General features: G+C 46.4%; 2 protein-coding genes and 1 non-coding gene across 5 annotated transcripts; 2 read left to right on the top strand and 1 right to left on the bottom strand.

Annotated features, from left to right (window-relative positions):
• Window positions 1-24325: 24325 nt before the first annotated feature.
• LOC141173869 (uncharacterized) lies at window positions 24326-83904 on the bottom strand. Of its 2 annotated transcripts, XM_073658389.1 has the most exons (15): window positions 83749-83904; window positions 64259-64342; window positions 49813-49886; window positions 48370-48455; window positions 47866-47905; window positions 44968-45048; window positions 44480-44587; window positions 42760-42869; window positions 42342-42390; window positions 39871-39991; window positions 35110-35204; window positions 30954-31019; window positions 30239-30338; window positions 29862-30014; window positions 24326-28784 (listed from the first exon to the last, which is right to left on the bottom strand). In XM_073658389.1, exons 3-15 carry the CDS (start codon window positions 49876-49878, stop codon window positions 27358-27360), a joined length of 2502 nt encoding a protein of 833 aa, XP_073514490.1. In that variant the 5' UTR covers window positions 49879-49886; window positions 64259-64342; window positions 83749-83904; the 3' UTR covers window positions 24326-27357. The 2 variants fall into 2 exon arrangements, with proteins under 2 accessions (XP_073514490.1, XP_073514491.1); XM_073658390.1 differs by lacking the exon at window positions 64259-64342.
• Window positions 83905-83996: 92 nt separating this feature from the next.
• Window positions 83997-84069, top strand: TRNAA-AGC (transfer RNA alanine (anticodon AGC)). The gene has a single exon. It is a non-coding gene; the product is annotated as a tRNA-Ala (tRNA).
• An 8903-nt stretch (window positions 84070-92972) lies between these two features.
• On the top strand, window positions 92973-121599 carry LOC141174548 (uncharacterized). 2 transcript variants are annotated; one of them, XM_073659485.1, is made up of 3 exons: window positions 92973-93079; window positions 112134-112243; window positions 118975-121599. In XM_073659485.1, the coding sequence occupies exons 2-3, from the start codon at window positions 112183-112185 to the stop codon at window positions 119541-119543; spliced, it is 630 nt and encodes a 209-aa protein (XP_073515586.1). In that variant the 5' UTR covers window positions 92973-93079; window positions 112134-112182; the 3' UTR covers window positions 119544-121599. The 2 variants fall into 2 exon arrangements, with proteins under 2 accessions (XP_073515586.1, XP_073515585.1); XM_073659484.1 differs by lacking the exon at window positions 92973-93079 and adding an exon at window positions 103812-103937.
• The last annotated feature ends 22580 nt before the right edge of the window (window positions 121600-144179 follow it).

Genomic DNA, 144179 nt, shown 5'->3' with positions numbered 1-144179 from the left:
ATCCTTGAGGGTCTATTTTCCAAAATGGGGTCACTTGTGGAGGGTTTCCACTGTTTAGGTGCATCAGGGGCTCTCCAAACACGACATGATGTCCGCTCTCAGTTCCAGTCAATTTTCAGTTCAAAAAGTCACTCAGTGCTCCTTCCCTTCTGAACCCTGCCTTGCACCCAAACAGTGTTTTTCGCACACATATGGGGTATTGGCGTACTCAGGAGAAATTGCACAACAGTTTTTGGAGTCCATTTACTCCTCTTACCCTTGTGAAAATAAAAAAATTGGGGCTAAAAGATCATTTTTGTGTCGTTATAAACTTTTGTGAAGCACCTGGGAGTTCAGGGTGCTTACTACACATCTAGATAAGTTCCTTTAGGTGTCTAGTTTTCAAAATGGGGTCAGCTGTAGGCGGTTTCCACTGTTTAGGCACATCAGGGGCTCCCCAAACGTGACATGGCGTCCACTAATTATTCAAGCAAATTGTACATTCAAAAAGGCAAATGGTGCTCCTTCCCTTCCGAACCCTGCTGTGCGGCCAAACAGTGTTTTTTCCCCACATATGGGGTATCAGTTTACTCAGGAGAAACTGCACAACAAATGGTATGGTGCAATTTCTCCTGTTAGGTCATGGCCCCACTATCAGTATTTGGTCAGTATTTTTTCTCAGTTGGGGGAGACAAAACCAGGTAAGGAACAATCAGAGAAAAGGTATAATAAAAAGAAGTGCACCAATTCTGCATTTATCACCCACTCCTGGGAAAAAAATACTGACTGAATACTGATCAAATACTGATAGTGGGGCCAAGGCCTTACCCTTCTGAAAATGCAAAATTGAGGGCTGAAAATCATTTTTGTGGGAAAAATTTGAAAATTTTATTTTTACGGCTCAATGTTATAAACTTCTGTGAAGCACTTGGGGATTCAAGGTGCTCACCACACATCTTGATAAGTTCCTTGAGGGGTCTAATTTCCAAAATGGGTCACTTGTGGGAGGTTGCCACTGTTTAGGCACATCAGGGGCTCCCCAAGCGTGACATGGTGTCCGCTAATTATTCAAGCAAATTTTACATTTGAAAAGTCAAATGGCGCTCCTTCCCTTCCGAGCCCTGCCGTGTGCTCAAACAGTGGTATTTCCCCACATATGGGGTATCGTCGTGCTTAGGAGAAATTGCTCAACACATTTTTTGTCCATTTTTTCCTGTTATCCTTGCAAAAATAAAAAAAAATTGGTCTAAAGTTACATTTTTGTGAAAAAATGTTAAATGTTCATTTTTTTCTTCCACATTCCAAAAATTCCTGTGAAGCACCTGAAGGGTTAATAAAGTTCTTGAATGTGGTTTTGAGCACCTTGAGGGGTGCAGTTTTTAGAATGGTGTCACTTTTGAGTATTTTCTGTCATAAAGGCCCCTCAAAGTCACTTCAAATGTGATGCGGTCCCTAAAAAAAAATGGTTTTGTAAATTTTGTTGGAAAAATGAGAAATCGCTGGTCAACTTTTAACCCTTATAGCTCCCTAACAAAAAAAAATGTTGGTTCCAAAATTGTGCTGGTGTGAAGTAGATATGTGGGAAATGTTATTTATTAGCTATTTTGCGTGACATACAGTACAGACCAAAAGTTTGGACACACCTTCTCATTTAAAGATTTTTCTATATTTTCATTACAATGAAAATTGTACATTCACACTGAAGGCATCAAAACTATGAATTAACACATGTGGAATTATATACTTAACAAAAAAGTGTGAAACAACTGAAAATCTGTCTTATATTCTATGTTCTTCAATGTAGCCACCTTTTGCTTTGATGACTGCTTTGCACACTCTTGGCATTCTCTTGATGAGCTTCAAGAGGTAGTCACCGGAAATGGTTTTCACTTCACAGGTGTGCCCTGTCAGGTTTAATAAGTGGGATTTCTTGCCTTATAAATGGGATTGGGACCATCAGTTGTGTTGTGCAGAAGTCTGGTGGATACACAGCTGATAGTCCTACTGAATAGACTGTTAGAATTTGTATTATGGCAATAAAAAAGCAGGTAAGTAACGAGTGGTCATCATTACTTTAAGAAATGAAGGTCAGTCAGTGCGAAAAATTGGGCAAACTTTGAAAGTGTCCCCAAGTGCAGTTGCAAAAACCATCAAGCACTACAAAGAAACTGGCTCACATGAGGACCGCCCCAGGAAAGGAAGACCAAGAGTCACCTCTGCTTCTGAGGATAAGTTTATCCGAGTCACCAGCCTCAGAAATCGCAGGTTAACAGCAGCTCAGATAAGAGACCAGGTCAATGCCACACAGAGTTCTAGCAGCAGACACATCTCTTCAACAACTGTTAAAAGGAGACTTTGTGCAGCAGGCCTTCATGGTAAAATAGCTGCTAGGAAACCACTGCTAAGGACAGGCAACAAGCAGAAGAGACTTGTTTGGGCTAAAGAACACAAGGAATGGACATTAGACCAGTGGAAATCTGTGCTTTGGTCTGATGAGTTAAAATTTGAGATCTTTGGTTCCAACCACCGTGTCTTTGTGCGACGCAGAAAAGGTGAACGGATGGACTCTACATGCCTGGTTCCCACCGTGAAGCATGGAGGAGGAGGTGTGATGGTGTGGGGGTGCTTTTCTGGTGACACTGCTGGGGATTTATTCAAAATTGAAGGCATACTGAACTAGCCTGGCTACTACAGCATCTTGCAGAGGCATGCTATTCCATCCGGTTTGCGTTTAGTTGCGCCATCATTTATTTTTCAACAATGACCCCAAACACACCTCCAGGCTGTGTAAGGGCTATATGACCAAGAAGGAGAGTGATGGGGTGCTACTCCAGATTACCTGGCCTCCACAGTCACCAGACCTGAACCCAATCGAGATGGTTTGGGGTGAGCTGGACCGCAGAGTGAAGGCAAAAGGGCCAACAAGTGCTAAGCATCTCTGGGAACTCCTTCAAGATTGTTGGAAGACCATTTCCGGTGACTACCTCTTGAAGCTCATCAAGACAATGCCAAGAGTGTGCAAAACAGTCATCAAAGCAAAAGGTGGCTACTTTGAAGAACCTAGAATATAAGATATATTTTCAGTTGTTTCACACTTTTTTGTTAAGTATATAATTCCACATGTGTTAATTCATAGTTTTGATGCCTTCAGTGTGAATGTACAATTTTCATAGTCATGAAAATACAGAAAAATCTTTAAATGAGAAGGTGTGTCCAAACTTTTGGTCTGTACTGTATCTCTCTCATTTAAGGCCATGAAAATTCAAAGTTTGAAACATTTTCAAAATTTTTGCCAAATTTCATTTTTTTCACAAAGTAACGCAAGTCATATCGAAGAAATTTTACCACTATCATGAAGCACAATATGTCACAAAAAACAGTCTCCGAATCAGGGGCATCCGTTGAAGCGTTCCAGAGTAATTACCTCATAAAGTGACAGTGGTCAGAATTGTAAAAATTGGCCTGGTCAATAACGTGCAAACCACCTTCGGGGGCAAAGGGGTGAAAGGTGCTGTCCGCTACTATGATAATGATGACCTATACTTAGGTTGTCAATAATCATAGCAGAGGACAGCATGGCGATTTTCCGTTTTCATTTATTCCTTCCTTTCTTCAAAGAGCCATAACTTTTATTTTTTCCATCTCCGTAGCCGTACAAAGGCTTGTTTTTTGGAAGATAAGTCGTAGTTTTGAATGACACTATTTCTTTTTCCATTTAATGGACTGTAAAGTGGGGAAAAAATGTGATAAAACTGCACAAAAAAACGCACAATTTTGCAATCACAGCATTTACTGTTTGATAAAAATAACCAGGCAGAATGATCCTCCAGGTCTGTACGATTATGGTGATACCAATTTTTTTTTTAATTAATCCGTAAATCTTAAAAAAAAATGAAAACATTTGCTGGCGTTGCAATATTCTACTTTCTGTTATAAGCTACTGGGACAATGAGACAATTACCTTTCTACGGGATTTTACTGAATCTCCACCTAGTTCACTAATCATCTGGAGCAGCGATGGATATCCTATAAAACAGTAACTAAGATTAATACTCTCCTTTCCCCGTGAGCTTTGTTACGTGTTATTGATGATCTATCATCTTTATCATCTTGGATTCTTCATCTGTCTCCGTATTTTGTGCTGTGTAAAGTAACCTGATAGGAATCTAATTGCAGCCGATGGCCCCTCAGTCCTAAAATTGAGGAAATACTTTCCCCTCACCAATAATGACAGCAGATGATGAAGATATCGATCGCGTTCACATACCGTATTTTTGAAACTATAAGATGCACTTTTTTTCCCCAACATTTGGGAGGAAAATGGGGGTGCACCTTATAGTCTGAATGTAGCTTACCTGGCTCGCTGTGGTGGGGAGACAGCGGTGAAGTGGGGTTACTGGAGGCAGGAACAGGGCTGCCCCTCTGGCGGTCTCCAGCAAAATGGCGCCTATTGTGGCGCATGCGCAGATTGAGATCTCAGTTTGTCATTAGCTGAGATGCCAGTTTGCGCATGCGCTGCCACCGTGCCATTTTGCTGGAGACCTCTGGAGGTTAATCAGAGCATATACAGCCCCCCGTGCCATTTTGCTGGAAAACACCGGGTCATGAATGTGGGCAAGCGCCGCCAACATTAAAAAAGGTGCCTCATACAAATGCTGAGGGGCTACGGCAGAGCTGATGACCCAGCCCACCCACAGTCCAGGTCCTTCAGCTGTTGCAAAACTACAACTTCCATCATGCTTGGACAGGTTGGGATTGTGGGAGCTGTAGTTTGGCAACAGCTGCAGAGCCACACATGTTGTGCAAAAATGCTGTCCCGATACAAGAGTGTTGCAAAACCTGTGACCCTCAGCAGCAAACTACCCCCATAACAGTGTCAGCAGACATGTTATTAAATATTTTACCACATTTTTTTGCTTACTATTTTTTTTTTTACTATTTTCCTCCTCTAAAAGCTGTATCTTACATCCATGTTATACATGCACAGCGGCGTTGTCACAAATAGCGCTGTCTAAAGCAATTTCAATTTTTTTTTAATGTTTTCTTTGCATTTCTCAGATTTTTATTGGATAGAAACCTTTTTTTTTTATTAACATAAAACCTTTTTGATCTTGTTCTCACTTTCTTTTCTCTTGATTGGGGTCTTGAGTATTAGATCCTCTGCTTGAAATAGATCACTCTGTTTGTAATGACTCTATATATGACTTTCACTTTTTGTGTTGAAAAACTGAAATAAATTAACTTTTTGATGATATTCTAATTTAGTGAGAAGAACTTGTAGATAAATGGATAGATATAAAGCGAAAAGTAGGAACAGCACCGTATGAAATAACTGTGGGTGCAAGGCTCCCCAAACAAAATCCATTTGCAGTATAAGTAAAAGTAAAACAGGCAGGCAGCACTCAAAAAAATTGTGAAGAAAAATGGACTTTATTAGCCCATATGGTGTGACAACGCTTCGGTTGTGACTAAAGATGAGCGGTGTTCGACTCGAACTGTTCGCCAATCTCAAATTCCAGATGTTTTGGGCGGTGTTCGAGCCGTTCGGCGAACTCGAACGATTTGCAAAAAATTCAGCTGTTCGAGGTTATGTTCGATATCTGTTCGTGCACCAAAAGCGTAACTGGATTTTTTCACAGTAATACTGTTAATTAGTGATGAGCGAGCATGCTCGCCACTGCTCGGTACTTGCCCGAGCATCTCAGTACTCGAGATGCTCGGAGCTCGCCGAGTACTTTCGAGATGCTCGGGTGGGAGCTCGGGTCCCCGTCCTGCATGTCGGGCGCTATTTAGATCACCAATCATGCAGGGATTGCCTGCCACTCACTGTAATGCCACAGCCATGGTGGTTGTGGCAATACAGTGGTTGCCCAAATCGATGGGAACAGTGCTCACAGTGAAACATGAAAAGCCGGCAATTCATCAGCGGCATACACCGGTACCCGACAATTTAGAACAGAAAGAATAGAGCATCACACATAGATTAGATAGATTGAAACTTGTCAGTCACATATATAATAAGTACAGTGATAGTGTTGGTTACTGTACTTGTCATTTAGTGTTAAAATAAAGGATTTATTGAAAAAAAATTTGCGTGGGGTTCCCCATAATTTTAGTCTCTAGCGGAGGTTAAGCAGACGGCTGGGGAAGATGTTTGAAGCCTGGGAAGGGGGTAATACCCACGGAGCATCCCAGGCTACTAATATCAGCCCCCAGCCGAATACCTAGCCTTTACTAGCTAAAAAAATGATGTGGGGTCCCCCCTATTTTAATAGCTAGCAAAGGCTAGGCAGACAGCTGGGGGTTGATACTAATAGCCCAGGAAGGGTGCCATGAATATTGGCCCCCTCCCAGGCTAGAAACACCAGCCGTCAGCCGCCCCAGAAATGGCGCATCCATAGGATGTGCCAATTCTGGCACTTAGCCTCTCTCTTCCTACTGCCCTGTAGCGGTGGCAGTGGGGTAATAGGGCTGGGGTTGATGTCAGCTTATAATGCCAGCTGACATCAAGCCCAGGTTAGTAATGGAGAGGCGTCTATAAGACGCCCCCATTACTAACCCCATAGTCAAAGTTAAAAAAAAACACAAACACCCAGAATAATGTCCTTTAATTGAAATAAAGACACATTCCTTTAATGTTCTAAATTAAACCATACGTACCATCACGCCCATTCCAGCTGAAGCCAACGATCTCCTGCAATAAAAATAAAATAATAAACCAACCTCATCCTTACCTTTCCATGGTTCCCAGGACGGCTTCAGCTCTGCTACATTGACAAGACAGGCTGGAGCGAAGCAGAACGCTGCCATCCAGCTTGCCATGCCGCAGACACTGAGAAGCTCCTCAGTGAAGCTGCTCAGTGTCTGGCTGTGATGGCATCCAGATGAGCCGAGTTCATGTCCAATGAACTCAGCTCACCTCATGCACGTCTTGCCATAATAAAAATTCTAACAGTCTATTCAGTAGGACTATCAGCTGTGTATCCACCTGACTTCTGCACAACACAACTGATGGTCTCAACCCCATTTATAAGGCAAGAAATCCCACTTATTAAACCTGACAGGGCACACCTGTGAAGTGAAAACCATTTCCGGTAACTACCTCTTGAAGCTCATCAAGAGAATGCCAAGAGTGTGCAAAGCAGTCATCAAAGCAAAAGGTGGCTACTTTGAATAACCTAGAATATAAGACATATTTTCAGTTGTTTCACACTTTTTTGTTAAGTATATAATTCCACATGTGTTAATTCATAGTTTTGATGCATTCAGTGTGAATGTACAATTTTCATAGTCAAGAAAATACAGAAAAATCTTTAAATGAGAAGGTGTGTCCAAACTTTTGGTCTATACTGTATGTACCATAAAACTGGAATATCATTCTCTTTAGTAATAATTGCCTGGAATGCACGTGTTACCGTAACAAAGGCTTCCCCCCCAGCTACTGTCACCAGACAAAGGAACATCAGGGTTGTGGGTCTGAGACCACCTTCTTGCAATGGGATGTGTGGACCCATGATGTTCGTCCTTCGACCTTCACAGTCGTAGGTGATGTAAGCATCACTTGGTAGGGCCCTTCAAATCTGGCATCCAGTGTGCCTCGCACGTGATTCTTTATCCAGACAAAATCTCCAGGCTCGATGCTGTGACTACCTGGTTCAAGATCTGAGTCTGGAATAGAAGAGCACACTATCATGTGTTAGTGTTAACTCTTTAGCAAGTCCGGCAACAAAATTCACAAGCTTATCATTCCTTGAACTAAACTGCTGTGGGTAATATCGACCCATTCTAGGTGCCCCCCCAAACAAGATCTCATAGGGTGTGAGCCCTGTGGGTTGTCTCGGGGTATTTTGGACTGAGTATAGCGCAATAGGCAGCACCTCCGGCCATGGAAGTGACAATTCTTTACTGGCTTTAAGAATTTTATTTTTCAAAGTGCCATTCATCCTTTCAACTTTACTGCTACTTTGAGGATGATAAGGAGTATGCAGGCCTAAATCCGCCCCAATCATCTCCCAGATTGATTTGGTAACTTCTGCAGTGAAGGTGGGTCCTTGATCACTTTCAATCACTTCTGGAATCCCGAATCTGCAGATAAGTTCTGTCAGAAGCCTTTTCACTGTAGTTCTAGCGGTCATGTTGGTTACTGAGTATGTTTCTGTCCAGCCGGAAAACATATCCACCACCACCAGAACATATTCATATCTTCCACTCTTGGGTAATTGCATGTGATTAATTTGGATTCACTGGAAAGGATACTGTGACTTAGCTAGTTTCTGGTTTGGCACATGTTCTGTTCTTCCGGGATTACAAGTGTTACAAATACGGCGCCGGACTACTGGCAGCCCATTGCAGCAGCAGAAGCTTCTACTTTATTTCAGTTACAGTTTTGTTACAGTTATTTTATTTTATTATCTTCTCTGGATTGCAACGTTCCTGTATACTCGTCTATTGGGTATGGAAGATACAACACTTCCCACACTATCAACTGCTGCTGGGCACACAGCACGAGATCTGCACCTGGATCTTCTTCCACCACTTACAAGTCTCCTGCAGGTACAGACACTCTGGGGCACGCAATACGGACCATCTCAGCTAATGCTACTGAAGGATGCATGCTGCTACCCACAGCCTGTGACAGGGATACAGCCATATGTGAGCGGTGGAGTTCACTGCATACGATTTGCCATGGAGAGGACTGGTGTGACGGGTGGAAACAATGACGGGATGGTGGACCCTAGGTCTGTTGCTAAACGAGCAGTGTATTCTAGGGATCGTCTTCTGGAACTGCGCAGGATAAAGTCTTCTCCAGCAGTGGCAATACTGAATGTTCCACGGGAAATAAGGAGACCTTTCAGAGGCTGCAGAGCAGGCAAGAAGATCAAGTCCTGGAGGAGAAGGTTTAAACCAGTGGTCCCATCCATTATCATGGGTAACGTACGATCGCTGGGAAATAAGTCGGATGAACTGCTGGCTCTGAGTAAGACCCAGAAGGAGTTTAGGGAATGCAGTCTCATGTGCTTTACAGAAACCTGGCTGCAGGAGGAGGTCCCAGATTCATGTGTCTCGGTACCAGGGTTTCAAATGGTTCGGGCTGATAGAGAGAGAGTTAGATGCGGCAAGAAAAAAGGTGGAGGAGTGATACTCTACATTAACAACAGATGGTGCAATCAGGGGCATGTAACTGTTAAGGAGAAACATTGCTGTCCAAATATTGAACTGTTAGCAGTGGGCCTCAGGCCTTACTATCTGCCTAGAGAATTCACTCTTGTTATTGTAGTTGTGATGTATATACCACCATGTGCGAACCCAGAGGCTGCTGGGGATGTGTTGTCAGGGGTGATGGCCAGGCTTCAGACTAAACACCCAAACTCTCTAACTGTAATTTCTGGGGATTTCAATCGAGTAAAGATCTCATCTGCAATACCAAAGTTCTATCAATATGTCAAATGTCCTACACGGGACAACAACACACTGGATCTCCTCTTTGCTAATGTTAAGAATGCTTATTCATCTGCTGCATTACCCCCCCTGGGGAAATCTGACCACAACCTCATACTATTGTCTCCTGCTTACCAACCAGACGTCCGCAAACAACCAGTGACAATTAAAAAGATAAGGAAGTGGTGTCCAGCAGCAGAGGAGGCGTTACAAGACTGCTTTGATTGTACAGACTGGGAGGTGTTGTGTACCATGAAAGAGAATTGTGATGTTAATGAGATTACTGGCAGAGTTACTGATTACATCAACTTCTGTATGGACATTGTAGTACCTGTTCAAGAGATTCGGTGTTATGCAAACAATAAGCCATGGATTACAAAAGAGTTGAAACATTTACTAAACATGAAAAAACTGGCTTTTAAAAGGAAGGAAAAGGACGCATTGAAAATTATACAGCGAGACCTAAAGGGGAAAATTAAGATTGCCCGTGAGGCATTCAGAGTTAAATTAGAAAATCAATTTGCACAAAAAAGCTCCAGAGAGGTGTGGGCTGGAATGAAGCTAGTGACTGGGTTTAAGGCAAGGTCGGAGCAGGGGGGTGGTGGACTTAGAATGGCTAATGAAATGAATGAGTTCTTCAATAGATTCAGCAATAAAGGTGCGGTAGCAGCAGGGAAGGGGGAGGAGGCCGGGGAACAACTAGCTAAATTAACAGGGGGTGAAATAGATCATTTCTCGGTCTCCAAAAATGACGTGAGGGACCAGTTTAGTAAGCTGGCTATTGGCAAAGCAGCAGGGCCTGACGGTCTCAGTCCACGTGTCCTCAGAGTGTGTGCAAATGAGTTGTGTACTGTCTTCCAGCATCTCTTTAACCAGAGCTTACAATCAAAGAGAGTACCAGTGCTATGGAAGACTTCCTGCCTGGTGCCGGTTCCCAATACTACCTTCCCGGCTTCCCCGGGGGACTATAGACCGGTGGCCTTAACATCGCATGCGATGAAGTCCTTGGAGAGAATAGTACTTGCTCACTTGTGTCCGAGGGTGATGGCGCATACTGATGCTCTTCAGTTTGCGTACCGGCAGGGACTGGGGGTGGACGATGCTGTAGCGTCTCTGCTACAAACAGTACATTCCTTTTTGGACAATGATGGAACCACAGTGCGTGCTTTGTTCTTTGATTTCTCTAGTGCGTTCAACACATTACAGCCACTCTTACTGCGTGGAAAGTTGATTAAAATGGCGGTGGATGAGGGACTTGTGAATTGGGTAATTGACTACCTGTCGGATAGGCCACAGTTTGTTAGGTGGGGGACGGCTACATCAGATAGTGTACTGAGCAGTGTCGGAGCCCCGCAGGGAACAGTGCTGTCGCCATTCCTCTTTACATTGTACACAGCTGACTTTCAGTATAAATCAGACCGTTGTCACCTCCAGAAGTACTCGGATGACTCTGTGATAGTTGGCGGTATTGGGAAGGACCAGGATGAAGAGGAATATAGAAGGGTGGTTGCGGACTTTGTAGTATGGTGCCAGGCTAACCATCTAGAACTAAATGTTAAGAAAACCAGGGAGTTGGTGATGAGCTATGGAAGGTGCAAGAAGGTATGCCTACCTGTTACCATTGACGGTCAGGATGTGGAGATGGTGGACAGTTTCAAATATTTGGGGGTTTACCTGGATAGCAAGCTAGACTGGAAGTGCCACATGGAGAAGGTCTACAAGAAGGGGATGAGTAGATTGTACTTCCTAAGGAAGTTAAGGTCTTTTAATGTGTGTGGCAAAATGCTTGAGGTGTTCTACCAATCCATTGTGGCTAGTGCCACCTTTGCGGCAATAATTTGCTGGGGTAACAGTGTGCGTGTTGCTGACGCCAACAAGCTCAACAAACTTATAAAGAAGGCTAGCGCGACGGTGGGCCTACAGCTTGGGACTTTTGAAGAGGTGGTAGAGGATAGGATTAAGAAGAAGTGCAGAGCTATAATGGGCAACAACACACACCCGCTTTATGAACTGTTTGCGAAACAGAAGAGCACATTCAACAATCGCCTAATACAACTAAGGTGTAAAAAGGAAAACTACAGGAGATCGTTTGTTCCAACAGCTATGGGGGTGTTTAACAAATGTCTGAAAAGCAATGTCTAAAGCATTCCAAATGTTATGTTATCATATGTGTCATGTTCGAGATCTGTGTTCTGCTGCTGTGATACCGCAATTTCCTCCGGGATAAATAAAGTATATCTTATCTTATCTTATCTTAAATCTCACAGCTCCTAGTATAGTTTGTAGCAAGAGCTGAGATCTCGGGTGCAATATAGAGTTTATTGATAGCTGAAATCATCTGATTCTTCCCTCTATGTACCTTTCCATGAGCCCACTGAACCACTGCAGGATACAGTGCTCTTGGCAGACATAGTATTCTTCCCACTCTCCAGATTCCATCATTTCAAAACTTTCCTCCCCGTCCGATCCATCCTTGTTTTTCTTCTTCTGTTACTGCATTCTGCCGGTCCACTAAAGTCCTGTGTGTCGGATTCTCTTCCAGTCTTAGCTCCTCTTCATCTTCCTCCTCTTCTTCTTCCAACCCCAAATTTCTCATTCCCATTTCTTCCTCATCCCCTCGTTGTTTCTGACTTCTGGTGAGCACAAACACCTCCATACCCCCCAACACCTCTGCTTCCTCTGGATATATTGGTTCCATAGCTGCTGCTTTTGCTGTAATGTCAGCCAGATGATTCCCCTTGGCTTCCTTCAAATTCAGTTTCCCATGAGCCTTAATTTTGATCACAGCCACTTGCCTAGGTAACTTCAAAGCTTCTAGCAGACTTCTCACTGCCGCTGCATTCGGATTGGAGCTCCACTGGCTGTCTTGTAGCCCCTCAGGGCCCATATCAGGCCAAAGTCGTGGGCAATCCTGAATCCATACCTCGAGTCCGTGTAGATATTGGCCACTCGACTCTCTGCACACTTGCAGGCTTCAGTCAGAGCATACAGTTCGGCCTCTTGAGCTGACATATAAGATGGCAGTGAACCAGCAGAAACAATCATTGGTGGGGACACCACTGCATATCCGGTATGGTAAGTTCCATATTCACCTGCGTATCTGGACCCGTCAGTATACAGTATCAGATCCGCTTCAGGCAGTGGCTGCTCAGAGACAGTAGGTAGGTGGGAGGTTTCTGCTTTCATGACCTCAAGGCAATCATGGTCACTCGAATCAGGGTATTCATGGTCTTCTGAGGACCCCCTTAAGTCTTCAGGGCAGTCCCTGCTTGACAGAGGAAGCAGAGTGGAGGGGTTCAAGACAGTACATCGCTGAATAGCTATATTTTCTGGTAAAAGGAGCTCACATTGGATTCTGATACGACGTTGCATAGATAGATGGCTGTGCTGGGTTTGTGAGAGGATAGCTTTTAAATCATGAGGGGCCAGTATAGTTGTAGGATGGCCAAGTACAACATCTGCTGTTCTGTGGAGGAGTTCTGTAGCTGCTAGCACTGCTTTGAGGCATGTTGGAGCTGTTTGCGCCACTGGATCCAATTTGCTGGAATAATATCCGATGGGTCTCATGTGGCCTCCATGTTTTTGTGCCAGGACTCCTAAGGCATGGCCACACGCTTCAGAGACAAATAGAATGGAAATTCATAGTTGAGAATCCCCAGTGCAGGGGCTCATATGAGGAGTTCTTTCAACTGGTCCATTGCATCCTCAGCTTCTTGGTCAAAATGCAGGTCAAGCTCAGAAGAGTGGACCCGATCATATAGAGGTTGCATGAGAACTGACGCGTTACGGATCCACTGCCTGCAGTATGAGACTATTCCCAGGAAAGCTTGGAGTGTTTGACAGTTCTCGGTTACGGGATGTCACAGATGGCAGTTTTCCGCTCTTCAGTGAGATACTTGGTACCTTGGGATATGCAATGATCCAAAAACACAATTTTGGTACAAAACCATTGTAGCTTTCGCAGAATAACTTTGCATCCAATCGTGGCCAGAAATTGGAGCAAAGAATAGCTGAACCTGTGGCAAGTTTGATCATCAGGACAACAGAGGAGTAGATCATCGACATATTGTATCAATGTGACTTCAGGGTTCTCACTCTTCCAGGGTTGGAGACAGGTAGTTTAGGCCAGTGTGAAGTGATGAGGGGAGTTCTGAGCTCCTTGAGGCATAACGGTCCAGGTGTACTGTACTCCTCTGTGTGTAAAAGCAAAAAGATACTGACAGTCTGGATGCAGAGGCACACTGAAGAAGGCGTTTGCCAAGTTGATTACTGTAAAATGCGTTGCCTCAGGGGGAATTTCACTGAGTAATGTATGTGGATTTGGCACTACTGGGGTCTCCAGGATTGTAACTACATTGACAGCTCTCAGATCTTGCACCATCCTAAATGTATCCGATTCCGCTCTTGCAGTTTTCTTCTTCACTAGAAACAATGGAATATTAGCAGGAGAAACACAGGGAATTAATGCTCCTGTCTTGAGTAATTCTTGGATCTGGGCATCTAATGACGCTTCTTGGGCAGCTTTCAGTGGGTGCTGTGGGAGTCTGGGAATCCGTGCACCTTCTTTCAGGAAAACTTGGACTGGCGGGACAGGCAGCCGGGCTATATCATCAGGACCTTGAGACCAGAGTTCAGGTGGTATGCAGTCAAGATAATGCTGTGGTATACCGGTTATTGCAAATTGGATGACACACAATGGGAGAGCATGTACCTTTGTTTGTTCCTCTAATGATAACGGAGTAGAGACATCTAGATGCATTCCATTTTCATCATATGATATCTGAGCATTTGACTTCTGGAGTAGATCTGTAAGCGGGCAGGTGTCAGAAACAAGCAATCTGGCCAGCAGCTTCTGTTCTTTCCCAATAGGCAATGGAAATGTTAGTCGGGATGAGTGTGGTTTTCCATCCACTCCCACACATGAAAGGAAATCATCAGATATAAGCAATTCATAGGGTAAATCTCTTGACCGTTTTACTGATCTGGCTGCACCCGTGTCTACTAGAAAAGGTAAAGTTCTGTCCTCTACATCAATTTTGATAGTAGAAATCATTCCACATTTAGTGGGGACGTTTTCAACTGAGGTGAAGGTGAGCACGGGTTTGCCACTGTCCTATGCGGGGTAATTCTGGTCTTCCCCCGCAAACCGGCGTGGTGGGTCCCTGTTGTTGTTCCGAGGATATGGGCTGTCATGACATTGTGGATCCCTGTTATTTTGGTACATCTGTTGCGGTGGCTGGTCTCTGTAATTCTGCACAGGTTCTCTTGGCATTGTCTCATACTCTCTCTGTGGTGGCTGCCGTGATGGCTGTCTATACTCTTGGCGGGAGTACCGTGGATTCCCTTGGTAGTGTGGAGACTCTCTTCTTTCAAATTGAGGGTTGTAGGAGAGTGGCATCAAGCCATAGAAAGGATCACCTCAATTCTCTGGACATTCTCTTCTGAAATGAGCTGGTTAGTTACAACGGTAACAGATTGGTTTCCTTAGTCTTAAACTCGGTCCTCTGTACATTTGTTTCTCTATAGCTTTAGCAATGAGGAGTGCCTTTCGCAGGGACATGTCCACATATTCTGGTCTGGAGTCCTTAAGCTTCGCTGAGATTTCCTCTCCGAGTCCCCTAACAAATGAAGTGACTAGCAGATTTTGTTGGATCCTCTGACCTTCATCGAACCCTTGAACAGAGCATAGATCTGGTGTAAAGTTTTTCGAGATTCTCCCGATTCTTGAGTACAGTCCAATACACTGGTAGATGAGTCTGTGAACCGCTCCTTGGCCCATTGCTGAAGTTGTTGACAAAAAGCTCCTCCTGATTGGTAAGTCTCCTTGTCTGTCACTTGGATGTCATTCAGAGCTACTTGAATTATTGGCCAAAAGGAATCTCCTGCTTTAATGCTAGTGATTTCATGAAGATCTTTCTAAGTGGCTGAATAAATTTGTTGAATTTGTCTGATTCTTCTGTAGAACGCCATAGGGTGTCTGTCTGGGTCAGGTAGTTGACTAATCACTTGATTAACTTGCGAGGGTCTGAATGCTACATATCTATTATTGTGATCTGGCACTGAAGTTTCTGACTGAGAAGATGTTGAGGGAGATACTGGCAACATAGCAACAGGAGGTGGGCTTGTTTGTCTAAGAAATAGTTCATTCGGGTTATCTTCTGAGGTCATCTGGCGGCTGAGTGGGTCTGATCTAGCTGTGGCACTTTCTACAGCTCGGGTGAGAATTTGAGATTTATGATAGTCATTGCTGATTAGCCTTATCTCCTCCAACGTAGTTAGTCCTCTATACTCCCGTATAGCTTGGACTATTGCTTGGGCACAGGCTTGCATAGGAAATCCATACATTCCAGAACTTATAGCAGGAAGAGCAATAGAAGTAAGGTTCCTTGTTCCAGCATAGTTCAGAATATTGTTGATTGTAGCTCTAAGTTGTGACACACACTGATCATGATGATCTTCATCATACACTGGACCTACTGCATGAATGATAAGCCTGTATGGTAATCTCCCTGGTCTGGTGGCTACCAAGTCTGTTGCCTCGACCGGTTCTGAAGAATGTACAATGCTGTTACTGTCTTCCTGAATAGCATTACCTCCGGCTTGCACAATAGTCTAGGCTACTCCTTCCCTATGTTGTAATCGGGAATTGGATGTTTCGCCCCCAGCAGTTGCCCCCCGGGTACATTTCGCCCCCGGATACATTTCGCCCCCGCACATTTCGTCCCCAGCATCGAAATGATAACGGTGAAATGTGCGGGGGCGAAATGTACCTGGTGGCGAACTGATGGGGGCGAAATGTACCTGGTGGCGAACTGATGGGGGCGAAACTTCCTATAACTGTTGTAATCTAGGGTTTGCTGCATTAACTATTGCATCCACCCGCTGTGTTACCACATCCCCCATACCTGCTGTTAGTACCATTGATGACTTCCAAATCATTCTTTCTGTCCATGGTTTCCACACCTGTGGGTATTCTTCATCTGAAAGGGTGGCATGGGAATCCTCCCGATCCGGACTGAATTCTGATACTGGTGTACTAAATGTCACACGAGCCGGTTTACCTTCTGGATCGCTTATTGGTGTGACCGCGGCTGGTGGTGGTGGTGCTGCCGCCTCTTCATCCCATGGCTCCTCCGGTTCAATAGTATTTCTCCTTCGGTTAAGGACCTGCCGGAACTCCGGACTATTAAATAGAGTTTCGGCACTAGGCAAATGAGCATAGAGAGGGACATAGTCTTTTAGGACATAGTACGCACCATCCGGAGTGACAACCGGCCACACTGGTATAGGAGTAAATGTTGCGGTTGATGTTCCGGGTGTAGTGTGTATTGCAGCCTGTATTCCGGGTGTGCCAAGATGGCCGCCACCGGAAGGAAGCACACTACAGGAAGGGTGCGTGACACTGGGAAGGAGCACACCCACTGACATCTGGTCAGAGGCCGGAGGTGATGCAATGGGTGTAGTAACGTGGCCGCTGCAGGATGAGGATGGGGCACTAGGAGTGGCTTGGGTAGTAGCAAGGGGTGGGCCTCCTGGACGGGGCACGTGACATGCAACACAATAATCTGCTGACAATGGATTCTGCTGGCCACAATTAGAACACACCCAACAATTCATTGCGCTGCCGTTATAGGGCGGTGGCATCTCTCTAACAGAAATAACCAAGTTATGTTTCCTTTGTTATCCCTATCCTCAATCTCCACAAACCCTTCTTTCGATAAACTCAGCGCAACCTTTTTCCACATGTATGCACTTTGCAACAACCCATTATCTTCCAGTTTTCCCAAATTGCTGCATTCAACATCTTGTACTGTAATCTACCCCCCGGGTATAGCCCACACAATGACATTACTTTTTTTGGTTTTCTCTACATATTTCCTTCCTTCTCTTCTAGCAACTATATCTTTGGGGTCCTGTCGCTCCTGACCGAGTGACCCCTGCAACACAAACAATGTCTTTAGTTTCCCCATGATTTTGGCTCCAGGCGTTCCGTCCCCTTAGACTTATGATCAGACCAGGCAGCTGATACACAAGTAAAATTGTAACAGGTCCCTACACACCCTACTAAGCACTGAATCGATTCTTTTACGAATTAATGAAGCACTGAACACCCCGCGCACCCGCGTCCTAGTGACGTCTTAATATACGGCTTAAAGATGCAGTTGGCTCCCCTCGTATCCCAAGTCTTAATAGAGGATTGGTTAACCCCACGTGCCCGCCCCCTAATGGTGTCTTAATACACGACTTATCAGTAACTTCCCTCCCCGCGTGTCCCACGACTTAATACACGACTTAATAGAGGCCCCGCATGCCCACGCCCTAATGGTGTCTTAATTCACGACTTATCAGCCACATCGCTCCCCGTGTTATAAACAAAGACATTTTCCTAAATTCTCAAGTGTATATTTGTACACCCCTGCATACAAAGATCGTTCAAATGGGATGGAACACCTCAAAGCAGCAGTTAGCCAGGAGCAACTACACACACAGTGGGGACCCACCCAGTCGCACGGGGCTGTCCCTAAGGGCCAATCTAGACACCACAAACTCACCAGAGACAGCTCAAAATACGAATAAGCACTACGGATTCATTAAATCTGCAGACTTACCGTATTCAGTGATGAGAGTTGATCAGGCTCTCACTTTGAGCAGTCCTGGCTCGTCCGTAGGTGGTCCGGTGATGGGCACCCCAAGACCTAGAGTCCCCTCTAGTGTGATCCGAGTCACGGCACCATTTGTGGAGGTTTCACCAATTTAAGATACACCAGGTAACTGCTCTCCTCCAAATTCAAGATGTCCGAGTGCATGCAGAGAAGCTAATTAACCAAATCTGCTAATCTGGTTGAAAAACTTCACTCAGAGACTGCACCACGCAAAATGGCATACTTTAATACGTAGACATTGGGTTATATAGTATTCTCCTTCTAGGTGGGATTAGTAAAATTCATTGCTTTTTCTGATAACTTGGCACACTGCAATTTGCTCATCCATGTATCTCTTGGCCTCAGTAACGCCTTAGGAATTTTGATGGGAGCGGTGAGTTCGTCTCACAGCTCCATCTTTGCCAACTCGACATGAATCTCTCTGTTATCAGCCATGCGCACATGCATACGTCATTCCCAGGAAATCATTTCTACAATAAGAATAGGAACTGTTAGTTATATATTCATTAACTATTAACATAATCCATGTGCATATACACATTTGCATACATACATACACATAAATTATTCCATCATTTCTATATTAATTCACACTGATTAGGTATTCTATTAAAAGAAACTAATTGATTTTCTATAATATATATATATATTTTACCTTGACACTGGTACTGCATCAGCAGCTTACTTGTCTCCTGTTATACCAGCTGTTGCTGCTGCATCTGCTCCCTCCATTTGGTCTGACCGCTGGTCCATCCTTACAGCTGTCTTCACCCAGGACATGCAGTCTGTCCTCAGCCATCACACTAGCTTCCTGGGGATCTTGTCCGCACTTCTAGCACCAACTGTGGTAGATTAGCACAATTGGTTGCACATAGAGGTAAACACAGGAACACTGTCTCTTTAAATCTTTTGTGGTTCATTAAGAGCCCTGCATGAACCATGACAATGTTAGCAAAAACAAACACGGCCTTCCCAGCCTAACAGGAAAAACAAAACATAACGTATGGCAGTTCTTTTTTGCTACGGCTAAAGACCCGCTTCAGGAACAAACAACCCAATGTTTAGCTTGTCTTCACATGACAAAACAGCTCCAGAGCTTGCATCTCCAGACCTATCCCACAACAAATGCACTAAAAGGCTGGGAATTTATCCTCTGACCTCCTACCTCTCCACAGGTGTTTAATCAACCTAGCACTAAACATGGTTGATTAACCCCTCATTCCTTCATGTGATGGAACTTTTTTCATATGTTTATATTACTGGAGCTAATCAATCTCAGTGCTACATATCTCCCCTCCAGTACTTTGCCAGTGACTTTGTCAAAATACGTATAGTCTAGTGCATTAATAATGTATAAGTGATCACATGTGTATTGTTTGAGAGGTATGACTCACCCACCTGTAGACATAATATTAATCACATACATAAAGTGCAGAAATTGGCGTCTGGATACATGCAACTGCGCGTGCCCATGTGCGTCATAATAAATCAGCCAACCAGGGAACCCGGAGCTTCGTGAAGACTTCGCGCAGGTGCGGTACACGTACCAAGTGTAGGGTTGCCATCTTTATTCAGGGAAAACGTTCCCAATCACGGTCTGGCAATGTCCTGAGCACATTTAAAGGTACACAGAGATTTTAAGAGGCATTTTCACCAGGGGAATGATCTCCATGATCTGATGGGTGTAAAAGTATGTCACTGGGGTATGAGAAGATGTAATGTACCTGCCTACACAATTACCACACCAAGAGCCCTGCAAAACATCACTCCCTGCGGGGGACGATTACAGAAGCCAAAGGTGCTAAACAGGAGTCAGGTCCCAGTTAGGACAAGCACTCCATCAGCACCACAAGGAGGGAGAGCGCGAGTGACGGGAATTATGTTTTATGTATATTAGCACCCCATAACATAAGCACCTTGGCTCTATTGTCCACTCATCAGGGGAGCACATGATATGGGAATTAGCTAAGAAATTATGGCAAAGATAACTTTAATAAAAAATAAATATTTAATAAACAAATAATTGACTAAAAAAAATAATGGATGAGTCTACCTCTTTTCATGTATTCTTGCTGTATAATTGTTATCAAAAAGGAAAATTGTAATTTCATAAAAAACTTTTGGAAAATCCTAAAGGTGGAATAAACAAATCCTAAATATACCGCTGTAAGGTGAAGCAACAATCTGGGCAAGCGACTATAAGTGCATGTGCCTACGATCCGGAGCCGCTGCGGGTTTGAAGCTGTGTGTGTACGCAGCGGCCAGATGTTACAGCATAGCGGATGGATTTCTAGAAATCCCATGTCCACTATGTGTCTCCATGCTCCTGTGGATCGCCTGCGGAAATTGACATGCTGAGCGTCTTTCAGACCCGCAACATGTCAGTTTCTCTTGAGGGTCCGCATGTGGACTTTCCCCATAGACCTAACCTCTATGAGGAAAGTCTGAAGGTGAAAAAGAAAAATCGAGCCGCACATTTGCATAATGAGGGCGGAAGCTGCGCGGCTATTCAGTAGCATCGGGACCGCAGGCGACTCCTGACAGTGGGAACATCCCCTAAGATCGAGGTGATTTTAAATTCTACATTAAGACCATTTGGTTTAAGGGTGTTAAGTCTATGTATCCACTCAAAGTCTCTTGCTTAAGGCCACGGTCCCACTATCAGTATTCAGTCAGTATTTTTTCTCAGGAGTGGGAGCCAAAACCAGGAGTGGGTGATAAATCCAGAATTGGTGCAGTTGTTTCTATTATACCTTTTCTCTGATTGTTCCTCACCTGGTTTTAGCTCCCACTCCTGAGAAAAAATACTGACCGAATACTGACCAAATACTGATAGTGGGGCCGTGGCCTAAGGAGACAAATTCTCTCTCCTCTCCTTTTAGTGGGGGACAGTAGCTATGATTATAAACCTCTCTCTGTACGTCCCATTTCCAGAAAGTGTTTGGGCACTGTAGGATGAGAGCTGCGCTGTGATTGCTTGCGCTGTAGGATTTATGCCTGATTTTTGGATATAATAGATAGAAAGTAGATTTAATCCCATCCTGTGTGATACCATCTGCTGAGCCATGTATCTAATCCCATCCTGTGTGATACCGTCTGCTGAGCAGTGTATCTAATCCCATCCTCTGTGATGCCGTCGGCTGAGCTGTGTATCTAATCCCATCCTGTGTGATACAGTCTGCTGAGCCGTGTATCTAATCCCATCCTGTGTGACAGCGTCTGCTGAGCCGTGTATCTAATCCCATCCTCTGTGATACAGTCTGCTGAGCCGTGTATCTAATCCCATCCTGTGTGACAGCGTCTGCTGAGCCGTGTATCTAATCCCATCCTGTGTGAGATACAGTCTTCTGAGCTGCGTTAGGCTATGTGCGCACGTTCAGGATTTGAAGCAGAAATTTCTGCAGCGTTTCTGCATCTCTTGTTATGAAAAACGCTGCAGAAAAAAACGCACATTTTGCCGTGATTTTGACACTTTTTTTATGCATTTTTGAAGCCTTTTTGTACATCAATGAATGCATTTTGGAGCTAAATTTGGAGATAAAGTTATTTGAAAAAAGAAACGAGGGATATTGCTTCAGCTCTTGGATTACAGTCAGACCAGGGGTGAGTATATTGGTTAATTTAAATGATTAAAGAATGTGCCTGTTGTATTTCAAATAAAGTGTTTACTCTGTGTTTATTTAACTCTTTACTTTAGTTTAATTAAGTGTAGTAATGAAAGGGTCTGATTGACACCTTTTCATCACCATGCAAAAGGGCTAGGTGTCAGCTAATCCCAGAAATCCAATCTTCATTAGCATTTCTATTCATGTAATTTCTGGGGCAGCTGAGAGCTGCTATTTTTAGCCTAGGAAGGTGCCATTGGGCAAACATGGTCCCTGGCTATTATTAACAGCTCATAGCTGTTTCGTTAGCCGCTACGTCCTCTCGATCAGCACTCAGCAGCGCTTTGGATGCAGCATATTTTTGCTATGTCCAAAATGCTGTTCTCTAATGCCACACTTTTGTTGTCGGTACATTTGAATCCACCGCATATAAGGACACTTCAAATCGGTCAAAATCTACAGCGGAGACTGGCGTCTCCGCTACAGAAATTGACATGCTGCGAGTGAGTTTGGGAACGTGGCCACGGTCAGGAGCCATTGCAGGTTTGAAGCTGTGTATTTATTCAGCATCAAACCCGCAGCATCTAGATGTTACAGTGGATGGGATCTCTAGAAATCCCATGTCCACTATGCGTGCATCTGAGGCGGTGGATCACCTACGGACACTGACATGGGGCGCGTCTTTCAGGATTGCAGCCTGTCAAATTCTCTTGCGGAGTCACTAGTCTCCGCAACATAAATTTGTCCACTAGAAATTATTGAATGCGATAAATCCGCAATGTTCAGTGAACACATGTGGGTTTACCTGCATTCAATAGAACGCGTTTCGGACGCAGCAAAAATATGCAGTGTTCAAAGCACTGCTACATCCGGATTGTGGGCACATAGCCTAGAGAAAAATTATATTATATATATATATATATATATATATATATATATATAAAAAACGTGGGCTCCTGTTATATATAATATATATAACGTGGGCTCCCGTGTCATTTTTATAACCAACAGAAGGAAAGCCAACCGCTGGGGGCTGATATTAGTAGCCGGGGAAGGGGCCATCAGCCAAAAATGTTCCCTGGCTATTAACAGCCGCAACTGTTTGCTTAGCCTTTACTGGCTAAATTACAGTGGGACCCCAGAAAAAAATTGACGTAGGGTCCTCCTATAAAATCTAACCAGAAAAGGCTAAACAGACAGCTGCAGGCTGATAGCCAGGAAAGGGGCCATGGATATTACCCCCTTCCGCAGCCAATATCACCCTTCAGCAATCCCAGAAATGACATCCATAAGATGCTCCAAATCTGGAGCTTAGCCTCTGCTCTTCCCACAGCCCTGTAGCGGTGGCAAGTGGGGTAATGGGGTTGGGGTTCACATCAGCCTTGTATTGGTGGCTGACATGAAGCCTAGGTTAGTAATGCAGGGCGTCTATAAGACGCCCCCATTACTAACCGCGTAGTAAAATTTCCAACGCGTTATCAATAAAAACGGCCAGAAGAAAGTATTTTATTGAAATTAAAAAAATCATTTAAACAGTGTGTAATTTTATTACACGCCCAGTCCCCAAATCCCTTGATCGTCTGTAAAAAACAAAACAAAAAAATAAGAAACAACCATATCTCTCACCTGTGCGCCGTCAAGACTTAATCCAGATTGTCCCTCGGCGATTGGGGGCACTTCTACAGCAGTCACATCAATCACTGATGGGACTGCTGTAGAAGACAGCAATGTACACTGACAGGAGTGCAAAATCACTCCTGTCAGTGTACATTGATGCTGCAGGAGTGAGTTCAACTGAGTTCATCAGCTGATCAGCCCTGGTGACCTCATACTGTATCAGTGATATGAGGGAACATTCTCAGGAATGTTCCCACGCAACTCCGGTGCCGTAAACTGAGGTCACGGAGCTCATTAGCTGATCTTTAGCTGATGACCTCACGTAAACTCAGCAGTGATGTACACTGCCGGGAGCGAGCGCGCTCCCACCAGTGTACCGCCGGCCGCTGAGGGATCAGGACGCGGGGTGGAATATCGTGAGGACACCAGGGGACGCCGGACAGGTGTTTTTTATTATTTTACTTTTTTTCTTGTTTACACTCGCCGCGCACACGCCGGCTCGGCTGAGGAGACTACTGCTCCCCTCAGCACCGCCACTCTCGCTGTTACTAGCCGGAGCGGCGGTCGGATGATGGGAGAAGTAGTCTTCCCCAGCACCAACCTATGTGTGTTTTTTGCAGCGTATTTGACCCATTGACGTCAAATATGCAGCAAACAACCGCAGCAAATCCGCAAATATATTTCTAACTGCGGAGTTACTGCGGTTCAATTAAAGTCAATGGGCGGGAATCGCTGCAGAAACGCTACATAGAATGGACATGCTGCGTATTTAAATGCAATGACAATCCTCAGCGGAAAACTACGCATCCTGTGCACAGCACATCAGGATTGTCATTGCATTGGCTAGCAGACGGATTACATAGCGTTTTTGATGCATTTCCGTGCGGAAAAAACGCTGCGAAAAAGCATCAAAAACGCACAGTGTGCACTTAACCTTAAACAAACAAAAAAAACAAGACCTCAATCTGACCTTAACCTTGCAGTCATCTATGATCTATTTTCTCGCTTTCCTCATCTCACACTCCAATCAGACCCTCAAAATCAGTTTTCTATCATTCTATCAGAAAAGCCGTCTCAATAAATCTCCTACGTAGAATTGACGGAAGAACTTTTGCACCGTGCATGCTTGCCAGAAAGGGATTTATTAAGGGAGTTGAGCAAAAGTTCCTTTCCTGATTTTACATCCCATAACAAATGCAAATCAACTTTATTTAAAGAGGAAGTATCATGAATCAAAATATTGTCACCCGGAGAAAAAACAAAACAAAACAAATTGGTGTTTTTTCAAGAAAGGCGCGCAATTCTTCGAAACCAGTGTTTATGAAGGATGGAACTTTTTATACAACAGTTCAACTAATGAAACGCAAACAAATACACAAACCCTGTTACATAGTAGCAAACAACTTAAAGGGAACCTGTCAAACTTCTTTGCCATTAAACTGTTTAAATGACTGTGTAGCCCTTTAAAAAAGATAAGCAAGTTGATCCCTTTATGATCCCAAAGCCAGAATGTCTGTATCTGTGTGTCTGTATAAGCATTGTGGTGCGATGATGCACGTCTAGCTCCTCAGCCTCACGCTGTATTCCCTGCAGTGTATGGGAGCAAACGACTTGTCAATCAACCAGAGGAGAGGGAATAAAGCGTGAGGCTGCGGAGCTGGAAGTGCATCGTCACGACACAGATCACTTCCGTATATAGAGAACTTCAAAACGGGATTTCTCACTGCAGGAGCAGGTCTTTGGAGTCGTAAAGGGATCAACTTGATTATCTTTTAAAGGGCTACATAGACATATAAATGGTTTTAGGTGTAGAAGTTCCTGACAGGTTTCCTTTAACCAGAAGAAATCCAATTCACTTGTCATCAGCGCCTCTCACCTACCCAATTTAGAAATGAGAGAACTGGGATAACCCTTTGGGAAAGTACCAGGAGGCCAAAAGGAAACCATTACAATCACGGGGCACATTTAACAGATTGTGGATTTCTCAGAGTGGGACCAGCACCCATTATATGTATTTAGATCCCGTGGATTAAACCACAGAGCGATTTACTAAAGAGTGGAAGAAAAAACGAGTATTGAGTTACTGCTCAATTTTGTGAGGTCACTGCTATTATCAGGGTCAGAGCAATTTTTTTCATGAAATGACAATGGTCCAAAAAATACTTTTAAGATATGTGATGAATCAGAGACACAAGGGTGTTTTTAAAGGGACTCTGTCAGCACAGAATGACTGTCCAAACCAAGCACAGCCGCTCGGTACACCCTTGGTGTGGCCAAACAGTTCAGTGCACCTTTCTACCTACTTGTTTTCCCTCTTTCTCCATCCTTCTATGGTTCTATAAAGCCAGAGATGTCAATCAAAAGAAGAGGGGAGGGGTGGAGAAAGACAAAACAGCCAAGTGCACTTAAATGTTTGGTACAACTGTGCTTGGTTTGAAAAGTCATTCTATGCTCCCTTTAAAGAAGTAGTCAGTACAATCACAACCCTGCCGCTGGCTTAGAGTGAAGGGGTTTTCAGTTTTCAGGAAAGTTGTGTTCCAGGCACAGTTTGTTGTTTAAAAAAAAAACAAAAAAAAACTGCTTTACTAACTCTCCCTGAGTCTTGCGTTAAGTCTCCACCACTCCTAGTGTCTATATTGTTGACAGCGCTGCAGCCAATCAGTGAGCTCAGTGGCTCAGCCTGTGTAGATGGCACAATCTGCTGAACTCAATGATTGGCTGCAGCACTGACGACGAGACTCAACACTGCAAACAACAGACATTAAGAGCTGAAGAACTCACTAATTGGCTGCACAGCTGACAAGTTAACTCTGCACTGCCAAAAACAGAGTGGCTGAACTCACTGATGGGCTGCAGTGCTGTCAACGTGACTTGGGGCTGGAGACAATAGACAGCATGAAAACCTAAACTCACTGATCTGACAGTGCTGCAGCCACAACAGACAGCATGGGCCACTGAACTGACCGATTGGTTGCAGTGCTGTTGACGTGACAAAAGAGAAGATGAGCCGCTGAGCTCAGTTATTGGCCGCAGCGCTGTCGATGTGGCGTCAGTGCTGTCGACAGTAACAGAAACTGGGACAAGCGGAAGATACTCACCCTGGACTAAGAAATGCCATAATAAATGTTGCAAATGGAGGACTTTTTATGGGATGTAAAAACAAATGAAAATTATTCCAATATTACATTAAAAAAAAAAAAAAAAAAAAACCTTTAAAAAAATCCTTTAACTCTTTTCCGCTTGCTTAAAACAAGCTTCGAAAGACAACAGAGCAAGTTGATCAGCGCTCGATTTCCTTGTAATCGTTGGCACAGAATGCTATTTATTGTGATACTTTGCTCATGTAAAGTTTCATTATTGCCAGTTGCAAATCCCTTCTAACTTAAGCGGCTCGTGCTGTCGACAGACAATGATTCTGATGGCGAGCGGTGGACATGTACACACATCAATAATGCTCGTCTACACAATCGTCAGATTTTGTATCCAAGCAAAAATTGTCAAAAAGTGCAATAAATGACTGATAAGTGTGCCAAATTATACTAAAATCCCGCAAGAAAGTAATTAATGGAACCCAACAAATCAAATGTATATGCTCCCCAATATGGCAGACGGTTTTACTGTAATACCAACCACCAGGATAGGTTACGATAGGACAACAACAATCTGCTGACATTTTTTCTTCTGCCGATTTGTCCAGGTCAGGTCGCAACGAATTTATGAATGATCTCGGAGCAGATTCAGTGGCACCACTTTATACAGGTCATACAGACAACATTATTAATACATGACTGTGTGCAAGCCTTTGTTTTGTTTTTTTTTTAAGGATAAAAATGAAATAATAAATAAGAATAATAAGCACTTTGTGATAATAAAAAAAAAATAATATATATATATATAAAAAAAAAACGTTGAAAAATTGAGCCAATGAAACCAGTGCAGCTGGTCGTAGTCTTCTCAAGGCTGTGCCTACTTTTTATGTCCTGCATAAAAATGGCTAATACACCGCAAAGCACGATGAAGCAAATACAAAGGAGGGGAGCATGCACCTCGTCCGGTTAGAATGTGATGGATTTGGACATCTGCGTCACAGTTTTGTCGGACGAGTAGAAATTGTTATCGGAAAGGGTTTTAAGAATAAGTGGTTTCTCTGATTGCTTTAGTTTAGATGTTTGGAGTGAAGTTGGGAGATTTGTGCTTGGACTTACAGGGCCGTTTATATATTGATTTAGTGGTATAGAACTTTGTTCTTCCCATGTCTGGATACCACATGTAAGCGCATGTTTGAGGCTATGGGACAAGGGATGCGCTACGCGTTTCACATCCTGGAAGCCTTGCTTACTAGCATGGGACACCTGGATGGCAGTAACCGTCTTAACCACTTGGTAGGCGCTAGAGGTGTGAGTTAATGATGGCGATGACTTGGTAAGAGAACTCCTATTTTCTTGCTGGTCAGGTTGGGTAGCAAGTAATGTAGGAACACTGCCCGAGGGTCCTTGTTGGCAAGACATAGAAGGTGAGAATTGCGAGAACTTGGCCATATCAGCTGGCTCCTCTGTCGACAAGTCAAGAGCATTACATATGCTTGACGACTGCCATGTGTCCGTTTCCAGTTCACCCAAGGATGAGTCTGTAGGGCATGGTGGCCATTCTTGATCGAAATCTGACATATTATCATACTGGGAAGAACATCTTCTAATGTCCAATTCTGGCGGCAGAAGAGAGGTCAGTTGTCCGGTCGGAGCAGTGCTCTCTTCTTCGGGAGTAGAAAAGTCACATTCGCTTCCTTGCATGACGGACAAAGTATTACAACATGGAGGGTCATCACTTGGTGACGGTGTTACCTCAACCGAACATGGTCGGAAAGGACTTGTTTCTGAATCTGAAAGCAGAGGAACGTCTCCTTTTCCTTCATTCAGCAAATGTTGCTGCCATTGGCCCTCGCTTGTTACGTTCCTAATTGTTGTCTTTTCCTTACAATCATTATTACAATCCACATTGTGGGAATCGGCATTCGGTACACTAAAGCTTTCAGATTTCATAGTAGACGACAGGGAATCTTGCACTGCCTGGTCATCTATAATACTTGGTTCCTTATTCTCAAGCACACAGTCCGGTTGACCTTCATGACCCTCGCTGTCTTCATGTTTGGCATCATTTTCGTTTTCTGCTACATCCGACTCGAGTTTTTGCTGCTCCACCAACTTGTGGCAATCTGCTATCACTGGTTGTGACTCAACAGGTTTAGGGGCCTCAGTCACAGGTCGAGAGCCACCATTGTGTTGAGGAGCAGATACCATATTCTTGATTTTATCACCAGTGTTTGAGTTGTTCTCATTGACATCTGCAGAAGGCTTCGAGCTTTGTGATGTGCTGCCATCATCCGTTCTGTCTACAATATTACACTCTACTGTTGTTTTAACAGGAAGCAGATGAACAGGAATATCTTGACCCAGGGTCTTTTTGGGGAATTCTTCAGCCTTTCCTAAGAATAGATGACAAATGTAAAGAAGGTTACAATTATTACATTTTTTTTTGTTGAAAAAGGGAATATTACAAATTGAGTGTAAAGGCCCCATACAGGTTATCACTATCGTTCAGTCGACCGCCATCTTCCCTATATGCGTGAACGCTCGGTAGAGTGCTCCTGTACGTGAAAGCTGCTGCCAGACTCCCATGGTGGCGGTTTACCCCCCAGAGAATGAAAGAATCAGCCACTGGAAATCCAACATGCTGGATTCTCCTCTTGCCTGATATCATCTATCAGGGAAGAGTTGGCAAGGCCCCTCATACACATTAGACTGTCAGATGATCCCACCGATACCCACAAGTTCGGCCAATTTTAGTTTAAGGTGTATGATATTGTGCTGACATGTATATGGCAATTGATAGACAACTATAAATTCTACTTTTGGTTTTGACAAATAAAGTAAAAATATCGTGGACAGAAAAATTATTCTTGTTAAACTTTCATGAACTAAAGTTGTAAAAAAAAAAAAAAAACCCTACCTGTAAGTACCCTGCAGGGGCCACAACAGGGCTTTGTTCCACACAGTACATTGCTTATATCCAGCAAATGTCAGAGCAGGTTTTACCTAATCATTTTGGGGTGTGGGGTGTCGGACTGATGTCATCCCGGGGACAGGGTATTAATTGTTTAATACCAGACAACCACTTTAAAACTGTGTAGCAGGAGCTGTATAGTCATCATCAGTAACTGTTATAGAAAGACTTGGCGAATGTCAGTAGTACAGGCTATGCATTTTCAATATACTGGAAGTTCTGTTAACAGATAGTTATTCACTGCTAATTTTAATGGTAAGTTTCTAGTGGGCAGGGAGGGGGAGGGGGACGGAGAGTGAGAGAGAGAGGGGGGCAGAGAGGGGGGCAGAGAGGGGGGCAGAGAGGGGGGCAGAGAGGGGGGCAGAGAGGGGGACAGAGAGGGGGACAGAGAGGGGGACAGAGAGGTCATAATCATTCTATTACAGTCAGCAGCATGAAAAAGTACACCAGGTAATTTAAAAAATAAAAACAAAAAAGTGATATTATAAGAACACCATACCTGGCGGCGGTAGCTCTAGTTTCATCTTCCTCAGTTCGGCCATAGATGTCTGCAGCTGCTCTACCACAATGTCATCATCATAACTCAGAGACCGTGCGATCTTTTCTTGCAGAAACTCCCGTAGATCTTCCATGGACATCTTCAGCAGACGCTCTGCCCACGAAGACAAGAAACGAGGACCATTATTGGCACCGTAGCGTCATGCCAGGAGTTCAGCATTACAGTGTTAAGTATGATAATGATGTATGGACCCGTAAACTGTGAGCATTTTTTTTCCTATAAAAACTTTTTTAAACTTTACCAGAATATTAACAACTTGTGCGACACCAAACCCTCCACCATCATCTGGCCTATAGATAAAAAGAAACAGGTCTTACTTTTGTGCAGTTTCAGTATAGTGTACGCCATGGCAGGAAGCACTCGCTCCCCCTCCAGGATATAGATGTCCCATAGTCTCAAAGTGAGCGTAAAAGGTGTCTGAAAAAAGAAAAATGGCGAACTGAGAAAAACACAACATTGAAGGTGACATAGAGAATCTGGACCAGGACGATACAGTTCTGCTGCTCGGTCGGAAGCTCCTTCATTCTCTATACGAGAGCCGCTGTCAGACTCCCTGGTGGCGACTTATCTCCAGAAAAAAAAAAAAGGATCGGCTACTGATATTCAGGAAATTTGAAGCAAAGATAAAGGTGACACAAACCTGATGTTTGGTTTTTTTTTATCTTTAAATTCCTAATTTTTTTATTTTTTACTACTTATATATAAAAAAAAAAAAAAATCTGCACAAGTTTGGCATCACAGTAATCGTACGGACCTGGACAATCCCATTGCCCGGTCACTGGCTGCAAGTATGGAATTGCAGTTTTTTCAGCATTTGGAACTTTTTTTCCCATTGATTTTTAGCAGTACAATATATGGTAAAGTGATTCACATCATTCAAAACTACAACTCGTCCTGGAAATATTCATACAACCACGTCAGAAAAAAAAAAGGAGGAAAAAATTGAGAGTGGAAAGATGTACAAATCGCCCGATCTTTAAGAGGTTAATACTGATAATACTACGGAGTCTAGAGAAGGTTTATAGTCTTTACCCGATCCAAGAAGCATTGCAGAAACCACTTTGTTGTATAAATCCCAGTGGACATGTCTTCTTTATCCTATAAAAACACAACCACGAGGTTAGGTGGACTGGAAAACCAGATATTTTGTATTTATGGAGACATTTTATATATAAAAAGTTGGAAATTTACAGCACAATTATAGATGTACATGTAAAATTTCTGTTCTCGCTCTTAAGGTTTAACTAAAACACTATAGGTGGCTAAAACTGGGCCGGAGAATGAACTTGCGATGGCCCCATACACGTGTCAGATTAGATAAGGCAATGGCGCCGTTCGATGCAGCCATACATGTCCAATGTCAATGTCAATTGTTGAAGAATTGTTCATTGGTCGTCCAAGGGACTCATGTACAACCCAGCTCACCAGATCATCGGATGAAGAAAATCCAACAAGTGTGCCTGGGATTTTGATCAATTACAGGCATTGGTGGATCATTCGTCAATCGAAACAACCTATAATTAATTTACTCAATCTCGTCAACCGCTGTTTGTTACAACTGATATCAGACATTTTCCATCAACCTCAATCTAATGTGTATGGGAAGCTTTAGTAAGAATCTGCAGCTGCATCTCCCTCCTCTCCCATCACCTGCTTTTAAAGACTCAATACATATATTAGATAAAAATCACCTGAGCCCACCGATAACGGCAGGATCCACCTTCAGTCTGTGGTCTCTCGACTGAGATATGATGTCGATGGAGAGAAGAATCCGGACTGTTGGTTTTCAGGAGCCGATCACTGGAGATACAGTGGGTACGGAAAGTATTCAGACCCCTTTAACCCTTTCGCAACCTTGGGTTTTGTCGTTTTTGCTTTTTCGTTTTTTGCTCCCCTTGTTCCCAGAGCCATAGCGTTTTTATTGTTTGGGCAATATGGCCATGTGAGGCCTTATTTTTTGCGGGACGAGTTGTACTTTTCAACGCCATTACTAGTTTTACCATATCATGTACGGGAAAAAAATTCCAAGTGTGGTGAAATTGCAAAAAAAGTGCAATACCACAGTTGTTTTTTATTTATTTTTTTACCACGTTCACTGAATGCTAAAACTGACCTGCCATTCTTATTCTACAGGTCATTACGAGTTCATAGACACCAAACATGTATAGGTTCTTTTATATTTAAGTGGTGAAAAAAAAATCCAAAATTTGGTATAAAAAAAAAATAAAAAAATAACGCCATTTTCCGAGACCTGTAGCGTCTCCATTTTTCGTGATCTGGGGCTGGGTGAGGGCTTATTTTTTGCGCGCCGGGCTGACGTTTTTATTGATAACATTTTGGGGTAGATCCGATGTTTTGATCGCCCGTTATTGCATTTTATTGCAATTTTGCGGCGACCAAAAAACGTAATTCTGGCGTTTAGAATTTTTTTCTCATTACGGCGTTTACCGATCGGATTAATTCTTTTTTTATATTGATAGATCGGGTGATTCTGAACGCGGCGATACCAAATATGTGTATGTGGGGTTTATTTTTTATTATTTTATTTTGAATGGGGCAAAAGGGGGGTGTGATTTAAACTTATATATTTTTTTTTTTTAAAAACTTTTTTTTTTCACTTACTGCATGCTTCAATAGTCTCCATAGGAGACTAGAAGCAGCAGTTGTCTGATCGGCTCTGCTACATACAGGGGACCAGCAGGTCCCCTGTATGCAGCAGAAATGGTCCTGTGCTATGAGCGCCGACCACTAGGTGGCGCTCATAGCGACAAGATCATGACAACCACAGGCGTCTGCTGCAGACCCTGGGTTGTCATGCACGCCCATCGGCGACCTGCGATCACGTGACAGGGTCGCTGATGGGCGGGGCTTATGACGCGCTACCCAGAAGCGCGCGTTAAATGTCGCTGTCGGAGATTGACAGCGGCATTTAACAGGTTAACAGCCGCGGGAGGATCGCGATTCCACCCGTGGCTGTTGCGGGCACATGTCAGCTGTAAGAATCAGCTGACATGTGCTCCGTTCAGTGAGGGCTCAGCGCAGCAGCCTTCACTGAACGGGCAGTATGCAAATGTGCGTACTATGACGTCATGGGCTCTAAAGGGGTTAAATTTTTCACTCTGTTTCATTGCAGCCATTTGGTAAATTCTAAAAAGTTAATTTTTTTCCTCATTAAAGTACACTCTGCACCCCATCTCGACTGAAAAAAAAAAAAAATTGTAGAAATTTTTGCAAATTTTATAAAAAAGAAAAACTAAAATATCACATGGTAAGAAGTATTCAGACCCTTTGCTCAGTATTGAGTAGAAGCACCCTTTTGAGCTAGTACAGTCATGAGTCTCTTGGGAATGATGCAACAAGTTTTTCACACCTGGATTTGGGGATCCTCTGCCATTCTTCCTTGCAGATCCTCTCCAGTTGCGTCAGGTTGGATGGTAAACGTTGGTGGACAGCCATTTTCAGGTCTCTCTAGAGTTGCTCAATTGGGTTTAGGTCAGGGCTCTGGCTGCGCCAGTCAAGAATGGTCACAGAGTTGTTCTGAAGCCACTCCTTTGTTATTTTAGCTGTGTGCTTAGGGTCATTGTCTTGTTGGAAGCTGAATCTTCGGCCAAGGCTGAGGTCCAGAGCACTCTGGAAGAGGATTTCATCCAGGATATCTCTGTACTTGGCCGCATTCATGTTTCCTTCAACTGCAACCAGTCATCCTGTCCCTGCAGCTGAAAAACACCCCCATAGCATAATACGGCCACCACCATGTTCCACTGTTGGGATTATATTGGGCAGGTGATGAGAAGTGCCTGGTTTTCTCCACACATGCCGCTTAGAATTATGACCAAAAAGTTCTATTTTGATCTCATAAAACCAGAGAATCTTATTTCTCATAATCTGGGAGTCCTTCATGTGTTTTTGCGCAAACTCTATGCGGGCTTTCATATGTCTTGCACTGAGGAGAGGCTTCCGTTGGGCCACTCTGCCATAAAGGCCCGACTGGTGGAGGGCTGCAGTGATAGTTGACTTTGGGGAACTTTCTCCCATCTTCCTACTGCATCTCTGGAGCTCAGCCACAGTGATCTTGGGCTTCTTCTTTACCTCTCTCACCAGGGCTCTTCTCCCACAATTGCTCAGTTTGGCTGGATGGCCAGGTCTAGGAAGACTTCTGGTGGTCCCAAACTTCTTCCATTTAAGGATTATGGAGGCCACTGTGCTCTTAGGAACCTTGAGTAATGCAGAAATTCTTTTGTAACCTTGACCAGATCTGTGCCTTGCCACAATTCTGTCTCTGAGCTCCTTGGGCAGTTCCTTTGAGCTCATGATTCTCATTTGGTCTGACATGCACTGTGAGCTGTGAGGTCTTATATAGACAGGTGTGTGCCTTTCCAAATCAAGTCCTATCAGTTTAATTAAACACAGCTGGACCCCAATGAAGGAGTAGAACCAGCTCAAGGAGGATCACAAGGAAATGGACAGCATGTGACTTAAATATGAGTGTCTGAGCAAAGGGTCTGAATACTTATGACCATGTGATATTTCAGTTTTTCTTTTTTAATAAATTTGCAAAAATTTCTACATTTCTGTTTTTTTTCAGTCAGATGGGGTGCAGAGTGTACTTTAATGAGAAAAAAAATGAACTTTTTAGAATTTACCAAATGGCTGCAATGAAACAGAGTGAAAAAATTAAAGGGGTCTGAATACTTTCCGTACCCACTGTAAGTGGCAGTGGCTCTCTCATAGAGAATACGGGAACACTCGGCTGAGCGAACGCTCCTGTGAGGGGGAGAGGAGAGAGGATAGTGCAGCTATCTAATGTGTATGGGCAGCATTATACTGTAATGGGGTATTGAGGCAGCAACTTCTAGATCAGTGGGGGTCTGATTGTGTCCAGAGCAGGACAATGTGATCCCCACTAGAATGGCAGTCCGCTGCTCCACTCATTCTCTATGGGACTGCTGAATGTGGTATTCAGCTTTCTCCAGCAGTTCCATAGTGGATAAATGACGCAGCGGTTGAGCATATGTGCCTGAGGTCTAATCTAAAGGGAATCAAACTGCCCCATTCTGGTGATTGGTGCAGGTCCCATCAATCTAGAAGTTGTCGGTGATAGAGGGGTATTCCTGCAAGAAGTCAAGATTAAAAATAAATAAAAAATCAAAGATACCATGCATATCCCAACCAGAAATCAGAAGGTTACCATGTGCTTTTTTAACTTGGGGAACAACTTGCTGAGAATTTGCTCATGATGACTTTGAAACCTTTGAAGTTTGGGGAAGCCGGGGATGAAAAACCCTTTTAAAGAAATGAAGAGACCTCTGTTAGTCACACGACACGATGGTTCATTCGCTTTTCTCTGGAGAACGTGATCAGATTTTCAGATGCCGACGTTCTCCAGATTACAAAGCAACAGACAGACGGGCACATCCGACGCTCACCCAGAAACTGAGGATCATGTCTAGTGATCTCAGAAAACCGGATAAGAATTTCTTCCCAACGTATTGCACAAGTTAAGATTGTAGACCGATCCATACAAATTCTTCAAGATCTGTGATGGAGGCAACTCAAGGGAGGGCTCGGCTAACAGCTACCACCGGGATGAGATTTATAGAAATCATGCCCAAAGTAGCCATTTTGGGGACATTAGTGGGATGAGTGGTGCATCAAGGGAGGGATGGGACTTAAAGTGGTTGTCCACTTTTAATTAAATGCATGTATTTGGGGCTAGAAATAATTTTTGTAATTGGGTTCCAGTAATAATTTTGCACCGTTTGCGTTCTAGAGCCTCTGTTGTGCACTGTCTATTTCTTTCTGCAGAATAAGTCAACTGAGAATCTGTCAGTGAGCCCATTCAGATCGAATGACAGGCGAGTTTGTAACTCTTATCTGTCTTTTTTGGAGCTCCTCTCAGCTGATTTATGATCAGATTTTTAATAAAACCCAAATGCAAAATATGTTTTAGCCCCAAACATATGCATTTAAATAGAAAAAAAAATGTGTCCCTAAAAGTGGAAAACTACTTTAAATGGACTCCTGGACCTGTGCCACACCTACACATTCTGTACTGTGACCAACACCATTAACATCTGGCGTGAGAGTTGGGTGCTGATGTGACCACAATTGACAATCAGCAGGCGCTGATCAACTGCAGCCTTCAAAGAGTTTTTTCCTGTTTGGATGGAGAGTGAAGGCTGCAGCCGGTCAGTGTAACATCATTTGATAAACTCTCCCCTCGCTGCATGTCGATGCCTGGAGAATCAGTGGGGGACATAGTACAGAGTTGGCAGGAGCAGCATCAGTCTTAGAGGTGAGTATAGGTTGTTGTTTTTAACTTTTGCCGCACTGGGCCCATAAAGATGGATCTTTTATAGTAGTGTACAGCCCCTTTAATTGTGCTGATACTTAAAGAGGACCTGTCATCATATCTAAAGTGGCTACTTTCCGCTCTTATTGTATTCAGGCTGCTTCCAAGATTTCGGTTTTCTTTTTCAAATCCGTCATACGGTCCCATGGATCTGAGCCTTTTAATTTAGTGATACTGTATATGGTCATTACTAGGGGGGGCATGGCTCGCGGGATCCTCAGGGGCGTGGCTCGCGGGATCCTCAGGGGCGTGGCTCGCGGGATCTCAGGGGCGTGGCTCGCGGGATCCTCAGGGGCGTGGCTCGCGGGATCCTCAGGGGCGTGTCTTTAGGCTGCTCTGCATTATTACCCTGTGAGCAAACGCCCACTTGACCATAAAATTAGCACTAAATAAAAATGCCCATATCTGTGGAACCATATGTTGCATTTAAAAAAACAAACAAAAAATAGATTACTCAGGGGAGTGGCAGGAATAAAGCGAGAGCAAAAGGTGACAGGTCCTCTTTAACTAGCGCTCACCCTGTAAAACAGTATTTTGGCCTACTAGAAATTACGACTCCATTTTATTAAAGGGGCATTCAAGCCAAGAAGGAAATGTTGGAAGAGTTCAGCTCTGAAGCCTGTAGACTTATATATGCAACCCTACACTATAATGTATAATTATAATGGTATACTTAGCTTAAAATCCAAATTTGAGTATTTTTATCAGAATTTTGAAATTAAGTAATAAAGTACGTTGGCTGATACATTTAATAACAGACAAGAAAACAAGTAGGATTTCCATTTATACTGTCGTGCTGATTGAGATTCGAGAGAACTTTCCTAGCAGAGAAGGACCTTGACCTATCATGTCATGTTCTAGGTATTCACGTCTCAGTAACTTGTGAAAAAGTAATTTAGATATTCTAAAACTGGCAACGCAATTATTTTTGGGATGACTAAGTCATAAATAGCTAAAGATAGCGGAGACCAATGAATCCTCGCGGTCCTAAATGTAATTATATTCCCTGTGTGATAATATAAATAAATAAAAACAAATCTTGCAATTTTCACACTGGCCACTTGGACTTTTAGGCTCTAACTTCCTGTTTCAGGAAACAACACATGCACATAGCCACAATGGTCAGACTCCTCCCCTATCTTGTCATGAAGCATCTAATGAGGGAGTGCAAAAGTCATTGTGAAGGAAGGGGGAGCAGGTCAGCTGTGACATCGCCTATTGTTAATGGTGGATTCTTTGCTATCAGCTGTGTATAGAGGTGTTACCTGTCATTGTAATCCTGCCTCTCATGATAGTGAGACTGCTGAAAAGTCTTATGCACAGAACAAGAAGTTTAAGTGTGCAAATTTCATACTGTTCGCTGGGTCTAACAATTTTTTTATGGTCATATTTATATCTAATTTGAGTTATTTTTTTTATTAATTATATATGTAGGAAAACAAATTTTATTTATTTAAAAAATATATATTATTTATTTTTTGGGGGAGGGTGCACTTTTGCTTCCTATGTGGGTGTAGTACAGAGCACTTCCACTGCCTTGGCTCCTTCCTCCATTCTCAGCTTAACTACACCCTTCACTAGGTGATTAACATGCTGCAGCAGCGCTGTCAATCACCTAGTGGGGGGGAGGAGTTAGGCTGAGTCAGTGGAAGTGCTCTGTCCCACCCAAAGCACTTCCAGGCTCATTTGCATACCACTTTTATAGACGATTTCTCTGCAGAATAACAGCGGTTTTGTTTAATTAACTTGTGTTCCTCTAATTTACGCACGTGAGAACGGTTTGGGGTGTAGAAGGAATCAAGAGTTTCCTGTTCATCATTATAAGACGACATAAACTTATATCAAAAGTCCTGGATTTTACAAAATTGTGCTTTGTGCCGGAATCCGTATGGGCTGCTGTGATCCTGTAAATGATGGATGTGTGCGCATTGATGCAGGGATTGAATAGATTAGTAATTTATTTTTTCATTAATTTGGTTCCATTTTCCTGCCTTTATTATTGAGAAATGGCCATTACTACTGACATAAGATTTACATTTCTTAAAGGGTAACCGTCCTTTCATTTTTTTAAATTTATTTCAGAAATCAATAGTACATGTGAAAATAAGAAACATTGGAATATATCTTATAGAAATATTCTTCCTTCTCCTCCTGGACTGAAAGATCATTCTCAAAATTTTCAATTTACAGGGAAAATCTGTCTTCAGTGAATACAGACTTTTTTTCATTACTAAGATAGGGGATAGCAGTTGGTGCTCATAAAGTTCTATGGATAACCGTTTCCATCATTTTAGGAGTACTTGCTGCAGAAAGTGTGTCTCTAACTCCTCCTCCCTCCATGGAATGTTATGGGCACCAACTGTCATCTATTTCACTAATGCAGGGTTCCCCAACTCCAGTCCTCACGGCCCACCAACAGGTCACGTTTTTAAGATTTCCTTAGTATTGACCAGGTGATAATTACATCACCTGCGCAGGCAATAATTCCATCACCTGGGCAATACTAAGGAAATCCTGAAAACATGACCTGTTGGTGGGCCTTGAGGACTGGAGTTGGGGAACACTACACTAATGGGAACATCTGTCTTCACTGAATACAGACTTTTTCCATTACTAAGATAGGGAATGGCAGTTGGTGCTCATAAAGTTATATGGAGAACTGTAACTGTCGTTTCAGGAGAACTTGTTTCTACCTCTAGCTCCTCCCTTCTCCATAGAATCTTATAGGCACCAACTGTCATCTATTTCTGTAAAGGAAAAATCTGTCTTCACTGAATACAGACTTTTTTTTTCCCATTACTAAGATAGGGGATGACAGTTGATACTGTTCTATGGAGAACTTTAACTGTCGTTTCAGGAGAACTTTCAGAGGAATGTTTCTGCCTCTAGCTCCTCCCCTTCTCCATAAAATCTTATAGGCACCAACTGTCATCTATTTCTGTAATGGAAAAATCTGTCTTCACTGAATACAGACTTTTTTTCCTTTACTAATATAGGGGCTAGCAAGTGATGCTCAAAGTTATATGGAGAACTGTAACTGTCATTTCAGGAGAACTTTCAGAGGAATTTTTCTGCCTCTAGCTCCTCCCTTCTCCATAGAATCTTTTAGGCACCAAGTGTCATCTATTTCAGTAATGGTAATATCTGTCTTCACTGAATACAGACTTTTTTTTCCCCATTTGTAAAATAGGGGATGGCAGTTGATGCTCAAAGTTCTGTGGAGAACTGTAACTGTTGTTTCAGGAGAACTTGCAGCAGGAATGTTTCTGCCTCTAGCTCCTCCCTTCACCATAGAATCTTATAGGCACCAAGTGTCATCTATTTCAGTAAAGGGAAAATCTGTCTTCACTGAATACAGATTTTCCATGAGTGGAGAAGGAATAATCAATCCAGGAGGAGAAAAAAGCAGATTTCTCTGATAAGATATATTACAAAGTTGCTCATTGCCATGTGCACTATTGATTTATGAAAGACCGAAGACTAATATTTTAATTCTGTCTACAGTGATGACTTCTGTCTTGTATGGACTTATCAGTATGAAAAGCGGATGATCAGTAAATGTTGGCTGGTGTAGAGGGGGACGTGCCGTGGACTCACCGTGCATCGCATGCCTTTGGTTGGTTAACAGCTGAGCCAGAGCCCAGAAGGCATCCTCCTCGTTCAGATACATGAGCAGCACAGCTGCAATTTGACTCATCCCTTGACAATAACTAACTTCCTGTGGAGATCACATACAGTATCATTAGTCGTAGTACGCAGCAGAATACATGAAGGCGTCGCTGCGTTCTGCGGGGAAGCAAATGATTTCTATTTATATATACGGCACAATATATTCTGCAGAGCCGCACACATTACACCCCCAGTAGATATCACACACTATGTGATAGGAAGGATCAGACTGCTTAATCACCTATAGATAAACCCATAAAACCCCATCTAGAACAGAAAACTCCATGCAGGCATTCGATTTGAACCCAGGACCCATTAACCCATTTCCCACCGAGGCCATTTTTTTTATTTTTGCATTATTATTTTTTTTTTCTTCCCCATAACCATTTAATTTTTTTTTCAAGATGTGTTGTCGTTTTCAATGACACCATATGAGATACTGGAAAATGGAGGAAAATTGTGGTGGACAAATTTTTCTTTCTTTTTTTTTTTTTTATGGGGGGAAGGGGCATTTATTATGTGGTCACAATAAAAAAAATAAAATAAAAAAAAAACACCGCAACACGATTCTCCAGGTTGATTTGACTAAGGGGATACTATAATACAATAAAAAATCAAAAAATTAAAATGCCATTTTCGGAGACCAGTGGCTTTTATATTTTTCCATGGATGAGGGCTTATTTTTTTTACAAGGCGAGCTTGCGCTATTACTGGTAGCGTTTTAGGGCAGAAAAAAATGTTTCATCGCTTTTTATTAAAGAAGCACTCCTCCTCCCATCAAAGTTTTTATCCCTTTAATATATTGCAGTCATCATATCATATAACATTGTGTACTTACAATTGATCATTTTTGCCTTTTTTACCCAGATAATTCTTCTCTTTCCCATTAGGTCTATGACATCACGTGATTAAAAACAGTCTAGCTGAATCCTTCTAAGCTCTATGTAGAAACAGGAGGTTAATTTTCTCTGCATGAGTCATAAGCCACTGCAAAAGTACCTGGCAGGGGCGAGGAGGGAGCAGCTGGGTCAGGAGGTGAAGAGGGGGATGACTCATGCAGGGAAAAGAGACTTCCTGTTTCTATATAGGGCAGAGAAAAGAGAAGAATTAACTGGGTAGAAAAGAAAAATGAGCAATTGTATGTAGAGCAGAGAAAAGAAAAGAACTGTAGGGATTCATGCTCTCAGATAGACATTCGGCCTTAGGTAGCGTTCACACAGGCAATGCAATTTAGGTCCAAACACGTGCAGTTTTATTGCTTTTCACAGGATTCACAACACCAAAATAACAAAATGATAAACATAAATCCCTAGCCTTGTCCAAGCACTAACTAAACAGAACAGACCCTAACTACTTAACACACCGCTGAGCTAGTCCCAGTTCGGTAAAAACAAAATGCTATCGTCCACAGCAACCCGTGATACTTGCAGTTTGGTGCACACGGCCTGTGCAGACTCATCTCAAAGAGATTCTGGCTTGTTTCTTTCTTCAACTTCAAGACACATCCAGTCTGGTCAACCTCCCAGCAAACTTCCTTAGATGAACAGCTAGCCTGAGTATATGCAAAGCAAGCCAGGTTAAAGCCTGCAGAGGTAGGGTTTAACCGTAGCCTACCTGGCATTGCTACACTGGGTAGAAGTGTACACAGTGCTATATGATATGATGATTGCAATATATTAGGAGGATAAAAACTTTGATAGGAGGAGGAGGGCTTCTTTAAAGAGGACTATGAGGCAAAATTTGAATTCGCCTGTTTGTACAGATTTACCCGGGAAATTAGATTAGCAGAGAAATTATTCTACGCAAATTTAATGCCCCTTATGCTTTGAAGTCTCTCCAAACCCCAGAACATAATAAGCGTAATATGTAAAAAGTGGAAAAAAAAACATTTATAAAACATCTCACCGCTCACCTCTCCAGCCCCTCCGCTACTCATCCGGTCCCGGTCGCATCTTCTGGTACCCCACTGCTCGTGTTGGGATCTTCGGGTCTCTCACACTGTGCTGGATTTTTGGCTGTCATGCTGCCTGGGAGGGTTCTGTGTCAACGGCACAGAGAAGCCCAAAAGATCCCAAAGAGAGTGACGAGGGATCAGAAGAAGCGGCAAGGACCGGATGGGTGGCGGTGAATAACGGAGGGGACCGTAGAGGTGAGGGGTGAGGGAGGGGAGAATGTGGGGTGGGGACAGATAGGTGCCAAAATAGCATGACCCTGGGATTTAACTCCATAAGTTCCACTGTCCAGAGATTGAAACCGGAATTTAACAGCAGAGATCGGAGCTGATCCCCCCCCCACCCCAATTCCCACAGGTCCTCCTACAGGCATGAGCCTATTGTGCCTCGTAGGAAAACAAGACCATGACAATTGGATACATTGTGTAAGATCCGTTACAAACTTACCGTATTGTAGACAGAATAGGCCGATAATACATCGAACAAGGCCCTCTGCCTGGGGGGGGGAAATACATTTATAGAGTCACTCCGAACAAAATAGGACAAACTGTAACAAATTCAGAATGCAAAAGCTCGACCCCAAGGCCAATTATTCAGGGACTTTGCGGCACATAACGGAGCACGAGGTTACGGCACCGAGGACGAGTCTTTAATTAGCAGCCGCTGTATTTTAGAAGCAGCAACAATGATGAGCAGCCACATTCTGGCACATGGGGATTCTTGTTAAAATGTGTGACAAAAACTCAGAATTCAGCACTGTATGCCCTGCCGGTTATCACGTGAGCGCTGCAGTCAATCAGTGACCGCTGATCAGCTGCAGCGCTTCCGTTTCGCCAGATCATCGTTACGGGCGGTTGCTACTCACTTGACTCCGTATCGCTCCCTGAACATAATGTGATTGCGGAACGTCCGGTTCACGTCCAAGTCGATCTGCTTGATTTCCGCTGAATACATCTTGGCCAGATCTTTCATTTTCTAAGGATCGGAAAAAGGAAGAGCAAACTTTGGAAACAAGTAACAAAATGAAGATCTGGAGTCAGTGGTGTAAAGTGAATCTCATCTGTCTTGTCATATGGGACAAAGGGAGCTTTTTACCCCACCTCCTTGACGCCAGGTGCGACTGCAGCCCCAGCTTCCACTATAGAGAAGATGGACCAATGGTGGACCAACAATGCCCCTAGAGTGGTCTACAACATTGATATTTTTAATGGATTGCCTAAACATGTTGGCCGGGGTGGACAACCTCTTTCCACATGATACCAATGATGTGGGGTACATACTGGTGCCTACCGACCGCAGCTAAAATTAATGGGTGGTATTGTTCATGTTGATCCAGTGCAGACGCTCCGGCACTTCTCCTGTACTTCACTGGCACATGACCACTGCAGCTAGTCACTGGGAGGACCGCAGAAGCAAGATCTATTTATTGGCAGAATCTTTGTTGTACAAAGATTATTTTTTTATTATAAATATACTGGATTTTCTTGCTGCATATTTGCTTGCAGAAAATCCGCTCCGTTGTAAGGTGCCACCAGAGTGCATGACATTTGAAGAACTCTACGCAGCAGAAGAGTTGCGGGTCAGAGATACCCAGCACATCTATTTATCCTGCGGATGTCCGTGCGGATTTTACCCTAAGGTTTAGTTAAAAATATTGCACCGTTCCAGTCTCTTTGTTTTCCGGCACATTCAACTTTGATGTGGTCTGTGATCATAAATCAGCTTAGAGGAGCTCAGAAACAGACAGATAAAGGAGCTAGAAACTCTCCCCTTGAACTGTCAGAATGAGCTCACTGACAGATTCTCAGTTCACTCATTTGATGACCAGCAATAGGGCAAAACAGAGACTGAAGAAGGCAAGCGGTGCAAAATTTATAATGAGACCCAATTACAATAATGATTTGTAGCCAAAAATAGATGCATTTTATTAAAAAAAAATAATCGTCCTCCAAAAGGTGGACAATCCTTTTAAAAGTATGAACTTTGTATTCCACAGAAATTCTTTGAGGGGATTTTCATGATCAGAGCTATACAGGGTGATTTCATTACTGAAACATTAGCAAACTATGACTGGGGATTCAATATTAGGTTTATTTAGGAAGTGGTTGGATTAAAGACGTTTTCCAGAACTTTGATACTTATGGCCTATAATTAGGATCAGCCGTGAAGCATAGTCTTCCAGGAACAGCGCCATACATTTAGTAGTGGTTGCGCCTGGTACCGCAGCTCAGCGCTAATTATGTGAATGAGATGGAGCTGCAGTACCAGGAACGATCACTACAAAACGTCACGTAGATAGCGCTGCAATCAATCACTGGGCTTAGCGGTTCTGTGCCGTCAGCCACTATGCTAACTGATTGATGCAGCGCTGTCGACATGACGTCAGCGCTGCAGACAGTCACAGGCAGACAGTCACAGACACCAGAAGCAGTGGCAGAGACTCAGCGATAGATCTGGGGAGCGCGAGTAGAGGACAGTTTGTTTTTTAAAAACAAATTGCAGCCAGGACGTCGGGTTCACTGACCCCATCAGTCACAGGGTCAAACTACCCCCCAAAATGAAAAGGGAACACCATTTTGACATACCTCGTATTTACCACCGTTCTCGGACTTCATCGCCTCAACATCTAAAAGCAGCGACCACACCTGACCCCTGACTTGCAAAGGGATTCCTTTATAAACCCTGCGAAACATCTAAAAAAAAAACACAATAGAAAACAAAAAATACGTCAGCTCTCCACACCGGCTACTAGAGCATATACAATAGGGCGACAGAGAACGCAGCTCAGCCTAAAAACTAAGGGGTCCGGCCACCCCATTAGGCCACGGCCCCACTATCAGTATTCAGTCAGTATTTTTTCTCAGGAGTGGGAGCCATAACCAGGAGTGGGTGATAAATGCAGAATTGGTGACTTGTTTCTATTATACCTTTTCTCGGATGGTTCCTCACCTGGTTTTGGCTCCCACTGCTGAGAAAAAATACTGACCGAATACTGATCAAATACTGATAGTGGGGCCGTGACCTTAGTCTGACCATTTTATACTGGTCCTAGTTCTCTTTCCCTTGCCCGCACCTTCTCGCTGTTCCTGTATTTTGTCCACTTTTTTAACATCTTCAGCCACTTGTCCACACGCTCGATTTCCTGCAGTTTTTGCTGATGGTTAAAAATTAAGTGAGATAATTAAGTCAATAATCATAAGAATGAGATTAGCGAAAAAGCAAGAACAAAAAAGCCACAAATCATCACCTATACAATGTAACAGAGAAACAAGAAAAGAAAGCACAATTTATAGAAAAAAAGATAAAACTGCATGAACAGGGCCGCGGTTGTTCCATATTCCATCTGTAAACTTCTACTTAAAGGGAACCTGTCACGTCCTAGTTTCTATGTACACTGCCCCCATTGGTTTGTTAGTTATGCAAGGTCCATCACTAACAAGCTGTTTTCATGAAAATCGGTGGTAGTATAATGATGTTATTCTCAGATTCAGTCATGGGCGGGCGCCACATTCTGGTAATCACACAGCCTCAGTGCGCATGCGCCCCTCAAACCTAGCGCTTGCCAGGAGCAGTATTCATATGTAATGGGCGGCGCCAGCACTGACTGAATGTGGCGCCCACCCATGACTGAATCTGAGAATCACACCCCTATGACTGAATACAGCAGGTGGGACAAAGTGTATAAAACGATATAACATCATTATACTACAACCGATTTTCATGAAAACAGCTGGTTAGTGATGGACATTGCATAACTAACAAACCAATGGGCAACTAGGACGTGACAGGTTCCCTTTAAAGGGAATGTGTTATTAGAAAATGACTTATTGCTGAAATCAAGTTTTCATGCTAAATGTTTTTTTTTTAAATGTTGATAATGTTTATCTCAATTTTCCATGTCATTATCTATGCTTTAAACAACAACCCTGAGATCTTGCAGTTATACGGACCACTCATCTAAGGCTGCGTTCACACATTGCGTATTTCCCTGCGTTTTTTTATGCTGCGTATTTTCCTGCTTTTTTTACCTGCGTTTTTTTAAGCAGGTAAAAAAAGCACCTCCATGCACACACTGCGTAAAAAAGCGCAGCAAAAAACGCAGTGTGAAAATGAAGGGTGACATGTGTACTGTCTGTGTCTGTGTGTCCTGTGTGTCTATGTGTCTATGTGTCCTGTGTGTCTATGTGTCGTGTGTGTGTCCCTAGCAGTGTATGTACAGACTATGGATACTCACCTACCCGATGGATGAGAGACGCGTCTGCTCCGTCCCGCGCTTGCAGCATCTGCCGTGAAGCGATCAGCAGACTGTCAGCTGACCGGCTTGTAATCAGCTGACCGGCCGGTTACAAGCCGGTTAGCTAACAGCTGATCGGCTCACCAGCAGATGCTGGAAGCGCGGGATTGGAGCGGATCGGACCGGACGCCTCTCCCCTGACATCGGGTAGGTGAGTATCCATCCTGCGCCTCCGTAAAAAAGCGATGGAATTACGCAGTGTGTGAACACCGCTGCGTAATTCCATCGCTTATAATAGGCACAATAGAGAGAAAGCGCAGGACGCAGCTGCGTAAAGAATTGACATGCCAATTCTTTACGCAGCTGCGCTTTACCGCTGCGTAAAATTACACAGTGTCTGAACGGCACTTTCACTTTGCTGGCAGACACAAAGCACATTGCGTATTTTCAAAAAGTGCGCGCAAAAAAGCACGCGAAAATACGCAATGTGTGAATGCAGCCTAATATTGAACTCCTATTTCCAGCTTTACACAGATAACTTTTCATCAGTCTCATTATCACAGACAAGAATGACTGATAACACCTCTATATACAGTAGATAACACATGATCCACCATTCACAGTAGGTGTGATGTCACAGCTCACCTCCTCCTCCTGTACAATGACTGATAACACCTCTGTATACAGTAGATAACACAGTATCCACCATTCACAATAAGTGATGTCACAGCTCACCTCCTCCTCCTCCTGTACAATGACTAATAACACCTCTATATACAGTAGATAACACATGATCCACCATTCACAATAGGTGTGATGTCAGAGCTCACCTCCTCCTCCTGTACAATGACTGATAACACCTCTGTATACAGTAGATAACACAGCATCCACCATTCACAATAAGTGATGTCACAGCTCACCTCCTCCTCCTCCTGTACAATGACTAATAACACCTCTATATACAGTAGATAACACAGGATCCACCATCCACAATAGGTGATGTCACAGCTCACCTCCTCCTCCTGTACAATGACTGATAACACCTCTATGTACAGTAGATAACACAGAATCCACCCATTCACAATACATGTCACAGCTCACCTCCTCCTCCTGTACAATGACTGATAACACCTCTATGTACAGTAGATAACACAGAATCCACCCATTCACAATACATGTCACAGCTCACCTCCTCCTCCTGTACAATGACTGATAACATCTCTATATACAGTAGATAACACAGGATCCACCCATTCACAATAGATGTCACAGCTCACCCCCTCCCTTAACAATGACCTTTTACTAAGATTAGAGCATGCTCAGATAAGGCTTCTATGCAAACAAATAGTGTCAGAGTCCGTCCATTGCTGCTAATGTCCATGTGACCACAGGATGTAGGAGTCAAATATTAGGCCTTGTGGTCAGTGTGAAAATTGCAAGAGATATTATATATATTCATAATAAATGAAACACATACATCTTATTTAAACTTTCCCTTTAATACTAAGATAAATGGGGTCGGAGAAAAGCGATGTTTTTGTGTTTTTCGTACATGTAGTTTGGTTATGTATGTCTAATGGATTGAGTTTAGTGCATTGATGGTGACTGGGAGAATGACAGGAGTGCCTGTCGCTGCTTCACTTATGGACTTAGCTGCAGATTTATCTATTGGATTTCTTCAGGATAATTAATAGATAAACAATAATAAAAAATTAAAAAATCCAAAAATGCCGATACCTTCTCCTCAGCAGCGGTTCGTGAAGGCAATTCATGTTCACTAAATAAAATCAGAAAAATATATATATATATCAGTTGATGGGTAATGTCGCTGTGAGATGATGAGAATATGGAGAACAAGATTTGATCACTTGACACAAGCCCCAGGCCGTGTTCTTAGGGTCCATTTACAAGAGCAGTCTGAGGGCTGGCCAACTGGCGCTCGCTCAAGGTAGAATGGCGCTCACTTAAGGGTCGGCCGGGGTCATTGGTAATATGGTAGACCAGTTCCCATACAATTTACATATTTTCAGCAGATCATCCGTTTTGCATGCAAGGACCTGTTAATGCGCTGTTTGGCGATAATCGGCTGTCGTCCTCGCTGCTTTCCATTAACCCCTGCAACCCGATATTTTAACTTTTCAAATAAAGTGAAGAAGTTTTAAAGGGACGGTGAGTGCGATTTTTCCTTCTACTCCTGTTACACTATATGGAGATACCATTAGACAACTGGGTCGCACTTACTGTAAGAATCCAAATCTGTCAGTAACTTTGTACAGGTCAAAATCTGCATCTTCCCACGGGTCAATTTCAGCTCCCGGCTGCCTTCCCTGAAAAAACAATGGAGAAATCAATGTATACAGATCCTATGCTGAGCTATGTCTTTCGGAGTCTACAAACAGACCTTGTGTATAGTTAGATCCTGCAGTTATGTGCCCCCTATCCTGCTGTTTGCGGGGGGCAGTGGGCAAAGGATGACAAATCATTACAGGATCCGACTTCACAAAGTTGTGGGAACCCATAGAGATACGTAACTGTGGTGCAACATTTCTTAAAGCTATTAGTCTATTATCCCCCTCTCAGGACCTCCCAACATGAGCAAGTCAGGAGGACTGCTCAGCACCAACAGCTTCTGCTGAGCCGTTAATACAATGACCCTTCATAGGTTGCCGCCGCAGGGAAATGCCTACCCAGCTTGCGGCTTTTCCTGGCAAAATCAGCTGCTTGGTTCTGATTGAACGGCCCCTTTAAATTTATTTTAAAAGGGGCTAGCTCCTTTATGTTAAATTTTAAAAATATGTTGAAAACAGCACAAAGACTCACTCACTGCGAAGCTAACCTGACTTGTATGGTGCCACCCCCTTGTTGTCGGCAATTCTCATCACTTCGTGTTTGTCTCTCCGGTCCCAACATGGCATCTGATGAAGAGGCGTATGACCAAGCCCGTCCATCAGCCGCCTCCATTTAATAACATTGAACACAGTACATGGACCAAGTTGGGAACATTGCGCCATACAGTTTGTGATGAAGATTGTCGTTAAAATGGATAAGATATTGAACTTATGATGCATGATAAAAACCAGATCGGTGGATATCCTACCCCCATATTGGTTAATGGATCCTGTGGCTGCCGGAAGTACACAGTGTACAGTACTGAAATCCCACAGCTATATACACTACATAGTGGCCATTCTCAGTACTGCAGCTCAATTCCTAAGATCTATGGGCCGGACATAGATCTCCCTGAGAATCAGCCTCCAGAGATTATACCAGTGTGAGACATGTAATGACTGACAGTCTGCTCTCCTGATGTACATGTCTCACACTGGTTACCCCCCCCCCCCCCCTTCATTTAAATTAAGCTCTGGGGGCAGATCCTCAGAAAGATCTATGTCCGGCCCATAGATCTTAACAGCTCATTTACATATTAAGAAAAACTTGTTTTATTCCAGAGAAATACATCGGATCGCAGATATCAAGGTATCACTTTATTCAGCTTCCTATGACCTACAGGGCCATATAGACGGCTTAGGAGGGCTGATCCTACTGACAGATTTCCTTTAAAAGATAAAATGCCTGTATATATGTTACTTTACATAAGAAATAGTAGCAAGTCCGTAGCGTGCGGTGACTGGTAGCAATGGACTTGGGACTGCGTTCTGGTTTGTGCATCTATTGGACACATACCCGCTCATATTTGCTGATTATGTCGGCTCTTTCCTGTGCTATTAAAGCCTCAATGTCTTTCTTCATGTCAGAGCCTTGAAAAAAAAAACAAAAGAAGAATTATCACGTTATCCCATTATGAAAGTATAAGTATAGATAATATTATGCCAATTCTCATTCGCTATAGTAACCTATGAGCTATTGAACCCAGAAAGTATAATCACGGGTATAATAAATAATAATAATAATAATAATAATAATAATAGGGAAATAATAATAAATAATAATCAATAAGGAAATTAGGGGGACAACATTTTCTGACACTTTTCTATTTCCTAATTAGGAGATATTTCTTGGGTCTTAGTATTGCTCTGGAGGAGATGATCACTGTCTCACCTAATGACATTTGACCATTAATGTCATGTCCCAGCCTGTACAGATAAGTCATGGAACTGATGCTCCATGACTTATCTGTACAGGCTGGGACATGACATTAATAAATAAAAAATAAAGAGCTGTACAACATAGAGGAAAGATGTGGCGATAAAGAACGTTGCTTTATGAGTATTTTTCATATAACGGGGGCTCTGGAAGACAGGAATTTGCATGGACAGATGAAAGCCAGGTACTGATATGATTGACAATGAGTATGAGGCCACTGTAATTGGGTGGTAACTTTAAAATTAGAATTTTCATCCCTGTCCTGAGTGTCAAAGCACCTTACGCCACCTATTTATTATAAAGAAGGATCCTAGAGATATCCTGGTTGATTGTTAGGTCATACTTTGTTATTTTACTGTTTATGTCAGTACATCACATCATAAAAAATAATGATCCATAAATTAAAAGAAATATAACTTAAAGTAGTGCTCAATTGTTTAAACGTATCCTGTCACTAGTTCCCAAAATATATAAATTAGTTTATTACTTTATTTAGTTTACATTTAGTTAATTAGATACTTCTCATTTTGGTCATTTGATCACATTGTGATCCCCTGAGAAATACATGCCTTTAAGTTCACTGTAGGGGGGGTTACCATCTCAGGAACCAGAGCTGCCGGTATGGTGAAATTGCATGGACTGTACTCCACAGGGAAGAAACACTTATCACTGTTACTGATGATGGTTGCACAGCTCCTGTCACACAGTTATAGTGATGGAAATGACAGTTTAGCCTCCTGAACTGTGATCTTATAACAGTCATTTATTTAGTAGAATACAGAGGGAATGATAATCATAGTGTCATCCCAGAAGGCACTGGCTTTAGCAGATAATTTGATGCTCTGCAAGGAAAAGAGGAATAAAACGCAGGATGAGAGCTAGGGATCAAGATTGAGTCTGAAAGAATAAAAATGAGGTTGTAAGTAAACTATAAATAAAAACAAAAGAAATAAAGGACCTCACTTCAATTACGTCAGATGAAATAAGTTACATTCTTAGTCTAACTTATGTATAAAAATAACTTTTACTGGGTTACAAAAAGAGGAGTTTGGGAAAAAAGGCCCCAAATTATAGCCTTTACAGAAGGAGTTCGAATCAAACAGGAAAATACAACACAAGCAGTCACCACAAATTATATATTAGAAGAACTGCAATAGAGCGGCCTGTTGAGTTGAGCCATATAGTCTTGTTATATAAAATAGGACATGTATTACCCTGGTGTTGCTAGTTATTAAACCCACAGAGTTTGCATTGATATTTTTAGTTATTTATCTATGAACTTATCATATTCTTTTTCTTGTAAGTTTCAGTTTGCAATCTTCATTCCTCCATTCATTTTCAGACCGCCTGATAGGCAGTTTCCAGCTTGATCGGAGTTTCTGCTTTTTCCTCTCGTGGTTGTCATGTATTATCTGCTTTCCCCCCTATCTGCAGCCTGTTTTGACAGCCCTCCTTTAGAACAAAGATGCTTTCCCCACTCTCCACACTCTCATCTGCTGTATAAAATCTCCTCTCCATTGCCATCTCTAAACACTAAGAGAAGGGAGGGGGAGAGCAGAGAGACCCAAGTCCCAGAAATGCTGATGGAATTGTCTGTTCTGCTGAGTAGAAACCAAACTACAACTACTTTTGCTGAGCAGCCAGCTAGGTGAAGGAGTTACACAGACTCTACAGCAGCAAAATGGTAGGAAATTATTAATGAAGACTTTTTAGGAAGTTGCTTTACTCTGCCTGCATAAAACTCTAATGAATTTAGGGTATGTTCACATGTAGCGTTTTTGCTGTGGATTTTGGCAGGAAAAGGGCTGCATAGAGTATGATGTTTTTGACGGGTTTTTGCAGTCTTTTTACAATTAATTTGAATAGGTGTAAAAACATTGCAAAGATGTTTCCATGAATTGAACTGTACAGGTCTCTGGCCCTGAAAGTAAATGGTCAAGGTTCTTATTCATGACTGCAAGCAGAATCCTTGCACAAAGTATATCAGGAAGTTTCAGAACTTTTCATTAGACCGTGGCTACGCTTCACTTGTAGACAGAGGAAACGCTTCGCTACAAGCTCCGAGGGCCGTCACCGATGAACAGCATGGACTTCTTAAATGAAGTGATGATCTGTTAAACCATTCCTGCAAATAATGACATCATGGCCGGTCTATGCTTTGTATCGATGCCAACGCTGAGCTGCTACGTGTGTATGAATGTCTAATATACACAGTGGTTTGGACTTTTCCCAAGTTCGCTTTTTCTCCCAATCTGTAATTCATCACAATGAAGAATCCAGAAACCTCAGAGACGGCAAACAACATTTTACTTAATATCCTTGGCTCTTGATGTTTAACCCTTGTAATGACCGCTATCCTTCTTCTATTCTTTCATGTCTAAAAGGGACAAAGTGACCACTTCATCCTCGTCTTCGTTGTTCACAATGGATCCACTTCTCCCACTGGAAAAGGTCTCTTCTTAAATTACTGCTTTTGGAACAAAGTGGAAACAGCTCAGCAGATGTGGTAACTTGTAACCATGCTGTGTCTTCAAGGAGGCAGCAGCCTCTAAATACTGCAAACATTTTGTTGCTCGACTCCCTCTTCTGATGGAAGATCTTCTCCGGATGAATTTTTAATATACAGACACTTCGATATGACACAGACGCCCAGAACAGATGACTCACGTAGCAAAACTTTTATGTTGGGAGCAGAAAGTGACTTCTAATTCAGTATTTCTGGTTGGAATCGAGTCTTGCCATCAGCAAGTCTATATAGATTTCTGGACATAACCCCTGTGTCCACAATTGGTCTCCTAATTCCAGTACACTAACTAATCTCTCTGCTTTCCCCCTCCCAGTACACAACATATCAAAATGTGGAGCATGGGGAAAGCATCCAAGTTCTTAAGGAGGGCTGACAAACAAGCTGCATATAGGGAGGAAAGCACACTCAAGGAAATCACTTTAGCAATTCATTAAGGTTCAGCTCTCCTTCCCATCTGGATTGTAGAGATCATTGCTGGGCAGGGACACAGAGAATTCTACAACTAATATTTTTCTTGCTTACTGTCTGCAAATCAATTTTATGGTAATTAAAGAGTATGTGTCAATTTTTGCTCTTATTTTATTTCTGCTGCTCCCCGGAGTAACCCGTTGTTTATCTCTGTAACCGTGGCAGATTTAAAGGACTTTTTTTTTTCAATACTAATTTTCATGGTCTTTTCCAAAGGGGCAGTGCTAAGGGGGTAATTATGCAGAGCAGCCTAAAGACATGCCCCAGAGGATCTTGTGAGCCCCGCCCCCTTGTAACGACTATGAGAATTGGCACTCGGGAACCGTACGATGGCTTTAAAAAAAACAAAAAAAAACATGGGAGCAGCAGGAATAAAGTAAGACCAAAATATGGCCACTTTTGACCTGGTGACAGGTCGTCTTTTCCTGGAATGAGTTTTCTTACTTCATAGGCTTCCACTGCGTAAAAATACATGGTGCTTTGCTTACCGTCCCCTGCTCCAGTACCAGCTCTTCACCGGTCTCTCCGATGCTGCGGTGATGTCAACAGTGCTGAAACCATTTTTTGGGCTTGGTGGCTCTGCTGATGCAGACAGCAATAGCTCCTGACCCCAGAGCTGACATCACCTCTACAGCCTGTCTAGAGCAGAGGCAGCAGCAAAGAGCCAGCGGTGGTGCACGGGAGGGTCATCATGTCTCTCTATGCCCAAAGTCAGACAGACATTCTTGTTATGTTCTGCTACCAGAGCTAAGGAAAGAGAGGAGATCTGTCCCTACGATAGAACTCAGCTTAATCCCTACGATGTAACAGGGAACCTGATCCTGCGATCAGACCTGCTAAAGTCCTAAGCTAGTCTGTACGGAGACCTATAGATGTGGGGAAGGAATCCCTACAAGTACTAAGGACTGGGAGGAAAATGGGACACCTCCTAACAGAAATAGTAGCAGACAGACGAACAAACAAAATATATAGAACATAGAGGTCCGTAGACCAAGCAAACTAACAGAGTTAGATACAGAGCACAGGCTAGCTAGAAAGTAGTTATACAATGAAGTCCAGCAAAGCCAGAAGGGCGGAGCAGGATTAAATAGGCCAACAAGGTCATGTGACCAGCAAAGGAAAAAACCTAAGAGCAAGGTTCTAACAGTACCCCCCCTTCTAAGAGGATCCTCCGGATCCCCTAGGACCAGGCTTATCAGGAAATCTCCTGTGAAACGCTCTGATAAGTCTGGACGCGGAAACATCATCCGACCTCACCCAAGAGTTATCCTCGGGTCCGAAACCTTTCCAGGCCACAAGATACTGCAAACTACCTCTATACCGTCTAGAGTTAAGGATGCGAGAAATTTCATATTCCCCGTCCTCCACCACCGGGGGAACAGAGGCAGAGGCGTCACAATCCAATACAACAGCTTTTTTCAACAGAGAGACATGAAATACCGGATTAATTCTCCAGGAGGTAGGAACCTCCAACCTAACAGCAGATTGGTTGACAACCTGAAGCACCTTAAAGGGCCCTACAAACTTGGGACCCAATTTCTTAGAAGGAATCCTCAACCGCAGATTCCTAGAGGACAACCAAACCATGTCACCAACAGCGAACAAAACCTCCTGTCGTTTCCTATCAAAGTAGTCTTTAGATTTTCTGTTGGCCTCCTGAAGATTACCACGCACATCCGTCCAAACTCTCTCCAAATCACCGGAAAAATTCTCCTCCTCAGGCACGGCAGATCCCAACTTGGAGAACGACCCGAACGACGGATGTCTCTCAGAACAACAAAAAAAAGGCGAACAACCAGCAGAAGAAGATGTATGATTGTTCAGAGCAAATTCAGCAAGTGGCAGAAACTCAGACCACCCCTCTTGATTGTCTGCCACAAAACAACGTAAGAACTGCTCAACATCCTGGTTTTTCCTTTCTGTCTGGCCATTAGATTCAGGATGATATCCGGACGAGAACGACAAATGAACTCCCAACCTGTCACAAAAGGCACGCCAAAAACGAGCCACGAACTGAGGTCCCCTATCAGAAACAATGTCAGTAGGAACGCCATGAAGTCTGACAATTTCCTTGACAAAGGCCTTAGCGAGAGTTTTAGCGCAGGGCAGTTTGACGAAGGGAACCAAGTGACACATCTTGCTAAAACGGTCCACGACCACCCAGATGACAGTAAAACCCTCAGAGGGGGGAAGGTCAGTTATAAAGTCCATAGCCAAATGTGTCCAAGGAGCACTGGGAACCTCCAAAGGACAAAGCAACCCCGCAGCAGGAGTATGTGAGGACTTAGATCTAGCACATATAGTACATTGACGCACCCACTTAATGACTTCCTTCTGCCATCCAGGCCACCAAAAACTGCGACCCACCAGTCTCTTGGTCTCAGAGATTCCGGGATGACCTGCCAACTGAGATTCGTGACACTCAACAAACAAATCTCTCCTAAAGGTCCCAGGCACAAACAAACTCCCATGAGGAGTGTTAGATGGGGCATTCTCCTGTGCTTTAAGAATCTCATCTTCCAAAACGGAGTCCAAAGCAGCTATCACAACACCTTCTTGTAAAATGTTCTCCTCTTTCTCAGCACCGACTATGGGAGAAAAACTGCGAGACAAGGCATCCGCCTTAACATTCTTAGTACCAGGGATGTAAGTAACGGAGAAATTAAACCGCGAGAAAAACAGTGCCCACCTAGCCTGACGGGCATTCAGGCGCTTGGCAGCATCAAGATATATCAGATTTTTATGATCCGTAAGAACCTGAACGGGAAACTCCGCCCCTTCCAAGAAGTGGCGCCAGTGTTCAAATGCGAGTTTAATAGCCAATAATTCCCGATTACCAATATCGTAATTCAGTTCAGTCTCCGAAAAAATTTTTTAAAAAAAGGCACAGGGATGTAATCCATCCCCGTTATCCTGAGACAATACTGCGCCAACCCCCACAGAGGAAGCATCAACCTCAACCAAAAACGGCTTAGTCACATCAGGCTGCATAAGGATGGGAGCAGAGGTGAACCTCTCCTTGAGATACACAAAAGCTTCAATGGCCTCAGAAGTCCACTGAACCGCATCAGCACCTTTCCTGGTGAGATCGGTCAGAGGTTTGACAATACTAGAAAAAATTTTTATGAATTTTCTGTAATAATTGGCGAAACCTAAAAACCTCTGTATCGATTTCAAACCAATAGGCCTAGGCCATTCCTGTACAGCTTGAACTTTAACCGGGTCCATCTCAAAGCCCTCGCTGGAGATAATGTAACCCAAAAAACTAATTCTCTGTACAGCGAACTCACATTTCTCCAGCTTAGCAAAAAGCGAATTGTCCATTAATAACTGTAATACCTCACGTACGCTCCGCCAATGAGACTCCAGATCAGGCGAATAAATCAAAATGTCATCCAAATACACAACCACATTTTTGCCGATTAAAGGTCTAAGGATGTCATTAATAAGATTCTGAAAAAATGCAGGAGCATTAGTAAGACCAAAGGGCATAACCAGATTCTCAAAATGACCCACAGGAGTGTTAAAAGCAGTCTTCCATTCGTCACCCTCCTTCATGCGCAACAGATTGTATGCCCCCTTAAGGTCGATTTTAGAGAACCACTTGGCCCCCATTAACTGGTTAAACAGATCAGGAATCAATGGCAGTGGGTAAGGATTGCGTACAGTAATTTTGTTAATCTCACGAAAATCCAGACAAGGACGTAAACCGCCGTCCTTTTTTTTTACAAAAAAAAATCCAACCGCCACAGGAGACTTAGAGGGCCTAATGTGATCGGCGGCCAAACTTGTCTGTATGTATTCCTCCAAAGCCTTCCTCTCAGGAATAGTAAGGTTAAATAAACGACTTTTAGGAAGAGTCGCTCCAGGGACAAATTCAATAGAACAATCATAGTCTCTATGGGGAGGCAAAACTTGCGATTCCTTCTCAGAAAAAACTCTCCAAAAATCCTGAATAGGAACAGGCAATTCTCCCCTATCCAAAGCTGCAATACGCCCGTTACAACACTTGTCATAACATTTATGGCTCCAGGATTTAATTTCACTGGTAGACCAATCCAGTACAGGATTGTGAAATTTTAACCAGGGCAATCCCAATATTACTGGAGAAGGCAAGTTATTCAACACTACCAAATCCAATTTCTCATGGTGAACACCATTAATAGTGAGAGGAAATTCACAGACCTTGAGAGTAATATTCTTCAAAGGGGAACCATCCACAGAAACCACAGCAATGGGGGATGATAAAGGTTCGGGTTTTAAATTGAGTCATTCCAAGAATCCCCCATCAATTACATTCAGAGTAGACCCACAATCGACAAACACCCGAAATTCCATAAATTTTTCCTGAGCAATCGTGGAAGCAGCTAAAAATACACCCTTGGAATTTAAACAGGCAATACGGGCATGACTGACCATTTTTTTTTCTTTCTTCATACGAAGCTCACAGCCTTTAATCAAATGACCAGATTTCCCGCAATAGAAACACAAGCCTTCAGAAAATCGATGGTCTTTTACTTGAGAGCGAGGTGCCACCGATCCAATCTCCATCGGTTCACCACTGTTAGTACACACATTCTCATAACCAGAAACTGACATAGCAGAGGATTTGCTCTCATTAACCCTTGCACGCAGTCTCCTATCCACCCGTATAGCTAATTGCATAGCCTGTTGCAAATCTTCAGGTGTAGGATAAGCAATTAGCAGGTCTTTAACCCTTTCATTGAGCCCAGCAAGAAATAGACTTTTCAGAGCAGAATCGTTCCACCCTGTTTGAGTAGACCAACGACGGAAATGAGTACAATATTTTTCCACATTACCTGATCCCTGTTTCAAACGTCTCAACTCAGTCTCAGCTGATGAGACACGGTCAGGATCATCATATAATAGTCCCAAAGCAGAAAAAAAACTATCCACTGATCTGAAGCATGTATCACTAGGTTGCAAAGAAAAGGCCCACTCCTGAGGCTCTTTGCGCAAAAGTGACATTATGAACCCTATGCGCTGGGATTCATCCCTAGAGGACTTGGGTCTCAAACGAAAATACAATAAGCAAGCATTTTTAAATGAAAAAAATTCTCGGTGTTCACCAAAAAATAAATCCGGCAAACATACCTTAGGCTCCAAGAAATGTGCTCCAGGACAGTTACTCACGTGCTGACGGAGCTCGGCCACCTCCAGAGAGAGTCCCTGCAGGCGATGAGCCAAATCCTGAACCGACACCATGATGGAACAGAAAAATCTTTCCTTAGAGAATTTGCAGGCTGGACTTACTGTTATGTTCTGCTACCAGAGCTAAGGAAAGAGAGGAGATCTGTCCCTACGATAGAACTCAGCTTAATCCCTACGATGTAACAGGGAACCTGATCCTGCGATCAGACCTGCTAAAGTCCTAAGCTAGTCTGTACGGAGACCTATAGATGTGGGGAAGGAATCCCTACAAGTACTAAGGACTGGGAGGAAAATGGGACACCTCCTAACAGAAATAGTAGCAGACAGACGAACAAACAAAATATATAGAACACTGAGGTCCGTAGACCAAGCAAACTAACAGAGTTAGATACAGAGCACAGGCTAGCTAGAAAGTAGTTATACAATGAAGTCCAGCAAAGCCAGAAGGGCGGAGCAGGATTAAATAGGCCAACAAGGTCATGTGACAAGCAAAGGAAAAAACCTAAGAGCAAGGTTCTAACAATTCTCTCCTGCCCAAAGTTATTTCATCAGAGTATCAAAAAAAATTGCCACCTGTAATGAGTCATTCAAATTTCAAGACCTGTGCTGTAGTCTTACTTAAAGGGGTATTCCCATCTCCAAGATCCTATCCCAATATGTAGTAGGTGTAATAATAATATTAGCAAATACCTACAATTAGAAATGTAGTATAGTTCTTCTGATTCGCTATGTCTCTTACCCCATGTGCAGGGCATTGCAGTAGCTTAGGTACAACCACTAAGAACTGTCACTATATAAGTGGTCGTAACCATGGATACCTAAGCTACTGCGATGCCCCGCTCATGGGGTAAGAGACATAGTGAATCAGAACAACTATACTACAATACTAATTGGATGTATTTGCTAATATTATTATTATTACACCTACTACATATTGAGATAGGATCTTGGAGATGGAAATACCCTTTTAAGAAAACCTGCAGAATCATATCCATCATCAAAGCCTGCAAAAGAGGAGTTTAGAGGGGTTCCCCTTTAAGAACATTAAAAATAGGGGTGATCGGTACTTGTAGACTAGAGGAGAGAGCTTGTAAAAAAAAAAAAGTAGGCTCTCGCTAAACCAAACACCAAAAAGAAGAAATCAAGGTGTCCATGCGTCAAAGGTCTAAGAGGAGATGGACATCTACTTCTCTACTGACAGAAATAGGAGTCCACATGTTTGGGCAGAAGGTGAGAAGATAAGACAGAGGTCACATGACAACAATGTCATCCGCCGGAAACAGCACCTCTGACATTGCTGGAACGGCGTCGCTGAGGAAGGAGAGTATACACCGTATTTAATTGTATATATATATATATATATATATATATATATATATATATATATATATATATATATATATATATATATATATATATATATATATATATACACACATTTTTTTTTACATTTTTGGCAACATTCTTTATTAAAAATGAAAATGAGAAATCTTCTATTTTTTTTTTTTTTACACTGGCCACTTGGGCTTTTTTCGATTCTAACTTCCTATTGCTGCAGGAAACAACACATGTACATAGCCACAAATAACAGACTCTGACCTTATCTTTAGTATTGAGGCATCTAACCAGTGTGTGCAAAAGTCATTGTGAAGGCAGAAGTCGATTATTGTATTGTGGATCCTGTGTTAACAGCTGTGTGTACAGGTGTTACCTGTCACTGTAATCCTGCCTCTGAAGATAATGAGACTGCGGAAAACTCTTTCGGAAAGGAAAAAGTATGTAAAAAAAAAACAAAAAGTGTAAAATTACTAAATACATGTAACACAAAAATCCATATTTAAACAACATGTCCTTTTTTAATGATAAATACTTTTAATTGGATTGTTATGCCGGAGTAGTAAGGTCGTCTGCAAACAGAACTCCTAGCTGCTCATAATGTAAATGTAACATTTCAGGGCATCTCGAGCATCTTTCCACATCAATGGTTAAGCAGGACCAGACTTGGAGAGGGGGGTAAGGGACGGGATGAATCACTGGACAGAAATGTGAGTGGGATGATTCCCGATGTGACAGGCCATTATGGACATCAGAGTCGGCCGGGATATAAACAAACCGACTTTCATCTCATTTGTGCTTATTGTGCAGAATACAATTCTCATGATGAAACCATCGACATCAGACAAGTTACAAGAAATGGTAAAACCACAAGAGTCTGACGGACACGTCCTGCAGCAACGTGAAAAATACCGGGAAAAAGTGTAATACTAGGATGTTGTATCTATTCTCCTTCTGTGAGGTCTCGGTGTTATCCGTGTATTATGCCATTTTATCACCCCTCTACTAAGACATCACTGTGTTTATTATCTCTGCATTGTGACATCACTGTGTTTATTATCCCTGTACTGTGACATCACTGTGTATTATCCCTGTATTGTGACATCACTGTGTATTCTCCCTGTATTGTGACATCACTGTGTATTCTCCCTGTACTGTGACATCACTGTGTATTCTCCCTGTACTGTGACATCACTGTGTATTATCCCTGTATTGTGACATCACTGTGTATTATCCCTGTATTGTGACATCACTGTGTATTATCCCTGTATTGTGACATCACTGTGTATTCTCCCTGTACTGTGACATCACTGTGTATTCTCCCTGTATTGTGACATCACTGTGTATTCTCCCATTACTGTGACATCACTGTGTATTATCCCTGTACTGACATCACTGTGTATTCTCCCTGTACTGTGACATCACTGTGTATTCTCCCTGTACTGTGACATCACTGTGTATTATCCCTGTATTGTCACATCACTGTGTATTATCCCTGTATTGTGACATCACTGTGTATTCTCCCTGTACTGTGACATCACTGTGTATTATCCCTGTATTGTGACATCACTGTGTATTCTCCCTGTACTGTGACATCACTGTGTATTATCCCTCCTCAGTAGCATCATGGCATTTATTATCCATGTACTGGTTTGTACTTTGTGCCGTATCTCTCTCCCGTTGGGGGAGTGTTCTAGATTTTCCATACAATTTGTGTTATACTTCCTTGAATTCTTAATATCTTTACTCGCAGTCTCTACAAATCATTCATTTTAATAAGAGGATGAAAACGTGTTCCTCTTATGTCCATGGAGGGTATTGCCATATTTTGTGCCAGATCTCATTGTGGATTGGTTCACACCATCAATCACATGAATTCTAGAAGGCAGAGCTCCAGCAAAGACTGGAAAATGGGGGGTGCGTCTTATGGTCCGAATGTTATGGATACTTGCGGTGGCGGTGGAGGGGGTGAGGCAGAGCGGCTTGGGCCGGTCTCAGGCTGTCAGCTGCGTTGGGTGGTGAAGCAGAGTGGTATGTGCGGCTTTCCGGTGTGCCGGTTTCTTACTGAGGCCGCGATCTACAGTAAAATGGCCGCCTGAGCCGGCGCATGCGCAGACCGGTAGCTCCGGCGGCCATTTTACTGTAGATCACAGCTTTAGGAAGATGGCCGTGGCCACCGGAAAGCCGCGCAGGCCGCTCTGCTTCACCGCCCAGCACAAGCCCCAGCCCGGCATAGGTCCCTTAGCCCTGCACGGGCCCGGCAAAGACCCCCCTCCCTTAGCCCTGCACGGGCCCGGCAAAGACCCCCCCCCCCCCAGCCCTCCACGGGCCCGGCACAGGCCCCCCCAGCCCTGCACGGGCCCGGCACGGGCCCCCCCAGCCCTGCACGGGCCCGGCACGGGCCCCCCCAGCCCTGCACGGGCCCGGCACGGGCCCCCCCAGCCCTGCACGGGCCCGGCACGGGCCCCCCCAGCCCTGCACGGGCCCGGCACGGGCCCCCCCAGCCCTGCACGGGCCCGGCACGGGCCCCCCCAGCCCTGCACGGGCCTGGCACAGGCCCCCCACCCTTGCACGGGCCCCCCACCCCTGCACGGGCCCGGCACGGGCCCCCCCACCCCTGCACGGGCCCGGCACGGGCCCCCCCACCCCTGCACGGGCCCGGCACGGGCCCCCCCACCCCTGCACGGGCCCGGCACGGGCCCCCCCACCCCTGCACGGGCCCGGCACGGGCCCCCCAACCCCTGCACGGGCCCGGCACGGGCCCCCCAACCCCTGCACGGGCCCGGCACGGGCCCCCCCACCCCTGCACGGGCCCGGCCCGGGCCCCCCCACCCCTGCACGGGCCCGGCACGGGCCCCCCCACCCCTGCACGGGCCCGGCACGGGCCCCCCCACCCCTGCACGGGCCCGGCACGGGCCCCCCAACCCCTGCACGGGCCCGGCACGGGCCCCCCACCCCTGCACGGGCCCGGCACAGGCCCCCCACCCCTGCACGGGCCCGGCACAGGACTCCCACCCCTGCACAGGACTCCCACCCCTGCACAGGACTCCCACCCCTGCACAGGACTCCCACCCCTGCACAGGACTCCCACCCCTGGACAGGACTCCCACCCCTGGACAGGACTCCCACCCCTGGACAGACCCGGCACAGGACTCCCACCCCTGGACAGGCCCGGCACAGGACTCCCACCCCTGCACAGGCCCGGCACAGGACTCCCACCCCTGCACAGGCCCGGCACAGGACTCCCACCCCTGCACAGGCCCGGCACAGGACTCCCACCCCTGCACAGGCCCGGCACAGGACTCCCACCCCTGCACAGGCCCGGCACAGGACTCCCACCCCTGCACAGGCCCGGCACAGGACTCCCACCCCTGCACAGGCCCGGCACAGGACTCCCACCCCTGCACAGGCCCGGCACACGACTCCCACCCCTGCACAGGCCCGGCACAGGACTCCCACCCCTGCACAGGCCCGGCACAGGACTCCCACCCCTGCACAGGCCCGGCACAGGACTCCCACCCCTGCACAGGCCCGGCACAGGACTCCCACCCCTGCACAGGCCCGGCACAGGTCTCCCACCCCTGCACAGGCCCGGCACAGGTCTCCCACCCCTGCACAGGCCCCCCACCCTTGCACAGGCCCGGCACAGGCCCCCAAGCCCTGAACAGGCCCGGCACAGGTCCCCCAGCCCTGAACAGGTCCGGCAAAGGCCCCCCAGCCCTGAACAGGTCCGGCAAAGGCCCCCCAGCCCTGAACAGGTCCGGCAAAGGCCCCCCAGCCCTGAACAGGCCCGGCAGCCCTGCACAGGCCCGGCATAGGCCCCCCAGCCCTGCACAAGCTCCTCACAGGCTCCCCAGCCCTGTACAAGCTCGTCACAGGTTCCCCATCCCTGCACAGGGCGTCACAGGTTCCCCATCCCTGCACAGGGCGGCACAAGTCCCCCAGCCCTGCCCAGGCCTGGCACAGGCCCCTTGGACCTTCACAGGCCCGGCACTAGCCCCCCAGCCCTGCACAGGCCCAGAACAGGTCCCCCAGCCCTGCACAGGCCACACGGCCAGGCTAAAGGCAACGGACCTGCACAGGAACCCGGCCAGACCCCAGCCCAACACAGGAACTAGCCAGGCTAAGGGCCCCGGCACAGGCCCCAGCCAGGCACAGGCCGCACAGCATCTCACGTTTTCTGCTGCAGCTGCTGGGTTCCTGAGGGAGAGAACGGAGGGCCTTGCAATCCTGCTCCACTGCAACTCCCCGCTGAAGGACCCTGCCTCCTGTGACTCTCGCTCCACCGCCCCCCAGGTAAGATAACGTACTTATATGGACCCCCATCTTATAAAAAATTTTTTTTTCCTATTTTCCACCCCAAAATTTGGGGTGCGTCTTATGGTCCGGTGCGTCTTATAGTCCGAAAAATACGGTAACTTTTACCAACTGGTCAACCTAGAAGACGTTCTTGAACCACAGTGTCATTTGTAGACCTCCTTATTGAAGATTTATACTATACAAATGGTAAAATAAATCTCATACCTGTATTTTTTGCCGTCCATAAGAGAAACGGGCTAATGTGAGTATGTAGACAGTCTTGTGACTCCGAAGAAACTCAGAAGAGCTCTAAATTAAAAATGAAATAAAAACTTTGAGAACCTAAAGAGCCAAAAAGCTTCTACAAGGAGGATTCAATCAGAATCATTTAGGCAATTCTTTCAGGCAAACACATTTTTAATGGGTTTTTTTTCCACTCTTCCTTTCTCATTTACATTTACTGACAAGAAAAGTCTCAACTTCTTAAATGGGGAATATTGCTTGTAAAAACAAAAAAACTTTGCAAATTACCTGTCATTAAATATGATCTCCATTATCAGGAACGAAGGGATTTTTTTAAAATTATATAGTTTACTCCTCTCTGCCTACATTACCAGCCACTTCTGTAGGCTTATCAGCAGTGGTCTGTCTCAAAGGCAAGAAGTGCAGTGTTTACAAGCTCTTTGCGCTGCTCTGAAGCTGGCCAGTTCTCCAAGTGTTCCTCTGATGCTGGAAAGGCAAAGCTTCATCTTTTTGGAGTATTACAGGATGCACAGTTCGGGGCCAATAGTGAAGCCATGCCGCTGATCCAATCTGTCAATCTTCAGGAGTGCACCGCCACTAGCAGGCAAGACGGAATTAGGTGGAGCAGTGCACTCCCGAACAAAGAAGAGTGCACTGCTCCACCTCCTCCCGTTTTGTACATCAGTCAGTGTGGTAAGGATGAGCCAAATTAATTAACTTGCTAATCGATTGGGGTCTGACTGCTATGACCCCCAGCAATCCTCAGATCAGGGCTCTACAGTCCCGTCTTGTATGGAGAGGAGCTGTGCATACTCCACTTATTGTCAATGGGACTACTGTAAATAGTCGTGGGCAGTGCTTAGCTTTATCCAGCAGTCCCAGAGCAGAGATCAACCATGCCCAGCTCCTCTACATTCATGATGGGGAGTCATGCTCTCGGGTCCCAGTGATCACCAAGTACCCCTATCCTATAGACAGGGTTCAGCTTGCTTATTTTTTTTTGTGGGGGAGGGGAGGAATAACCCCTTAAGGATTTTGGCACATCTTTCAGATGCTGGGCACCACCACAAGAAACGTACTCCAGTCCAATACTGTGGTATATTTCTGTTGCAGTTTATGCCACTTTTATGGTGTAAATGATGATGAATTTGTCAGGCTGAACTCGGCCGTGCCTAAGCTCTGACCACTTTTCTCAAAGTTGACGGCACTGGCCATTACTGGCATAAAAATGCCAAAAGCAACTAGAAATGGTCTAAACAATTTGCAACATTTGAAACTATTATACTCCAGAATTCTAAAAGAAAACTCGTTTGAGGAGTCGGAGCCTAAAACCTTTTTAAAATACATCCATATTAAAAACCACTGTGAAATTCTCTCCATAAAAATAGACTGGGGTTTCAATGGAAAATTCTCAATTTAGTAATTCTAGAAACCTCTTTCTCTAAGGAAGACAAACTATGACCTTAAATATTCTATTTTCTAAAAAATTATGCTTAAAAATAAATACAAGCCTAAAAAAAAAGCAAATACATTTAGATACAGACATGAAGAACATGGGAGAAACGCCAGAAGTTCCTTATTTGAGGCTGGTTAAACATTAAGTAATGGAAAACAGAAAGTTGGAGGCTTTTTTTTTTGTAACAGGGCTTGTTCCCATGAGAATGATTATATTGTTTGTCGGAGCTATAGATAGTAAATTCAGCGGTTAATATGGATTTGTAAAACAACCGATTCCCAAATGCAACATTTTTTACTATATAAGTACAGATCCTTAAAGGGAATCTGCCACTAGGTTTTTGTTACCCCATCTGAGATCAGCATAATGTAGGGGCAGAGATGCTGATTCCAGCAATGTGTCACTTATTGAGCTGCTTAATGTAGTTTTGATAAAATCCCTGTTTTATCTGCTGTTGATCTACCAGTTCTCTAAATGCGGAGCTCTGTGTAGCCCCGCCCACACCACTGATTGGCAGCTTTCTGCCAATCAGTGGTGTGGGTGGGGATACACAGAGCTCAGCATTCAGAAAACTGGTAGATCTAGAGCAGAAAAAAACAATGATTTCATCAAAACTGCACCAAGCAGCCAAGTAAGTTATACATCGCTGGAAACAGGGTCTCTGCCCCTACATCATTTGATCTCAGATTAGATAGAAAAAAACTGCTGACAGATTCCCTTTAAGGGATACGTTTCAGAGCAATTTGCTTAGCAAAAGATGCTATTGTGCCAATGCAACAATTATTTGAAAAAGTAAAATTCGATTTACGGAAAACTTACATCCATACAAAGTTAGTTTCTACTTTTGATGCGTTTCTTTACATGAGTACAGCAGTAGCATATAACCCCCTTAACCAGGTCAAGTTCCATTCTTGAGCTTTTGTTTTTTCCTCCTCCTCTTCTACGAGCCATTCCTTTTTTTATTTTTGCATCAATTTCCAAATTTTTGCACCTGTGTGATGGAATAATTTTTTTTGTACGATTCTGGGATGCATACAACATCTTGATTGCTTTTTATTTCAATTTTGGAAGGTAGAAGGAGCCAAAAATGGCAATTTCAGCATTTGGATTTTTCTTTTCTTCTTCACATTCTTAATTGTACATAGTTACGTAGTCTGTGTAACACAGCCAGCACCTGTCATATATGGAGCGCGCTCAGCTCCTGAGCCTGCTCCGTCCATGCACACTACGTCACCCGTACGTGAACAGCAAAGTTCGTGAAGGGGTTAAAATGATCCTCTCATAAACCCCTAAGTGACACTGTATTATATTAGCAGGTCAACTGTGACTTTTTTCAAAAGTCAAAAATTTTGGTGCAAATGTACTCTAGTCCACCCTTGGAGTGATTTTATGTAAAAGTCTGAAAATTTTGAGCAAATTTTGCAACATTTTAGTGGAAAGTTGGAGAATTTTTTGCCCTAAAGTTATAATAAAGGTTAAAAAAAAAAAAAAAAAAAATGTGCAAAATTCCTGAGCCATTTTGAAGAATTTTTGCAAAAAAAGTGACAAAAAAAGAAAGCAAAAAAATGCAAATGATGAATGGGGACCTAAGTCTTAGAACAAGCAGGATAACAAATGGTTGAAAAAGAAAAAAAAATGTATATATCACCGACTTCCCTATGTTTAAAATTAAGGAAAGAACAGACTTTGTGGTTACTCGTCATTGCCAAGTACATTCTGAACACAGGAATGAATAATAATGTCTGATCGTCGACATTCTGAACTCTGCCTGTCCCTTTGTTTGTAAAATTCTTACTTCTTTTGAGTTGACATGAAAGTTTTTTCTTCTTACAATCGAGTCCATGGATTGGAGATTGCGGCACCGAGTCTGTGGCATCAGAACATCATGCGCATGCCGACAATCGTGCTGTGTGACGGGATCTCCAAACCATCGCACTAGTCACACACACACACACTAGTGGCGTTTAAAGGGATTTTCCATAATTTTACAAAACTCTGCCCTATTCTAGGTAATGTATGTAAAAATAAGCATTTCTTACTCCTTGGATACCCCGCCACTCCGGCGGTCCCTACTAGGTCTAAAAGTGACTATGTCCACTTCATGAGTCACCTGATTGATAGAGCCAATGACTTGCCTCACAAGTCACATGTGCATGTTTGCCAAGTGACCATTGAGCACAGTGATCGGCTGCAGCAGTCAGGTGACTGGTTGATGGAGCATCATCACTTATGGTACTAGGGGGACTAAAGAAGCTGTGGTGCTTAGAGGTAATATGTATCTGATATTGGCGGGCGCATTTGGTAAAAATCACACAAACCCCTTTAATTCAGGGTTACCTCTGCACGCCAGTGATTAAAAGGGTTGTCTAGTGAAAACAAGATATCTTACTGATCGTGGGGGGTCTGACTGCTGGGATCTGCACTGATCGGCAGAACGGTAAATTTTAATGCCCTACAAGGGAAATTTTATCCTCGTTAAAAAACTAAGCAGCAGGTTCGATGCCCAAACGCCGCCCCATTCATTCCATATGGAGCTGCCAAAAAAGTTGGGTGCAGCGCTCACCAGCCCTGTAGGGAATGAATCGTGTGGTGTTCGAGCATGTGCATGGAGGCTCCATTCTATGGGGGTGCAAAGTGCCCCGTTCTCCTGATCAATTCATGTCCCAGTGGTCAGACCCCCACCAATCAACAAGTTATCACCTATTTTGTGGATAAGTACTAACTTTTTTTTTTCACCGGACAACCCCTATCTCTAGATTACTGAGCATTTAAAGAAAACTGTAAATTAGCACTTGGGGGTACTGAATACAGAGGACCATACTGTGCGAACGCCGCTCAACCACCTCCATCAGACCCACAGACCCTGAATGGATCAGCAGTTGCAATATCAATGCTGAATCAGTGGACGGCCCAGCGACCAGACAGCTCTCCTGTCTCCAGGACAAGTGGTCATCACTGAAGGATCACATTACATTCTGCAATTCCCGACTTCCACACTTGAGATGGGAATCCGCGCTCCAATCTTGATCCAAGCAATTTAGCAAACCCATCCCCTTGAGCCCTCCTGTTATATAATCTTTTTTTTAATGCTGGAACTTCTCACATTTCTAAAATATCATTTGCAGAATATTACCTCCCCCCAAAAAAAACTGCTAGGGAAGAAAGTCAAGTGGTTGAAAATGAGAAAACGAATACTGAAAATGAGCTAAAAATGTACATACAAGTAATAGAAAAGTCTTTACGGAGAGAATAAATATTCTATCGTCGAAAAGTACAAAAAAGATGAGCAAATAATGAGCGTTCATAGGAACGGATTGTTCGACTAAACAGGCTGACAATCAACCAATGAGTGAGAAGAACGCTCTTCATCAGGTGTGAGGATTCTTATGCCGGCAGGTCTGACTACGGAGAGCAGCGGTTTGTAGTCTGTTACCAGGGAGACACAAGTCTGGTGACTTGGAGACACAAGTAGATGGTAAATTTGCAAGGTCGCTCCCTTTTTATTATTTTACATGCACTGAAGCAATTAAAGCATCGACTGCAAAGGGTAAATATTTATACTTGGAAATTAAAAAATAAATAGTAATACAAAGTATGAAAAAAAAACAGAAAAGCTAAAACCTTTACATTGCTAAGGGTTAATTCTGGAACCAGAGCTCGGCACACACCTTAGAAGCATCAATTTAGCTGCCGTTTCCTCCTTAACAGGATGTTGCTAAAAACCAAAGAAATTTATCTATGCTTATAGTTTTACAAAGTAAAGACTGTGGTTTTTACACTGAGAATTACCATCCGCTCACAGCACTTCTGGAGTTTACAGAGGAGAATGTCAAATACGAAGGCGCAAGGAGAAGCCTATAAGGACTATGATGGACATACAGCCCGATGATCACTTTAGCACGCATGGCTTATAAGTCTCATCACTCTGACATGCCAGGCTTGGCACTCTTTAATTGGAGAAAAATTAAACCCCCTTAGACTCCACCCTTCAGTTTAGAAATCCCATTTATAATGTGGATTTGTCAACAGACATACATTTATAAATAGACCCAATGAGGCAGGTGTACTTAAAAAAAAAAAAAACAACAACATGTGACCAAAGCCTTAGTTGTCTAAGAATTACTCAGCCGTTTGAAGACAGTTTTACTATTTTTTTTTTCCAAAGTCAATGTTACACTGTGCACATATATAAATGTGATGAGACTCTACGGTCACCTGAGCGCTGCAGACAATCACAGGTCTCAGCTGTAGGCAACAGAAAAACAAAACAACACAACATCGCTTCTGGTCCAGGCGACAATTACCGGAATGACCTGTGCTGGACAGTATAGGGGTGACAACAGGTGAATTTGGAGAATTTTATTATTTTTAAGCCATCCATGCCGTCTATAGAACTTTTTGTTGAGTTTGAGCAACTCCTTTAAGTATCTGTTTTTGCAAATAACTTATCTACATTGAAACTTGGTTTCCAATATCCAAATCACCACAAACACAACTTTAGACACTTCGACCTGGTGAGGCTGGTGTACTTTCTTTGAAAATTCATGTCAGAATTGCAGTAAAAATCTCTTTTAATTTTAATATAAGACCAGGATAGTTTAACAGTCTATGAATCTGTCGAGTTCGGGTCAGAAGACCTTCGGTCAGTCTGTAAATCTCAATTTGTACTGAATTTGACCTATTTTAAGGAGGATCTTTGACGAGTCTGATTTAGAAAATAAATGCTTTTCTCATAATATTACAATTCAGGAGCATCATGTGACTCCGAGTTGCGCTATTTCTCTGTTATTCCTCCTAGAAATTGATGAATAAATTGACAACTGGGTGTATTCCGTTGGGGGTGTGTCCCCGGATACTCTTACACTGCCCAAACCGTGTGAGACTGTGTATGGACATCTATAATATAGCGGGAGATGCATCCCTCTGTCTGAAGCCTCTATAGACGGCGCATGAGAGACGCGCAATCTGGCTCCAGACAGAAGACCGCATCCAGCCGTTACAGGTAAGAGGAGTGTATGGCGCCAGAGATCGCGGTATGCGTAGACACTGAACGCATACCGCGATCTCCGGCGCCATACTTACCTGACCGGGAGGAGCGTTGACGCGGCGTCTCTATTCGCAGGAGACCAGGGCAGGAGTGAGGCGTCGGAATCGGCGCATGCGCATAGCGCTATCCGGCGCCATTTTACTGAAGACACATTTGCAGTGTGTCTTCAGCAAAATGGCGTCGGACAGCGCGGTATGGGCACGCACATACTCCGGCACCGCACTCCTCCCCTGGCCTCCGGCAGAACAAGACACAACGCTGGAGCACAGGGAAGAAAGGTGAGTATAAGTGTTGCAGCGTGAAAGGGATGAAGGGGCCATACCAGGATTGGGGGATGAGGGGGCTACACATACCAGGATTGGAGGGTGAGGGAGCCATACATACCAGGATTGGGGGTGAGGGGTGCCAGGCATACCAGGATTGGGGGTGAGGGGTGCCAGGCATACCAGGATTGGGGGTGAGGGGTGCCAGGCATACCAGGATTGGGGGTGAGGGGTGCCAGGCATACCAGGATTGGGGGTGAGGGGTGCCAGGCATACCAGGATTGGGGGTGAGGGGTGCCAGGCATACCAGGATTGGGGGTGAGGGGTGCCAGGCATACCAGGATTGGGGGTGAGGGGTGCCAGGCATACCAGGATTGGGGGTGAGGGGTGCCAGGCATACCAGGATTGGGGGTGAGGGGTGCCAGGCATACCAGGATTGGGGGTGAGGGGTGCCATGCATACCAGGATTGGTGGTGAGGGGTGCCATGCATACCAGGATTGGGGGTGAGGGGTGCCAGGCATACCAGGATTGGGGGTGAGGGGTGCCAGGCATACCAGGAAATGGGGGTGAGGGGTGCCATGCATACCAGGAAATGGGGGTGAGGGGTGCCATGCATACCAGGATTGGGGGTGAGGGGTGCCATGCATACCAGGATTGGGGGTGAGGGGTGCCATGCATACCAGGATTGGGATCTGAGCGGGGGATCTGTAAAAGTATATCAGTAATCAGATCAGATTTCATTTTCAGTCCCACGGACTGACTAAGTGCTCCTCTTAAAAAAAAACTGGAGAATCTTATGCTAAGGTGTTTTTATGATCACAACTAATAGTGTAGGAAAAGCCAGTCATGCTAAATTCTTCCCAAAGAGTAAGGATCTAAGGGTTAAGGATTCTCCTTGTGGAGAGTGACCAGCCATGCCTGACATGTCAAGAGTGAGGAGACATATAGGCCAAGCATGCTCCTCTGGGAAATTAAATATGCAAATTGCCTCCAGAGAGAAAGAGGACTAGAACTCTAGCGCTATCTATAGGAAGCAGCGATCCTAAAAGTCAATATCGACCCTTTAACAAGCCTTGCCACATGACTTACAATAAAATCCAAATCAGAATCTCAATTTGCAGACACGGTGTTGCCCCTCATCAGTGCAAAATATGAGATCTGATTTGGCTAGGTGAGAAGCTTAAAGATTGGGAGATAAGGGGGAAGGTTTCTCCTTGTGGAGAATGACAAGCCAAGCCTGGCATGTTAGAGTGAGGAGACTTATGGGCCATGCATGCTCTTCCGAGAAATTAAATATGCAAATTGCTTCCTGAGAAAGGAAGAGGACTAGAGCTCTAGCGCCAACTATTGAAGTATTGCTACTTCCAATAGGTGGCACTAGAGTTCAAGTCCTCTTCCTCTCTCAAGAGGCAATTAGCATCCCCAAAGAGTAATACAAGTTCTCTCTCACTAGTAGAGGCTGTCTACATATACACTTCTCCAAGAGCAGATCATGGGAATCCCATTACCTAAAGGCTTTTCGGTACGCAGGACCCACAATCATGCAGACAGAGAAGCCGCCTACACCCAGGGAGACCTTTAAAACTTTTCTGCCTCAATATTGTTTTTGCTAATAATGGTTCAGCCGGGAAAAGTTTTAAAAGGAATTCTCTAACTGTGTGTTAAATGTCAAGATAACATGTAGATGTAATGCTGACGGGGGCACAGCGGACACTGTCAGCACGTCCATTAGATTAAGACCGCTGCTAAGGCTTCTGTTCGATAACAGAGGGTAATCTGACATTCCCAGCAGTCTGCGAGGTTATTAATGTGTCGCTCACACTTGTAAAGTGATCTGTAACTATAAAATCCAGGAGGTTATTGATATTCGTGCAATCTGGTAATAAGTGATTATAGGTTCACAGACCCTTTTAATCTTATTAATTAAAAGGAAAAAAAAAAAACGGCTCTTTATTCCCCCTCTCCAGCGCTAAGTCTCTCCCACTGTCTGCAGCGCTGATGTCACATAGACAGCGCTGAAGCCAATCAGTAAGCTCAGCGTCTCGTGTTGGCAAATCCTGGGAGAGCCGCCAAGCTTATTGATTGGTTGCAGCGCTGTCGACATGGCATCAGCGCTGCAGACAATACTAGAAGCTGGGAACAGTGGAGGAAAAAAGTTAAAAATGCGTATACATTAAATGGATGTCACCATAAGACTGCACTATAAGAAAGAGAATAAGTTTAACTTGCACCCTTGTTTTACAGTGGAGTCCTACGGTGACGGATGCCTCTATGTTGCATGGGTCTGAAGCATTCGTTTAACATATACATCGGAGAGTATACATTAAACATGTACCAAAAAGTCATGTGAAGTTGTTCACACTATGTTTAGCCCCTATACTGATGACTCCCCTCACAGGTTCCATCCGAATACCAGAAAAAGGGGATTTAGACAGAACTCCTGATGGAGCCGTTAAGTGCAATGAAACAAGATGAGGTTAAAATTGGCCCTCCTTTCCTGGAGGGTAGACTGTTTTTGTGCCTGCCTGGTAAATGAACACCCTTGAAATGAATTGCAGACAGGGACCAAAATGTAATTTATTTATTTTTACTTTATTTGCCTTGTTCAATCACATTTTTCAGGTATTCAGACTAAAAGCCTGAGATGAAGACATGAAAGCACAGCGAAACGCAGTGTGAAAAGCTGTAAAAGGATCTTCATGCCTGTCCTACATGTTTCTGATGGGGGTCCTGCAGCCATGTATGTAGGTCAGTGAAGCCATTATCTAGAGCTAAACCTTTATAAAAAAATGACACACTAGGCCGTTGTGTAACTTTAAGCTTGTGGCCCCCAATACCAAATCTGCAACGTGGCCCTCAATTACAGATTTTTAACAGTAATAGTTTTCTCATACATTCCAAAGAGACCTTTAAGCCTCTCCTATGCTACAGAGCCCGGGGGGCAGCTGCAACCCCTGCACCTATTATAGTTTCGCCTCAGGTACTGAGGCGCAATTGACTAATTTCATCACGCAATGACACCATTGTGTATTTGCAGTGACCCGACCGCCAGGACCCCAACAATCAGCAAAATGAAGGGGCGCATTGTGGCCACTTCAGCTCTAGGCACATCGGCTCACCTGGAAGCGACACTGTGCCCACTATTACAGCCAAAATATTTTCAGGTACGCCTAAATGGCTTGTCATGTCGAAGTCGTAAAAAAGGGATCACAGTGCAGATTTTTGAAAGGTGCTTTTTTTTTAAAGAAAATATATTAAAACCTTCAAAATGTCATTCTACAAAAACGAAAAAAACAAACCCCTTTCATATCTAAGTAACTTACAGCCAATTAACCCACTGTTTCGCAGACTTTTCCAGCAGTAAATAAATAATGCCTTTTTAAAGTCTATTCCGAAAATTACCCGTTCCACCTAATTCCATTATGAACACGTCTTGGCAATTCCCGAGTAGCTCTAATGGGCAGATGCAGCTGTACTTGAACTGCTTAACCTCATTCTCTCGTAATCATCATCGAATGTGATAAATTACCAATGAAAATATTTTTTTTTTTTCGTAGAAAAAGGGAGATGAACAAATAAAGGCTTTCTCGCCGTATTCAGAGACTCATAACTCATTAACTTGGGGAGCTGTAGTTTTTATTGGGGTACATACGACTTGAAGGGTTGGTGGTCTCATACTAGATAACCCTCAAAATGAAAGCTGCACGTCTGGCAGCCTAAATCCACTGCAGCACCTACTACAGGAAAAATGTAGTATTGCATGCAGCCATTGTAAATGTACATAATAATGGATGTAAAACCACAGTCTACAGACCTTAACGTGGACCTGTCATCAATGCGGACCTGTCCCTTTTAATATATGTGTTTGCCAGAAAATAACTATTCCGGAGCATCTTTTCATAGAACTCTGCGTTTTACTGTTCCTCTGTTACTCTACCAAGAAATTTATGAATACATTGACCAGTTGTTACCATTACCTTATCAAAGCGGTCAAGTCCCTGCACTGTTTAATACCGTTAGCACTGATTAGACTCCTATGGACTCAGGAGGAGAGGGACCATCCAGCTTGTTATCCACGCAGAATTCCAGCATCTCTGATTGTATGGAGGCTGCATTAGTGCCTATGTTATAGGCAGCGCGCACATGAAAGGCGCCATCAATGCTGAGCATTATATAGAGGTGCTAGAATAACATATGCTCCACCCAGACAGGGAGGACCTTCTATATTTCAGTACGACAATGCTAAACCACATACTGCATCACCACAACAGCACGGCTCTGCAGAAGAAGAGTTTGGGGGATGACCCGGCCCGCTTGTAGTCCAGACCTTTCACCAATAGAAAACATTTGGCGCATTATGAAACGAAAATTCCAGCAAAGGCCCCGCAGTGTGAAGCAGCGAGAAGTATGGAAGAAATTATACAGCAGTACTGAGCAGTGTAGATGTGAACCCAGCACTGGGGTTAGGTGGAAGACTCGTTTTTTCAATCTGCTCCTCCTCATTCCATCTTCATAGAGTATAAAGGAAAGTGTAACCTGATCCCTCACTGTGTCGACAGACCATCTCGTCTGAGAAAGACGGAAATGAGCTGTATTTTCAAAGTAGGTGACAAGGGGAAAGTAGAAGGGTCAGATAAGTTAAGGGAGAACCAGAATTCTCTGAAAAGTGACGTGGCCTCGCTCAATACAAGTGTATGGAACGAGGCCGCGCCCAATAGACGGGTTCTGCCCGGGAGTATGTGTAACGCACGCGTACTCGACGGTCCCGGGGGTATTCATAAGTCTGCAGTCACACCACAGAGTGACTGCAGACTAATCAATTTAGACCGGACAACCCCTTTAATGCAAAGTTTGTTGAATGAGCAGTTCCGTTTTCATCGATTCATCAAAAAAACAAGGATTGGGGGTAAGCACCATGTCTGTCGTGAAGAAATAAGAAGTGGAGGGGACCTCGCAGCAGATCTCATTATTAAAGTACATTAGTAAATTTAAAGGGGTTGTCCATCACTGGGAGAATTTGGGGCAAGCAGGATCTTGATGGAAGACTGTACACAACTATGTAAATCGCGTACCTTGATCACGTGACAAGTGGAGCCAAATCCTGTTGGTGTACACATTAAACACCGTTAGGATTTGGGAAGCTGCAAGGTTTTCCAAATATTTCTTCCGGGATGCACAACTCTTAATTAATATGAATTTGCAAAACACCCAAATAATTTATGCAGTTTAACTACTTTAATATATTTACTTAAAAAAATAAATAAATCCTTATACAAAAAAACTGCCAACATCGTTGGAGGCCCTAGTACACATTAGATAGAGGTTGGCCAATAATACCAATTTCACTGGGCTCAGTTGACCATCCAATGTGTGGCCTCTTGACTCTCCCTTGATTGATGAGGTTGGAAGAGAGAAGGATCCGACCTGTTGGATTTCTTGGTTTTAGTTGGGAAGATAAGCCGCTTCCAGAGGAGTCCAGCAGCAGCTCTCTTATAGAGAACGTAGCCGCTGCAAACATTCCCGAGTCCAGAGAGAGAGTTGATGTTTCGCCAACAGCCATCTATTGTGCATGGGGCCCCCGGACTGCTTTGATTGATGATGTTGGGGGAGAGAAGGATCTGACCTGTTGAATTTCTTGGTGTTAGTTGGGAAGGTAATCCGCTTCCAGAGGAATCCAGCAGCAGCTCTCTTATAGAGAACATAGCCGCTGAACATTCCCGAGTCCAGAGAGAGAGCTGACGTTTTGCCAACAGGCATCTATTGTGCATGGGGCCTCCAGACGCCTTCGATTGATAATGTCGGGGGAGAGAAGGATCCAACCTGTTGTATTTCCTTCTTTTCAGCGGATCAACATTCCCGAGTCCAGAGAGAGAGTTGACGTTTCGCCGACAGCCATCTAATTTGTATGGCCGGTATTACCCCTAAAAAATAAAAAAGTCTCCACTACTGCAAAAAGCCTACTCCCATTTCTTTCTTCGAGAAATATATCATAGCTAAACTACAATTCTTCCATGAGGCTATAATCTGGCCACAGCCTACTCTACCTTACATCGCCATCTGTATTCCGGATGTAAAGACCAGATATTCCTGCATTCACATGGAGCATTTAAGCTCCTTACAAAACCTGGATTTCTTCTTTATTCAAGCGAAAAGTTTTATTAAGAAGTACAGACAATGCGGAGAACGCTGCTGCAGCTTTCTGTAAACTTCCCTTAACAACCCCCAGGTTTACAATTGCAGATGTAAATGTTTAAATCCCCACGACATAATGATATCCAGAGGGAAACCAGGAGACATGATGTAAGGTAAGGTCGAATTCAGAAAACGTTTATTGAATTCCGGTCTGCAATAAGCCTTATTTTTGTTAACCCCTTCCAGCCACAGCTATTTTTTGCTTTACCCCACGACTCTCCCTCATCCAACTTACGAGAGCCATAACTTTATTTTTTATGTCAAAACTTTAAAAAAATGGTTGTCGCCGTATTCAGAGACTCATAACTCATTAACTTGGGGAGCTGTAGTTTTTATTGGGGTACATACGACTTGAAGGGTTGGTGGTCTCATACTAGATAACCCTCAAAATGAAAGCTGCACGTCTGGCAGCCTAAATCCACTGCAGCACCTACTACAGGAAAAATGTAGTATTGCATGCAGCCATTGTAAATGCACATAATAATGGATGGTCCGAGTCCACCAGGACAGAAGCACCTAATTCACTGTGTGAACAAGTGTCATAATTTGTAACTTAGGCAAATGTAGCATTTAAAGGGATCCTGTCACCCCTAGAAACACAATTTACCTGCAGATACAGGTAAACTGCAGGTAAATGGCATTTCAAGTGGTTGTCCACTGTCCCGGACAATCCCTCCTCAATTACTATATTCCCCCCATGTAAAATAAAATAAAAGCAGCTTTTACTTACCGTCTACGCCAGGTCTCCTAGAGCGCCGCCTTAGCTGGAAGGGCGCCGACTTAGCTGGAAGGGCGCCGACTTAGCTGGAAGGGCGCCGACTTAGCTGGAAGGGCGCCAGAGATGTGTAAAGGATGGTTTTATTTTACATGGAGGAGTATAGTAATTGAGGGGTTGTTTGTTTAGTGGATAACCCCTTTAATATTAACACATATGAATAAGGTAGGTTGCGGTAGTTGGGCATTTACCGGTTGTGTGAACTCTCCGGGACGCATTTCTTACTCAATTCATAGCCCTAGTTAGGTGCCAGTTTGATGCCCCCAAAATTGTCCTTACCCTATAAAGTTAAAGTTATATACAATTGTTTTAGGGGCTTTAGAGAAATATAATGAGACATTGAGATCCGCATGGCAAAATATAAGGATTTGTTACAGGAGTATTCTGACTTCAGCCACTTACTCTGGGGGAAGTGAGGGCTCAAACCTCGAATGTTCTCAAGACGAGGGTCCCAGCTACTTGCAAAACATCAGCTCAACCTTTGGACAAGCTGCTCTTTATTTAGTAGCTAGTAAGTACTATTAATATGACCGCCTTTCAGTCTTCTCTATTTTAGTACGTCCTATCTTAGGTGGGATACTACACGAGACGACACTTCGTAAACGAAGGTCGTTCTATAAAACCACTTGTGACGTTACGTTGATTTATACGACACTATTGGGCATGAGAAGAACAGCCGGGGTTCTGATCATCCTTCTCCTCTTGATAGTCCGCTCACTGAATTTCCTTTCTATTGATCTGTGTAAACCTGCCTTGATCAGCCGACTTACTGATCTGAAAAAAAAATCATGGGTGTACATGGAGAATAACACCATTTCTGGCCACTATATGACTTGCATACTACATTTTTTTTTACAGTTTTCCCCTCTGCAGACTATCTCCAAATTTCAGTTGTCGCTGAGCTATTGGGTCAATAGTAACTGCTATGATGTCTCCAGTCCACTGCCCACACAGAAAAGAGGGAATCTGGTTCTCCTTTTGAATGTAGCATGGGAGACATCATTAATGAGCAGTGTAGCTGTGAATCCAGCATTGAGCGAGAGAAAATTACTAAAAAGGTGTGTGTCAATGCCTCTCACTCTCTGCTTTTTTCCCCTTTAGCGCTCTAAGAAAAAAAAGAGAAAGAAGGAGCGCTCCCTGTGCAATAACCACAGAGTGATTGACAGGATGGCAGGATGTATGTCGCTCACCTGGATTAGTTGTGAGTGGCACAACTCTGATGTAGATATATAGCCAAAATATGGAAGGCCGATGCACTCACATCCAGGGGGTGGAAGAGAGAATCAAGGCGCGGGAGGAAAATTGCGGTGGTGGTGTCCAGGTGCCGCCAAGTAAGAACGGTGGACCAAGTGTAAAGGATCGGATTTATTTTAAAAAGCTTTAAAACAATGCGTTTCGGAGTTGGATCCACTCCTTCTTCAGGTAATACAAGTCCACCGTTCCTCCTTGATAGTGTCTGGACACCACCATCGTGATTTTCCTTTTGCTCTCTGTAGACTTCAATAGTCAGCTGTAACCTGATCCCTCAGTGATCTGGCAGTTCACCTTGTTTTGACCAAAATAGATTATTTTGCTGTTTATATGGGTGTTTTTTTCCCCCAGAGTGAATGATGAGTTCAGGAGGTAAAGAAAGTGGAGAAGTATCAGATAAGTGGTAAAAGGAGAAAGATTTCTCAGCTCTGATATATTAAAAGGTTTCTTGTTGACTACTTAAAGGGATTTTCCAGCTGAAAAAATATATTCTTAAAAGGGCTTCAAGTGGTTAAAAAAAAAAAAAAAGGCAAAATGAAGGAAATTATAACTTACCCTCCCCAAGTCCCTGGGTGATTGGCTGAGCAGACATTTCCAGCGGGTCGGGACCTGGAAGCACAGACTAGCGGGACCGTGTAGGTGTCAGAACTGGGGATGACTGAGAGTATCATTTATGTGATTATTTTTAACCAATTGGGGTCCTTTTAAAGGGTATGTTCAAACAGTGTCTTTTTTTCTGATGTATTTAAGTGGGTCGACTCAGAAAAATGGCGGAAAAAGCACCAAAAGAATGGCCCTATTAATTTGTATGGGAAAACGACTCGCCGGTCATATGTTCAGGCTTTTCAATGTCTTTTAAAAGATGCCAAGTGTTTAAAAGAAGTGGCCCATCCACTCTTCTGGTAATTCCTGCCGGGAAGACAGGCAATACCTTACGGTAGGAGTCGATGGCAAGGTTAGCGAGATGTCAAGATGACGCCGGGGCTTCTTTTTATTTTTATTTTTTTTTCAAAAAAGTGCCGAAAATGCCAGAAAAAAAAAAAAGATATCTTCCATAAAAAAAAAAAAAAAAAAAGTCAAAAGAAGCAACTGAAATAAAACGTTTTTGATGTTGCAGATTTTCGGTTTTAGGTTACTTGCGCTTTTTCATCACGCTTTTTACTTGTTACTTGCACTTTTTTGTCTCTTTTTGGTGTCATGTTTTAAATAAAGTGGCTTTGTTTTAGGCTGTGTGCCCACGATGCGTTTTTTAAGCGTTTCCGCAGCGGCAATTTCGTTGCAGAAACACTTAAAAAACGCTTGGTAGAAGGTCTGCAATGTTCTCCAATGATAATCCGCATGTGCTGTGTACATGGTGCGGAAATTTCCGCTGCGGATTATCATTGCGGAAAAATCCACAGCACTACCAATTATTTTGCGTTTTTGCCATTGACTTGCATTGAAACGCTTAATATCTGCATGACTACATGTGCACATGCGGATATTATGCGATTCAATGTGCGGATGGTACCCGGGTCTGGAGAAGAGGAGACTCATCTAGACCCGGGTACCATAGTACCTGTAAAAAAAAAAAAGTATTAAAATAAAAAATATACATTATACTCACCTTCTGATGGCCCCCGGTCTCCATAGTGATGCGTCCTGGCTCCCTGGCAGCTCGTGATGGTCTAAAATGACCTGCCATGACATCATTTAGTCATGTGACGGGTCATGCGACTGCTGACGTCGGTGGTTGCGTGACCTGTCACATGACTAAATGACGTCATGGAAGGTCCTTTTACACAACCGCGAGACACCGGGAAGACCGGACGCACCGGAGAAGGAGACCGGGGGCCATCGGAAGGTGAGTATATGGTTTTTTTTTTTAATTTTTTACCATTTTCATTCTTTTTTTTAACTAACTTGGTCACACAATATAAATCCATGCCTTTTGCATGGATTTATATAGTGTGACCAAGTTGTCAAGCACTTTCCAAGTGATGCTAAAATCACAACCCGCATGCGGAAATGCATGTGAAGAACGCTTCATTTCCGCATGTCCCTGGCAGGAAAAACGCATGTACAATCCGCATGTACAATCCGCATGTACAATCCGCATGTACAATCCACATGCGTTTTTTCTGCCAGGAAGATGCAGAAACACTCAGGAAAAAATCCAGAGCATTATCTGCACCGTGGGCACATAGCCTTTGGCACTTTCTGAAATTTGGCTTTGGCAAAACTTTATTAACACAGTCGTGTGCGGATTACAAGCGTTTTTTACCTGCGGATTTTCTGCATCTAATGCAGTTCTATGGGGACATTTCACACATAAGTCAATTTCTCTAGAGATGTTGCGGATTTCAAACACGCACCACAGGTCAGATTACAAAGAGCAAAAACAACAAAAAAACCTTTGCAAATATGAAGAGTATAAGCGAATAAATAATTGGCTGGAAATCCCTTTTAATAACTCCGGTACATGTGGCATGCAAAGGCTCCAAATAAATATGGGAAGAAATCTGCTGCTACAAATTTGTTTCCAATTTGTTCTCTCTGATGAAACATGTGCAAATTTGGCCTTAAACATGTTACAAATGTAAAAAAAAAAAAGAAAACACATAAAAAAAAAATCCCAGCTTCAGCTTCTCAGACGGGAGAGCGCGCCAGAGCAAACCAAAAGCAAACTTCAGCCTGCGTTCACATGGAGGGTCCGTGATGGCCTGTGTTTCGCTGCATTTTTTAGCGGCATAATCATATAGCGTTTCGCCTGCAAAACTTTGGGGCCGTTACGATTTCTTGCAGATTTACTCTGTCTTGCAGGTAAAATGTCATTTTTTCCCCTGTAGAAATAACTGACTGAGCGGAGGAGCGCTGAAAAGATGGCAGCGACACCAGTGCTGCTGCGCTTGGTGACCTGAGAGTTGTAAATCAAAAGAAATCATAAGAGAAAGTTTGCATGTTGCTTTTTTTTTTTTTACCACAGTATTTTGAAATCGAGGCAAAATAAATTAGGAGACCCGGGGCCTGTGAGGGCATTGACGTCCATACTTATACCGGACGGAGGATGAGACGCAGCTGCACTGGCTAGAGCCGCACGGTGGGAGGGGGCGCAGCCACAACGCCTAGCGCCGTGCGGAGCAGGCGCAGCCACAACGCCTAGCGCCGTGCGGAGCAGGCGCAGCCACAACGCCTAGCGCCGTGCGGAGCAGGCGCAGCCACAACGCCTAGCGCCGTGCGGAGCAGGCGCAGCCACAACGCCTAGCGCCCTGCGGAGCAGGCGCAGCCACAACGCCTAGCGCCGTGCGGAGCAGGCGCAGCCACAACGCCTAGCGCCGTGCGGAGCAGGCGCAGCCACAACGCCTAGCGCCGTGCGGAGCAGGCGCAGCCACAACGCCTAGCGCCGTGCGGAGGAGGCGCAGCCACAACGCCTAGCGCCGTGCGGAGGAGGCGCAGCCACAACGCCTAGCGCCGTGCGGAGGAGGCGCAGCCACAACGCCTAGCGCCGTGCGGAGCAGGCGCAGCCACAACGCCTAGCGCCGTGCGGAGGAGGCGCAGCCACAACGCCTAGCGCCGTGCGGAGGAGGCGCAGCCACAACGCCTAGCGCCGTGCGGAGGAGGCGCAGCCACAACGCCTAGCGCCGTGCGGAGGAGGCGCAGCCACAACGCCTAGCGCCGTGCGGAGGAGGCGCAGCCACAACGCCTAGCGCCGTGCGGAGGAGGCGCAGCAACAATGTCTAGTGCCGTGCAGCAACGTTACGCTACCAAGTAAAGCGTTAATTGATTGGTTCACAAAGCAAAGTGCAAAATCGAAAACAGGCGCCCCTCAGCGAACGAGGCAGGACGGGGCCAAAAACCATTCAGCCGCACAATGGGTATCTGAGCAGAGCGCACTGCGGCTGTGGTACCTGATCGGGTACATTTCAGGCGTTCCTGCCATGGATGACTGGTGATATAAACCACAAAATAAAATAAAAAATGACTGAAAACCGCGTTGTGCGCTGGTCACATTTCTGCCCACCTGCAGGAACCTGATACCACATCCTCATTCACATCCTGAATACGATAAAACCCATCTGCGCTGCGTCCAAGGACCACGTATCGGGCGACACCGTAGAGGGTCGTCACAGCTGAGGGTCGTCCTGCCATCCCCGCTACCTCCATCACTAGCCCTCGCCTCCAGGTAACAGGACAATGTCTTTTGAGTTGCACCAAAGTGTTGCAAGATGTTATAAAGTTTGTCTGCCGCTTTTAGACGCATGTTCAGACGGCGCGGCGGAATGCGGCACAATATGGCGCATGTAATAGTGAATGTGACGCGGGGTCAGCACCTTGTACCTGCCGGTAGATGTGACAGCACCGGGCCCTGAGGCTCCCATACAATATATACAGCAGGGGATGGACACAATCCCAGGACTGAGCCATTGTTAGCCCCTCATTTGTCACACACAGCGCTATATATAGGAGCGCAGCGATAGCACAGGATGGATCACCGGCCCCGCTCCTACCTCCTTACTCCCGGTCACAGAGATGGACACCGGGCTCCGCCGCTCGCATCCTCCACCTCCTCCGGGCGCCGCTACAGCTGAGAGGGAGCAGCGCCCGACAGCGCTCAGCACCGACACGAAGCCACGCCCCCGCAGCTGCCAGTCACATTCGAGCATGCGCACAGCACATCCCTGCACGGGGACAGATGGTTTCCGATTGGTTGCTAGGATCACCCTCCTGTTACTAAGCGCACCTCGCCTAAACAGCAGGGGAATTAGCTCAAATGGTAGAGCGCTCGCTTAGCATGCGAGAGGTAGCGGGATCGATGCCCGCATTCTCCAAGAAGTTTTGCGTTTGTTTTTTTTCCCACATTTCAAATTTTACCATTTTAATGCAAGAAAATCACAATGTGTCCTGATATAAAGACAAAAGACTCGTGACCAGGCTCTTTTATAACAACAATATTGAAGATTTCCCAGTGATCAGTTACCCAGTTAATAATTAAAAGGGTCTCTTTAACCCTTTTCTCTCCAGGGCCATTTTTTTTACAATTCGTTTTTTTATGTTCATCTTTAATGTACAAGTTTTTTTTTTATTTTTTGTAGTTTTGAATAAAAAAATAGGGTGAAATTCTAAAAAAAAAAAAAAAAAAAAAAAAATTGTAATTTTTATAGCAGCCGTCATCATGTAGGAAAAAATAATCCGGCAATGATTCCTCAGGTCAGTAAGATGGCAGCAATACCGAACTTGTACAGGTTTTTTTAAAAATTAAATTGATTTAATTAAAAATGATTTGTGTCACCATCCGACCAGACTTTGATGCAGATGTGACGAAACCAGATCCGTTCGTTTTTATTTTGCTTTTTTTTTTTTTTTTTTTTTTTAATTGCGGGAGGCGTCGGAGCAGATGATCCATTTATAGGTCGCATTCGGGGATTGACATTTAAAGGGTTGTTCAGGTGGTCATGTGACTACAAATATGCGATTTGCATACTTCCGGCCACATTCCGACTAGACGTGTCCAGCTTTGCTCAATACACTTGTATTGAGTGAGGCTGCGCACGACTAGTTGGCATGTGACCGCATGTATGCAATTCGCATATTTGCAGCCACGAACCCACTGGTCCCAGAGCCAGAGAATCCTGACAGCGAGCACTACACAGGATACAAGTCTGCAGGCAACTAGAGTGATGGCAGAATTGTGCCCCAAGCCTGGACGACCCCTTTAAACGGGCAAACAGTCACGCAGCTCAGCAGGCAGTATCACACATGATAGATTAGATACACGGCTCAGCAGACAGTATCACACATGATGGGATTAGATACACGGCTCAGCAGACAGTATCACAGGATAGGATTAGATACACGGTTCAGCAGACCAGGGGCGGAGCTACCGCCCGTGCAGCCGGTTCATTGAACGGGGGCCCCGAGGGAGAGGGGGCCCCTCCAGCAGGGCCGCCATCAGGTTATAACTGTCCTGACTCCAGTATGGGGCCCGGCCAGTAGGGGCCCCCTCGGGGGCCCCCCTCTTGTGCGTCTCTCTCCTCATGGGGCCCCCGGCCCCATGCTATGCGCCGGGTCCGGGACATTTCAGCGCTGAGCTGCACTGTTGCAGCAGCGCCTTCATGATTCCCCTGACTTCCGGTCATGTGACGGTGCCGTCACATGGCCGGAAGTCAGGAGAACCTGCTGTCAGCGATTTGGACGAGCGCCAGGATTCTGCAGGGATCGCATGGGGGTAAGTATAACAAGTTTTTTTTTTTTTAAAATACAATTAACTAGGAGTGGAGAGATGGGAGATGCACATGTGTGTGTGTGGGGGGGAGATGGGAGATGCACATGTGTGTGTGTGTGTGTGTGGGGGGGGGGAGATGGGAGATGCACATGTGTGTGTGTGTGTGTGTGTGTGAGGGGGGGAGATGGGAGATGCACATGTGTGTGTGTGGGGGGGGGGAGATGGGAGATGCACATGTGTGTGTGTGGGGGGGGGAGATGGGAGATGCACATGTGTGTGTGTGTGGGGGGGGAGATGGGAGATGCACATGTGTGTGTGTGTGTGTGTGGGGGGGAGATGGGAGATGCACATGTGTGGGGGGGGGGAGATGGGAGATGCACATGTGTGTGTGTGTGGGGGGGGGAGATGGGAGATGCACATGTGTGTGTGTGTGTGTGGGGGGGAGATGGGAGATGCACATGTGTGTGTGTGTGGGGGGAGATGGGAGATGCACATGTGTGTGTGGGGGGGGGAGATGGGAGATGCACATGTGTGTGTGGGGGGGGGGAGATGGGAGATGCACATGTGTGTGTGTGGGGGGGGAGATGGGAGATGCACATGTGTGTGTGTGGGGGGGGATGGGAGATGCACATGTGTGTGTGGGGGGAGATGGGAGATGCACATGTGTGGGGGGGGAGATGGGAGATGCACATGTGTGTGGGGGGGGAGATGGGAGATGCACATGTGTGTGTGGGGGGGGGAGATGGGAGATGCACATGTGTGTGTGGGGGGGGGAGATGGGAGATGCACGTGTGTGTGTGGGGGGGAGATGGGAGATGCACGTGTGTGTGTGGGGGGGAGATGGGAGATGCACATGTGTGTGTGGGGGGGGATGGGAGATGCACATGTGTGTGGGGGGGGATGGGAGATGCACATGTGTGTGTGGGAGGAGATGGGAGATGCACATGTGTGTGTGGGAGGAGATGGGAGATGCACATGTGTGTGTGGGGGGGAGATGGGAGATGCACATGTGTGTGTGGGGGGAGATGGGAGATGCACATGTGTGTGTGGGGGGAGATGGGAGATGCACATGTGTGTGTGGGGGGAGATGGGAGATGCACATGTGTGTGTGGGGGGAGATGGGAGATGCACATGTGTGTGTGTGTGGGGGGGAGATGGGAGATGCACATGTGTGTGTGGGGGGGGAGATGTGTAGCACCCTGAGGATTCGGCTGCTGCAGGGGTATTGCACCTCAACCCAGAGGTGTGATATTCCACTCCCGGGTAAGGATGGAGTGTGGAACTGAGCTCGGTAGGCTGCATGCACTACATACATCCCATTTCCGAGGAACAGGCCGACGGTACTCCCACTTAGAAATGTGCAGGTACGACCGAGTCTGTTCCTGGCTGGAGTGGGAGGGGGGTGGTACATCCCATGTAGTGTAGGGGCAGATAGGGGGAGCAGCCTGGGTAAAGATAGGAGCTCATTGGGTGCTGGTCACCTGAGCTCACACATAGAGGGTGTATATAAGGTGGGCACCAACTAGAATCAGGGTCAGACGCAGAGAGTCAGTCAGATGCAGAGAACAAGACAGCTGCAGAGGAGCAGACAGCAAGCAGAGAGGAAGTCAGCCTGCAGCAAGAGAGAGGCCCAGAGTGAGAGAGGAGAAGAGAAGGAGTACCCAGAGGGGAAAACAGAGAGGACCCAAGAACCCAAATTAAAGCACTGGGTGAGGAGTCGGCACAGGGTACCGGATCCCAAGCTGGTGGGGGCAGAAAACACACCCCAGCCAGAGACCGGAGACCGTGGGCAGCGTTTGCCACGGTCACCCATCACATTCACCCCGAAGGCACACCACATGAAGGGTCAGGGAACCCAGGGCCAAGGGTGTCCCAACAGAAGGCCCGAGGGAGCTGGACCTAGGTGAATCACTGGTGGGGACGGCTGAAGAAAGGACAGAGGGAGAGCTCAGGGCCACGCTCCGGACTTGTTTGGGGGTTGGCTGGATCCAGGACCTGGTGGACGCAGCACGGCTCGGGTGGTCACTAGCAGCTGGAGTGACCAGTACAACATCTGCAGTAAGTAAACACCCTTAACTGCACAACCCGAGTCTGTCTTCATTGTCGGCTGCACCGCACCACCACAACCCCCATCCTCTGCGCCTGTCCCCTCTGAGGCTATACCCCTCCCGTTGGGGGTGATCCCACCAAGCTGCGCATCCACCATCAGCCTCAGCGGACCCTGCTGCAGCGGCGGCCACAGTGACCGCATCACAACGGGTGGCGTAGTCGACACAAAAGAACTTTAGTAACATCTGTAAAGCTGCCACATAACACTGAGCTTGACGCCCTGGGCACGGGGCCGGGTCACAGCCGCTCGGAGACTACAACCCCCCATCTGATCCGGTGCCGGGTATTCCCCTCAAAAAGGAATATGTCCCAGGGGGTGCGTCAACTTTGGCGTAGTCGGCAGGATTACGTGCCCACAACAACCGGGTACTGCGTGCCTGAAGAAAAGTGCAAGTTTACCTCAGAAAGAAGTCTCCCGCCGGTTCCGGAGGGTCCACGCCATCGGACTCCATCACCAGTCGTTTCCCGCCGATTGTCCGCCATTTCCAGCTTGTTCCCGCCATCTGCAGAGTTTCCCGCCACTGGGCGACGCTTCCCGCCAAAACCGCAGATTTCCCGCCTTGGAAGAGCAGCGGACGCCATTATGGGCGTGCCAAAGGAGGACAAGAGGCCACCTCCCATCGTGGGCCGGGACAGAAAATGGCGCCAAAAGTGGAAACCGCCCCCACCAACAGAGACTGTGATGCTGGAGGTGTCTGTCAGCGTGAAAGAACTACCCCTGGAGCTGACAGTCACCGAGTTGCCCCGGGACCGCCCTCTAAGTGGGAGGAGACGAAAGAGAAGAGAAAAGATGGGTGTCGCTTGGAGCAGTCTGGAGCGAGCGCACCCGGAGGCAGGAAGCCTGGAGAGGAGCAGCAGAAAAGCTCACCCGGAGATGGAGAGAAAGCAGAACAGCACCGGCCCGCTGGCCAGGAGTCTGCTAGAGACCGAGGAAGGAGGGCAGAGCAGCACCGGCCCGCTGGCCAGGAGCCTGCCGAGAGCAGAGCAGAGCAGCACCGACCCGATGGTCAGGAGCCTGCTAGAGTCCACAACCCCGCTAGGTCTAGCGGAGATCTTAGCGCAGCTCCCCCGAGACCGGGAGTGTGCACAGACTGCCCTGGAGGGCCTCGCACGGAGGATGGCCCGGGTACAGCGCGAGATACTGGCGGAGTGGAGCCGGGAGATGGCCCAGCAAGCAGAGACCAGTCAACGGAGCACGCTACCCTGGAAGAGGAAGCAGACCGCCTCTGAGGATGGCGCGGGAGGACCCAAGGCCGGAGACGGCGCCGAGGAGGGAGCCGAACGCATGGAGGCAGGTAAAGGGGACGCCTATACCCCAAGCCGTGACACCGCTCACCTGCCCCAGCTCCCCGTCGCAGAGCCCGAAAGTCCCCCTGCTGTGCCCGTAGCCGCCACGTCACCGCTATGGACTAGGCCCCGACCGGAAGCCGCCGCAGCGACCCCTGTGACGTCACGCGCCTCGACCCGGAGCGTGACAAAGCAGGAAATACCACCAGCCTGGTCGCAAGGCCTAGTACCCCCGGGCGCCGCATCACCAACAGCGCCCCCTACCTCCGCGGAGCCTCCGGCCTGGCCGCAAGGCCAGGTAGCCCAGGGCGCCGCCGTCCTAACGGTGCCCTTCACCTTCCAGGTGCCCCAGGCCTGGCCGCAAGGCCTGGGCAACCCGGGCGCCACCACCACCGCGCCCGCGCCCGCAATACCAAGGGTGCCACACCTGGGGAAGGACTTGTTCAGCCAGCTCACATGGCCGGACGGGCGGCCCTTCATCTGGCCCGAAGGATACCATGAGCTGGAACGGCAGCAGAGACTAAGACCCCTGGATGAACCCCTGATTCCGGCTCCAAAGCCCGTGGCACGGATCTCGCCCCCGCTAGCGGAAGCGCAGTTTGAGTGGGACCCCACTGGAGAAGATCTAATGGGGTTCACTCAGGAAACTAGGGCAGCTGCAGCAGACCGCGCCGAGTGTTGCCGACAGCAGCTCGAGGAGTTCGCGAGGGAGCGGAGAGAGAGGCGGGTCCGGGAACAACAGGCCCAAATAAGGAGCGCCGAGCAAAAGAGCCGGACCAGGAGGGACCCCCGTGCAGCGCACAGTCCCCGTACCACCGGGACTGTCATCAAGTTTAACCAGCAGCACGGGTGGGGCTTCATTCGAGACAACAACACCCACGGCGACGTCTTTGTCACGCGCAGAGACGTGGAGTCCCATCTGCCGGAGGGGCACAGAGGTCGTGACCTCTACATCGGAGATGAGGTCACCTTTACCCGGCACAAGTGTGCCAAAGGACCTTACGCCCTCCACGTACACCGCCTGACGGAGGAGGAGTTGCGGTGCGAGGAGGAGGAGCAAGAGGACCCGGACGGGTCTGAAGTTCAAAGAGCAGGAGGAAGACGCCGTTGAGTGCGGCAGAGCAGGTGCTGTAAATAAGTTACCCCATGGGGGTATAAAGAAACTGAAACTGTTGCTGCTAAAATAGTCCCCGTTGGGACCAGTGAACTGTTACCCGTTAACCCCTTCATCCTACAGGCTGAGGACTGTGAGCAGCCATTCCCTTCCCTCTACCTGGCCGAGGACTGAGAGCGGCCAACTTTCCCTGTATATAGTTGCGCGTCCTAAAGCGCCCCCTACCGGTTTTATAGAAAACCAGATTTTCTAAGAGACTGTCGCACTTTTCCCGGACACACGGTGCACAGTGTCCGGAGGAGGAACCAGAGACAAGAGAAGTCTACGAGAATGTTTATATAAAAAAGTTTTATATATATAATGTTTTATATGTTTTATATGTTTATATGAAAAATTTTGTATGTTTTGGTGTTATTTATGTCTTTACAGCCCGAGGACGTGCTGTGATTTACCAGGGGGGAATGTAGCACCCTGAGGATTCGGCTGCTGCAGGGGTATTGCACCTCAACCCAGAGGTGTGATATTCCACTCCCGGGTAAGGATGGAGTGTGGAACTGAGCTCGGTAGGCTGCATGCACTACATACATCCCATTTCCGAGGAACAGGCCGACGGTACTCCCACTTAGAAATGTGCAGGTACGACCGAGTCTGTTCCTGGCTGGAGTGGGAGGGGGGTGGTACATCCCATGTAGTGTAGGGGCAGATAGGGGGAGCAGCCTGGGTAAAGATAGGAGCTCATTGGGTGCTGGTCACCTGAGCTCACACATAGAGGGTGTATATAAGGTGGGCACCAACTAGAATCAGGGTCAGACGCAGAGAGTCAGTCAGATGCAGAGAACAAGACAGCTGCAGAGGAGCAGACAGCAAGCAGAGAGGAAGTCAGCCTGCAGCAAGAGAGAGGCCCAGAGTGAGAGAGGAGAAGAGAAGGAGTACCCAGAGGGGAAAACAGAGAGGACCCAAGAACCCAAATTAAAGCACTGGGTGAGGAGTCGGCACAGGGTACCGGATCCCAAGCTGGTGGGGGCAGAAAACACACCCCAGCCAGAGACCGGAGACCGTGGGCAGCGTTTGCCACGGTCACCCATCACATTCACCCCGAAGGCACACCACATGAAGGGTCAGGGAACCCAGGGCCAAGGGTGTCCCAACAGAAGGCCCGAGGGAGCTGGACCTAGGTGAATCACTGGTGGGGACGGCTGAAGAAAGGACAGAGGGAGAGCTCAGGGCCACGCTCCGGACTTGTTTGGGGGTTGGCTGGATCCAGGACCTGGTGGACGCAGCACGGCTCGGGTGGTCACTAGCAGCTGGAGTGACCAGTACAACATCTGCAGTAAGTAAACACCCTTAACTGCACAACCCGAGTCTGTCTTCATTGCCGGCTGCACCGCACCACCACAACCCCCATCCTCTGCGCCTGTCCCCTCTGAGGCTATACCCCTCCCGTTGGGGTTGACCCCACCAAGCTGCGCATCCACCATCAGCCTCAGCGGACCCTGCTGCAGCGGCGGCCACAGTGACCGCATCACAACGGGTGGCGTAGTCGACACAAAAGAACTTTAGTAACATCTGTAAAGCTGCCACATAACACTGAGCTTGACGCCCTGGGCACGGGGCCGGGTCACAGCCGCTCGGAGACTACAACCCCCCATCTGATCCGGTGCCGGGTATTCCCCTCAAAAAGGAATATGTCCCAGGGGGTGCGTCAGATGCACATGTGTGTGTGTGTGGGGGGGAGATGGGAGATGCACATGTGTGTGTGTGGGGGGGGAGATGGGAGATGCACGTGTGTGTGGGGGGGGAGATGGGAGATGCACATGTGTGTGGGGGGGGAGATGGGAGATGCACATGTGTGTGGGGGGGGATGGGAGATGCACATGTGTGTGGGGGGGAGATGGGAGATGCACATGTGTGTGGGGGGGGAGATGGGAGATGCACATGTGTGTGTGGGGGGAGATGGGAGATGCACATGTGTGTGGGGGGGTGGGAGATGCACATGTGTGTGTGGGGGGGGGGAGATGGGAGATGCACATGTGTGTGTGGGGGGGGGAGATGGGAGATGCACATGTGTGTGTGGGGGGGGAGATGGGAGATGCACATGTGTGTGGGGGGGGGGAGATGGGAGATGCACATGTGTGTGTGTGGGGGGGGGGAGATGGGAGATGCACATGTGTGTGTGGGGGGAGATGGGAGATGCACATGTGTGTGTGGGGGGAGATGGGAGATGCACATGTGTGTGTGTGGGGGGGGGGAGATGGGAGATGCACATGTGTGTGTGTGTGTGTGGGGGGGGAGATGGGAGATGCACATGTGTGTGTGGGGGGGGAGATGGGAGATGCACATGTGTGTGTGTGTGTGTGTGGGGGGGAGATGGGAGATGCACATGTGTGGGGGGGGGAGATGGGAGATGCACATGTGGGTGGGGATGAGAGAGGTGCACATGTGGTGGAGGGGGATGAGAGAGGTGCACATGTGGTGGAGGGGGATGAGAGAGGGGCACATGTGGGGGAGGTGGATGAGAGAGGGGCACATGTGGGGGAGGGGGTGAGAGATGTGCACATGGGGGGGATGAGAGCTGCACATGGGGGGGTTTGAGATCTGCACATGGGGGAATTGGGAGTAGGGGGATAATGAGCTGCACATAACGAATGTGGGGTGGGGGAGAGTAAATGATAAATGATGATGGGGTGGGGAGAGCACGGACATGATATAATGAATTGGGGCAGGGGGTGCATGTAAATATTGAATGCGGGGAGCAGGAAGTATAGAGTAGGGGGCGTTGCGGATGCAGGAGTGTGACTGGTAACAAATTGGCGGAAAGAGTAGAGGTTCTAATTAAATTATATATTAAGTGCCTATTTACAGTTAATGGGGGCACCGTGGTGGATTACAATTTATATTTGGAATGGTAGGTTGCATAATAACTAACCATATATTGATGGTGGATGCATGTCTGTATTCAGCTGCGTAATGTAGAAGTTGGGGAATGTGCTCTAGATAACTGTGTTATTTTATGCAGAGACGAGTCCTGGCTGGAAGACGTGATGGCGGTCTGTGCTGGATGAAGGAGAAAAGCGAAGATGAAGGACTTCACCTAGAGACGTCACCGGTGAGTCAGTCTATTACATGTACACTGTGTATAATGTCACTGGTGATCACTGTATTACCTGTACACTGACACTATATACAGAGCTCCTGTGTATAATGTCACTGGTGATCACTGTATTACCTGTACACTGACACTATATACAGAGCTCCTGTGTATAATTTCACTGGTGATCCCTGTATTACCTGTACACTGACACTATATACAGAGCTCCTGTGTATAATGTCACTGGTGATCCCTGTATTACCTGTACACTGACACTATATACAGAGCTCCTGTGTATAATGTCACTGATGATCACTGTATTACCTGTACACTATATACAGAGCTCCTGTGTATAATGTCACTGGTGATCACTGTATTACCTGTACACTGACACTATATACAGAGCTCCTGTGTATAATGTCACTGGTGATCCCTGTATTACCTGTACACTATATACAGAGCTCCTGTGTATAATGTCACTGGTGATCACTGTATTACCTGTACACTGACACTATATACAGAGCTCCTGTGTATAATTTCACTGGTGATCACTAGATTACCTGGACACTTACGTTATACATACCATGTATAGAGCTCCCGTGTATAATGACACTTATGGTAATATTAGTAATGTGGTGGTAATATTAGTAATGTAGTGGTAATATGTGGTCTGGTCATGGTGTGGCAGTTTTTCTCCCTTCTGTGTGGTATTATTCGGTCACTATGTTGTGGTAATATGTGGTCTGGTCATGGTGTGGCGGTATTACCTGTATGTGGTATTATTGGTCATTTAAAAAAAAAATGTATATGACACATTCCCTTAAAGAAAACTAAATAAAAATATATCTAAAAAGAGTATTGGATATTTTAAGAAAATTTTAATAGGTTAGAGTAGGGCCCGCCCAGAAGAGTCTACCTTATCGTGGTGGCGGCTTTAAAAATCTTTTGGCCAAAACAAAAGCTGATGGCTATGTATGTGGCGCCGTCACATGGCCGAACGTCAGGAGAACCTGGTGGCAGCGACATGGACGAGCGCCAGGATTCTGCAGGGATTGCATGGGGGTAAGTATAACAAGTTTTATTTTTTTTAAATACAATTAATTAACTAGGAGTGGGGGGAATCAGAGATGCACGGGGGGGATGAGAGATGCACATGGGGGGGGTGAGAGATGCACATGGGGGGGTGAGAGATGCACATGGGGGGGTGAGAGATGCACATGGGGGGGATGAGAGATGCACATGGGGGGGATGAGAGCTGCACATGGGGGGGGTGAGAGCTGCACATGGGGGGGGTGAGAGATGCACATGGGGGTTATGTTTACATAACTTTGTTGCCTTATGAAGGGCTGGGGGGGCCCCCCAAAATTTCTTGCACAGGGGCCCACTACAGTCTGTGTCCGCCCCTGCAGCAGACAGTATCACACATGATGGGATTAGATACAAAACTCAGCAGACAGTATCAAACAATATGGGATTAGATACACAGTTCAGCAGACAGTATCATATTGGATAGGATTAGATACACGGCTCAGCAGACAGTATCACACAGGATAGGATTAGATACACGGCTCAGCAGACAGTATCACACAGGATAGGATTAGATACACGGCTCAGCAGACAGTATCACACAGGATAGGATTAGATACACAGCTCAGCAGACAGTATCACACAGGATAGGATTAGATACACGGCTCAGCAGACAGTATCACACAGGAGAGAATTAGATACACGGTTCAGCAGACAGTATCACACATGAAGGGATTAGATACACAGTTCAGCAGACAGTATCACACAGGATAGGATTAGATACACAGCTCAGGACACAGTATAACACATGATAAGATTAGATACACGGCTCATCAGACAGTATCAAACAATACATCTGTCAAGTCAGCAGTCTTCCCCATGATTGTGAAGACTATTGAAACAGACTAAGGGACCTTTTTAAACACTTCAGAAACCTTTGCAGGTGTTTTTTGTTAATTATTCTAATTTTATGAGATAATGATGTTTGTGTTTTCATTGGCTATAAGCCATAATTATCAACATTAACAGAAATAAACACTTGAAATAGATCACTCTGTTTATAATGACTCTATATAATATATGAGTTTCACTGTTTGTGTTGAAGAACTGAAATAAATTAACTTTTTGATGATATTCGAATTTAGTGAGATGCACCTGTAGTTCCTGCTTGTACCTATTCACTGCTTGGGAAAGGTTGGTCATAACCAAAACGCTGTCACACCATGTGGGCTAAAAAACTTTTCTCTATCTATCTATCTATCTATCTATCTATCTATCTATCTATCTATCTATCTATCTATCTATCTATCTAAAACAAAAATTAATGTACAGCACCAGCAAAAAGACTTCAATGCGAGCTCCTCAGGCACATACGAGTCCACAATATATCCAAAATACGGAAACAGCACTCAAAAACTGGTGAAAAGGGTAGATGATTTTAGTAGCCTATACGACAACATTTCGGTCCGCAGTGGACCGAAACGTTGCCATATGGGCCATTAAAATCATCTACTTTTTTTCACCAGTTTTTGAGTTTTGGATATCTATCTACCTAACTATTGGACCTCTGGTCGGAGATGGTCTCCATATCACAGCGGCTCTATTATCTATCTATTATTGGGTGTGGTGGACGCTTGGACTTTCTAACCCATAAGTATTTAACAGCATTCATGTGGCTTGATGCTGGTATATTTATACCTATTTTATAAGGCTTATTTCTGAATATGCGATTTTTATACCTGCTTTTATTTTCCAAGGATATAAGTGAGTGGTATAGCTTAATCCTTTACCAGACTTCTCATTTATGTCCTGTGGGATATAGACAAACTAATTATGTGTATTTTATATATATATAGCCTTATTTACTGTGCCATGACTTATTGTTTAAAGGTTATACCTGATATAGAAAGCAGATATTCCGTGTTACCTTTTATATACTGTGCTCGCCCTTTATATTTTTATGGATACATTTTTCTGTGTATATCACATGATACGTATGCATTATACATAGCCTTTATATACACATCTTGTCCGGGTTTTGTCACATCTGTGGTTTTTGCCTACTTTTATGTTTGCATGTCATGTCATTTTATGGCCTGGTTTTATGATTTGTTTAAATAAAATGTATTTTTATACTTCATTTGGCCTGTGTATAACAATCTATCTATCTTTCTATCAGGGACGTACATAGAAATCATGGGGCCCCATAGCAGAAGCTCTAATTGCCCCGCCGCCCAAAAAAAAAAAAAAATTGTCTGTGTCACAGAAGAGCAGATCTCACAACTTTCCAGCCTTTACATAGTAATTTTACTCCTGCTGAAGTCCTAGATTCCTCTTCCATTGCCCCCATCAAGTATGATGCCAATAAAAGTGCCCCCCAAACACAGTATGATACCCCCATGGTGCATTCCTCCACATTAGCCTCCACATGCACAGTATGATGACCCTACTGTACCCCACCTCAACTCCCGACGCAAAGTATGGTGACCCCAACCAGAAGTGTATCTAGGTCTTCTGGCACCCGGGGCAAGAGTTCAGTTTGCAAGTATGAAAATCGCATATGAGTGACGTATCCATGTGATGACTGCTGAAACCGGCAAGCAGAGCTGAATCCTGACAGCGAGTATATTACCTCCTGTTAGGATTGGCCACAGGGCTTCATTTTACAACTAAAGGGCTCGTCCAGATTTGAGATGAAAGTCTGCAGTCAGTCTATGTGACTACTGGCTTCTGAATTCTCACAGCGCATGCACTGCACACTTTTAGGATTCTGCCTTGCACAAGCATGAGATTTGTATACTTCTGGCCACATTCTCACTAGACGTGTCCAGCCTTGCTGAATCCATTTTCATTGAGGCCACGCATGTCTAGTCGGCATGTGACCGCATGTATGCAAATATCCGGCCCCAGAGAATCCTGACAGTGTGCAGTGCGCACTGAGAGAAGTCAGAAAGAAGTCTGCAGTCACAGGATGACTGCAGACTCAGCACAAACCTGGACAACCCCTTTTAAGCTCCGAACATAAAAAAAATATGAGAATTAGTCAGTATCACAAATAACATTTACATCCAGGTACCTTATAGATGACGTTGTCTCTGGAGTCGTTCTCTTTCTTTTCTTCATCTTGTCCAGACTCCTTGATGACTTTTCTCATCCACAGACCGTCTCTGCAGACTTCCATCTTCTCCGGTCTTCTGCAGCACATCCCCACATGATGCCCTTAAAGATAGCAGTGTCATTAATAATGCTCCTGAATAATAATATCTGCCCTACACTGAGCCCCTGAATAAATAATTGCCCCTCATTATATTCCCTGCACAAAATATGACCCCCACACTGTCCCTCTTATGGTAAATGCCCTCCACACTGCCCCTCCTTTCCACACTGGGCCTCCTCTTCACACTGTCCTCTCACACTGTGTCCCCCATATAGGCCCAGTCTCTATACTGTGCCCCCTCATCACACTCCCCCCTCCTTAGCATACTGTTACCTCCTGGCTGTGCGCTTACACTGTCCCCCCCCCATACTAACCTCCACACTACTCAATCTCTATTCTGTGCCCACTGACACTTTTCTCCCCATACTGTCTTCTCGCTATTCCCCTCAATAGTCTCCTCACACGTTTCCTTCTCCCTCCTCATACATTTACCCTCTCACTTTCCATACTGCCTCCTCACACATTCCCCCCACCTCCCCATACTGTGTCCGCACCCATCCCCCCACTCATCATTCTGTGTCCGCACCTACTGTGTCTCCTTGCTCCCCGAATCTGTGTCCTCAAATCATCCCCCCGTTACGCTAAATCTCCCCCACACAGTAAATCCACCCCCAGACCCGTTACCCCCCCACAGAGTATATACCTCCAAAACAGTATATACTCCACAGTAAATCTCCCCGAGCCCTGTTACACTAAATCTCCCACACACAGTAAATCCCCATACACTAAATTCCCCTCAGCCTCACACAGTAAATACGCCCCCACACATACAGCGTAAATACCCCCCCCCCCCCCACAGAGTATATACCCCCTACACACTGTAATGCACACGCCCGGGCTGAGTGGCGTGTGTATGTAGTGATTCCACTGGACCGTGCCGGAGAGTGAATACCTGGAAGGGCGTAACTAAGTATCCACCCGATCCGACCAGGGTCGCACGACGGCATACGACGCCAGTGCACCAAGGAGGAACCGAGCAGAGGGACCAGGTGCTACTCCAGGACAGACCCCGGACACGGCTGTTGACCCACACAGGGGAATACAGGAACAGGCAGGTTAGGCTGGCACACAGACTGCTGGGTATAGGCAGACACGGCTGGTATGCAGACTGGCGGATGCTGGTAAGCACGACTGGTATGCAGGCAGGGAGGTACTGGCAGGTACGACAGGTTAGAGCACCGAGTGGATAGGACCTAGTACAGAGTGGGACTCAGGAACAGAACCGCAGATGCGGTGGACAAACAGCAGAGTGAGGCCGCCCAGAGCGGCGAGCAAGAGCAGAACAAGACGAGACCGCCTGGAGCGGTGAGCGAGAGAAGAGCAGGACAAGGCCGCCTGGAGCGGTGAGCGAGAGAGGAGCAGGACGAGACTGCCGAAGCAGCGAGCAAAGGGTCAGAGCAGAGCGAGACTGCCGGAGCAGCGAGCAAAGGGTCAGAGCAGAGAGAGATTGCCGGAGCAGCGAGCAAAGGGTCAGAGCAGAGCGAGACTGCCGAAGCAGCGAGCAAAGGGTCAGAGCAGAGCGAGACTGCCGGAGCAGCGAGCAAAGGGTCAGAGCAGAGCGAGACTGCCGGAGCAGCGAGCAAAGGGTCAGAGCAGAGCGAGACTGCTGGAGCAGCGAGCAAAGGGTCAGAGCAGAGCGAGACTGCCGGAGCAGCGAGCAAAGGGTCAGAGCAGAGCGAGACTGCCGGAGCAGCGAGCAAAGGGTCAGAGCAGAGCGAGACTGCCGGAGCAGTGAGCAAAGGGTCAGAGCAGAGCGAGACTGCCGGAGCAGCGAGCAAAGGGTCAGAGCAGAGCGAGACTGCCGGAGCAACGAGCAAAGGGTCAGAGCAGAGCGAGACTGCCGGAGCAGCGAGCAAAGGGGCAGAGCAGAGCGAGACTGCCGGAGCAGCGAGCAAAGGGTCAGAGCAGAGCGAGACTGCCGGAGCAGCGAGCAAAGGGTCAGAGCAGAGCGAGACTGCCGAAGCAGCGAGCAAAGGGTCAGAGCAGAGCGAGACTGCCGGAGCAGCGAGCAAAGGGTCAGAGCAGAGCGAGACTGCCGGAGCAGCGAGCAAAGGGTCAGAGCAGAGCGAGACTGCCGGAGCAGCGAGCAAAGGGTCAGAGCAGAGCGAGACTGCCGGAGCAGCGAGCAAAGGGTCAGAGCAGAGCGAGACTGCCGGAGCAGCGAGCAAAGGGTCAGAGCAGAGCGAGACTGCCGGAGCAGCGAGCAAAGGGTCAGAGCAGAGCGAGACTGCCGGAGCAGCGAGCAAAGGGTCAGAGCAGAGCGAGACTGCCGGAGCAGCGAGCAAAGGGTCAGAGCAGAGCGAGACTGCCGGAGCAGCGAGCAAAGGGTCAGAGCAGAGCAAGAACCGCCGGAGCGGGGAGCAAGGCAGAGCAGAGGGGACAGGGCTCTGTTCACACGAAACAGACTGGAAGGGAAAGGCAGAACCAGGTACACACAGGATACTTGCAATGAAGTAGCGAGTGGACTCTAAACTCACAAACGGGAGTACAGGGACAACGAGTAGGAGTTAGGTACGGGATCAGATTCTGCAGGAAAAGGGAAGGTACGGACATAGAGAAAAACAGGTAACAGGCTAGGAGAGTATTCAGACAAGAACAGACACAGCAGCAAGATACAGGAGCGGGTCTAGGTATGCGGCCCCTAGAAGGTAGAAAGAAAAGGCTAGGAGCGTGTTCAGACAGGAACAGGCAAGATACAGGAACGGGTCTAGGTATGCGGCCCCTAGAAGGCGGAAAGAACAGGCAAGGAGCGTGTTCACACTGGCCTGGAAATACAGCCTCCAGGATAGGCAGAAGACAACAGGCTAGAAGATAGTTCAGACAGGACACAGTTCAGACACGGGAACTGATACCGCAAGGCAGGAAGCATAGACAGGACCTGGCACATCAGTGACAAGAAGCCAACTGACAGAACACAATGCTCTGGCATGGATTCCAGGGAGGAGCTGGGTTAAATACCAGGTGACAGACAGCAATAGGCTGATGACGCATTAGGGGTGTGTCAGCAGCAGCTACAAGAAGCAGGAAGTGATCTGGCACCGCCCTTAAGCAGCAGAAACAAAGGCAAGCAGACAGCATGGAGGGAAGCCAGGCTAGCAGACTGGACTGGAGATCAAATGCGCGCTCTTGCACAGTGGGAGATGAACCACCATGCAAGGACGCCGCCAGGTATGTTACACACACACAGTATATACACTGCCACAGTAAATACCCCCCCCCCACACACACACGCACAGTATATATACCCCCATGGTAAATATATACAGTGGGTACGGAAAGTATTCAGACTCCTTTAAATTTTTCACTCTTTGTTTCATTGCAGCCATTTGGTAAATTCTGAAAAGTTTATTTTTTTCTCATTAAAGTACACTCTGCACCCCATCTTGACTGAAACCCCCCCACAGAAATGTAGAAAATTTTGCAAATTTATTAAAAAAGAAAAACTGAAATATCACATGGTCATAAGTATTCAGACCCTTTGCTCAGTATTGAGTAGACGCACCCTTTTGAGCTAGTACAGCCATGAGTCTTCTTGGGAATGATGCAACAAGTTTTTCACACCTGGATTTGGGGATCCTCTGCCATTCTTCCTTGGAGATCCTCTCCAGTTCCGTCAGGTTGGATGGTGAATGTTGGTGGACGGCCATTTTCAGGTCTCTCCAGAGATGCTCAATTGGGTTTAGGTCAGTCAAGAGCCCTGACCCTATATTCTGTGTGTGCGGGTATATATACTCTGTGTGTATATACCCCAACAGTAAATGCACGCACACAATATATACCCCCCCACACACACACACACACACACATAGAGTATATATACCCCCATAGTAAATATATATACACACACAGTAAATATCTCTCCCCCGCCCCTCCATGTAATTTTCGGTGTCTTCAGCTCCAGTGTGGAGCACTTACCACCACCGAAGATCTTCGTGCTGGGCGCCGGTGAGTGACGTCAGCAGCGTGATCACATGACCTGAGAGACGCCAGTACAATCACTGAGAGCCGGCCCACTGCAGCTTCTCTAAGCCGGGGGGTGGCAGAAGGCAGCCACCGGTGGGGGGGGGGGCACCTCGGACCGCCGCATTAGGCTGCCTGCGCCCGGAGGAAAAGGCCCCGCGTGCCCCCCCCTGATATGCCCCTGATCCCAACACAGTATGATCCCCCAACTGTGACTCCCACACTGCCCTCCATGCACTATAATGGGCCTACATACAGTATGATGGCCCACACTAACCCTCCAAATAGTATGATGGACCCCACACAAACCTTCACACCGTATAATTGCTTTCATACAGTATAATGGCCCCCCACATAGCCCTCAAACAATTATAATGGCCCCACATAGCCTTCCATATAGTATAATACACCACTGATAATCCTCCATATAGTATAATGCCTCCCCCATAATCCTCCATATAGTATAATGCGCCCCCATAATCCTCCATATAGTATAATGCGCCCCCCATAATCCTCCATATAGTATAATGCACCCCCCATAATCCTCCATATAGTATAATGAACTTCCCATGGTCCTCCATAGAATATAATGCACTCCCCATAGTCCTCCATACAATATATTACACACCCCATAGGGTAAAATACAGCCCCCATATAGTGTAATGCACCCCACAGTCCAGCAGCATTATGGACACCACGTACTCACTGATTTTAAAACACTGTATATTTTAAATAAGACGACCCGAGTATAAGCCGAGGCCCCTAATTTTACCACAAAAAAATGGGAAAACTTATTGACTCGAGTATAAGCCTAGGGTGGGAAATGCAGCAGCTACTGGTAAATTTCCCCATCCTGCTATGCTTGGCTCCTTCATCACCAATCCTGGTATGCATGGTACCCCTCTTCCCCCAATCCTGGTACGCATGGCACCCCTCATCCCCCAATCCTGTTATGCATGGCCCCCTCATCCCCCAATCCTGGTATGCATGGCTCCCTCATCCCCCAATCCTGGTACGTATGGCACCCCTCATCCCCCAATCCTGGTATGCATGGCCCCCTCATCCCCCAATCCTGGTATGCATGGCCCCCTCATCCCCCAATCCTGGTATGCGTGGCCACCTCATCCCCCAATCCGGGTATGCGTGGCCTCCTCATCCCCCAATCCTGGTATGTATGGCAGCCCTCATTCCCCAGTCCTGGTATGTATGGCACCCCTCATCCCCCAATCCTGGTATGCATGGCCCCCTCATCCCCCAATCCTGGTATGCATGGCCCCCTCATGCCCCAATCCTGGTATGCATGGCCCCCTCATCACCCAATCCTGGTATGCATGGCCCCCTCATCCCCCAATCCTGGTATGCGTGGCCACCTCATCCCCAATCCTGGTATGCGTGGCCTCCTCATCCCCCAATCCTGGTATGTATGGCAGCCCTCATTCCCCAATCCTGGTATGCATGGCACCCCTCATCCCCCAATCCTGGTATGCATGGCCCTCTCATCCCCCAATCCTGGTATGCGTGGCCCCATCATCCCCCAATCCTGGTATGCGTGGCCACCTCATCCCCCAATCCTGGTATGCGTGGCCTCCTCATCCCCCAATCCTGGTATGTATGGCAGCCCTCATTCCCCAATCCTGGTATGTATGGCAGCCCTCATCCCCCAATCCTGGTATGCTTGGCTCCCTCATCCCCCAATCCTGGTACGTATGGCACCCCTCATCCCCCAATCCTGGTATGCATGGCCCCCTCATCCCCCAATCCTGGTATGCATGGCCCCCTCATCCCCCAATCCTGGTATGCGTGGCCACCTCATCCCCCAATCCTGGTATGTATGGCAGCCCTCATTCCTCAATCCTGGTATGTATGGCACCCCTCATCCCCCAATCCTGGTATGCATGGCCCCCTCATCCCCCAATCCTGGTATGCATGGCCCCCTCATCCCCCAATCCTGGTATGCGTGGCCACCTCATCCCCCAATCCTGGTATGAGTGGCCTCCTCATCCCCCAATCCTGGTATGTATGGCAGCCCTCATTCCCCAATCCTGGTATGTATGGCAGCCCTCATCCCCCAATCCTGGTATGCTTGGCTCTCTCATCCGCCAATCCTGGTATGCGTGGCTCCCTCACCCCCCAATCCTGGTATGCGTGGCCCCCTCATCCCCCAATCCTGGTACGCGTGGCCCCCTCATCCCCCAATCTTGGTATGCCTGGCCCCCTCATCCCCCAATACTGGTATGCATGGTCCCCTCATTCCCCAATCCTGGTATGCATGGTCCCCTCATTCCCCAATCCTGGTATGCGTGGCTCCCTCATCCCCCAATCCTGGTATGCGTGGCCCCCTCATCCCCCAATCCTGGTATGCATGGCACCCCTCATCCCCCCATGGGCGGACATACCGCCTGTGCAGTTGCACCGGGGCACATGGGGGCCCTTGCAGGCAGAGGTGTACTGTCCATAGCAGGGGCCCCCCAGTGCTGTTCTACACCGCGCCCCTCTCTCTCTCCAGCACGCAATCATTCTGATACAGAGCTGGGGAGAGAACGGAGCACTGAGAGCTTCCAGGGGGCGTTTTCTGCAGGAAGAGAGACGCAGCCAATGAACGCTTTCCCAGCCAGATTGAGGAGAGCGCTCACTGGCTGCAGCCTCTGGCCTCCTGCATGGCGCCTCCCAATGGTGAGTACTCACCTGTAGCCGGGCACCGGGCCACACAGCACTGGGGACATTAGTGGAGGAAGGAAGAGCAGGACTCACTGCGGCTTCTGTTCCCTCCATTGTTACGCTCTCAGCAGCAGCAGCAGCATCCTGTCACATAGTAGAGATGGGGGAGGAGGGGACGGCAAGGAGCTGGTATCAGACAGTCATCTCTGCTGTGCCCCATCCCCCACAGTGGGTTAAGCAGCTCTTTACAGCAGAGCTGTGAACTTTGCGGCAGAGCTCCTCCAGGGCTGCCCAGCTGATATAGAAGATGTGTGTGTGTATGTCTATGTATGTGTGTATCGGTATCTATGTATGTGTACCTGTATTTGTGTGTATATATATATATGTATGTGTGTTTGTGAGTCAGGGCCGGCTCCAGGTTTTTGTGGCCCTCAGTTGGACCCTTTAAACACATACCATAGTGTATATATGTATACCATCAGGGTCGGACTGGGGTGTCTGGGGCCCACAGGGAGAACTGACTCTAGGGGCCCACCTACAGCCATATGCAAATATCTGTTATCCGCTATCCCTGTTATAGTGGAGCATTGACTGGCGGCTCCTGCACATCTACTGTGCGACACTAACTGGGATGTACAATTACGGTAGTTTGCATTAAAGGGCTTCTTTGGTTAAAACAAGTTATCACCGATCCATGGGCTCTACAGGATAGGTGGTAACTTATTGATCGTTTGGGTCCGAACATTGGAAAACGCACCTATCAGAAGAATGGGGAAGTTTTATCCCTGACAGGACACTTATCCCCATTTTAAAATGCAGCGGCAGGTGGGACGTCTGACCGCAGCTCCATTCATTCTCTTGGGGGCTTCCAAAAAAGAGCAGCGCTCACAGCCACTTTAGGAATGAATGGATCAGTGGTCGCATCTCACATGAGCTCCAGTCTAATGGGGAGAAAAACTCCACATTCTGCCAATTGTGTCCCAGCAGTCAGACCCCCACCAATCAATATTATCACTGATCCTGTGGAGAGGTGATTACTTGTTTTCACCGGAGAACCCCTGTAAGTGCATCTCTGCTGCTCTGGTCCAAGTATTTAATCTCTAAGGCCACGGCCCCACTATCAGTATTTGGTCAGTATCCGGTCAGTATTTTTTTTTCAGGAGTGGGAGCCAAAACTAGATGAGGAAATCAGACAAAAGGTATAATAGAAACAAGTCACCAATTCTGTATTTATCACCCACTACTTGTTTTGGCAGCGACTCCTGAGAAAAAATACTAACCAAATACTGATGGTGGGGCTGTGGCCTAATGGAAAAAAATCTTTTCCTAGTTAATATCAGCAAGAACAAAATGACCGCCATACACAACACAGTTCACTATATCAACACCAATAATACCACATACAAAAGGGACAAATATCGCCACACCATGACTAGATCACATATTACCACCACATAGTGACTGAATAATACCACATACAAAGAACAAATACGGCCACACCATGACCAGACCACATATTACCACCCCAAAGTGACCAAATACTACAATACTGATCATGAATACAAACCACAATACTAACAACACTGTTATTGCCACCAGCGACATTATACACAGGAGCTCTGTATATAGTGTTAGTGTACAGGTAACACAGTGATCACCAGTGACATTATACACAGGAGCTCTGTATATAGTGTCATTGTACAGGTAATACACTGATCACCAGTGATATTATACACAGGAGCTCTGTATATAGTGTTCGTGTACAGGTAATAAATACAGTGATCACCAGTGATATTATACACAGGAGCTCTGTATATAGTGTCAGTGTACAGGTAATACAGTGATCACCAGTGACATTATACACAGGAGCTCTGTATATAGTGTATACGTAATACAGTGATCACCAGAGACATACACAGGAGCTCTGTATATACTATACACACACGTGATCAGAATTGTTGGTACCCCTCGTTTAATGAAAGAAAAACCCACAATGGTCACAGAAATAACTTGAATCTGACAAAAGTAATAATAAATTTAAAAATCTATGAAAATGAAGAAATGAAAGTCAGACATTGCTTTTCTGCTTCCACAGAATTTAAAAAAAAATTAAACTCATGAAATAGGCCTGGAAAGAAATTATGGTACCCCTGAAAATAATGTGACAAAAGGGACATGTTAAATCAAGTTGTGCCCACTAATTAGCATCACAGGTGTCTACAATCTTGTAATCAGTCAGTGGGCCTGTATATAGGGCTACAGATACTCACTGTGAGGTTTGGTGACATGGTGTGTACCACACTCAACATGCACCAGAGGAAGCAAAGGAAAGAGTTGTCTCGGGAGATTAGAAAGAAAATTATAGACAAGCATGTTAAAGGTAAAGGTTATAAGACCATCTCCAAGCAGCTTTATGTTCCTTTGACTACAGTGTCACATATTATTCAGAAATTTAAGATCTATGGGACTGTAGCCAACCTTCCTGGACGTGGCCACAGGAGGAAAATTGATGACAAATCAAAGAGACGGATAATATGAATGGTAACAAAAGAGCCCAGGATAACTTCTAATGAGATTAAAGGTGAACTTCAAGCTCAAGGAACATCAGTGTCAGATCGCACCATCTGTCATTGTTTGATCCAAAGTGGACTTCATGGGAGACGACCAAGGAGAACACCATTGTTGAAAAAAATAAAAAAGCCAGACTGGAATTTGCCAAACTACATGTTGACAAGCCACAAAGCTTCTGGGAGAATGTCCTATGGACAGATGAGACAAAAATGGAAGTTTTTGGCAAGGCACATCAGCTCTATGTTCACAGACAGAAAAATGAAGCATATCAAGAAAAGAACACTGTCCCTACTGTGAAACATGGGGGAGGCTGTTATGTTCTGGGGCTGCTCTGCTGCATCTGGCACAAGGTGTCTTGAATCTCTGCAGGGTACAATGAAATCTCAAGACTATCAAGGGATTCTAGTGAGAAATGTGCTGCCCAGTGTCAGAAAGCTTGGTATCAGTCACAGGTCATGGGTCTTGCAACAGGATAATGACCCAAGAATGGCTAAGAGGAAAACATTGGACTATTCTGAAGTGGCCTTCTATGAGCCCTGACCTAAATCCTATTTAGCATATTTGGAAAGAGCTGAAACATGGAAAAGGCAACCTTCAAACACGAGACAACTGTAGCAGTTTGCTCATGAGGAGTCGGCCAAAATACCTGTGGAGAGGTGCAGAAGTCTCATTGACAGTTACAGGAATCCTTTGATTGCAGTGATTGCCTCAAAAAGTTGTTCAACAAAATATTAAGTTAAGAAGAACCATCATTTCTGTCCAGGCCTATTTCATGAGGTTAATTTTTTTTTTAAATTCTGTGGAAGCAGAAAAGCAATGTCTGACTTTCATTTGTTCATTTTCAAAAGTTTGTAATTTATCAGATTCAAGTTATTTCTGTGACCATTGTGGGTTTTTCTTTCATGAAACGAGGGGTACCAACAATTTTGACCACGTGTGTAGTGTAAGTGTACATGTAATACACTGACTCACCAGTGACGTCTCTAGGTGAAGTCCTTCATCTTCGCTTTTCTTCTTCATCAGGCACAGACGGCCATCACTTCTTCCAGCCAGGAATCGACTATGCAGAAAATAACACACAGTTATCAATAACTGATCTCTTCTAGAGAATATTCCCACTCCCCCCCCGACTTCTACACTACACCAGTTGAAGAAAAAAAGCAACATAGTGCCACCCAGCACAGTAACAGGACTCCTCTTTTGTCCCATCCCATGGAAAACAGTTTCCTAAAAAGTAAATTATATTACTGAAGTAATAATGTAATAATAATAATTGGAATCTAAAGTAACAATGTTCCCCACTGGCCACCATAAACTAATAAAGTATGTTCCTCAATCTGGCCCCCAAACAGTAATTAAGTCCCTTGTCCAGCCAGGCACCCCCATATGTCCCTTCTGGCCCCCATATGTCCAGGGTGGCCTCTCCATATATTTATCCTAGCCCACATGTATCGAGCCTGCCCTCCCCCCTCCATATATCCATCCTAGTCCCCATGTGGCCAGACTGCCCCCCCCCCCCCCACATATCCATCCTTGCCTCCATGTTTCCAGCCTGCCCCTCCATATATCCATCCTGGACTCCATGTATCCATCCTGACACCCCCCTGCATATATCCCTTCTGGCCCCCATTTGTCCAGTTTGACCCCTCCATATATTTATCCTAGCACACGTGTATCGAGCCTGCCCCCTCCCATATACCCATCCTAGCCCCCCATGTGGCCAGCCTGCCCCCCACATATCCATCCTTGCCTCCATGTTTCCAGCCTGCCTCCCCATATATCCATCCTGGACTCCATGTGTCCAGCCTACCCTCTATATATCCATCCTGCCCCCCCTGCATATATCCATCCTGACACCTCCCCATATATCCATCCTGCCCCCCATATATCCATCCTGGACTCCATGTGTCCAGCCTGCCCCACCCATATATCCATGTGTCCAGCCTGCTCCCCCTACATATCCATCCTGGCCTCCATGTGTCCAGCCTGCCTCCTCATATATCCATCCTGACACCCCCCATATATCCAGCGTGCCCCTCCATATATTTATGTTAGCCCACGTGTATCAAGCCTGCCCATCCACATATCCATCCTAGCCCCCCATGTGTCCAGCCTGTCCCCCCCATATATCCATCCTGGCCTCCATGTGTTCAGCCTGCCCCCCCCATAGATCCATCCTGGCCTCCATGTGTTCAGCCTGCCCCCCCATAGATCCATCCTGGCCTCCATGTGTCCATATTGCCCCCTCCCATATATCCATCCTGGCCTCCATGAGTCCAGCCTGCCCCCCCCATGTATCCATCCTGGCCTCCCATGTGTCCAGCCTGCCCCCCCATATATCCGTCCTGGCCTCCCATGTGTCCAGCATGCCCCCCCATATATCCATCCTGACCTCCATATGTCCAGCCTGCCCCCCATATATCATCCTGGCCTCCATGAGTCCAGCCTGCCCCCCCCATATATCCATCCTGCCCACCCCCCCTTTGCCTGGGTCCAGCCAGGGTCCCCCCTTGTGTGTCCAACCAGGGTCCCCCCTTGTGTGTCCAGCCAGGGTCCCCCCTTGTGTGTCCAGCCAGGATTCCCCCTTATGTGTCCAGCCAGGGTTCCCCCCTTATGTGTCCAGCCAGGGTTCCCCCCTTATGTGTCCAGGCAGGGTTCCCCCTTGTGTGTCCAGACAGGGTTCCCCCCTTGTGTGTCCATACGGGGTTCCCCTTTGTGTGTCCATCCGGGGTTCCCCCTTGTGTGTCCAGCTGGGTTTCCCCCCTTGTGTGTCCATCCAGCTGGGCTTCCCCCCTTGTGTGTCCGTCCAGCTGGGCTTCCCCCCTTGTGTGTCCGTCCAGCTGGGCTTCCCCCCTTGTGTGTGCGTCCAGCTGGGCTTCCCCCCTTGTGTGTCCGTCCAGCTGGGCTTCCCCCCTTGTGTGTCCGTCCAGCTGGGCTTCCCCCCTTGTGTGTCCGTCCAGCTGGGCTTCCCCCCTTGTGTGTCCGTCCAGCTGGGCTTCCCCCCTTGTGTGTCCGTCCAGCTGGGCTTCCCCCCTTGTGTGTCCGTCCAGCTGGGCTTCCCCCCTTGTGTGTCTGTCCAGCTGGGCTTCCCCGCTTGTGTGTCTGTCCAGCTGAGCTTCCCCCCTTGTGTGTCTGTCCAGCTGGGCTTCCCCCCTTGTGTGTCTGTCCAGCTGGGCTTCCCTCCTTGTGTGTCTGTCCAGCTGGGCTTCCCCCCTTGTGTGTCTGTCCAGCTGGGCTTCCCCCCTTGTGTGTCTGTCCAGCTGGGCTTCCCCCCTTGTGTGTCTGTCCAGCTGGGCTTCCCCCCTTGTGTGTCTGTCCAGCTGGGCTTCCCCCCTTGTGTGTCTGTCCAGCTGGGCTTCCCCACCTTGTGTGTCTGTCCACTGTCCAGCTGGGATTCCCCCCTTGTGTGTCCAGCCAGGGGCCCAGACCATTACATACACACACACACACACACACACACATACACCTCTTACCTTCCTGCGATCCCGTGCGCCGTCCTCCTTCTCCTGAGTTGCGCGCCTCCTTCACAGCAGGCGCATGACTATGACGTCATAAGCCGGCCGGCGAAGGGAGACGCGCAGCTTCAGCTGCTTCACAGGGACGTGCGCCGCGGTGGTTCAGGTAATGAACGCCGCGTGCGCGTGTCCCCGCATACACTGTGCCTGCGCTTTTAAAGGGCCCGTGCCCCTTAAAACCACAGGATTTTTTTTTTGCTCTCTTCTCCCCCTCTCCTCTGCAGCAGGGGGCGGGGCCCACCGGGAAAATTCCCGGTATCCCGCCAGCCCAGTCCGACCCTGTATACCATGATTCATGATACACAGATACAGCAGAGAAATATATATACTATACAGACCAAAAGTTTGGACACACCTTCTCATTTAAAGATTTTTCTGTATTTTCATGACTATGAAAATTGTACATTCACACTGAAGGCATCAAAACTATGAATTAACATAGTGGAATTATATACTTAACAAAAAAGTGTGAAACAACTGAAAATATGTCTTATATTCTAGGTTCTTCAAAGTAGCCACCTTTTGCTTTGATGACTGCTTTGCACACTCTTGGCATTCTCTTGATGAGTTTCAAGAGGTAGTCACCGGAAATGGTTTTCACTTCACAGGTGTGCCCTGTCAGGTTTAATAAGTGGGATTTCTTGCCTTATAAATGGGGTTGGGACCATCAGTTGTGTTGTGCAGAAGTCTGGTGGAAACACAGCTGATAGTCCTACTGAATAGACTGTTAGAATTTGTATTATGGCAAAAAAAAGCAGCTAAGTAAAGAAAATCGAGCGGCCATCATTACTTTAAGAAATGAAGGTCAGTCAGTGCAAAAAATTGGGCAAACTTTGAAAGTGTCACCAAGTGCAGTTGCAAAAACGATCAAGCGCTACAAAGAAACTGGCTCACATGAGGACCGCCCCAGGAAAGGAAGACCAAGAGTCACCTCTGCTTCTGAGAATAAGTTTATCCGAGTCACCAGCCTCAGAAATCGCAGATTAACAGCAGCTCAGATTAGAGACCAGGTCAATGCCACACAGAGTTCTAGCAGCAGACACATCTCTACAACAACTGTTAAGAGGAGACTTTGTGCAGCAGGCCTTCATGGTAAAATAGCTGCTAGGAAACCACTGCTAAGGATAGGCAACAAGCAGAAGAGACTTGTTTGGGCTAAAGAACACAAGGAATGGACATTAGACCAGTGGAAATCTGTGCTTTGGTCTGATGAGTCCAAATTTAAGATCTTTGGTTCCAACCACCGTGTCTTTGTGCGACACAGAAAAGGTGAACGGATGGACTCTACATGCCTGGTTCCCACCGTGAAGCATGGAGGAGGAGGTGTGATGGTGTGGGGGTGCTTTGCTGGTGACACTGTTGGGATTTATTAAAAATTGAAGGCATACTGAACCAGCATGGCTACCACAGCATCTTCCAGCGGCATGCTATTCCATCCGGTTTGCGTTTAGTTGGACCATCATTTATTTTTCAACAGGACAATGACCCCAAACACACCTCCAGACTGTGTAAGGGCTATTTGACCAAGAACGAGAGTGATGGGGTGCTACGCCAGATGACCTGGCCTCCACAGTCACCAGACCTGAACCCAATCGAGATGGTTTGGGGTGAGCTGGACCGCAGAGTGAAGGCAAAAGGGCCAACAAGTGCTAAGCATCTCTGGGAACTCCTTCAAGATTGTTGGAAGACCATTTCCGGTGACTACCTCTTGAAGCTCATCAAGAGAATGCCAAGAGTGTGCAAAGCAGTCATCAAAGCAAAAGGTGGCTACTTTGAAGAACCTAGAATATAAGACATATTTTCAGTTGTTTTACACTTTTTTGTTAAGTATATAATTCCACATGTGTTAATTCATAGTTTTGATGCCTTCAGTGTGAATGTACAATTTTCATAGTCATGAAAATACAGAAAAATCTTTAAATGAGAAGGTGTGTCCAAACTTTTGGTCTGTACTGTATGTATAACCCTTATGTATATAGTGTAATGTCTAGTGTGCCCCTTTTTGATGTTGTTTTTGCAGCCACCCGGTGAGGTCTAAAGATAAAAAATAAAGCAGAGATCCCGACAAGACATGGAAAGTTGACTTTTCCTTCCATCTGTGACTTTTACAATATTTCTTTCACAGCTCTGAAATCCGGAGAAAAGATCTGCGGAATACTAACGCTGCAGCCAAAATGGATGAAGGAGAAATGGATGTGCGGGGTGATGAGCGGAGTAAAGGGGACATTCCCACAGGTAACTGCCTCGGTTAGGAATCACCATTAAATAACGCAGAGAAGACTAACAATCTCCTCATTCACCAGACAATTTTGGGCTGAAGGTTTTATTCTTGTGTTTTTTCTGTTTTTCAAATGTTGATTCCCCCATTTAAATGAAATACAGATGATATCTGGTGATAATGTGACAGCGCTATTTGTGACAACGCCGCTGTGCATGTATAACATGGATGTAAGATACAGATTTTAGAGGAAGAAAATAGTAAAAAAAAATTTGAAGCAAAAAATGTGGTAAAATATTTAAGAACATGTCTGCTGACACTGTTATGGAGGGGATCTCCTGATGCATTGTTATGGGGGTGGTCTGCTGCTGATGGTCACAGGTTGTGCAACACTTATATTGGGACAGCAGTTTTGCACAACATGTGTGGCTCTGCGTCTGTTGCCAAACTACAGCTCCCATCATCCCAACCTGTCCAAGCATGATGAGAGTTGTAGTTTTGCAACAGCTGCAGTGCCTGGACTGTGGGTGGGCAGGGTCTTAGGCTCTGCCGTAGCCCCTCCGCATTTGTATGAGGCACCATTTTTAAATTTTGCGCTAGCGCCACCCTTGCTGTGGGCAGCGCTTGCGCACATTCATGACCCGGTGTTTTCCAGTAAAATGGAACGGGGGGCGGCAAATGCTCCAATTAAACTCCGGTGGTCTCCAGCAAAATGGCACGGTGGCAGCGCATGCGCAAACTGGCATCTCAGCTAATGACAAGCTGAGCTCTCGATCTGCTCATGCGCCACAATCGGCGCCATTTTGCTGGAGACCACCAGAAGGGCAGCCCTGTTCCTGCCTCCTGTAACCCCACTTCACCGCTGCCTCCCCCCACAGTGATCCATGTAAGCTACATTCGGACTATAAGACGCACCCCATTTTCCTCCCAACTGTTGGGGAAAAAAGTGTGTCTTATAGTGTCAGGGATTCACACGATCCAGAGTAATCACAGAGACCACACACTGTAATCTCTGGAGCCAACAGCTCTCTGCTGCCCCCTATGGTCCGGACAATTACACGATTGGCCTACTATCAACCGAGGGGGCCGCAGGTTGTTCTCACTTATTAGTTATCGGTAAGCTAACAGTGAGCGTACGGCATACACACCTCTGAATTCCAGCGCATGGAATATGTGTATATACCCCCGTACGATTACTGCCAACTTCTTGATAACCCAAGAAAGATTATTAGCTGCCACCACCAATCAGCTTCTTTTTAACCTTTTAAAATACAATATAGGCCGATTGGATGCATTATAGGTAGCGTGTGGCTTTGGGGGAGGCACGATTACAGAGCAAAAGAAACAGAACTATTAAATTTTATATTTAATCCAAAAGGAGGCAGTGTTTATAAAAATATACAAAAGATTTTACAAAGGAGAAAAAACAATACAGCATATACAGTTACAGAAAATAAAAAGGATTAACAGAAGAACTTGCTATACCGATTGTAGAAACGATTAAGTTTAGCCGAGGGAGAGCACTCTGATTGACCGTTACGGAATTTGGTCCCTGCTTACACGAAAATATGTATCTCTCAGCACGAACCCAGATCATCATCCGGCTTGATCTTTTATGCTAAATTGGGCCCCATCCACACACTCCCCCTGTGGACTGAGTTGTGGGCTGGTCTCAGCCTTTCATGATTTTATTAAATCCAGAATTTCTGCGATAACTCCTTGCTGGTTGATCACAGAAGTTAGCAAGTGATGGCATGTTTTTTTATTGGGATTTTATCTTTCTTTAGATATCAAACATGACATGGCTGCTGTCAGTTACCTTTTCTCTATTGAGTTACAGCTCACCGGCAGGGCTCACAGATTTGAAAAAACATGCATACTGTTCCCCAATTAGCCCTGCCGCTAAAAATATATGTTCCATCACAATCGGAATTATAGAAATTACCATATGCTATATTTTCCTTTGATGCCTCAGTGTCTGGCAGATGTCTAGGGATGAAAGAAATATGCAAATGTGAATGTCCATGAGTGTGATAGATTCCCTTTGACGCTTAATGAGATGTTTCCTATCTCTTTCAGTTTTTGTTCTCTTTATCTCTAATCAAATACACATTTTCATTCAGTCCCTGGCCCATATGCTAAACGGTGTCAATTCGTCACACATGTCTTTATTACTAAGCACAATATGCATCTTCCTCACCTTTGTGCTACCATGGGCTTTCTTTTGCATGGTAATTAACCTGGATAATTAACTTTGTCTTGACTTCTTGTGTACACTGCCATTTTACATAGAAAACCAGGCAATGTGAACTGAGGTCTAAGATGGTAGACATGCAAGAAATAGGAGCATGTTCACACTAGCAAAAAAGAAACAAAACCTACAAAAGACAAAAGACAAAAATATATCTCATACCCTACCATCATTATATATAAATGTAAAGCAAAGTTGCATAATAAATATAGGGTACTTAGTGAACTATTTTTGATCAAAAAAAGTATACAAGCCGTCCCACCAGCGGCAAGGTGACCCTAAATTGGGACGGTACCTATACTGCCTATATTAAAAACCTTACTGTATATCAAAGTTGAAGTAATGCATATAAAAGGGTAGACAAATAGGACCGGGTCCCAACTCCAGACCACCCAGGCCCGTGGTAAGCTACATATATACCAGTCAGCTTAACAAAGGGGATGCCACACCCTTAAATTGCACAGAATGCAAACAAGACAAAAAACCAGGCAATGTGAACTGAGGTCTAAGATGGTAGACATGCAAGAAATAGGAGCATGTTCACACTAGCAAAAAAGAAACAAAACCTACAAAAGACAAAAGACAAAAATATATCTCATACCCTACCATCATTAAATATAAATGTAAAGCAAAGTTGCATAATAAATATAGGGTACTTAGTGAACTATTTTTGATCAAAAAAAGTATACAAGCCGTCCCACCAGCGGCAAGGTGACCCTAAATTGGGACGGTACCTATACTGCCTATATTAAAAACCTTACTGTATATCAAAGTTGAAGTAATGCATATAAAAGGGTAGACAAATAGGACCGGGTCCCAACTCCAGACCACCCAGGCCTGTGGTAAGCTACATATATACCAGTCAGCTCAACAAAGGGGATGCCACACCCTTAAATTGCACAGAATGCAAACAAGACAAAAAACCAGGCAATGTGAACTGAGGTCTAAGATGGTAGACATGCAAGAAATAGGAGCATGTTCACACTAGCAAAAAAGAAACAAAACCTACAAAAGACAAAAGACAAAAATATATCTCATACCCTACCATCATTAAATATAAATGTAAAGCAAAGTTGCATAATAAATATAGGGTACTTAGTGAACTATTTTTGATCAAAAAAAGTATACAAGCCGTCCCACCAGCGGCAAGGTGACCCTAAATTGGGACGGTACCTATACTGCCTATATTAAAAACCTTACTGTATATCAAAGTTGAAGTAATGCATATAAAAGGGTAGACAAATAGGACCGGGTCCCAACTCCAGACCACCCAGGCCCGTAGTAAGCTACATATATACCAGTCAGCTCAACAAAGGGGATGCCACACCCTTAAATTGCACAGAATGCAAACAAGACAAAAAACCAGGCAATGTGAACTGAGGTCTAAGATGGTAGACATGCAAGAAATAGGAGCATGTTCACACTAGCAAAAAAGAAACAAAACCTACAAAAGACAAAAGACAAAAATATATCTCATACCCTTTTATATGCATTACTTCAACTTTGATATACAGTAAGGTTTTTAATATAGGCAGTATAGGTACCGTCCCAATTTAGGGTCACCTTGCCGCTGGTGGGACGGCTTGTATACTTTTTTTGATCAAAAATAGTTCACTAAGTACCCTATATTTATTATGCAACTTTGCTTTACATTTATATATAAGGATGGTAGGGTATGAGATATATTTTTGTCTTTTGTCTTTTGTAGGTTTTGTTTCTTTTTTGCTAGTGTGAACATGCTCCTATTTCTTGCATGTCTACCATCTTAGACCTCAGTTCACATTGCCTGGTTTTTGTCTTGTTTGCATTCTGTGCAATTTAAGGGTGTGGCATCCCCTTTGTTGAGCTGACTGGTATATATGTAGCTTACCACGGGCCTGGGTGGTCTGGAGTTGGGACCCGGTCCTATTTGTCTACCCTTTTATATGCATTACTTCAACTTTGATATACAGTAAGGTTTTTAATATAGGCAGTATAGGTACCGTCCCAATTTAGGGTCACCTTGCCGCTGGTGGGACGGCTTGTATACTTTTTTTGATCAAAAATAGTTCACTAAGTACCCTATATTTATTATGCAACTTTGCTTTACATTTATATATAATGATGGTAGGGTATGAGATATATTTTTGTCTTTTGTCTTTTGTAGGTTTTGTTTCTTTTTTGCTAGTGTGAACATGCTCCTATTTCTTGCATGTCTACCATCTTAGACCTCAGTTCACATTGCCTGGTTTTTTGTCTTGTTTGCATTCTGTGCAATTTAAGGGTGTGGCATCCCCTTTGTTGAGCTGACTGGTATATATGTAGCTTACCACGGGCCTGGGTGGTCTGGAGTTGGGACCCGGTCCTATTTGTCTACCCTTTTATATGCATTACTTCAACTTTGATATACAGTAAGGTTTTTAATATAGGCAGTATAGGTACCGTCCCAATTTAGGGTCACCTTGCCGCTGGTGGGACGGCTTGTATACTTTTTTTGATCAAAAATAGTTCACTAAGTACCCTATATTTATTATGCAACTTTGCTTTACATTTATATATAATGATGGTAGGGTATGAGATATATTTTTGTCTTTTGTAGGTTTTGTTTCTTTTTTGCTAGTGTGAACATGCTCCTATTTCTTGCATGTCTACCATCTTAGACCTCAGTTCACATTGCCTGGTTTTTTGTCTTGTTTGCATTCTGTGCAATTTAAGGGTGTGGCATCCCCTTTGTTGAGCTGACTGGTATATATGTAGCTTACCACGGGCCTGGGTGGTCTGGAGTTGGGACCCGGTCCTATTTGTCTACCCTTTTATATGCATTACTTCAACTTTGATATACAGTAAGGTTTTTAATATAGGCAGTATAGGTACCGTCCCAATTTAGGGTCACCTTGCCGCTGGTGGGACGGCTTGTATACTTTTTTTGATCAAAAATAGTTCACTAAGTACCCTATATTTATTATGCAACTTTGCTTTACATTTATATATAATGATGGTAGGGTATGAGATATATTTTTGTCTTTTGTCTTTTGTAGGTTTCATTTTACATAGAAGAAGCTTTTTACATGGCTATTTCCCATCCTTACAGCAAATGGGATAGGGGAGGGGGGGGCGAGGGGTTTGGTGAGAGAGGGATTTCATGGATTTTTGATATTTTCTGACATATAGTTTAAAAAATACAGTATGTGAACGAGGTCGATATCTTCATCATCTGCTGTCATTATTCATGAGGGGAAAGTATTTGCCCAATTTTAAGACTGAGTGCGATTAGACTCCCATCAGGTTACTTTACACAGCACAGAATATGGAGCTAGGAACCTAAATAAGGGGATGATTTAAGGATGGATAATCAGCGCTAAGAATGTCGCCAGGGACCGGGAGGAAGAGTCCAAGATGATAGATCATCAATAACACGTAACCAAGCTCACGGGGGAGGAAGGGTGTTAATCTTGGTTAGTGTTTTATATGATATCCATCGCTGCTCCAGATGATTAGTGAACTAGGTGGAGATTCACTAAAATCTTGTACAAAGGTAATTGTCTCATTGTCCCAGCAACTTATAACAGGAAGTAGAATATTGCAAAGCCAGCAAATGGTTTTTTTTTTTACAGATTTACAAATTTTTATTGGTCACTTTTATTCCAAAAAAATTGGTATCACCATAATCATACTGACCTGGAGAATCATTCTGCCCGGTCATTTATACCAAACAATGAACGCCGTGATTGCGGAATTGTGTTTTTTTTGTGCAGTTTTCACAATTTTTTTCTCCATTTTCCAGTCCATTAAATGGAAAAGAAATGGTGTCATTCAAAACTATGACTCATCTTGCAAAAAAACAAACCTTTGTACGGCTGCGGATCTGGAAAAAATAAAAGTTATGGCTCTTTGAAGAAAGGAAGGAATAAACAAAAAAACAGAAAATTGCCATGTTGTCCTCTACTATGATTATTGACAGCCTAAGTATAGGTAATCATTATCATAGTAGTGGACAGCACCTTTAAGGGTCATTTAACAATTGCAGATATTGTCCCTAATTGGTTATTAGAAGTTGATTTGGGCTTATATAGATTCATTGTGATTGTAGCAATGCTTTGTTACCTTCCTCTTATGCATTTTTTTTATTATTAAAACATCCTCTTATTCCAGGAGGAAGGGCTGCTCGTATAAAACATGCGATCAATGTCAAATTACAAATGCTTTATTGTCTATTATTGATTGGATGTTTATACTGAGCAATGATGAGGAATGAACATTAGTACAATTGATTGTTTTCCAACCATCTCCCCAAGTAAATGACACTTTAGTCAGTTAATAATAGAACGTTTGCTACATACCTTGCAATTCATATGGATTTTTTTCTATTTACATAAATATATTGTTGATGGTAAATATTATTCAAAACTCATAAGTTTTATTTATGGCTGATGATGGTACAAGCAGCTCAGAAGGATGTGATATCTTCCAATTTTAAATCAGATGATTATATTAAAAAAGTACTATCTTCTATTACAGCAAAGAATGTTAAGCAAAAGGAAAGTCACAAAGGAAGTGTAGAGGAACAAAGAAGTCCCGCAAGAGAGAAACCGTTTTCACATTCAGAAAGTGAGAAATGTATAACAGATAAATTACATCTTATTACACGTGAGAAAATTCACACAGGAGAGAAGCCATATTCATGTTCAGAATGTGGGAAATGTTTTGCTCAGAAATCAAATCTAATTACACACGAGAGAATTCACACAGGGAAGAAGCCTTTTTCCTGTTCAAAATGTGGGAAATGTTTTGTTCAGAAACTAGATCTTATTACACATAAGAGATTTCACACAGGAGATAAGCCTTTTTCATGTTCAGAATGTGGGAAATATTTTGCTAATAAATCAAATCTTATTACACATGAGAGATTTCACACAGGAGAGAAGCCATTTTCCTGTCCAGAATGTGGGAAATGTTTTGTTCAGAAACTAGATCTTATTACATATGAGAGAATTCACACAGGAGATAAGCCATTTTCATGTTCAGAATGTGGGAAATGTTTTGCTCAGAAATCAAATCTTATTGTTCACGAAAGAATTCACATATGAGAGAAGCTATTCTCCTGTTCAGAATGTGCGAATTTTTTTGCTCCTAAATCAGCTTTTCTTCAAAATCAAAGAATTCACATTAGAGAGAAGCCATAGTCATGTCTACAATGTTTTGTTTAGTAAATATTAATTGACTTTTACTAACTCTTTCTAGTGAGAATGGGAAAAAAAGTAAATTCTGCCATTCTTTCTTCGGATTTTGTTTTCCGATGTTTACTGTGTAGTAACAATAAGTATGAAATATGTTAATACGAATTAGAAATAGAATTTTAAAACAAGTTTTACAGTGGGTATGGAAAGTATTCAGACCCCTTTAAATTTTTCACTCTTTGTTTCATTGCAGACATTTGGTAAATTCTAGAAAGTTCATTTTTTCTCATTAATGTACACTCTGCACCCCATCTTAACTGAAAAAAAACCCAGAAATGTAGAAAAACTCAAATATCACATGGTCATAAGTATTCAGACCCTTTGCTCAGTATTGAGTAGAAGCCCCCTTTTGAGCTAGTACAGCCATGAGTCTTCTTGTGAATGATGCAACAAGTTTTTCACACCTGGATTTGGGGATCCTCTGCCCTTCTTCCTTGCAGATCCTCTCCAGTTCCGTCAGGTTGGATGGTGAACGTTGATGGACAGCCATTTTCAAGACTCCCCAGAGATGCTCAATTGGGTTTAGGTCAGGGCTCTGGCTGGGCCAGTCAAGAATGGTCACAGAGTTGTTCTGAAGCCACTCCTTTGTTATTTTAGCTGTGTGCTTAGTGTCATTGTCTTGTTGGAAGGTGAACCTTCGGCCAAGTCTGAGGTCCAGAGCACTCTGGAAGAGGTTTTCATCCAGGATATCTCTGTACTTGGCCGCATTCATGTTTCTTTCAATTGCAACCAGTCGTCCTGTCCCTGCAGCTGAAAAACACCCCCATAGCATGATGCTGCCACCACGTTTCACTTTTGGGATTGTAATGGGCAGGTGAAGAGCAGTACCTGGTTTTCTCCACACATACCGCTTAGAATTATCATTTCTCATAGTCTGGGAGTCCTTCATGTGTTTTTTGAGCAAACTCAATGCAAGCTTTCATATGTCTTGCACTGAGGAGAGGCTTCCGTCGGGCCACTCTGCCATAAAGGCCCGACTGGTGGAGGGCTGCAGTGATAGTTGACTTTGTGGAACTTTCTCCCATCTTCCTACTGCATCTCTGGAGCTCAGCCACAGTGATCTTGGGGTCCTTCTTTACCTCTCTCACCTAGGCTCTTCTCCCACGATTGCTCAGTTTGGCTGGACGGCCAGGTCTAGGAAGACTTCTGGTGGTCCCAAACTTCTTCCATTTAAGGATTATGGAGGCCACTGTGCTCTTAGTAACCTTTGAGTAATGCATAAATTCTTTTGTAACCTTGGCCAGATCTGTTCCTTGCCACAATTCTGTCTCTGAGCTCCTTGGGCAGTTCCTTTTGAGCTCATGATTTTCATTTGGTCTGACATGCACTGTGAGCTGTGAGGTCTTATATAGACAGGTGTGTGCCTTTACAAATCAAGTCCTATCAGTTCAATTAAACACAGCTGGACTCCAATGAACGAGTAGAACCATCTCAAGGAGGATCACAAGGAAATGGACAGCATGTGACTTAAATATGAGTGTCTGAGCAAAGGGTCTGAATACTTATGTGATATGTGAATACCATGTGATATTTCAGTTTTTCTTTTTTAATAAATTTGCAAAAATTTCTACATTTCTGTTTTTTTTCATTCAAGATGGGGTGTAGAGTGTACTTTAATGAGAAAAAAAATGAACTTTTCAGAATTTACCAAATGGCTGCAATGAAACAAAGAGTGAACAATTTAAAGGGGTCTGAATACTTTCCGTACCCACTGTATATATAAAAAAAAATTGTGTTGCCCCATATTGAAATCTATAACTTTTTTTTAATGTTTCCACCAATGTCTCTCTTTGGAGTCTTGTTTTGTCTGGAATGAGTTGAAGTTTGTTACTATTGCATTTATTTTTATTGTATTTTTTTGTTAATTTAGCTGGAAATAAAACAAACCAAAACACCCTAATAAAACCACCATCATTTCTACATTTTTTGTGTGTTTTTATTACTGTGCAGTAAAAAAAAATGAAGAGTTCATGTTATTTGATGCTTCATTATTAGTGATGAGCGAGCACTAAAATGCTTGAGTACTCGGTACTTGAATCGAGCAGGTCGGATGCTCGGATTGGCACCACTCGAGTACCGAGTATAATGGAAGTCAATGGGAAACTCAAGCATTTTTCCTTAAGACCCTAACAAGGAGGGCAGGAAAATCTCTGAAATGGATGGAAACAGCGCTCAAATGGAATGGGAACAGCCTGGGGAAGACACTGGATGCATCTCTAACTCCCAGGTCACTGCTGGGAACAATGTTGTCAGAGTATTACTCCAATTTTACAACTGACAATAGACTTGCATTAGATGTGGTAAATCCGCAGTTAAAAAAAAGCACATGCGTTGTTAGTGCGTTTACGCAGGTGTTTTTAGCCTTGTTTATCCTAATAAATAGATAAAAAATTTGAAAAAACTACATGGGGTCCTACTTTTGATAACCAGCAAAGGTAAAGCAGACAGCCGAAGGCTCATATTATCAGGTTGGTAAGGTCCCTGGTTATTGGGCCCTTCCCAGCCTAAAAATACCAGCCCACAGAATTCGTGCATCAGATTACATGCACCAATTTCTGGCGTTTTGCTCGTCTCTTCCCGATTGCCTGGTGCGGTACCAATCGGGGTATTGGTAGTTTGGTTTGATGACAGCTATGATTTATCAAAAATCACGGCTGTAACATCCCTGACGGCGTGCTTGCATGGCTTACCATCTCCCACCATGCAAGACCGCAATCTTACCTTTCAGGCCAGGCTGCACACTTTTGCTCCAGTACCTGCTGTTTGTATGTCTCTTGTCTGCTGGCTTAGGGCGTCGGCGCTGTTGCTTTCTGATTCTTAAAGCTACAGTGTGCACAGTCCTAATGCTTCCCCAGCCTATTGCTGTGAGTCACCGGATACTTAAACCCCCTCCACCCAGTAGGAGGTGCCTGAGCAACACTTTCCTTCAGTTGTGCCTTGCAACTGAGGTGCCAGGTCCTGTCCTGTATTTTGTCTATTTCCACCACCCTGGGGGCTGATTACCCAGGCCTAATACCTGTACCTTAGACTCATAGTCTGTTTCCGCCACCCTGGGGTCTGTATACCCAGGCCCGTTATCTGTACCTGTGACTCCTAGTCTGTTTCCGCCACCCTGTGGGCTGAGTTCCCAGACTCGTTCTTGTACCTTGTTCCTATCTGAACAGTGTCCTAATCCGTTACTTGTTTCTCTCTATGTCCGTGCCTTCCCTTTTCCTGCAGTGTCTGAACTTGCACCTAACTCCAACTCGTTGTCTCTGTACTTCTGTTTGTGAGTTTTGTGTCCACTCGCTACTTCATTGTAAGTACCTTGTGTGTATCTGGTTCTGCTTTTCCCCTTTCCCTGCCTCCGTATCTTCCTCCTGTGTTCTAACCATCTTCCTGTATTTTCCAGTCTGTTCCATGTGAACAGAGCCCTGTCCTGTCTGCTTTCACCTTCTACTCTGTTCTGCTCTGCTTGTTCACCGCTCCGGCGGTTCCGCGCTGCTACTCTTGTTTACCGCACCTGCGGTTCTGTTCTGTTCTGCTCTGCTTGTTCACCGCTTCGGCGGTTCCACTCTGTTCCGCTTGTTTACCGCACCTGCGGTTCTGTCCTGCTCTGCTTGCTCACCGCTTCGGCGGTTCTGCTCTGCTTGTTCACCGCATCTGCGGTTTCGCTCTGCTCTGCTGTCCACAGCACCTGCGGCTCCATTCCTGTGTCCCAGTCTGTACTGGTCCCTATTCTGCCTGCGTTCCTACCTGCCAGTACCCGCCTGTCTGCATACCAACCGTGCCTGCCAGTGCCCACCTGTCTGCATGCCAGCTGTGCCTTTCAGTCCCCTCCTGTCTGCATACCAGCCGTGTCTGCCAATACCAACCTGTCTTCATACCAGCCGTGCCAGCCAGTACCTGTTATGATCTGCTACAAGAACTAAGGAAAGAAAGGGAATCTGTCCCTACAATAAGACTAAGCTGATTCCCTACGTTGCAGCGGGCGACCTGTTCCTTGTGAACAGACCCGCCTTCGTCCTCAGCTAGTCTGAACGCAGACCTATAGAATAAAGGGAGGGGTCCCTACAAGAACTAAGGACTGGGACAAAATTGGACACCTCCTAGCAGATGTTGTAGCGGAGCAAAAAGACAAACTGACAAAAAGTATTTAGAGGTCCAAAGGACCAAAGGAACCAGAGAGATAGGTACAAAAGCACCTGGCTAGATAGAGAGTCAAATAACACTGAAGTCCAGCAAAGCCAGAAGGGCGGAGCTGGAATAAATAGGCAGCAGGTCATGTGACCAAAATAGAAAAAAACTAATAGGAGAGTTCTAACAGTACCCCCTCTTCTATGAGGATCCTCCGGATCCTCCAGGCCCAGGCCTATCAGGAAACCTCCTGTGGAACGCTCTGACAAGTCTTGGGGCAGAGACATCATCCGCCCCTACCCAGGAGTTATCCTCGGGACCGAAACCTTTCCAATCGACGAGATACTGCAATCTCCCTCTATGTCTTCTGGAATTCAGGATACGAGAAATTTCATATTCGCCGTCTTCCACCACCGGAGGAACTGTGACAGTAGCATCCCTATCCGATACATCAGCCTTTTTCAACAAGGAAACATGAAACACAGGATTAATCTTCCAGGAGGTGGGGACCTCCAACCTAACAGCAGACTGATTAACCACCTGAAGCACATTAAATGGCCCCACAAACTTCGGACCCAATTTTTTAGAGGGAATCCTCAACCGCAGATTCTTTGAAGACAACCAAACCATGTCACCCACCGTAAACAAAACGTCTTTACGCTTCCTGTTAAAATACATCTTGGACTTTTTGTTAGCCTCTTGAAGGTTACAACGTACGTCAGTCCAAACTCTCTCCAAATCACCGGAAAAATTCTCCTCCGGCACGAGAACGAACCAAACGACGGATGTCTCCCAGTACAACAAAAAAAAGGAGAACACCTAGCAGAAGAGGATGTATGATTGTTAAGAGCAAATTCCGCGAGAGGCAGAAACTCAGACCACACCTCTTGATTGTCTGCCACAAAACAACGCAAAAACAGTTCAACATCCTGGTTCTTTCTTTCTGTCTGTCAATTAGACTCAGGATGATACCCAGATGTAAATGACAAATGGACTCCCAGCCTGTCACAAAAAGCACGCCAAAAGCGAGCCACAAACTGAGGTCCCCTATCAGAAACAATGTCGGTGGGAACGCCATGGAGTCTGACAATTTCCTTAAGAAACGCCTTAGCGAGTGTCTTAGCGCAGGGTAGTTTGCTAAAACGGTCCACGACCACCCAGATGACAGTGAAACCCTCGGTCACAGGAAGGTCAGTAATAAAATCCATTGCCAGATGCGTCCAAGGCGCACTAGGGACCTCCAGAGGGCAAAGCAACCCCGCAGCAGGGGTATGCGAAGCCTTTGACCTAGCACACACCATACATTGACGCACCCACTTGATGACTTCCTTCTGCCACCCAGGCCACCAAAAACTGCGACTTATAAGTCTCTTAGTCTCAGAAATTCCTGGATGACCTGCCAACCGAGACTCATGATATTCCACAAACAAATCTTTCCTAAAGGTTCTAGGCACAAACAACCTCCCATGGGGAGTGTTAGATGGGGCATCCTCCTGGGCTTTCAGAATCCCATCTTCCAAAACGGAGTCCAATGCTGCTACCACAACTCCTTCCTGTAAAATGCTCTCCTCCTCCTCGGTACCAACCATGGGAGAAAAACTGCGAGATAAAGCATCGGCTTTAACATTCTTGGTACCAGGGATGTAAGTAACAGAAAAATTAAACTGAGAAAAAAAAAGTGCCCACCTAGCCTGACGGGCATTCAAGCGCTTGGCAGCATCCAGATAAATCTAATTTTTATGATCAGTGAAAACCTGAACCGGAAATTTAGCACCTTCCAAGAAATGCCGCCAATGTTCAAACGCGAGTTTAATCGCCAGCAATTCCCGATTACCAACATCGTAATTAAGGTCGGTTTCTGAAAATTTTTTCGAAAAAAAAGCACAGGGATGTACTCCATCCTTGTTCTCCTGAGAAAAAACCGCACCGACCCCCACCGAAGAAGCATCAACCTCGACCAAAAAAGGCTTGGTCTCATCAGGCTGCATAAGGATAGGGGCAGAACTGAACCTCTCCTTGAGATACACAAAAGCTTCAATGGCCTTAGTAGTCCACTGGACAGTATTCGCACCTTTCCTGGTGAGATCGGTCCGCGGCTTAACAATTATAGAAAAATTCTTAATGAATTTTCTGTAATAATTGGCGAAAGCCAAAAATCTCTGTATCGATTTCAAACCAATAGGCCTAGGCCATTCCTGCACAGCCTGAACCTTCACCGGGTCCAGGGGCGGAACTACCGCCCGTGCAGCCGGTTCATTGAACGGGGGCCCCGAGGGAGAGGGGGCCCCTCCAGCAGGGCCGCCATCAGGGCATGACTGCCCTGACTCCAGTATGGGGCCCGGCCGGTAGGGGCCCCCCTCTTGTGCGTCTCTCTCCTCATGGGGCCCCCGGCCCCATGCTATGCGCCGGGTCCGGGACATTTCAGCGCTGAGCTGCGCTGTTGCAGCAGCGCCTTCATGATTCCCCTGACTTCCGGTCATGTGACGGCGCCGTCACATGGCCGGAAGTCAGGAGAACCTGCTGTCAGCGATTTGGACGAGCGCCAGGATTCTGCAGGGATCGCGTGGGGGTAAGTATAACAAGTTTTATTTTTTTTAAAATACAATTAACTAGGAGTGGAGAGATGGGAGAAGCACGTGTGTGTGTGTGTGTGTGTATGTGTGTGTGTGGGGGGGAGATGGGAGATGCACATGTGTGTGTGTGGGGGGGAGATGGGAGATGCACATGTGTGTGTGTGGGGGGGAGATGGGAGATGCACATGTGTGTGGGGGGGGGAGATGGGAGATGCACATGTGTGTGTGTGTGTGTATGTATGTGTGTGTGGGGGGGGGAGATGGGAGATGCACATGTGTGTGTGTGGGGGGGGAGATGGGAGATGCACATGTGTGTGTGTGGGGGGGAGATGGGAGATGCACATGTGTGTGTGTGGGGGGGAGATGGGAGATGCACATGTGTGTGGGGGGGGAGATGGGAGATGCACATGTGTGTGTGTGGGGGGGGAGATGGGAGATGCACATGTGTGTGTGTGGGGGGGAGATGGGAGATGCACATGTGGGGGGGGGGATGGGAGATGCACATGTGTGTGGGGGGGGGAGATGGGAGATGCACATGTGTGGGGGAGATGGGAGATGCACATGTGTGGGGGGGAGATGGGAGATGCACATGTGTGGGGGGGGAGATGGGAGATGCACATGTGTGGGGGGGGAGATGGGAGATGCACATGTGGGGGAGGGGGATGAGAGAGGGGCACATGTGGGGGAGGGGGATGAGAGAGGGGCACATGTGGGGGAGGGGGATGAGAGAGGGGCACATGTGGGGGAGGGGGATGAGAGAGGGGCACATGTGGGGGAGGGGGATGAGAGAGGGGCACATGTGGGGGGGAGGGGGTGAGAGAGGGGCACATGTGGGGGGGAGGGGGTGAGAGAGGGGCACATGTGGGGGGGAGGGGGTGAGAGAGGGGCACATGGAGGGGGATGAGAGCTGCACATGGGGGAATTGGGAGTAGGGGGATAATGAGCTGCACATAACGAATGTGGGGTGGGGGAGAGTAAATGATAAATGATGATGGGGTGGGGAGAGCACGGACATGATATAATGAATTGGGGCAGGGGGTGCATGTAAATATTGAATGCGGGGAGCAGGAAGTATAGAGTAGGGGGCGTTGCGGATGCAGGAGTGTGACTGGTAACAAATTGGCGGAAAGAGTAGAGGTTCTAATTAAATTATATATTAAGTGCCTATTTACAGTTAATGGGGGCACAGTGGTGGATTACAATTTATATTTGGAATGGTAGGTTGCCTAATAACTAACCATATATTGATGGTGGATGCACGTCTGTATTCAGCTGCGTAATGTAGAAGTTGGGGAATGTGCTCTAGATAACTGTGTTATTTTATGCAGAGACGAGTCCTGGCTGGAAGACGTGATGGCGGTCTGTGCTGGATGAAGGAGAAAAGCGAAGATGAAGGACTTCACCTAGAGACGTCACCGGTGAGTCAGTCTATTACATGTACACTGTGTATAATGTCACTGGTGATCACTGTATTACCTGTACACTGACACTATATACAGAGCTCCTGTGTATAATGTCACTGGTGATCACTGTATTACCTGTACACTGACACTATATACAGAGCTCCTGTGTATAATTTCACTGGTGATCACTGTATTACCTGTACACTGACACTATATACAGATCTCCTGTGTATAATGTCACTGGTGATCCCTGTATTACCTGTACACTGACACTATATACAGAGCTCCTGTGTATAATGTCACTGATGATCACTGTATTACCTGTACACTATATACAGAGCTCCTGTGTATAATGTCACTGTATTACCTGTACACTGACACTATATACAGAGCTCCTGTGTATAATTTCACTGGTGATCACTAGATTACCTGGACACTTACGTTATACATACCATGTATAGAGCTCCCGTGTATAATGACACTGGTGGTAATATTAGTAATGTAGTGGTAATATGTGGTCTGGTCATGGTGTGGCAGTTTTTCTCCCTTCTGTGTGGTATTATTCGGTCACTATGTTGTGGTAATATGTGGTCTGGTCATGGTGTGGCGGTGTTCCCTGTATGTGGTATTATTGGTCATTTAAAAAAAAAATGTATATGACACATTCCCTTAAAGAAAACTAAATAAAAATATATCTAAAAAGAGTATTGGATATTTTAAGAAAATTTTAATAGGTTAGAGTAGGGCCCGCCCAGAAGAGTCTACCTTATCGTGGTGGCGGCTTTAAAAATCTTTTGGCCAAAACAAAAGCTGATGGCTATGTATGTGGCGCCGTCACATGGCCGAACGTCAGGAGAACCTGGTGGCAGCGACGTGGACGAGCGCCAGGATTCTGCAGGGATTGCATGGGGGTAAGTATAACAAGTTTTATTTTTTTTAAATACAATTAATTAACTAGGAGTGGGGGGAATCAGAGATGCACGGGGGGGATGAGAGATGCACATGGGGGGGTGAGAGATGCACATGGGGGGGTGAGAGATGCACATGGGGGGGTGAGAGATGCACATGGGGGGGTGAGAGATGCACATGGGGGGGTGAGAGATGCACATGGGGGGGATGAGAGATGCACATGGGGGGATGAGAGATGCACATGGGGGGGATGAGAGATGCACATGGGGGGGATGAGAGATGCACGGGGGGTGAGAGCTGCACATGGGTGGGATGAGAGCTGCACATGGGGGGGTGAGAGATGCACATGGGGAGTTATGTTTACATAACTTTGTTGCCTTATGAAGGGCAGGGGGGGCCCCCCAAAATTTCTTGCACAGGGGCCCACTACAGTCTGTGTCCGCCCCTGACCGGGTCCATCTCAAAGCCCTTGCTGGAGATAATGCAGCCCAAAAAACTAATTCTCTGCACAGCGAACTCACATTTCTCCAGCTTAGCAAAAAGTGAATTGTCACTTAATAACTGCAATACCTCACGTATGCTCTGCCAATGAGACTCAGATCTGGCGAATAAATCAAAATGTCATCCAAATACACAACCACATTCTTACCAATCAAAGGTCTCAGGATGTCATTAATAAGGTTCTGAAAAAACGCGGGTGCATTGGTAAGACCAAAAGGCATCACCAGATTCTCAAAATGACCTACCGGAGTGTTAAAAGCAGTTTTCCATTCATCACCCTCCTTTATTCGTAACAAATTATATGCCCCCCGGAGATCAATTTTAGAGAACCACTTGGCTCCCACTAACTGGTTAAACAAGTCAGGAATTAACGGCAATGGGTAGGAATTGCGTACGGTAATTTTATTAATTTCGCGAAAGTCCATACATGGACGTAAACCGCCGTCATTTTTTTTTACAAAAAAAAATCCAACAGCCACAGGTGACTTAGAAGGTCTAATGTGACCAGCAGCCAAGCTCGTCTGTATGTATTCCTCCAAGGCCTTTCTCTCAGGGATAATCAGATTAAATAAGCGACTCTTGGGAAGAGTAGCTCCAGGAACAAACTCAATGGTGCAATCAGTCCCTATGAGGAGGTAAAACTTGCGACTCCTCCTCTGAAAAAAACTTCCAAAAATCCTGAATAGGTACAGGTAATTCCCCTTTTTCCACAGCCGCAATGCGACCGTTACAACACTTATCATAGCACTTAGGACTCCATGACTTAATCTCATTAGTAGACCAGTCCAGTAAAGGATTGTGCAGTTTTAACCAAGGCAAACCTAAAACTACTGGAGAAGGTAAATTATTTAATACCACCAAATCCAAATTTTCCTGGTGAATACCATTGATAGGGGAAATTCAGCAACCTCGTGAGTGATACATTTCAAAGGAGTGTTGTCAATAGCAATCACAGAAATAGGTGATGACAAAGGTTTGGATTCCAATTTACGTTTTTCCAAAAAACCCTTCTCAATCACATTAAGTGTAGAACCACAATCCACAAATACCAGAAATTCAATCAAATCTTCCTGCAATAAGGTACTCCCTGAAAGAAATACTCCCTTAGAATTCAAACAATCAATACGGGCGTAACTGACCGTTTTTTTTTTCTTTGCTTAAACGAAACTCACAGTTCTTAATTAAATGGTCAGATTTACCACAGTAAAAACACAATCCCTTGGAAAACCTGCGGTCTCTTTCCTGAGAGCGGAGTGACATCGCCCCAACCTCCATCGGTTCTCCGCCGTCCGTGCAGACCCTCTGAGGACTAGGAGCTGCCATTGCAGGAATTTTCTCATGATTAGCCCTGGCACACAGTCTCCTGTCCACACGTACAGCTAATTGCATGGCCTCTTGCAATGTCACAGGTGCAGGAAATGCAATCAGCAGATCTTTAACCCTTTCACTTAGACCGGCAAGAAACGAACATTTTAACACCGAATCATTCCATTTCACTTCTGAAGACCACCTTCTGAAGTGTGTACAATAATTTTCAACATCACCTGACCCCTGCTTCAAACATCTCAGTTCTGTCTCAGCAGATGAAACTCGATCTGGATCGTCATACAATAACCCCATAGCAGAAAAAAAATCCTCCACTGATCTAAAACACGGATCATTAGGTTGGAGAGAAAAGGCCCACCCCTGTGGTTCCTTGCGCAAAAGTGACATGATAAACCCAATGCGCTGTGATTCATTCCCAGAGGACCTGGGTTTCAAACGAAAATATAATAAACAAGCATTCTTAAAGGAAAAAAAATCTTGTTGTTTACCTTCAAAAATATCAGGCAGTCCTACCTTTGGTTCCACAAAATGCGCTCCAGGACAGCTACTCACGTGTTGCTGGAGATCGGCCACCTCTAGAGACAATCCCTGCAGGCGTTGAGCCAACTCTTGAACAGACACCATACTGATCCCAGGATTTCTTTCCAAGTTTAGTTTGGGCTGGACTTACTGTTATGATCTGCTACAAGAACTAAGGAAAGAAAGGGAATCTGTCCCTACAATAAGACTAAGCTGATTCCCTACGTTGCAGCGGGCGACCTGTTCCTTGTGAACAGACCCGCCTTCGTCCTCAGCTAGTGACTCGCCCCCTGGGCCGTGGGGCACTCGGAACCGGGCTTCGGGGCAATGCTGGGAGTAGTAGTGGCAACCCGATCCTGTGGCTCAGGGTGGTCAGACCAGTGGCAGCTTTCTATATGTTTTGCAATGTCCGACTACGCCACCCGTGGATTGCGGTCAGAGTGAACCGCCGCTGCAGAGCAGACCGCTGAGGCTGGTGTTGTGGGTGCAGCAGGGTATAGTACAACTATATGGGAGGAGTGTAGCCTCAGGGCAGTGAGCGTAGATGGTGGGGGTTGTGGTGCAGGGCGTCCCAGTACCGTTATTGCTGGCGCGGTAAGAAACACAACGACAACGTGTTGCAGTCCAGGGTCTTTTACTCACAGTTCGTATACTCCAAGCCACTTCTGTAAAGGTAGTGACTGCCCAAGCCGTGCTGCGTCCACCAGGTGAGGGGCTCGGTCAACCCCCAGGCAATTCAGGAGCATGGCAAAGAACTCCCTTCTATCCTTCCTCTGGCCGTGCCCCACCAGTGACCAAACTTCTGTCCGGCTGCCTCGGGCCTTCTCTGGGAGAACTTGGCGCCAGCTTCCCTGGCCCTATGTGGTGCCTTCCTAGTAGGTTTAGCGAGGGGTCGCACCAATAGATGATCACGACCTCCGGTTCATGGCTAAGGATTATTTGCCTCCACCAACTTGGGATCCAGTACCCTTTTCTTGCCTGACCCGTCACCTGTAATCTCCTGGGTCCTTAGGGTCCCTTCTACCTTCATGTTCCTGGGCCTTTCTATTCTTTTGGTTCCTTCTCTTTCTGTTCTGTTCCTTTCTCTTTTTTCCCTCTCGCCCTGCCCGTGTTCCTAGGCCTGGCTCTGGAGCAGAACTCCAGCGGAGCCTCTGCTCCCCTTCTCCTCCACTCTCACTTTCTCCTCACAGACTCGACTTCTCCCAGAACTAAGATGGTGCCCACCTTTTATACCTCCTCCTCCGTGTCTGAGCCCAGGTGACCTGCATCCAATGAGCTCCTTCCTATGCCCAGAAACCAGCCCCTATCTGCTCCCACATCACTAGGGTTCCCCCCCCTCCCCACTCCAGCCAGGGACATAGTCAGTCGTGCCTGCATACTAATGGGAGCACCGTAGAGCTGTCCCCCGGAAATGAGGAGTGTATACTGTATGTGTGCAGCTAACTGAGCACTTGTCCATACTCCATCCTTACCCGGGAGTGGAATACCACACCTCTGGTTGAGGTGCAATACCCCTGTAGCGGCCGAACCCTCGGGGCGCTACACTAGTCTGAACGCAGACCTATAGAATAAAGGGAGGGGTCCCTACAAGAACTAAGGACTGGGACAAAATTGGACACCTCCTAGCAGATGTTGCAGTGGAGCAAAAAGACAAACTGACAAAAAGTATTTAGAGGTCCAAAGGACCAAACGAACTAGAGAGATAGGTACAAAAGCACCTGTCTAGATAGAGAGTCAAATAACACTGAAGTCCAGCAAAGCCAGAAGGGCGCAGCTGGAATAAATAGGCAGCAGGTCACATGACCAAAATAGAAAAAACTAACAGGAGAGTTCTAACAGTACCCACCTGTCTGTATACCAGCCTAACCTGACTGTTCCTGCATTCCCCGGTGTGGGTCAACAGCTGTGACCGGGGTCTGACCTGGAGTAGCACCTGGTCCCTCTGCTCGGTTACTCCCTGGTTCACGGAGTTGACTGAGTCGCCGTGTGACCTTGGTCGGACCGAGTTGATACTTAGTTACGCCCCTCCAGGCACTCCTCGGTTCATGGTACAGTGGGATCACTAATCACGCTCACGCCAGTTAGTCCAGGCGCGAGCGTAACCGTTTGCTCAGGCCATGGTTCCCATTGAGCCCCACGGCCCTTCGCTCTCAGAGACATTTGAATCCTTGTCTGGCGAATACGTGCACTATGAAAATTTTTTTTCTCAAGCTGAGGTTCAGGCGATTTACGCACAAGCCCAAATGGAGCTATCAGCACTCGTTCCTGCGGATCCACCACGGTACTATGGGGATCCAAAACGAAGCCGTGCATTTGTGGAGCAATGCATGCTGCATTTCAAATTCTATGCTCACTATTTTCCTACCGATCGGGTTAAAGTAGCATTCATGATGTCCTACCTAGCGGGTGATGCCTTGAAATGGATCACCCCCCTATGGGAAGCATGGGATCCTATCGTCTCTGACCTGCAGGCCTTCCTGGTGGCCTTTCTAATGGTCTTCAATGACCCTAATCCTGAAGCTTCTGCTAAAGCTTCCCTTCCCAATATCCTGGAGCAGCCCCGATGGGTGATGTGCGTAGGTAGCCTACCAGTTCTCCAGCCTGAAGAGACTGCTGCCCACACAGAATCCACACAGGATGACGATGCTCCACAGAATACTTCCCTTCCCAACCTCAAGAGGCAGTCCAGACGTGCAAGGCGTAGAGGTAAACCGTCACGCCAGGTTCTGTCCTCCCAAAGACCTCCTGTCCCCCAGCCTGTGGAGGCAACTATCCGCACAGAGTCCATGAAGGATGACTATGTTCGTCAGGCAAAGCAGAGGCCAGAACTCAGTCACAAAGTCGGATTGTGGTCCTGCTGCGGTTGTTTGGGACCCCCGGACGGTCTTTGTCCAGCGAAGGTTGGAGAATCCCAAGACATTAGGCCTGTGGGAGAGGCTGCCCATGGTGTTAGTGTTTCCTCTCCACAGATGACCATGACTGTCTCCGTGGCAAGTGAAGGCCTCGGATTAACCGGAAGATTTGAGCTTAAAGCCTTGAAGAGTCAGTGTCTGATTCCCGTCAGACAACTCCAGAAGCCGGTTTGGGCATTGTCAGCGGAAGGACGAGCCCTACTCAGAAACAGTCAAAATATGTCTGTACAAATTAAGCTCCAGATTGGAGCATTACACATGAAGAAGTTCACATTTAAGTTGCTGTCTGGTTTACCCACAGGTCGTCCAGAGCCGAGAGATCTAGTGCCCACTCAGGTCTGGAGATCCTGCATGGTCATGGTGTTTCCTGGGGGACTGCTGAGGTGCAAGGGGTGTCCAGTCCCCATATCTTCGGGACAGTCAGCAGTTTCTTCTTCTTCACCAGATCTGCTAGTCGCTGACTCGCTGTGCGCTGAAGTCTCCGAAGGAAGGGAAGCGGAGACATTGTCCCCACACAGTCTCGACGACTGTACCAATGATCTGGGTTTAGGCACCGCCCCGCCTCGCAGACGTGTCGTCTCAGAAACCAGACTGAAGTTGGTCCCTAAGCAAGGATCCTCCATCTTTAACAAATCTGGCAATAAGTCCATCAAGGCGGTGGCTACCTCCAAGTCTCTGCACCCCTCCATCCAGGCGGAGGACCTCCAGTTGCCTCCTGTATCCTCCGGGGTGCTACCTGATAACAAATGGAGAGAGACTTTTCTGCACCCTGTAACTGGTACTCCGCCCACTTCATCCAGTAAGCTTGGCAAAGTGTACATCAAGGCTGTGGTTACCCCTGAGTCTCTGCACCCCTCCAACCAGGCGGAGGACTTCCAGTTGTCTCCTGAATCCCCCAGGGTGCTACCTGATAACAAATGGAGGGAGGCTTTTCTGCACCCTGTACCTGGTACTTCGCCCACTTCATCCAGTAAGCTTGGCAAAGTGTACGTCAAAGCGGTGGTTAACCCCGAGTCTCTGCACCCCTCCAACCTGGTAGAGGACCTCCAGTTGTCCCGTGAATCCTTTGGGGTACTACCCGCTATTAACAAGTGGAGAGAGACTTTCCTGTGTCCTGTTCCTGGTACTTCACTCCCTTCCTCTGTTGCTGAGGATGGCTCAATGGGAGGAAGCATCCTAGTCACCAAGATGGTGAAACCCGTTTCGTTCCCTCTAGTGGACAGAAGAGGTAATCTTCTTGAAGAGAAGGATCGGCCTCCAAATTCTCTGCAGGAAATCCTTGCTGGCTTGAAGAAGAGGGGGCGTAAAGTGGGGGGGGGGGTACTGTAACATCCCTGATGGCGTGCTTGCATGGCTTACTGTAACGGGTCTGGGAGGCGGAACCTCAGAGCTACTATACAAGGAGGCGGTCCTTGTAAGGGAGCGGGTGGCGACCAGGGAAGACGGGCTGGAAGTCTCAGCAGGTGAACGGGACAGTCTCTGAGTGAACGGGACAGTCTCTGAGTGAACGGGACAGTCTCTGAGTGAACCGGACAGTCTCTGAGTGAACGGGCTGGAGATCACGGCAAGTGACCGGGGCAGTCTCTAGGTATAGGGTTGGTACGACCTGTGGCGGCTGAAGATAGACGTGAGCTCCCAGGTGAGCAGGCGAGAGTCTCTGGATGAACGGGTGGTCACAGCATGTGACGGCGGAGCCTCCAGGAAGACCAGCGGACAGGCGACAGATGAGCGCTCCCAGGTGAGCGGGCAGAAGTCTCTGGACAGGCGGGTGGTCACAGCACGTGACGGCAGAGCCTCCGGGTAGGCAAACAGACAGGTAGCAGAAGAGCGCTCCCAGGTGAGCGGGCAGGAGTCACAGGACAGGCAGGTGGTCACAGCACGTGACGGCGGAGCCTCCAGGTAGGCTAGCAGGCAGATAGCAGATGTGCGCTCCCAGGTGAGCGGGCAAGCTGGTCCATAGACAGACTGACAGGAGTTGGAAGGCAGACCGTCGGACCTCAGGCAGGCAGGCAGGTAGCTGATGTGCGCTCCCAGGTGAGCGGGCAGGCTGGTCCTTAGACCATTGGCCGGGGACTCCTTAGGACGGCGCGCGCGGCCCCTTTAAGAGGGAGGGAGGGCGCGCGCGCCCTAAGCACAGTGGCCGGGAAGGAGCGCGCGCTGCCAGCAGAGCGGGAGAGGGACGCCGGGCTTGGAGCAGAGCGGTGAGGGGAACAGCGTCCCTGCCTAGCAGAGGGCAGGGACGCCGGCACTACAGTACCCCCCCCCTTTAGGCCCCCCCTTTTTTAGGCCAGATAGAAATTTAGCTAGGATGAGAGGGGCATGGATGTTCTCCCGGGGCTCCCACGTTCTCTCCTCAGGACCAAACCCCTTCCAATCTACCAGAAAAAAGGTCTTTCCTCTTACCCTTTTGGTGGCAAGAATGTTCTCTACCTCAAACTCGTCCTCAGCAGAAACCGGAGCAGGAGGCATACCTGTAGACTTGGAAAAAGAGTTAAGCACCACGGGTTTGAGGAGAGATACATGGAAGGAGTTGGGGATCCGTAAGTTGGCCGGGAGTTTCAATTTATAGGCCACCGGGTTGATCTGACTGATGACCTCCAGAGGGCCGATGAACCGAGGCCCTAACTTGTAAGAAGGTATCTTGAGTCGAACATATTTAGATGAGAGCCAGACTTTATCTCCTGGACGAAATTGTGGAGGATCCAGGCGTTTTTTGTCAGCGTGTCTTTTCATACGCTCGGATGACAGAAGGAGTGCGGACCGGGTACTCTCCCATATGGAGGAAAATTTGCTAACGAGAGATTCCGCAGCCGGGTTGTCCACAGAGGTGGAGACAGGAAAAGGAATCCGAGGATGCTGACCAAAGACTACAAAAAACGGGGATTTGGAGGAGGATTCGCTCTCGTGATTATTATAAGAGAACTCGGCCCATGGTAGGAGATCCACCCAGTCAGAATGGTGGGCATTAACGAAGTGCCGGAGGTAACTGGTCAGGTTCTGATTGATCCGCTCCACTTGACCATTGGACTGTGGGTGAAAAGCGGAAGAGAAGTCCAGGGTGACGTCTAGTAGTTTACAAGTGGCTCTCCAGAAACGTGAGGTGAACTGTACCCCACGATCCGACACGATGTGGAGGGGCAGGCCATGAAGACGGAAGATGTGGCGGATAAAGTCTTTAGCCAGCTCGGGTGCAGACGGAAGGCCTGGCAGGGGAATAAAGTGAGCCATCTTGGAAAAGCGGTCAGCGACCACCCAAATGACCGTACAACCGGCAGAGACGGGGAGATCAGTTATAAAGTCCATTGCTATATGCTGCCAGGGGGCAGCAGGTATAGGAAGCGGAAGGAGGCGTCCGGCTGGCAGATGTCTCGGGACTTTGTTGCGAGCGCAGGACACACAGGCAGAAACAAAGTCTATTATGTCCTTGTGCAGGGTAGGCCACCAATAGTGCCGGGCAATAAGCTGGAGGGTCTTTTTCTGACCGGCGTGGCCAGCTAGTTTAGACGAATGGCCCCAGTGTAGGATCTTCTCCCGATCAGGTACTGAAACAAACGTCTTACCGGGAGGGAGACGATTTAGACTCACGGGAGCCACCTGCATTACTCTGGCGGGATCGATGATATGTTTAGGTTCTTCCTCGAGATCGGACACCAGAAAGGATCGGGACAAGGCGTCTGCTTTGACGTTTTTGTCAGCCGGGCGAAAATGAAGAACAAAATCAAAACGAGCAAAAAACAAGGACCACCGGGCTTGGCGCGGGTTAAGTCTCTGGGCATGCTGGAGGTAAGCCAAGTTCTTGTGGTCAGTGTAAATTATTACCGGATGAAGAGCCCCCTCGAGTAGGTAACGCCACTCCTCCAACGCCAGTTTGATGGCCAATAACTCTCGGTCTCCTATGGAATAGTTGCGCTCAGAAGAGGAGAAGAGTTTGGAGAAGAAGCCACAAGTTACCATTCTCCCGGAAGATGATTTTTGAGTAAGTACCGCTCCGGCTCCAGAGGAGGAGGCGTCAACTTCCAGGAAGAACTGCTTGTTGCCGTCCGGGCGATGCAGCACCGGGGCGGAAGAGAAGGCCTGTTTTAGGGAAAGAAAGGCCTCCTCTGCTTCGGGCGGCCACTCTTTGGGATTAGTACCCTTACGGGTGAGTGCGGAAATTGGGGCAGTCAGGGAAGAGAAGTGCGGGATGAAGAGGCGGTAATAGTTGGTGAAGCCCAGGAACCGTTGAATAGCCTTCAACCCCTCTGGTCGGGGCCATTTCTCGATGGCAGACAGTTTCTCAGGATCCATTTGTAGGCCGGTCTGAGAGATAATGTAGCCCAGAAACGGAAGCGAGGTCTGCTCAAAGAGGCACTTCTCATATTTAGCGTAGAGATGGTTCTGCCTGAGCCTGAGCAGGACCTGACGAACGTCCCTCCGGTGAGTCTGGAGATCCGGAGAGAAGACCAAGATGTCGTCCAGGTACACCACTACGCAGGAGTAGAGAAGGTCCCGGAAGATGTCATTGACCAACTCTTGAAAGACGGCAGGAGCGTTACAGAGACCAAAGGGCATTACCAGATATTCATAGTGGCCGTCCCGGGTGTTGAATGCCTTCTTCCATTCATCCCCCTGACGGATACGAACCAGGTTGTACGCCCCACGGAGGTCCAGTTTGGTGAAGATTCTAGCCCCCCTCAGACGATCAAATAACTCCGGAATGAGCGGAAGGGGGTACTTATTCTTCACCGTGATCTGGTTAAGGCCTCTATAGTCTATACAGGGACGGAGAGAGCCGTCCTTCTTTTTGACGAAAAAGAAGCCTGCTCCCGCCGGGGAGGTAGATTTCCGAATGAATCCCTTGGCCAGATTTTCCTCAATATATTCGGACATCAACCGGGTCTCAGCAGCGGATAATGGATAAATACGCCCACGGGGAGGAGAAGTACCAGGTAACAGGTCGATAGGACAGTCGTATGGTCTATGAGGGGGTAGTGTCTCTGCCTCCTTTTTATTAAAGACATCAGCATAAGACCAATAAGGAATCGGAAGTCCAGGTAGATTAGCTGGGGTAGGAGAAGGACGGACGGGATGAACGGGAACCAGACAGGTCTTATGGCAGCCCTGTCCCCAGCGAAGGACTTCTCCGGTCTGCCAGTCAAGAACGGGTGCATGTCTCTGGAGCCAAGGTAGGCCTAGCAAGAGGGCGTGAGAGAGTCCAGGCAGGACATGGAAGGAGATACTTTCAGAATGCAGCATTCCCACCTGCAGAGTAATGGATTCGGTGATGAGTTGGATGGGGCGTGGTAAGAGCCCCCCATCCACGGCAGCAACAGACAAGGGTACAGCCAGAGGTTTGGTGGGGATGCGGTATTTCTCTACCAGGGACTGTGAAATAAGATTCCCGGCTGCTCCAGAGTCCAGTTGGGCTAGTTCGAAATAACGGTTCTCCCCGTAGACGATTGAAACTGACAACAGCAGGGATGGAGAGGATTTATTCTTGTCTAGGTGGACCTCTCTGAGCGAACCTAGACACAGGCGTTTCCCGATCTCTCCGGGCAGGCACGGATCCGGTGCTCCTTACTGCCACAGTAGAAGCAGGTCCCCTCGGCACGACGTAAGTCCTGACGGGTCTTGACCATCTTGGCCTGGTCGACCTGCATAGGCTCAGGAGGGTGTACCTGGTTAGAGACAGAAGGAGTGACGGGTTTCTGAAAAGTAGGAGCTAGACGTGGTAACCTCCTCTCACGGGTGACCTCTCTGGCACGCTCCTGGAACCGTAGGTCAATCCGGGTGGCAAGAGTTATTAAGTCATCGAGAGTGGTAGGAATGTCCCGACCGGCAAGTTCATCTTTAATACGGCCGGACAGACCCTCCCAGAAGACGGAAACCAGAGCGTCGTTATCCCAGGCCAGCTCCGAGGCAAGGGTACGGAACCGTATGGCATATTGGCCCACGGTGAGACTCTCCTGACGGAGGCGTAGCAACGATGATGCGGATGAGGTCTTCCGTCCGGGTTCGTCGAAGACTTTCCGGAAAGCCGTGAGAAAAGCAGGCAAGTTGGACACCAGGGGGTCTCCTCTCTCCCATAGAGGATTTAGCCAGGCCAGGGCCTCCCCGGTGAGATGGGACATGATGAATGCAATTTTGGCTCGGTCGGAGTTAAACCGGTGGGACAAAAGTTCAAAGTGCAGGGTGCACTGATTTATGAAGCCCCGAGCCTGGGCGGAGTCGCCTCCGAAGCGAGGAGGTGCAGAAAGCCGGGGTCCAGGGTAGGATACCATGGTATTAGTGGGCAGCGGAGCTGCCGGATTGCGAGACATGGCACTGGCGGAGGTTGCTGGTGGAGCAGTCAGAGTGTCCAGGCGAGTATTGACATTCCGCAGGTGACCCAGGATGGACTCCTGTTGGGACCTTTGACGGGACAGTTCATGACACAGGTCCGAGAGCGAGGGAGCTTGGGTGCCACCGGGTTCCATGGCCCGAGCAAACTGTAACGGGTCTGGGAGGCGGAACCTCAGAGCTACTATACAAGGAGGCGGTCCTTGTAAGGGAGCGGGTGGCGACCAGGGAAGACGGGCTGGAAGTCTCAGCAGGTGAACGGGACAGTCTCTGAGTGAACGGGACAGTCTCTGAGTGAACGGGACAGTCTCTGAGTGAACGGGACAGTCTCTGAGTGAACGGGCTGGAGATCACGGCAAGTGACCGGGGCAGTCTCTAGGTATAGGGTTGGTACGACCTGTGGCGGCTGAAGATAGACGTGAGCTCCCAGGTGAGCAGGCGAGAGTCTCTGGATGAACGGGTGGTCACAGCATGTGACGGCGGAGCCTCCAGGAAGACCAGCGGACAGGCGACAGATGAGCGCTCCCAGGTGAGCGGGCAGAAGTCTCTGGACAGGCGGGTGGTCACAGCACGTGACGGCAGAGCCTCCGGGTAGGCAAACAGACAGGTAGCAGAAGAGCGCTCCCAGGTGAGCGGGCAGGAGTCACAGGACAGGCAGGTGGTCACAGCACGTGACGGCGGAGCCTCCAGGTAGGCTAGCAGGCAGATAGCAGATGTGCGCTCCCAGGTGAGCGGGCAAGCTGGTCCATAGACAGACTGACAGGAGTTGGAAGGCAGACCGTCGGACCTCAGGCAGGCAGGCAGGTAGCTGATGTGCGCTCCCAGGTGAGCGGGCAGGCTGGTCCTTAGACAGACTGACAGGATTAGTAAGGCAGACCGTCGGACCTCAGACAAGCTGGCAGGTATCTGATGTGCGCTCCCAGGTGAGCGGGCAGGCTGGTCCTTAGACAGACTGACAGGATTAGTAAGGCAGACCGTCGGACCTCAGACTAGCAGGCAGGTAGCAAGTAATCAGGCAGGAATCTGGCAGGTAACTGGCAGGTAACTGGCAACGGGACCTGAGGGCTGAAGCACAGGTGAGACACAGGTGCAAACAACATTGCTCGGGCACCTCCATTTTGGAGGAGGTGCCTTATATACGGTAAAGTCCTCTGGCCATTGGCCGGGGACTCCTTAGGACGGCGCGCGCGGCCCCTTTAAGAGGGAGGGAGGGCGTGCGCGCGCGCCCTAAGCACAGTGGCCGGGAAGGAGCGCGCGCTGCCAGCAGAGCGGGAGAGGGACGCCGGGCTTGGAGCAGAGCGGTGAGGGGAACAGCGTCCCTGCCTAGCAGAGGGCAGGGACGCCGGCACTACACTTACCATCTCCCACCATGCAAGACCGCAATCTTACCTTTCAGGCCAGGCTGCACACTTTTGCTCCAGTACCTGCTGTTTCTATGTCTCTTGTCTGCTGGCTTAGGGCATCGGTGCTGTTGCTTTCTGATTCTTAAAGCTACAGTGTGCGCAGTCCTAATGCTTCCCCAGCCTATTGCTGTGAGTCACTGGATACTTAAACCCCTTCCACCAAGTAGGAGGTGCCTGAGCAACACTTTCCTTCAGTTGTGCCTTGCAACTGAGGTGCCAGGTCCTGTCCTGTATTTTTTCTGTTTCCGCCACCCTGGGGGCTGAATACCCAGGCCTGTTACCTGTACCTTAGACTCCTAGTTTGTTTCCGCCACCCTGGGGGCTGTATACCCAGGCCCGTTATCTGTACCTGTGACTCCTAGTCTGTTTCCGCCACCATGGGGGCTGAGTTCCCAGGCTTGTTCTTGTAGCTTGTTCCTGTTTGAACAGTGTCCTAATCCGTTACTTGTTTCTCTCTATGTCCATGCCTTCCCTTTTCCTGCAGTGTCTGAACTTGCACCTAACTCCAACTCGTTGTCTCTGTACTTCTGTTTGTGAGTTTTGTGTCCACTCGCTACTTCATTGTAAGTACCTTGTGTGTATCTGGTTCTGCTTGTCCCCTTTCCCTGCCTCCGTATCTTCCTCCTGTGTTCTAATCATCTTCCTGTATTTTCCAGTCTGTTCCATGTGAACAGAGCCCTGTCCTGTCTGCCTTCACCTTCTGCTCTGTTCTGCTCTGCTTGTTCACCGCTCCGGCGTTTCCGATCTGCTCCTCTTGTTTACCGCACCTGCGGTTTTGTTCTGCTCTGCTTGTTCACCGCTCCGGCGGTTCCGCTCTGTTCCGCTTGTTTACCGCACCTGCGGTTCTGTCCTGCTCTGCTTGTTCACCGCTCCGGCGGTTCCGCTCTGTTCCGCTTGTTTACCGCACCTGCGGTTCTGTCCTGTTCTGCTTGTTCACCGCTCCGGCGGTTCCCCTCTGTTCCGCTTGTTTACCGCATCTGCGGTTCTGTCCTGCTCTGCTTGTTCACCCCACCCGCGGTTCCGCTCTGCTCGTTCACCGCACCTGCGGGTCCACTCTGCTTGTTAACCACAACTGCGGTTCCGCTCCGCTCTGCTTGTTCACCTCTCCGGCGGTTTTGCTCCGCTCTGCTCGTTCACCGCACCTGCGGTTCTGCTCCGCTCTGCTTGTTCACCGCTCCGGCGGTTCCGCTCCTCTCTGCTTGTTCACCGCTCCGGCGGTTTTGCTCCACTCTGCTTGTTCACCGCACCTGCGGTTTTGTTCTGCTCTGCTTGTTCGCCGCACCTGCGGTTTTGCTACGCTCTGCTTGCTCACTGCACCTGCAGTTTTGCTACGCTCTGCTTGCTCACCGCACCTGCGGTTTTGCTCCTCTCTGCTTGTTCTCCGCACCTGCGGTTTTGCTACGCTCTGCTTGCTCACCGCTCCGGAGGTTCTGCTCTGCTTGTTCACCTCATCTGCGGTTTCACTCTGCTCTGCTGTCCACCGCACCTGCGGCTCCGTTCCTGTGTCCCAGTCTGTACTGGTCCCTATCCTGCCTGCGTTCCTACCTGCCAGTGCCCGCCTGTCTGAATACCAGCCGTGCCTACCAGTGCCCACCTGTCTGCATGCCAGCCGTGCCTTTCAGTCCCCTCCTGTCTGCATACCAGCCGTGCCTGTCAATACCCACCTGTCAGTCCGGGCGCGAGCGTAACAACGGTTACCATCAACCCCTGGGGTTAGTAATGGAGACGAGTTTATCAGAAACCCAATTACTAACCCAGTAATAAAAAATAAAACCACTTTATTTGAATAAAGACTGCTCCACACTATCCTTCATTCACTAATTTATTAAAAAAAAAAAAATCCCATGTAGGTCTGTAGTAATCCACCGAATCTGAAGTAGTCCAGAAAAGGATACCTTGAAAACATAAAAACACAGAAATAAACACAAGAGACAGTCCCTCGTTCACCAATTTATTACCCAAAATGTTGCCACGCAGGTCCGATGTAGTAAACGTCCCTCAAATCTGTCTCCACCTCCTGTGAATAGCAGTAAAGTGACTGCTATTCACAGGCACCGGGTAGTGACTACAACGACCATCAGAGCTCAGCGCATACTTTGTCCCTATTTCTATTATTCAAAAGTTGGGAGGCACAGTAAGGATCTGAGCTGAAATCATGTTATCACTAGTGATATGCGAATGTGCTCGGATAAGTGTTTATATAAACAACGTTACCCACGTGGTAATGGCCGGAACTGACTTTCAAGAATTGGACAGGGGAAAACAAAAGTATCACGATGCCCCATGGAGGTGGGATCGCCCTCCATCTCCAAATACCTGTGTCCACATGTTGCAAGACAATTATTTCAGGAATCTGAAAAAGTGAACTTGTTTTGTTTTCCTGAAGCTGTCACGTGTGGCCAAGGTTGAAGCCAACCTGAGCTACAAGGCTCTCTCCTACTGTCCGGAGCAGTGTTCTTGTACCCTGAGTGGCCGTTCGCTACTGGCAGCCTTGCTCAGGACGCTG

This window comes from Phyllobates terribilis, unplaced genomic scaffold (assembly GCF_046119375.1).
Source record: "Phyllobates terribilis strain yellow unplaced genomic scaffold, ASM4611937v1 Scaffold_13__5_contigs__length_258822181, whole genome shotgun sequence".
NCBI classification, from domain to species: Eukaryota; Metazoa; Chordata; class Amphibia; order Anura; family Dendrobatidae; genus Phyllobates; species Phyllobates terribilis.
The sequence above is the reverse complement of the archived record's forward strand: the minus strand, read 5'-3'. Positions and strand labels throughout refer to the sequence as shown.

Coding starts and splice junctions, on each gene's coding strand:
- LOC141173869 (XM_073658389.1), bottom strand. CDS start 49,878: ATGAAGAAAGACATTGAGGCTTTAATAGCACAGGAAAGAGCCGACATA. Junction 31,020..35,109: donor CCAAGTTAAAAAAGCACATG/GTAACCTTCTGA, acceptor GTGTTTTTATAG/GATAAAGAAGACATGTCCAC. Junction 30,015..30,238: donor TATACTGAAACTGCACAAAA/GTAAGACCTGTT, acceptor CTTCGTGGGCAG/AGCGTCTGCTGAAGATGTCC.
- LOC141174548 (XM_073659485.1), top strand. CDS start 112,183: ATGGATGAAGGAGAAATGGATGTGCGGGGTGATGAGCGGAGTAAAGGG. Junction 112,244..118,974: donor TAAAGGGGACATTCCCACAG/GTAACTGCCTCG, acceptor CTTCTATTACAG/CAAAGAATGTTAAGCAAAAG.